This window comes from Gavia stellata, chromosome 5 (genome assembly GCF_030936135.1).
Source record: "Gavia stellata isolate bGavSte3 chromosome 5, bGavSte3.hap2, whole genome shotgun sequence".
Taxonomy (NCBI): Eukaryota; Metazoa; Chordata; class Aves; order Gaviiformes; family Gaviidae; genus Gavia; species Gavia stellata.
In genome coordinates, this window is record NC_082598.1 from 10169333 (window position 1) to 10313511 (window position 144179).

General features: G+C 42.4%; 5 protein-coding genes across 5 annotated transcripts; all 5 read left to right on the forward strand.

Moving 5' to 3' along the window:
* The first annotated feature begins 1542 nt into the window (after positions 1 to 1542).
* On the forward strand, positions 1543 to 64467 carry CFAP99 (cilia and flagella associated protein 99). Its single transcript, XM_059817868.1, has 17 exons — positions 1543 to 1748; positions 1885 to 2189; positions 5052 to 5179; positions 18514 to 18658; positions 21562 to 21656; positions 28147 to 28259; positions 30288 to 30462; positions 35104 to 35184; positions 37335 to 37400; positions 38431 to 38490; positions 42447 to 42535; positions 44796 to 45000; positions 46771 to 46912; positions 48095 to 48246; positions 53118 to 53323; positions 61811 to 61973; positions 64300 to 64467. Exons 1-17 carry the CDS (start codon positions 1543 to 1545, stop codon positions 64465 to 64467), a joined length of 2499 nt encoding a protein of 832 aa, XP_059673851.1.
* Positions 64468 to 74123: 9656 nt separating this feature from the next.
* Positions 74124 to 83780, forward strand: LOC132317033 (E3 ubiquitin-protein ligase RNF4-like). The gene is made up of 7 exons (XM_059817773.1): positions 74124 to 74284; positions 74813 to 74936; positions 75894 to 75973; positions 77108 to 77117; positions 78751 to 78916; positions 81182 to 81230; positions 81578 to 83780. Exons 1-7 carry the CDS (start codon positions 74276 to 74278, stop codon positions 81725 to 81727), a joined length of 588 nt encoding a protein of 195 aa, XP_059673756.1. The 5' UTR covers positions 74124 to 74275; the 3' UTR covers positions 81728 to 83780.
* Positions 83781 to 90701: 6921 nt separating this feature from the next.
* LOC132317123 (E3 ubiquitin-protein ligase RNF4-like) lies at positions 90702 to 95116 on the forward strand. Its single transcript, XM_059818136.1, is given in 8 exon segments — positions 90702 to 90741; positions 91270 to 91393; positions 92153 to 92232; positions 93223 to 93232; positions 93700 to 93850; positions 93911 to 93940; positions 94575 to 94629; positions 94967 to 95116. Coding segments are annotated over 8 exon segments (609 nt in total). The 5' UTR covers positions 90702 to 90732.
* A 5593-nt stretch (positions 95117 to 100709) lies between these two features.
* LOC104252185 (E3 ubiquitin-protein ligase RNF4) lies at positions 100710 to 105168 on the forward strand. The gene is given in 8 exon segments (XM_059818139.1): positions 100710 to 100781; positions 101310 to 101433; positions 102193 to 102272; positions 103263 to 103272; positions 103742 to 103892; positions 103953 to 103982; positions 104617 to 104671; positions 105019 to 105168. Coding segments are annotated over 8 exon segments (609 nt in total). The 5' UTR covers positions 100710 to 100772.
* A 5779-nt stretch (positions 105169 to 110947) lies between these two features.
* LOC132317122 (E3 ubiquitin-protein ligase RNF4-like) lies at positions 110948 to 115678 on the forward strand. The gene is made up of 8 exons (XM_059818134.1): positions 110948 to 111091; positions 111620 to 111743; positions 112703 to 112782; positions 113773 to 113782; positions 114252 to 114372; positions 114665 to 114673; positions 115133 to 115181; positions 115529 to 115678. The coding sequence occupies exons 1-8, from the start codon at positions 111083 to 111085 to the stop codon at positions 115676 to 115678; spliced, it is 552 nt and encodes a 183-aa protein (XP_059674117.1). The 5' UTR covers positions 110948 to 111082.
* The last annotated feature ends 28501 nt before the right edge of the window (positions 115679 to 144179 follow it).

Here is a 144179-nt window from a genome sequence, read left to right on the forward strand (position 1 = left end):
AATCCATAAAGCCAGCACAATCTGAACTTTTATTTTGCAGTATCACCTCAATTCTTTTTTTTTTTTTTAAAACCCAGCATACTGGCTCTAATTCGGGCAGAAGGACTATGTATGTGCATGAAAGGTTTACAAAAATGAGGCTTAACACTATTACTGAAATTAAAACGTAAGAAAAAATGGGTCGTAGCAACAGACAGGGACAAAAATTACATCAAATACTTCGTGAAGCAAGTAACTGTACCAACTGCTATAATGCCTGAACAAAAAAGGATGCTGTAGATGTTCAAAACCAGTAATGCCCTTCATATACGATCTCAACATAACACGTGAGACAAGATCACTCTCCAGACAGTTGTTATTTAACTCGTGCCAGAAGATGCTAATTTCATTACAGAGCAAGCCATGATTCTTGGCTTCCTTCCAAGAATTTCAAAGCAAGAAGAAAAGGGCAGAAAATACACACCTAAAGAGCACCACTCAACAAATTTTTTAACTTAAAAAGTTCTCAGGTGCACGCAGATGGCATTAATAGCAGATACAGGAGCACCTGAACCGTCTCTCCCCGGATGCAGGCTACACGCAAACCCCAGGAAACAGCCGCCAGCAGTTCGGCCGAGAAGGACTACCCAGAGGTTAGGCAGAGCCGCCTCCGCGCTGCGGTGCCCACCGCGGGGCGCGCCGGCAGGTCCGCAGCCCTCCGGGGGTTCCCCGGTGCCGGCGTCCCCCCGGGAGCGCCACCGGAGCTGGGGAGAGCCCCCTGCCCCCCCGGGCCGTGCTCTCCTCAGGTCCAACGGCACACGCTCTGCTTTGTCATCTCTCCCCCCGCAGCGGGCCGGCCGCTCCGCGCACGCCGGTACGAGCTGCTCGCCCGCTCCGCTGCCGCGCACACCCCAGCCCCCCCCCGCCTTCCCCCGCGGAACCGCCACAGACCGTGTCCAGCAGCACCGGCCCGAAAGCAAGCGGACCTCCCCGCGCTCCGCGCCGACCTCGGGCCACCTCCGCGGCGGCGGCGGCTCCCGGCTGAGGCACCGGCGCGAAACGACCCAGGGCCGCCAGCGCCGCGGCTGCGCGCCCGGCTCCGCGTCCCGCCGCCGCGCCTCAACTTCCCCATCGCGGGGCGAGGGTGACCCCGGGGTGAGGCGAGCGGAGGTGCCGCCGGGCAGCAGCGGCGGCCGCCCGGCGCCGGCGGCTCCTCACAACTTACCTTGGGTTTGTAGAGCCACTTTCTGAACCTGTTCATCATCACCGCGGCCGCTGCCACGCCGCCACCGCCGCCTGCCGCTGCCACAGGGGCTGCCGGCTCCCCGCCCGCGCCGCTCGAGGGACCGGGGCGAGCCCTGCCCCTCGCCGGGAGGCTCCGCCGGGTCGCCGCCGCCGCTCCTGCTCTTCCTCCTCAGGGCAGAGGCCGCCAGCCGCTGCGGAGCGCGAGCAGCGCGCGCGCTCCCCTCAGCGCAGGGACCGGCCGCCGGCACCGAGGGCTCCGCGCCTCGCTGACAGCCCCCAAAACATTGCGCGGCCGGCAGCAGCGCTCCCCCCCGGCGCATGCGCAGGGGCGGGCCCACGCGCTCCCTCCCCGCTGGCTCCCGCGCCCGCGACCAATCGGACGGCGGCCGGGGACGGCCCCTCGGCGGACTCGCCCCGCCCACTCGGCTGCTCATTTGCGTAACACGGGAAGGGGGCGGAGAGACTACGTGCCCCAGCATGCCCCGCCCCGCAGCCGGAGGCACCGTGCAAAGCGCCGTGGCCCGGTGGGTGCCGGGATTTGTAGTCTTCTCCGCGGGCAACGCTGAGCGCGTCCGCTTCAGGAGGGCAAGCGTCTACTTGTGGCAGTCAGCCCTACCCGAGTGCGTGGCAATCGGCTGATTGATTTCTATCTTCCTCTAGGCACAAAAAACGACGAGGGGCGGAACCAGTTGCTTGGCAACGGCGGCAAACAATCGCCGCCATCTTTTTTCCCGGCCGGGTAGTTCTTTGCCCCCGATCGGGCCGTTCCGCAACACGAAGGCTGCGCGCGGGAGAACTACAGCTCCCAGCAGTCCCTGCGCCCCTTAGCAACGGCGCCGGGCCGGGCCGAGCCGCCGGCGGCCGCAGCGGGGTCTCTGCGGCTGGAGGGTCCCGCCGCGCTGAGAGAGGGGCACTGGGCTCCGGCGGGGACGCAGGCGGCCGCCCGGGCTGGCGGGGGCAGCCAGGTACGGGACCGGGCAGCGCCGGGCTGACGGGCCGCCCGTGGGGGCAGGGGCCGCTGCGCGCCCGCGCATTTACCTCAGGCGGCGGCGCCCGCCCTGGGGCCCGGGGTGTGGCACCCCTGAGGCCTCATGGACGTCAGCTGGCAGCAAGGTAGCTGTAGCCGTATATGACACCGCCGAGAACAAAACCGGGTAAAATGCTTGATGTGTGAAAGTGTCAGGTGTCCTGGGCAGGCTTATAACTACTTCACTCGTTTATTATGTGTTTATAAATGCAATAGAAAAGATCAACGGGGCCTATGTTACACTGTAGACAGGATTGTTGGGCTTTGCTTCCAGAGTTTTCATTAACTCTGGTGATTTCGGGCAAGTTAGCCAGCCTTGGTGTCGTTTGGCATGCCTATTTGGTAAATACAATACAACTTACTTGCAGAAGGTTTTGTACAATGAATATTTAATTGTAAAGTTCCATGAGATACTAGATAAAAAGATACTGTATCAAGTAAAATACTTGTAGTAGGTATGCAAAACTTTGAAATATATGCAAATTAAAAATGAAGATAAGATCCAGGCTATAGCTGCTCCGGGTGAATGTCTTCCATTTGATGTTTTGCTGCCTTAAGGGAGGAATCTGCTGAAAAGAGGACCTGTGCCCAGAACTGCCCTCTGCTATGCTCAAGTGACAGTCAGCAATGCAGAAAAGTCCAGAGTAAATGAGAATGGCAGAATGTAACCACTGGGACGGTTGTACCCTGTATTCAGTGGCTTGTTTTCTACCACACAGCTGAGAGAAGCACCTATTCTATTTTGAGCAGTAGCTACTTGATCTGACTGTATTTTGCAGAAAGGTTTACTTCAGCCCTCTCTTTAAGAAGGGCAGGTTTCATCAGAGGAAATGCAATCACAGTCTTTCTAGGCTAGGAACATAGGAGCAAATGTAAAACCTGAAGGACTCTTTCAGGTCACTGAAACCACTCCCTACAGTTGTGGCCAGTCTTATCCTATGTAATTGCTTTCAAAATATCTCCAAGCTCCATTGTAAAATAAGGCAAAGTCAGGTTCCTACCTCCTTTAACTGAAGTTCTGTATCTGATAATGGAAGAAAATTTCTACCATTTTGTGCATAGTATAAAATTATTTAATTTTTATACATAGCAATTAGAATATTCTCCTAAAAGGCTGTGTGGAAATAAGGGTGCATGTCATAACACAAAACATTTTATTCCTGATGTGTATGTTTTAAAACATTGGTGATAATAATAGTAGTTTGTTTAAATACAATCACAAGTGAAGTTTTTTCTGTTAAGAACCCTGTATCTCCAGACTTCTCAAGCTATTACTATATGTCTTAGTTTTCGTATTCCAGTTTTTGGTTTTAATGATTGTTATTTGGAGGGGAGAGGTGAATATCAGCATGTACAGAGCATGAGAGCTCAAACTCATTTCTACTATGCCAAAGATATTTGTCACTGGGAAAGCTGTTGGAGCCTGAATTATGATTCAGCCTGAATGAGTACAGAGGTATTTCTCCCTCCCTAATTCAAAATCCTTTCTGAGTGTAAGAACCTTGGCAGGTACAGAGAAAGAGATTATGTTTCTCAGAGGAGTAGAGAAATGGTGATTCCTCCTGTGACAAAGAGACACTGTAGCACCTCTTTTTTTGTTTGCCATCCCTTGTCATGATCCAGCCCTGTTTTGCTGGACTTTTTTTTTTTTAATTGGACAGTTTGTCTTGATCATACGAGGTGACTAAATGCCTATATTGAGCATAATCACAGACAAACTATTTTTTTTCAGTGGTTTGAGATTAATAATTAAAAGTGCTGTTTAGGCAATTATTGTTGGGTATGATAGTGCTGAAAGGCAGGGTACAAAAACACTGTATCTGGAAATGTTATGCTGTCTTTTTAAAACAAGAAATGAATTCTCTTTACCACAGTGGGAATGAATCATCTTCATCAAGCATTCTTTTCTAACATCAGAATATGATGATATATAAAATACAAGAACTATTTTCAAAAATACATTTTTATTCTCACCATGGAAAAGTACTTCTGTGCTCATTTTTTCCCATTACTAAACCAGATTAATGACTTTCAGCCCTGATCATTACTGTCATTGGTCTTTCATACACAACAACATGTGCATAAGCAAATGAATTATAGTTCTTGTCATTTGAACATTAAAATCTAGGTATCCAGTTCTGCAAACTCTCATGCATATGAGTAAGACATCATTCGAGATAGATGTAATCCAGCCATTTCACAAACAAAGCATCAAGCATAAAAAGTACCCAACTGCTGTGCCTTCAGAAACCTTGACAGTGGCCTAGACTACTGATGTGTTGTGATCACCGCCCAGCTTGCTGACCAACGCTGTCTCATTGCCTCCTTATAATTCCTCTCTGTTCCTGTTCTTTTGTTGTTTTGGAAAAATAGGCTGTTGATAGCAACGTGATAAGATTTAAGACTAAAATTTTGCTTTCAGTTGCATCTCAGTGGGAACAGCAATTTATTAAATAGGACCTGGATAGCACACATGCAAAAATTCATGCTTTTCTCTAGTATTATCTTTAATTATATTTTGTCAAATAACCTGATATAGAAACCTTTTCAGGTACCATCCTAAGGATCTTTTGAGACATTTGCAGAGTAAGAAATATGTAATTATGTCTTGTATTTTATTGATGTTTGTACTGTATTCTCATTTCTTCTGTTAGATGTTCTGAGTAACTGTGATTTTGAAAGCTTGACCTAAATGTTCTCTTCTCCATTACTGCAGTATATCTTCTCTATGAGCCTATCAACATACATTACGCCACAACTGAAGGAGGCATGAAAAATTAATGATTTACTGTATTTATAGGATTCTCCATAGTGAAGATGGTCAGCCATGGAAAACATATTGCAATAATAGTCCAACAGCTTAACAAATTTAACCCTGAAAATCAGAGCATGGAGGATTTCTTGAATGAATCAGCTAAGTTGTTGCAGGTATATTAAGTTTCAGTTCATCTTATATAGCTTACCATGTTTTACTAGCTGATTTTAAACATAAAGATATCTGTTTTCTAACATGTTATTGTAACTTCCATAGATTTTTCTTGCAGTGACATTTTTCATTTATGACTAAAGTCCAAATTTCTTATGGTTATCACCAGAAAACAAGGAAGTAAAATTCAGAGGCGTTGAATAACTGCTTTGGTAGCAACAAAGGACAGGGAAAGCAGCAACTTCCTAAAATGGATCTGACAATGATAGGAAAAGTTTCTCTTCCATTCTTGACTAAGCTGTTTTATAGTTTCCTATCTCCTTTCCTCCTTCCAAATGGAAGTTTCTGTCAGCAGCACCCATTTTGTATATACGGATGCAGTTCAGAAGCTGACTCACAGGATCAGGTATTACTGCTTTGAGGACGTAAGTGACCATCAGAATGGTGGGATAAAAGGCGAGTGACAGTAAATCAACTACCTGATTTTAATCTAATACTGCAAGTAACCAGACCAAGATTTGCCAATATGTAGCTATACTGGCTGAAGCAGTTCCCATCCTTTCCTGACCATACTCTGTCACCTCTTCCCATCTCTTTGTCCTCAGTGCTACTCTGACTTGTGCTGATGCAGCTACTGGATTGAATCAGCTTTAGAAAATCACTAAGGGAAGACAGTAATATTGTTTATACTGCTATTGTCTGTGCATGCCGCGTATTATGAAACTACATTGTCAGAGCCCTGATTCCACACTGCTGTGTAGCTCAAGTGCTCATTTCCACTTCTGACAATAAGGTCTAAAACACTGCTATTTCAGTTAGATAGTCTTTTACGTTGGTTTTGCGTAAACACAAATGACTATAAGAATATAAAACTCTGGAGGTCTGATACAAAAATCAGAGGCTGAGGCAGTGGATCCATACACATTTCTTGTGTATTTGCTTTCTTAAACAGTTTCCGCTCAGGCCCCTGGTTTCTGCCACTGCCCTCCTGCCTTGTAGTACTGGCATAACTCTTTGTGCATTTGTATGCTGAATTACATCAGGGAACTGATCCAGTTTCAAAATAATAATTTTTCACTGGGCAGGGAGCAGGTAAATTCAGCTGCCACTGCTGCCAAAATAAATACTTGTAAAAATTAATATTCAGATCATTGTTCTTCTCAGCCCAGGAAAGGTGATACGAAGACAAAAGAAGGAGTAATTCCATTAGAGAAATATGAATCTTAAGTTTCATAATAAACCCTTTCAAAAGGGGAAGAACAGGGAGGATAGCTGATGCCAAAGATAAGACAGAAGTCTCTCTCTGGGATAGTTTCAGTTCACTTACTGCATAAAATTTTTGCTCTGAATTTATCCAAGAAAGTAAAAAGTAAGATCAATGTTTATGTAAAATTCAGCTTTGTTTCAGTACCAAATGGGTGATTATAATTCATCATGGAAAATTCACTTTATTTCTTTCTTTTCTATTTCATAATAGGCATATGATCCTAAAAATATTGTAGCGTCTTTGTATACATGATTTCCAGGCTTGGCCACTTTCCAATTAGCCATTATCAACTGACCCATGCAGAAACTTCCTCCGGTTTGTATCCCAATTAATGCCATCACTCTAAATCACAGACTACGTTCAAGCCTGTATGTTTCATGCTAGCAGCATGACAAATAGCAAACCTAGTGCTGTTTACTGCTGACCACACAAAAATGAGGACGGTCAGATTCCAAGAGCACAAATGTAAATAATTGCAAGACACAGCTCTCCTTATATTTATTTACTTACTTAGGTATGCAGTGTATCAGAGTTGACTTTTCTACAAGTTACTATCTGCTATTCTATTAGACTTTTCTAATTGGTTAGTTAGTTTTCCATCCCTTAAAAGTACAATCAGATTCCAGTCATTATCAACACTGTATGTTTCATTCATGTTATATATCTTTACTGTATTTGGATGTTTTATAGTCTTTATGTCCTTCTAATATAATACCTGAGGTGTCTTGTTTAATTCTTTGATAACCTGTTGATGACCTACATAAAATATGCTTGTTAGCCTATTGTCCAGCTGTTTGTGGCTGTTCCTGGTGAAACCAACAATTTTGGGCTAGATTATTTCTCTCAAAATAAGAAGACAGCATGCATAGGTCATTCCAGAATATGTTCAAGGGAGTTCAGCACCCCGGTAGTGTCTCTGCCAGGCTGCGGGAGCCACTACGGATGCCAGTATTGTCAAGTGCAAGATCCTGGAGATAAGTACCTCCGACTGCCACACATTGTCACCTGAACTGCAAGGAGCAGATAGCAAAGGACATTTTGCAGGGAAAAATATCTGTCAGAATGAAGTAGGTTTCGAAGAGCAGTATAAATGCTTGTAGGAGCTGATCGAAAGTAAATGAAATGACTTGTTTGGAAATCTAATAAATGAAACAAGGACTTGGGCATCCTTGGCAGATCAGAAATGCGGGATGACATCAGTAAAGAATAACAGGTAGAATGGAACTGAGTTATGAAGCATCTTGATAGCAAAGAGAGACAGCTTTTGCTCTATGTGCTAGAATCAACTGTGAGATGCTAGGTGTAAGTGGGTCAAAATAATAGACTAGCAGAACGATCTTAACGATAGCATTCCAGACAGTTGATTTGCTAGAGAAAGACTGGATTAGTTAGACGCAGGAAAGAGATGGTTCTTGCAATAAAATAGAAAATGTTGAGACACTACCTTAGATTTTTAGCTATGAAGTGATAGGTAAATACTACTTGAAACCTTCTGTTCAAAGAGTGAAGATGTGCACGTAGACTGGTTATGATACCCTGGAGAGTAGTCTATGTGAAAAATGACCTCTGAAGTTATGGGCTTGACTGACAGGCAGGGTGGCAATAGTACCAATAATTGAGGAAAGAAGTGGCATGAGAGTGCTGAAGTTTTGTTTTACCATTGTTGAAATTGAGCTGACAACAACGAGGAAATGTCACAGAGAAAGGCCAGCATTTTAGACTGTAGTTTAGGGTTTTATTTGTGTACATGACAAATGTGAATATGTTATGAAAGGAAGTTGGATTTAGTCCTAAGGGAGGGAGTCTGGAAGGCACAATCTGTCTTGATCAAAATATCCCTGTCCACCATCTACCAGGGGCATAAGACCATTCTTGTGGGAATCCTTGCAAATTAAAGCAGTGAAAATGTCTGGCGAAGGGAGGCACAGGAAATGAAGTGAAAGTGGGCAAGCAAATATATGTTAAAATGAAGGGCTTTACAATATGAATATATAAAAAAAGAAAGAGGCATAAAATCCAAAGGGTCAGAGCTGTAGGGTGAAAATATACCAGCCACTGTGAATAATTTGCTTTGCAAATGATAGCAAAAAGTAACTGGTAGATTTCCATATTAGATCTTTTACCAAGTATAGAATCGGTCTTTGTTGAATATTCTGCTCAAAATCCAACACAACATTTCTGTTGGTTTCACTGTGCTGCTGCAAAGGTGACACAGTCCAGAGGTTTGTGTAATAACTCTTCAGCAAGTTTTTGTTCTTAATCTCTAGATGCTCTACTTTTACTTATACATATGGTTAGATAAATAATTAAAACAAAACCCAAAATAAATGATTGTGTGAAATAATAATAATATGTTTTGCTCTTTCATAAAGACTGTGTAGAAATTTTTTTGTTTTGGCAGTTCACAATGGTTGGGAAATGCTGTACTGTAGAGGTTTGGAATACTCTGCTAGCCAAATATTGGGCAGATGGAAGAGAAAGATAAACTGGGTTCTGTTCTAAGCTCCATCATCTTTCTACCACTGTCCTTTCTCTTACCCTCAAACTTACTTGCCCAGGTCTCTTCATTTAACCTGTCCCAGTTCCATCTCTTCAAGTTGTTGATTCCAGTGCTATTGTCACTATCCAGCAAGCCCTGCTCACCTCTTTGGTTTTGTTCTGCTCACTTCAAAGTTCTTGCATGTTCAGTTCCAGTCTCTACTGTACCTAAACTGAGGTGGTAGAGTCACCCTCTCTGGAGGTATTCAAGGAGCGTGTGGATGTGGCATTGTGGGATGTGGCTTGATGGGCATGGTGCTCTGTGGGTGGGTTATTTTGGTGTGGGTTGTGGTGTATTTTGTGGTTTCTGGGTGGTTTTGTTTTGTGGGGTTTTTTTTGGGTTTTTTTTTTTGTTTTTTGTTTTTTTTTATGGTTGGACTTGATGATCTTACAGGTCTTTTCCAACCTTAGTGATTCTGTGATTCTGTGAATCAGAAATATCTCTCTCTCTTCAAACTGAAGCCCACAAGAGGCAGATGTCACAGAGAAGATAGGTGATACAGACTCTCTTGTATCAGTTTGAGCTCCCAGACTGACCCACCATGGCTTGTCCCATTCTTATCTTGTATCGTAGCGAAAGCTCTGCTTGCCTTGGGCTAGGCGTTGTAAGGGCACACATAATCTTCAAGGAAGCTTACTGCAACAGTATAAATTCACACAAAACACATGCAAATGGGTATTTTTCACTTGGTAAAATGTGTGTGGATTTTCATAAGAAAACCAAAAGGCCAAATTTATAAGGCACTCCTTGACCCCTGTGTGCCACTTTGAAAATACATCCTTAGCTGTTTCCCTGCATTTGATTTGCTACTACTTAGTATTTCCAAATAGCTAGTTAAAAACCTGAATATTTGACAACTTTCTATCAAATATCAGTTCCTTGTATAAGACCATGTGAGCCACTCTCATCTTGTTCCTCTTGAATAGCATGGGAGGGTATCCATTAACTTCAACAGAAGCAGAAGCAACCTATTATTATTATTATTTTTATTTCTTAATGGATCTATATAATTTTGTTTAAATATCAGTGTTCCCATCGGAGCATATTCTCTCATTGTAGGAAATCTTGTCTCAAGCTTTGAGATAGAAATCTGTTTGGAAAACATTTGGGTGTACAGTCTGCTTCCAGGTGTATTCCAGAGTGACTGCCCACAGTCAGAAACATTACTCTGTACATATATTGGTGTAAATGAGAGGAGTAGTTGGCCATCTTTATTTATAGAGGAATGATGGCATTAGATACTGCTATCAAGAGTTATGTTTTTCTAGCTGTATGTGGGATTTAGCTTTGCACAGTCCATTTACAGTAACGGTGGCCGCACATCTAATCCTTGTGTACTGCTTTGAAAAAGCACCCATCTTTCCCTGCATTTTTGCAATTGAGGTAGATTAAGCAGATAACATATCCAATAACTGTTGGGATATATTTTTCTTTTTCACTTATTGCACTTTGCAATCAACCAGTATTTCAAGATACAAATGGGTAATTAGAAAATTAGTACTAAAGGAATAGAAAATGAATTTTCAAGAGCAGAGGTAAACCATTACTTTGACAGTAGTTCAGGTCTGCCTGAACCACTGTATCTATAAAGATGGAATCTTCTTTTGGTGTGATGGAAACGTATAAATAAATTGCCGAATATCAGGTGTTAATAGTGTTTAAAACCAAGGTGTCAAGAGAGAACATAATCTCTACAAGGTCATTCAGGAAGTAAGAGAGAAAGACATGTTCCAATCTCAGTTCTTATCTTCCAACTCCTAATTCCCGCTTCTATATACAAGTGGAGTTAGGGAAACTCACTGATTATTAGCCTCCTGTTTTTAGAGAAATACAAATGAAATATGGTAAGGATTTTTAATTCTTGAATAGTAGGAGATAAATAACATGGTGTCCTCTAATTAGAATGTTATGACCAAAATTAGTCAAAATTAGGTGATTCTGTGTTAAACTCCATACATTTTATTTCTGCAACATGTGAATTTTACATCATAAAAAGAATTTCTATTTGTTGTTCTCAGTGAATGATCAGACTTACTTTTCTTCCAGGAAGAAAACTACACTTTGTCTTGTAATACAGTTATTTACAGTCTTCGTGTTTATTGTATTCTAAGTTATGAAGTTTATAACATATATTGGACTTGTTTTTCACCGCAAATATTTTCAATAACAACATTGTTTCATTAGTAATATGATGGGTGATTCCTAGTTGCAACAAACAAGCCTTCACCTTCAATCATGAAGAATCATATTGTGTCCCTCAAACCTCCTAAAACAAATAATAAATGCAAATAAATGCTTTTGCTTTGGTGTTGTGAACTTGTTGCTATTAAAACAGAATTTAGTTTGAATTATCCTGAATAACACATTAACTTAAAATAGTTCTTTAAGTCTATCTCAGTTCTTTAAATTATTAGTATTCACACTCAAATTTGCATCTCTATTTCTGTTGTTCTTCATTTGAATGCTAGACTACTACTTCTTGTTTATCTTTCTAACTGCTTTTTAATACTCCTTTCATCAGACTGATGCCCTCCAGATAATGTCTTCATTCTTGTGTGCTAAACCCCCTTCTTTTTATTAAGTATTCTTCAATTAAATCTATCAAAAATGATCCATATCGAGAATGACCCTTCATAAGGGTATTGTTTCATCAGGCCATTTATAGAAATGGACTGCATCTGTTCATTTTGAAAAAAGATTAAGTTTTGTATCTAACTGAAGCATCCCAGGCATTTTTTCTTCTTTGTGACTGTTAGACTCAAGCTTTTGCTATGATAACAAGAGACAGATTTTAACATAGAAGTTACCATGCAACGTTTGTGCGTTTCTCTATGCAAGTAACACACTTTATTTTCAGTGGAATTATTTGCTTCAGTTAGAATTGCAGGATCAGACCCATCATATTTACCTTTATAAATCCCATCTACTGAAAAGCTTACTACTGTAAAATCAGAACTGCCACCCCAAAGTCACTGTTTTACTCCTTTATCCCTCTCATGTTGATGGCATGTTTGATCTGTTTATGAGCTTTCCATTTTGCAAGAACATGGTGTGATTTGGCATAACTCTTCACAGTTCTCATTTGTGTTGGTTCAGCTGTGTGTCTCACACATGCCCACTCAACTATGAGTAAAATCCCCAAATGTCAAAAGTCATAGATGTAGTTTTAAATATGAAAATAATGTAATGCAAGATTATTTTGATACATGTGGTGAAAAAAATTCTACTAAATTGTACAAGTCTAAGTTATGTTATTAGTTACTGACATAAATGCAGATTAGGACCTCTCTAAGGAAAGGATGGAATCACGATTTTTCTGCAATGTCCCGCTCATGTGATTTAATATTAAGTATAAGGGTAAATAACGATAACTGTACCTCTTCAAGATGGTCAGCATTATCAGACGAAGATGGAAATACTAGCTTGTGACTGCGACATAGACTGCAAATAGTAGAAGCAGGAAATTACTGAACTTGAAATTACTGGAAGCATTTTCACTGACTTCAGAGGGAAAGAGGACTAGATTCTGGTGACTGATTCAAAACCCAGTGAAGTCAATAGGAATATTTTCTTTCATTTCCACGGCATTTTGATTAGACCCTTGGAGAGGACTAGCAGTGATATCTGAAGCACTATAAATTAATCAGACTGCTTCTGCAAAATGTGCATATTCTGCCTAGAAGTAGGCAAGTTCAGTACATACTATTACTTAGTTCTCTCAGGAGGTGAAAGCTATTTTATCTTTTCATCAAATATTATCTTCTTTCTAAAATGTTTGTTTCACCTTAAACTAAATCCTTATCCTCAGAAGTCTCAAACAGGGCGTGGCTGATGTTCCTTTCTTTCCTTCTCTCCAGAAACAAGATCTTTTCTTTCTCTCCTTACCCATCCTTTTCTGATCTCTCTGGCCCTTAAACAGGTCCCATTGTAACCACCCTTATTTCCATACACCCACGGCAGCAAAGCTTGCTCTTTGCAGATACTTCTCCATTTAATTCATGCTATTTCTTGTACTAACACATGTTGAAAGGTGTTTGTATACAAAGTCCTATACTTAAGCTTTCTTACACAGTCCCTTTCTCCTTGAGGAAACTTGACTGGTTCCCAGCTGCAGCTAAGTGTCAGGGAGCAAGGAAAATATGTCCATGGAAGCAGTCTAAGAGCATTAGGGATTTCTCAAAAGGGGGAGATAATGCCAATCAGCACATTTTCAGACGTGAGTTGCATCTTTTTCACAGCATCATTTAGGATAATTTCAGACAGGATCATTCTTTTACAACTTAAAACCTTGGGAATCAGAAAAAGCTAAAATTCAATGCCATAGAGAGAACACTTTCAGATATTTGTATGGAAATGACACTGCGAATACATATAACTGTATTTTACTTATATCCAGTGCAGCCATTGGTCAACAGTAATATATAGGCTTCCAAACATTAAAAATATAGGACCATCCAGTATTCATCTACCATAAACTTACTATGCTTTACACAACAAACCAACATATAATAAGTTGTAACGTTAGAGATAGAGAGGTTGTTTCCTGAGCATAGAATAGGCATATTGTTCAAGATCTATTCTGTCTTCTGATAAATGTCAGTATTTGGTGCAATGGAAGATGATAGCTGCATGTGTTACTTTTACCTGTAAATTGTCTGGCCTTCCTCACGCTGAAGGACTCACACAACATACTTGTAAACATAGCTAACTGCTATTTGTTTCAGAGAAATACATGAGTTGAAGTATACTTGAAAAGGTAGGAAGATGGTCCGATGGACAGAACAAAAGCTCACAAAGTAGCATTTATTAATTCTTGTTGCCACCAATGACTTAGTGTGTTGCCTGGGGCAAATCTCTCATCTGCTCCATACCGTAGTTCCTGCATTTGCAAAATAGTATTAGCCAAAAAGAATCTCATTAAATACAATTAATGTTAATAAAGTGTTTTGAGAATCTCATACAAAAGGTGCTCTAAATATACAATCTGTCATCATATTGTACTGTTTCAGGATCATTTGACCCACTTCTGAAATACATCCCACTGACATGAAATGCAACATAAAGCCATACAGAAAGAATGAACTTAGGAATTAGTGCTAGAAGTGACACCTACCCAACATATTACTTTCCCAAAGCAATTATGATTTCAGATATACAGATAAACTGTAAATCTCCTGAATGAAATCTGTTGAGGACACAATGCACTTTCTATGCAGAGAATACCCTAACTGTTTTAAATCATTGGCTTGGTTTTTGATTCACTAGATTATCAGCAGGGCTCAACCAACAACTGGCTCACCTTTGAGATTTCTTATCCAAGTACTGATCCTGCCCAGTCTTGTTTATTATGAGTTCTGATGAGATCACTTCCTTAGATGACACAGCTGCAGGCTGCTTAATTTTTCTAAATTTTTACATGTAGAAACAGAACACTTGGTACCATTTGTAACTGAAAGCAGATTCAATGGATAATATTTCATGACAGGACTTTTTGGCCTGTGGTCCACAGAATTACCTATCAGTACTGATGTTCTGGGGCACAGTTGTCCCCAGGCTGTACCTCCTGTCACCTTAATGCTTAGCTCGAGGCCATGTAGTGGCTATGTACTTGCTTGCAAGAGTAAGCACTTATTTCTGTGTTTGTCCTAACAGCTAACTTCTGACTGACTTGTTAACTCAGGACAGTAAAAGAAGTAGAAGGAATGTAAATATGCAATTGCATTTTTATGCTGTAGTCTGAACTTTATAGGAGATATGATTTGGGCGCTTCTGTTGTCTTGTTGTTATCCGTTTGTCTAGTTTTGGTCATCTCTCCAAAGTACATTTGAAAAGCACTGATTTGTTGTAGCACTTTATACATGTATGATATAGCAAAGCACTCAAGGTGAATGCAAAGATTCTAATCAAGTAAGATTCTTGGCAACAATTTATATTCTAGCTTTCTAGTGGAGATAGTTGTGAGAGTTTTTGTTGGGCTTGTTTCCAGCAGGTTTGTCCAGTTTTCCTATGGACTTTCTGTTTATCATCAGAGCTACTGTTGTCTGCAGATTGATCTGTTCATGAACAACAGTATTTGTTCAAGGGGACCAATTATTTTAGATTCAAAATGTCACAATCCTACTTTTACTGGAACTATGTCATCCTCTCTCACTTTGCTGTTCAGGTATTTAGGTTTGCTTTTGCCTTTTGTGGTGAATTCTTAGATATATCAAATATGGGATATCTATTTGAACATTTGCTGGGGTGTTAGATTTCTGGTTTTTCTTTGTCAGTTTTATGAAAGAACTTCCATAAATCTTCATCCAGAAAAGGTATATTTGGAATGGACTGTGGGCCTCACAAGAATTCTCAGTGTTTAGCAAGATGAGTCCATGTTTCCCAGAAAATTAATTCTTTTGCATATTTTCAGATGTGTTCAGTCTCTTTGCTCTTCCATTTGTGTCCATCCTCCATCTAAGACCTTCTGTATCTCCTGTTTTCCCTTACCTTCCTTTTCACTCCTTTTTCTGTGCTCCTTCTTTGCCACCTCACTCTAGTTGGCTCCATTTTCCCAAATGCATTCGCCTTTATCTTTCTCCCATCTCAACCACAACCTGTTGGTTCTTCTTTCTCTAGAGCCCTGATTAAGAATGTAGGTGATACCCTGTTTATTCACACTCAGTCTCTAGTGCTGCCCAGCAGACTTTGTGAAGCTTCCGTGTCTCCATGTAATGATTAGTTTGGTTACACTCTGTTTCTTCTTACCCAATATATCTGGGTCACAGAATATATTCAGTCATAGCTGATTACTTCGGTTATAGAAATAAAGCTTTTCTATCATTTTAACTACTATTAGCCTTAAGGACCTAAAAACCTCAAACTGAGCTTGATTCTGTTTCTGTATGTGCATCATTAGTAATATTATCTATTACAGTTCTGCTAGAGAGGTAGTCAGATGTATTAGTGTAATCCCAATGGCTGTAAAGAAATTACAAGGGTGTATGTAGGTATAATTTTGCCTACATACATGTGTGTGTATATGCATATATAAATATATATGTATATGGAGACAATTATACGGCAGCGCTATTTTTTTCTAGTGATGATGCACAAATTGGAAGAAATGAAACCTGGTTTTTGAGCAGGAGTAAGTAAAAAAGAATTATGCTTACTCTGAATGATAACCTGATGTCATGGTTTAGTCCCAACCAGCAACTAATCACCACACAGCTGCTCGCTCACTCCCCTTCCTCAGCTGGACAGGAGAGAGAAAATATGATGAAAGGGTCGTAGGTTGAGACAAGGACATAGGGAGATCACTCACCAATTACTGTCACAGGCAAAACAGACTTGACTTGGGGAAATTAGTTTAATTTATCACCAATCAAAATCAGAGTAGGATAATGAGAAGTAAAACCGAATCTTAAAAACACCTTCCCCCCACCCCTCCCTTCTTCCTGGGCTCAACTTCACTCCCGATTTTCTCTACCTCTTCCCCCCGAGCGGCGCAGGGGGACGGGGAATGGGGGTTGAGGTCAGTTCATCACATGTTGTTTCTGCTGCTCCTTCCTCCTCACACTCTTCCCCTGCTTCAGCGTGGGGTCCCTCCCACGGGAGAAAGTCCTCCATGAACTTCTCCAACATGAGTCCTTCCCATGGGCTGCAGTTCTTCATGAACTGCTCCAGCATGGGTCCCTTCCACGGGGTGCAGTCCTTCAGGAACAGACTGCTCCAGCGTGGGTCCCCTGCGGGGTCACAAGTCCTGCCAGCAAACCTGCTCCAGCGTGGGCTCCTCTCTCCACAGGTCCACAGGTCCTGCCAGGAGCCTGCTCCTGTGTGGGCTCCCCATGGGGTCACAGCCTCCTTTGGGCACCCTCCTGCTCCTGCATGGGGTCCTCCATGGGCTGCAGGTGGATATCTGCTCCACCGTGGACTCTGTCCATGGGCTGCAGGGCCACAGCCTGCCTCACCATGGTCTTCACCACGGGCTGCAGGGGAATCTCTGCTCCGGGGCCTGGAGCCTCTCCTCCCCCTCCTTCTTCACTGACCTTGGTGTCTGCAGAGTTGCTTCTCTCACATATTCTCACTCCTCTCTTCCCCGGCTGCCGTTCGCCAGTTTTTCCCCCCCTTCTTAAATATGTTACCACAGAGGCACTACCACTGTTGCTGATTAGCTCGGCCTTAGCCAGTGGCAGGTCTGTCTTGGAGCTGGCTGGCATTGGCTCTATCAGACATAGGGGAAGTTTCTAGCAGCTTCTCACAGAAGCCACCCCTGTAGCCCCCCCCGCTACCAAAATGTTGCCATGCAAACCCAATACACCTGAGAAAATACACTTGGAACGCTTCTGCATAATTTTTTACATTTAAAAATTAGAACTGTAATTTTGAAGTTTTGCCTTGCATTTGCTCAGTCTCAAAGCCCTATATAGTGTCATCCATCAGAAGACTCACATAGTTCCTTCCAGCAGCCTGCAATAATACTTTTAAACTAGAAATGCATCGCATTAGGGAAATAAAGCGATCAAGATGCTAACCTGCTAGGCAAGGTGAACCTCTGCTCTGATACATTTTTGCCATTCAATTTTCCCACATCTCCGAGCTGTGGGAGAGATCATATATCAGATGTGGACGACATGTTTTCAGAAGATGCACTTAGCTTTTTTCTTCGCTTCTTGGCTAATCTCCTTAAGTCAAAGAATCATTATTGTTTGTCATTTTGTCATAGTGTGGCTGTCCTTTTTCAGTTCTTGTAATGACAAACTGTTCTGGGCCTCAGATTTTGTTGCAACGTTTTAAAGGTGGTTCACACTAGAGGTTTATCTCATGTAGTAACAAATATTCCATAGGTAATTTATTATGAGTGAAACTCTCTGTAAAGTTCAGGAGCATTCAAACTTTTTAAAGGAATTATGAGGTACGATCCAAATGGTGTGCAGTGGGCATCTGACCCTCCTTTTTCTGTTCGCTTGTGGTATTGTATGAACATTACGGGTGACTGAGAGCACAGCTGGATAAGAAACACACAGTCTGCATTAACAAGAATACTGGCCCTCACAGGTTTAATTTATAATAGTCATATTCTCCAATATTAGGTTACAGCAGCAGTTAAGAGTGTTTTCTGTAATTCCTGTCCTGCTTCTCTACTCGATTTAGTCTCCCCAAGTAGCACAGACTTCACCTCCAAAGAACAGGTTTCCTACTTTCTCATACTGTTGACTAAGGTAATCATTGCTCATAGCTCAGAGACTTCAAATTTTCTTTGCATTAACTGTTGACATTCACACATCAAGGCCTTTTAACTAAATGCATATGTCAGCAGATAAACTGAAAGTTTAACATTGGGGAAGGTTACATTTTACTTAACAAGGGCCATTAATTTGTTAGGACTGCCCATATTTGATAGTATTAGAAGTGCCTCAGCCCTACCAAAGGCACTGCTGTTCATTATTCACATTTTCCAATTACTTCAAAATGACTGCACTTCTTTTTGTACACAACTAATGTTTTCTTTCCAGAATATATTAATCATTATTAATTTTGTATCTCTATAGACTCTTAATGTGACAGAAGAAAAATTTGTGTTGGATACACTAGCTGGATGCATAGAATATAAATCCTTATTGGATGTGGTAGTCAATGCCTTTTTTGTTCGGGATGGGAGATACTGCCTGATTTCTGAGCGTAATCTCTACATAGGTAAGTTTTCTTTAAATATGTTTACCACAAAACTTTAAAAAATATCATTTTACTAATGTAAGTCTTAATATTATATTACATTTGAAGCATTGTCATTGTGTCCAGTGCAGTATGAAATACAGGACCTTTTCCAATGGCCTTATGATGTAAAGCCTAAATCCTGAAATTTTTATTTAGTCTGGACTTTCATAGATGTTAACTGGAATTTCACCTTAAGAAAATTCTGCAGAATATGCCTGCGGATTAAGTAACATGCAGATTGAAAATAGCATGGGTGACTGGAAGAAGTATTTTGGAAGTTTAACCATCACTTCAAAAAATGTTCTTCAGTGATTTCCCTTTATTCTCTTCTATGCAACCTTGTACCTCTGCCATTCAAATATGAAATTGTATAACAAAGCTTTTTCTGCTGAGGAACACAGCATGTCTCACAGTATGAAGATATGAATGTCTCTACCCATACATGGGTTTCTTCATTACTGACCATCACAATGACATAAATAGACTTCTGTCTGTCTCCATGAGTAAGGTCAATTATTTTCCTTTTATTACTTACTTGGTTAGAATCAGTTACAATACAACTATATCCGATAGTGTAAGCTAGTTAATCAGAGTAGTTACTACTCCCAAAGTTATTTCAGGCATTGAGAAGTACATTAAAAAGTAATTTAAAAAATACGTTTATGCCATGCATTTAATACACATATGCTGAAGTTTATTTATGAAGTCCCTAAATAAGTTGGAATCACAGATCACACTGGCATTGCTTCTCTAAGTCAGACATGTTCTGAAGCTTTGTGGGTACTTTGAAAAGTCCAGTCAATTTAATTCACAGTGGCTGAAAAATACAAAAGTCGTATCTAATATAAGCATATCTACATTTTATGTTTTAAAAGCTATTAATTTTTTATGGAAATTCTGTTTGCTTCTGTCACAATTTGGAAAGGTATACAAATCTAAATCAAATAATAAACAAAAGGGAACCTAAATTATCAAGGATGAAATTAACAGTATATTGAGTTTATTCTAAATGGTAATGCTTCATTGTCTCCATTTCTCCAAAGCCATGTTTTTCAGTGTCTGGAGCACATAAATTTTAACTGTAAGCTGAGTGTTGCTATAACTGGATTGTCAGGACTGGTCCACTCAAAAGCCTCCATTAATCATAGGCAGAGGGTAGGCCCCAGAAAATTTTCCTTTATCAACAAGTTGAGAGTCTAAGGTCATTGGCTTACATTTTTTTAAGCTGCTTGTGATTCCCTTTGCCAAGCTGCATTGACACTTAAATGATCAAAGCTGCTTATAAAGGCTGTTGCTATGTGTGAGCAGATTTGAATTTAATAAAGCTTGTAGGAGATAAATGTATATTGTACTAAGACTGCTTAAATACGTTGCTATGCTAAAGCACAAGGTTGAAGCCTAACGATACACTGAGTTGGCTGCAGCACATTGGTCAGAATTTACTGATTTTATCATTACTGTTTGGTGGCAGCTAAAATACTGCAGTGCAAGTGAAGCTTGATTGATCAAAGCGAATATGGTCAAATGAAAGCTGATACAGGAGCTCGTGAACTTTACAGGTCTGCAAAAATCTCACAGCACTGACTGTGCCTCTTCCTATATCAAACTGCATGCTTGCCAGAGGGGGGTGCGAGAATCAGATTTGGATTTCCCAGAGAATTTCACAATTTAAAAACTTGGTTTTATTCTAATTCAGAATAAAAACAAAGATTACAACACTTTCTGCAAAATGGTCACTTGCCAAAAAAAAAAAGGAAAATAAATACTAGAAATATTATATTTTATGGTTTTATTTTTTGTTATGTATAATAAACTATGATTTTGGAATGGAAGAATAAGAGCTATCCATTCTGAAAACATTAAAAACAGAGTATGTTGAAAAATTCACTATCAAACCTTTTTTTATGTTTCCTCTTCACATTAAATTTTCTCAGAATAAGCTTGCTTACACTGAAAATTTTGGTTACACTAAATGAGAGCTCTTTCCAACAATGTCAGAAACTTTTCAGTCATGTCTCTCAGGAGCCATCTGATTCCTATTCTCCCTGCCTTGTTGCCAGACTAACACAGAATTTCACAGATGGAATATGCAGATATTTATTGTATAAGCTGGTACTACTACCCAAAGAAACAGGCCGCCCTTTTTCTCATCACTGGCCACTCATTCTCACCCCTATGTCATACTTTCTCTTGAGTTAGAACTGGTGTTTAGCAGCCATCCAGTGAACTGATTAAGAAAGTGCTTCAGGTTAAAATTCACAATCTCTTTTAACTTGGCTGTGTGGGTGACTGTACTTGCCCAAGAGAAGAAACACCAGGAAGTAAAAGGAGGGGATGGGAACAAGCAGTTAGGGGTTGACAGAGCTGCTTATTTTAGTGGTGATGTTGGCATAACAAAATGACTGTGAAATCCTGCCAAGATCTTACCTTTGGCCTTACAGGATTCCAAATGCTGCTATGGTAGATCTCCCAATTTTGCAAACAAATATTTGCATGCATCAAAAGGACCTCTGTGAATGACTTCAGATAGCTACAATTGTTTTACTTTTTTTTTGTGTAAGTGGCCAGATACTCAGCTGTTAGAATTTCCATAAAATTGTGTAGATTTGCACTAGCTTGGATCTGACTCACGAAAGAGATAACTAATTTATATAAACCATAGCATAGAGTCACAATGCTGATAATTAACATAGGGTTATCATTATATTATAACTTCATATTACAATTTCTCATTGTCAGGCATTAGATTGCTCAGTTAGATAAACAATATTGAAAACTATTTAAAATTGAAGTAGCAGTCTAAATCCAAGAGTATGCTGAGTATAGGATATAGGTTTATTAGAATTTCCTGCTGCATTTTAAATGTAGGTATCTTTTGATAGTTATTTGTTATCTGGCTACTTTTCAACTAGAAGAGCTCGGTCTTCAGCACTTCAGCAGAATTGTGAAATCTCTGGACACTGCAAAAATGCAAAAGGTAATGAAAGTACAAAACATTTTTTAAAAAATAATTAATGGTCTCTTCATTGTGTTTGATTAATCAGATTACTTTTGTCAACTTTCAGGATAATTTAAATTGAGAAATTAGTGTTATTTTCTGTTTAAATTCAGAAATTAAATTAGTATTTCGTTACCACAAAAATCTTCAATTTCTATACTTACGCAGCGGCTATCTCACATTCAGTCAAAGATCAAGTTAAAATGTATTTTATATAATCTCAGAAGGTAGAATAATCACATTATTTACAGTTCATGTGATTTACAGTTGTCTAACTTGCATAGTCACTTTTGGCTCTGCTCACATTCTTTCTTTGACTTTAGGCAGGAGAAGTTTTTTTCCATACGCAATGAATCTATTGAAACTTGCAGTTCCTGCTGATTAGTGTTCTTTTTTACCTGAACAACCCACTACCACTTTGATTATCAAGCCTATTGTCCTTCCATTGTTTTTTCTCCTTCCCAAAAAACGATTGCTCATTTGGAGCTATGCATATACCAGTTAGCCCGTTAAAACATACACGCAGTTGACCAAACCATTGCTGCCAAATAGAAAGCATGACAATGAAGTTCTGCCTGCCTTTTCCTCTCTGGAGTCACAAATCTGGGTTTCGCTCCACTACTTCTTTGCTAGTTTTCATGAAATTTGTAGAAATATAAGTATCTATCTTCTGCTTCTCTTTCAAAATGGTTGACAGTGCTGATTATCTTAAAAAAGAAGGGGAGAGAGATAAACTGAGCAGCAATGCTTTCTCATAAGCCCTGTTTTCTTAGGTAAATAGGCTAAAAATTAAATTACTGGTGACACAGCATATGTAAATTTTGATCATCCAGATGTTTCAAAGCATGGTCCAAACACAGCGTTTGAATAACAAATGTGGAATTCAAGAGATGATAGGCAAATTTTAGTAATTAATACTCAAAAGGCTAAGGTTTATCCTTATACTGATGACTTTGCATGTTCATGTGGATGCCAGTGTCTCTTTAATGAGTACAGTTGTTTTGTAATATGTGGGGAGAGAGTAGGTTAGGTTGTCTGTATGTTTTTAGAAACACTTTATTCACTTTGTTTTGGTGGGCTTACTACGGAATGGTTTTTATTAATTCCATTCAGAGACAAAAATTAGATATATTTCATTAACTGTTAGAAAGAACAGAGAAGTGGCTGGAAGAATTATCATAATCTGGTAGACAGACAAATCACTCTGTCTAAAATGCTCTCCCAGCCCCTTCTTCAGTAAACATCTTAGACACAAGCCACTGGATTGGATGCATCTTGAGCTCATTCAGCTAGCAACACAATTTTCCCACTTCATGCCAGTTATCTCGTCCTGATTCCATTCACCTAGCTTTATATGGCTTAAATGTCAGTGCCCTGGTGTTCTATTTCAGATAATTTCTCCTTCTTGCCTGGAATAACTCTTTTCTGATAGGGAAGTGCTGCATTATGCAATGGTGTGCACCTGCTACTTTTTTTCCTGCAGATGTAACTTTGTTTGCTTAAGTATCTTATCAGATCCTCATCACCATGGCACCTAGGTTTTCTTCTCTTGCATTAGAAGAGGTTCTTTGTCTCCAAAGTGATGCTACATTATATTAATGCACCTGCAGCAGTGGATTTAGAAGCAGCATTTGGTCCCCCCAGCAACAGAGACAAAAACAGCAGAAGGCAGATCTGCAGCCTTAGCAACAGAAGTTGTCGGAAATTTGGGATTCTCCTTCAGGATGCTGACCTGTAGATTTTGCCTGATGACTACTGTCTCTGAGTTCAGTTGAGATGCAGAAAAATTATTCACATATATTTACTTAGAACATATTTACTTTAATTAAAAATAATTTTTTCTGCACATCACAGGCTGAATGGAATTTTCTTAATCATGCAGATAAACCTTACTCAAAAGAGTAGTCTTCATGAAATTAAATGGACTGTTCAGTTGAATGAGATCAACTTCTGTGAGTAGACCTTTCTCTTAAAGGACTGCATGACAGAATTTATTCAAATCAAAGTCACAGTGTTTCCCTATGATTGATGCACGTTCAAATATTTTCATTTAGGCATAATATCCAGGCAGAGTAATAATGCTACCTCACTAACACCTGTTCATCTGCTTGAACTGAAAATCATAAGATCTCATTCTGTAATGTTAACAATACATGCAAAAATTCTTTTATGGTTGTATAATTACAGAACCATAGGATAAAACCCAATTTTGTAACTTTAGTGTGATTGTTATTCTAAGAACTTAGCTATACATTGCTAGCTCAAGCCTATTTTTCCATTATTCATACATATTATTCTTTTATATTTGTTGTAAAATCTAAGGCTTTGTATGTTAAAGAAAATACACTGTTGAAATAAAAAGTTGAAGTAAACAGCTTTATAATTTTGTAATTGCCTTGTAAAAAATGAAAAATAACTAGTGTTTTCTTTCTAGTATTCAAGAACCTGTTTTGTTCTGTTTCTGTTCTGATTGCTTCTAACAGCAGTGAAGTCCTTTATAAAGAACTTCTGAGATCTGTAAAGGAAAATCACTATGTAAGAACTGGGTATTGTAATTGCTATTATGATAAAGTAGGAATAGTAGGACAAGATCAGTAAGAAGTAGTACAAGATCAGCATCATGGTGGACATGGGGGCAAAAAAACTCCAAGCTGGGTCAGACAATGGCAGAAGGACCTGAGACCATGCTAGGACACTTTTCTCTACACCTTTACCTCAGGATCCTCAAAATAGAGTTAAAATTTTTTCATAGGAAAGCCTTCGTAAGAGCTTCTTGCCTTCCTCTTCATTTCTCTGTTGCAGTTGAAAGGTACAATCGTACAGGTGGTTGAGCTTGCATAGCTGAAGAACTAAACTGCAGTAAGAGGGAAAGAATCAGCAGATAAAGAGAGGAGTGGACAGAAACCTCCTTGATTGCCTTTGCTACTACAGCAAATAGCTGTGGTGTGTACAGCCAAAATAATAGCATTCTCAGGTAGTGGCTGATCTGTATGGAGAAATATGGAGAAATATGGAGAAATAGAACCTGCTGTTCCTTGCAGTTACTTCCTTAACTCAAGAGTCAAAAGCTTATGTTGTGAATATAAGGATTTCAGCTCTGCAAATGACTACACGGGTGTAAAGATAATACCAGATGAGGAAACTTCCCATTTTTTATTTGCTTTTTAGAAATCTGTACAATCCCACTGTGTAAAAATACGTTAAGAATATTAACAGGGCATGTTCAAATTCTCAAAAGCAAGGTATTAATTCAGCCCACCTGTAAAAATGCATTACAAAACAGTCTTTAATTATACACACTTGTCCTACAGCCAGAGTATATTAAAATAATAAAAATGGGTACAATTAATTTCTGGTGTAAATCCACCACTTCTAGAAGGTAAATGAATCTCAGTTATGCTCCGTGAGTAGTGAAACTCTCGGAACATTCAAGACAGAAGCGTAAGCAGAATAATGTTGTTACCAAAATGACTGTCCAGTAACTTCTCTAAGGAGACAGATACTGGTAACACCCAAACAGAAATCTGTGAGAACTTCAAGCTGCATTTTGCTACTATAAAAGCAAAGACTGCTGATGCTGGGGTTGCCACCTGTGCCACATGTGGCCAAAGACAAAACAGAAATACAAGGGATTTTTCCTAGCAATTCAGTTCACAAAATGCAAAAGTTTCTATTGCTAAGAAATTAAATGTGCTATGGCTTCCTGGATCTTATTCTGCCCACATTCACCACCTGTGATATGGATTATCAAAACAAAGATTGTGGACTTTGGCCCAGGCAGTCTCTGGTAAGAAGTGATGTCTGGTAATCCTGCATTACCATTTGCAGTCCCTGCATTGCTTGGATAACCATTCCAGGGCAGCACTCAAAGCCTTATCTAGCATGATGCATATTGGGACATATCCTTATCGTAGCATTTCTCTGGGGACTGTGAGTAAAACAGTACTAAAATATACATCCTAGTATTGATACCTGACTACACAGTCAACCATTCTCTGTACCTCACAGGAGTACATCATAGCATTTATCAATGTCATAATTACCCATTTATCTCAATAAAGTGTGAAACATTAATACCCAGTACATAACTGGTGTTGCAGGAGGAGGCCTCAAGGGGTAATAGCCAGCTGTTAAATACAACAGCTAGAAATCACTAACTGTGTGCCATTATTGTAGCTTCATCTGCCTTGAAGAGGTAGTTGAGTTGCAAGTACTTTGTAAAAGATAGTTACAGGAAATATTTAGAAGACCTAGATAGAGAAGATCTGTCAGGGAGAGCTCAAACAACAGTTTAGAGGCTTAGTTTCATGTGGCAATGTAGTAGACAACTGATTGAAGCCTCCAAGGCCATAAAAGAGGAAGACTGAGGACACAGAGAGGGAGGAGGAGTTCAGCTTAATGAAAGCTAGTGAAAGAAAACTGGACAATTTACAAATCACCACCTGCAGTATTTCTACAACTTCTTCTGTGAGTTCTCTGAATACCTAGAAATTTGAAACTAGCTTCACCCCTCAGTGTCTGCCTTATTTTAAGTATATCAGCCCATGTTCAATCCACTCCTGTATACACACTTGCTTACATGGGTTTAAAAAAACATTTTATATAAACTTTTTGTATAGTCAGGGCCTTTCGTAAGGGAAGAAGAGTATTTTGGCAGGGAACATGTTCTCTGGGTCTGTAATCATATATACATCTGGGATACCTGAATGTAAAATTTTGTTACAACTGGTAGAAGTACTATATATACTGTGCATCTGTTCTGTTGGAGGGTATGAACTCTGTCTAGACTTCTAGCATTTTATTTACACATTGCCTAAGGACAAATTACCATGTTAGGTGAAAAATGTAATCCAACATGCATGCACTACAGGGAAAAATTCTGCATAAAGAGAATGAATGAGTTTCTAGACCAATGGGTTGAAATGCATCCCTTAGCATATACTTAGCAAACTCCACTGAATCTGGAAGCACCAAAAAACTAACTTCTTCACAATTCAAAACTTAGTTTATAGTCATGCTCTTAGGGATGAAATACCTTCTTTTGGATGGTGTGTTGATAATGCCAGTATCTGCAGTTTTGTGGAAGAGCAGTAGTTTCTAGACAAGAATGGGAATACAAGGGGGTAAATATTCATTTAGTCCTTCAGTTGTTGATCAGTCTTTTGACTCTACCAAAACCACAATAGATGAAAATAAGACTAAATTTACAGGTTAATTCCTTGGAAATGGTCACATCAAAACTACAGATTTCAAGTAGCAGGCTTTCTACACCTGTTGAACATCTGCAGCAAACACCTTGAATCAAATCTGACTTGTTTATAGCTGAACTATTCACAAAGCTCTGAGCCACCTTGTGCCTGGCAGCCCATGTGAATTAAGAAGATCCTTGGTAGTCCTCCAGAACTAAAAACTCAATACAAAGACCTGTATGGCTCTGTGGAAGCCAACCCAAGACAAGGCTGATGCCAAGTCTGAACTAATAAGCTCTGCAGTCTCCATTCAAAGCTTCTCAAGTGACTGCACACTGCTTTCCAGTGTGTATCATAATGTCTATATTATTTAGTGTGCTTTTTTCTATTATTGGGATTATTCCAGCACGATACTTGCTTGTACTTTCTTTTCCAAGAATTTTAATGAAAAAATTCAGGTTCAAGTTTGGAATTTATATTGCTGTAAATGATACACGCTGAATCTGAGTACCATTTTTCAAGAGTCTGTTTCAAAAGGCCACTTGAGCAGTTCAAGTTTTAAAGAAAGGCTCTTGACCTTCTGGTGAACTCCAGTGGGAAACAAAAGTTCAAATGTTAGTTGCTATTTCTCCAGCATGTAGAACCCTACAATGTGTAAGTGTGCCAAATTTCAGTCTTCTAGTTTAATGGGAATATGCCAGTTAATTATATTTCAATAAAAGAAGAAACCATATTGTATAGCAGTTACTGTAGCTCTCAGCAGTTCTCCCTGCCCAGTTCCCAGGGAGCTGAAAGGAACTTAAGTAATTCAGGTGCAGTGCCAGGCCTGAGATGTTTCTGGGCACCATGGATCACCTAGCTGTAGATAATCAGGAGTTGATTATGCATATATTAGACTCTAAAACTCTACTGTATAATTATTCTAAAATCAGTGTATTGCAGTAGTAATTAATTTTGAATAAAAACTTTTGTTTCACAATGTTTGAAGCAAATTAAAGTTGCATCAACACATCCCCATGTTGCAGCGCCTAGATTTTTTTCAGGCCACTAAAAGTATTTTAGTATCTATTGGTGTTTCACAAAATAGGGCTGAAAGACATGGGGCTGTCCTAACAGAACCAAGAAGAACCTACAAATATCGAGCACCTGTGATTATAATTACAGAATAAAATACAAGCAAGTTCTTCAGCAGCGTTTGTAGTAAAAGCAACTGTCTTTTTGTAGTCTTATATACACCATACCTTCGGTATTCATATTTAAAAGAAATCACTTATTATTAGTTTCTTAGATTCTTCTTCAATGCCTTGTATTTGAACACATGGATAAAAGATGAATGGAGTCAGTTCTACGATTCACTGTATGTAAAAGAGAACTGGATTGATCCACTGCTAAGGTAAGCAGTATTTAAATAGCCTGTCACCACCCCAAAGTTTAAAAGCTGGGGAAAGCTTCCCCTGAAAGTTCAATTTGCTGTTAAAGTGTTTCTCCTATTGAAGTCACTCGGAACCCTTCTTGTCTTCGTAAGACTATAGTAATTCCTTTTACTTACCCAGAGGAGGCAAGGTTCTCTCAGTAGAAAAGTCCTTTCACAGCTGTTGCACATTTGTTTCTTAGTGCCCCTGAATACTGTTTATACCAATGGTCATAAAATCCCTTCTGAGCAAATCAGATAAGCATGCAAACAAGTCTTTTAAAATTATTATTTATTTACACGATTGCAGCATCATTTAACAGTTTAAATGCTCTAACATGCCAGGTGTGTCCACACATTGGTTTGGTGGTGATACAGTAGCATGACTACCCTTGCCAAACTGGAACATTTTCATGCGGAGAAACAGTAGCTCTGCAGCCTATTGTGTCACTTTTTCACTCTCGTTTTTACCCAGGACAGATAACATTGGTACACCTATGTGGCTGCAATCACACATCCTCCTCACTGCAGTATCGATTAACCCAGATGATGGCAAACACTGTTAGATAAAAATATGTTACAAACAATGCCAGCTGAAAAGGAGTTTGCATCTAGTTCTGTCATATCAAAGTCAGTAGAATTAATTCTTTCATACTATGCAGATTATGCCAAATTAGCAAATGTGTAGTATAGATTTGGCTTGCAATACTCCAAATTCCACTCAGTTCTACAGAACTTCAGGGATATATTTGAAGTCAGAATTTGACTCAATATATTCCACTGTAGTAATTCTAATAATAGCATATGCTTACAATAGTATAAAGATACAGATAGAGATGTATAGATAAGAGATATACACAGATATCCACACACTTTTTATGTGCACATATGCATGCAGGCAGATGCTTAATCTATTGCTTGTTTCATTAACACTAACCTTATTGGAGCTGTCCTTCACAGTCAATTACTTTCAATGTAACGAACACGTGTTTTGCCTAGAAGTAGTAAATGTAAGTAAGTAATACAAGAATGTTAAAGCCCATATTTGGTTACTGGGTTTGAAACTTCCTTCAAGGTGCTGAGGATGCATTGATCAGTTTAATCAGTTCAGTAGCTTAAATTCTTTTAAATATGTCTTTGTATTCCTCTTTCTAATGTCAATGAGGTTAATATAAAGAGTCCTATTTATTTTAATGGAGCTGCATTACTTGCAGAAGTTACTTGCAAGCTTCATCCTGCAATAACAGTACTAGCTAAGGTAACAGTCACATAAACAAGTTACTGTAGATTTGCATTGTCAGCTGCTTTTTAGGTTCTGGGAAAGCTCCATTGCATGTGTAATACTTAAGGATAGAACACTTATAGAGGAGGAATAACTGACATGAAGTTGTCACCATAACTAGCCCCTTGATAACTTGTTTGTGTCTTACCTTGAATTCTGCACCTTCCTGTGATTCCTTGGAAGAAGTCTGAACCATCATACAAGCCAAAATCCAAACACAGAGGAATCAAAATCATCTTGACTGCCCCACAGGGTTCATTGAGGGTTCATTTGCTAATTCACCAAACTCCTTACGCCTATTTTTTATTAGAAATGACTATGCTATGAGATTGGTGTGTGCTCTGTCAGTTGGTAACTGTGGCAATACTCAGACCACTGTTTATTCATAGTCTCTTCATCTAAGTCTGTTAAGTGTGTACTTAGCTTATGACAGCTGCTTTTCTGATTCACAGTCTGGTCTTGCTGCAAAATGAACTGGTGACAGTTACTTATTCAGTAAAAACTGTAGCTATTATTTCACCACTGGTAGTCTGAATGGACTAGCATCTATCAAAAGGTGAAATAATACAGTCCAACTAAATGATGAGTACAAATTAGGTCAATTTTATTAAAATTGAATGGCTGAAAGCATTACGGAATTTGCACCAATGCCAACCTCATATACTGCATGTAAGTTTGTATGAAAGAAAAAAATGAAATAAAATTGAAAAATCTGTTTTTATTTGAAGATGGCAGCCAAAGGTACAGCAACTGATTGAACAGCTCACAGATAAATTAAGTAATCGTACTACCACTGTCAAGACTTCGACGGTCACTCAGCCAAAGGAATTTAATTTGACTGTACCCAAACCACGTGCCATTCCTATGCCTCTGCCAACACCAGTACTGGAAAAAAGGCCACCTGTGAGTTTTTTTATGCTTTGAGAGATACTAAGTTTTATGTATGCTTGTGCACAAAATCATGGTAGCGGAGTTAACAGTGTCTTTCAAAATAATTGTAGAAAATCTACAACCTTTGACAGATCAACAAGGATTTTTGTAATATTGTGTTATTAAAAGTCTGATTTCTAAAAAACACAAATGAATTATTTTCATTTCAGTGAATGTTGTGCAAGCAAATTGTAAGCCAAATAAAGGAAAGGGAAAAGGTTGGTTCCTGTAGTTGTTTTGTGACTTTTGGAGGTAGAACTATACAATGGGTACAAATTGATGACAGCATTGGCACAAATGTTTCAGGTAGACCTTAGATTTGTAAGATGTTTGCTTTGGCTAATGCACTGAAGCAGGTAAGAAAAGAACATTCAAATGAAAATTTTTTATAAACTTAGATTTTTTGTACATGAACTCTCATTAAAATAAATGGCAAAGCAATTTCACTGGAGATGAGATGGACTCTAGGTTTGCAGCTCCTCCTTGAGGGTGGAATTTTATTCCCTTCTATTTGTATTAATGTTGAATCTCTAAAATTAAGGATTTTCAGTTTAAATTTATTGCTCACCTATAAATGAGACTAGATTTATCTCTGAAATGCTATGCTTTTATTTTACTTATTGTCTAAGATTGTGATTCAGTTACACTGGTACAAATTGGAGACACACGATTGGTTTTAAGTTAGCTCACTGGGGTAAGGCAAACAGGATTTGGGATCAAGCTGCTATGACTAACTTAATAAAGACTCCAAAATCATCTATATTTAAATGCAGTGGGAAGTGAGCTTGGAAGTCACTTGGCATTACCTGCCACCTTGTATTAGCACTTCAGGTTTTAAATAATATGTCTTGAATGCTCTTAGAAACCATTTACATCTTAGGCTGGCAAAGCAATTTAATGGTAGTATGTTATACAGTTAATGGGATTTTACATCGAAACAGCTTAATACCAGGCTCTGAAAAACTGCATTTAATAACTACTTAATCAGTATAGGAATGAGTCATATTGCTGTCATTTTTGTACCTTTATGCTGTGCGGCCCCTCTTAGAATAAATTTGCTTTAATGTGGATGCATTTACTGAAGTTCATTTGTGTTGTTAGGATTATACTAAATTTGGTTTACATTCTGGCAAATCTGCAAATTTAAAAGCTTGTGTGAATCTAAAACCATTAGCGTAGCAGTGACATATGTTGTGCTCATTTCTGTACCTATCTCAGCAAATTAAGCTTCACTTTAATTTGCCATATTGTTGCCAGTATCACCATTTTAGATCCTGAAATGAACAGAGACTGAAAAGACAGCCCAGATGGCAAGAAAGAGCTAGTAAAATGACAGCAGGCCATAATTTTGGCTACTGTATGGTGGAGAATTGTATGTAATTGAGAGGAATGCATGGAAATAAAGCTCTTCCAGATTACATCCCATAGTTTGCTGCAGAAAGGTTCTCGTCCATTTCTCACGAAGTTGTTAGTTTTATGAGATATCCATTTTTTCTCATGGTTCTCATGCATCTGTCAAAGAACTTGTCATGTGGCATATTAGCAGGGACTATCGCAGTCACAATAACTACAGGTGTAGTTACTGCTCAACTTTGAAACAGCTGTATGAATTCATACGGAGGCGTCTGGGTTTTGAGCAATGACTACTGATAAGTTATTGCATCCCTATGGTGAAATTCGTTCGTTCTGATTAATAGAAATATTATCTTAGGTCTTTCTTTCCGCTAGGTTAGATTATATTCTAAAGTAGAGATAAAATGCAAAGTAAGATGATTTGTATCACATACATTGAGTTCAGGAGCTGGGATAGTACTGCTGTCCTGTACGCTGAACACATGCTTCCTTCCCAGGAGAGGACTGGAGATGTGGCTTATTGCAGAAGGCAGGGTAGTTGTCTTACTCGGTGATCTATACTGACCTTGGAAAGTTTCACTGGAATAACACAGGCCTAGAAGGTTAGGATAATCATTCATCATCATAAACATTCATCAGAAATGGGGCACACTAAATGAAAAGGAAAAACAGTTTCATTTTGAAATTGAATAAGGAAGCATTTCACTCTAAATACTTGGTCTAAAGATTAGAAATTCTTCTCTCCACTGTCCTTTGTACACAAGCACATGGATGCACACACAGACATGCACATATGCATACAGACATTCATAAATACAATTCTACAAAGAAAAATGAGTGCTTTAGCTTGAAGTTTGCAAAGGAAACAAATGGAGACAGGTGCTTAAACCTGATAACATGCAAAATGATTTGGACACATTTAACTTCCTTGAATATCTTGGCCTTGAGTTACAAATAAAATCCACTCTTTTACTATCACCACTGTACTAGAATAATAAGATCATGCAATTATTTTTAGATTTTCTGTAAACCAATAATGTAGTTTAAAAAAATAAAAAGACCATGCTGAGATGTTATTCTAACACCATTCAGCCAAATTTAGTGTATTTTTTAGATATTTTCCTTATTATTTCATCTGTGCTTTATAAGTGGAGTTGCTTGACTGTTTAAATAATTAAATGGGTGAATTCATTTGGCCAACACAGAGGATTTTGTTTGCAAATATACAGACCCAACAATATATTTATCTTTATGATCCTGTTATGTATAAAAATAGAAGCTTTTAATACAATAGCATTGCATTAGCTTGCTCTTGTCCATCTTACGACAGTAACTTTAAAAAAAAGAAGAGCAATGACTACCAAAGTTCAAAGTGATTATTCATGTGGTACCTACTTCCTAAATAAACCTCTGGTAAAAGGATATCCAGAAAGCTGGAGAGGAAAAGCAAGGTTGCTGTCTCTTACTCCCAGCACCCGTTTTTTTCACATTAGAATTAAGTAGGTACAGTTTGGCCTTTTTGATCTCTCTATTGCTGGAATTTACAACTTACTTACAGTGACTTATTCATCCTCTTCTGGCAACTGGGTAATTGCTGTATTGTCTATCTGTCTGTCTGACTGGTACTCACCACCATGGTACCTGAGGGCTAAATTACAAGGCTAAGATCATTTTTGAAACAGAGCTGATGATTGAAAAGTCTCATCCTTAATTTACTTGGCATAAGCACAGCAGTTTCAGAGGAGAGATTTTCAGCTCACGCTGGCAGATAAGTACAGTTTTGCAGGTAAAGCACATGACTAGGAAGAAGAGTGAAATAAACTGATACTCACTGCCTGTGCAACCCTTTGCAAATCCTCTGGGCTTTAATTTCTCCATCCATAAAAGCATAATAAAAATTCTTAGATACTGCTGGGAAATATTTTCAGTTCTACTTCACTTAAAAAGCTCACAAAAATATTTGAGCAGTCTCACCAGTGCATTTAATTGCTAGCTGCTTCTGGTTGTGCATTTGTTTTGCCTGTAGACAATGATGTCAAATAGCAAAGGCAATGGAAAGTACATCAGATTCATGAGTTTTTCAAAGCATAGCTCTTTATATAGTCCAATAAAGCTAGATGGGATCCCCATGTTCCCTAAACCAACCTCCAGTACAATACAGATTATAGATTTTCCCCATTAATTCTTGAATTAATTCTGTAACTTCTAATTGAGCTAGAACATTTTTAGCAAGATAAATTTTTAAGCAGATGTCCAGTAAACTGTCAGACTATCTTACCCACACAGGAAGGAGACATCCAGTCTTTTTTCAGAGTTTGCTTCTGGGCAAAATCTACTGCTCAAGCAAATACTGAAATCCCCCAGAAGTTTCAGCCTAACTCAAAACCCAAGTCTCCTGCTGATCCATATGACAGCCAGACAATAAGTCTTTCCTGGTAATTTTATCTGTAGCACTTTCTGACATGTGAATGCTTTCCCACATCTTTGACTAATGCTAGGAGGGACCTCTCAGTCCTCTACCTGCAAATGTTTAATCTATACCTCCAATGGTATTCCTTTACAAGGACATTAGGGCAGCCATGGTAGACCAGAGCAAAGCCCATTTTGCCCAGTGTATTTTCTCTGGCAGTGGCCAAAACACAGATATTTAGGAAGATTGCAGGGACAGGAGAAGCATAGTTGGCTCCTTTCTCCAACTGCCTTCTCAGTCTCCCACCACTTCAGCTCAAAGACTTCCTCAGTTACAATGAAGTTTCTGGGTATTTAATAAACTTCAATGGATTTCTCTTCCCTAAACTTCTTTGGAGTCTCTGTAACTTGTTAATACTACCACACACTGTGCTGAAGACTCCACAGCTTAACTTTATTCAGCTGCCCTATCTGGCTGTCAGTGCTGTGAAGCTGAAGTTTATGAGATGCCAAACAGAACTTTTTCCCTTTTGGCAACTTCTTTCCCCTTGATAGGGCCTATAGGTTTTATTATTTCTTTAGCCTTTCTTGTACTAGTTTCAGATTTTTCTTTCTTTCTGGACTTTTGTCCAGGGGTTATATTACATTGGACAGGACTGAAAAGCTTGGGTAGTCCCAGCTAATTGGAATCTGTCCATGTCTTCTACACTGGCATTAATAGAAAAGAATCAATATTTAAAAAATAACTGCAGCTGTTCTACAGTAAAAGTGAATGTGTTTTTTTCCTGCAAGAATGTGTCACTTGGAATATTTTATACCTCATATTGTGGAGATTATTGCCTTTTAATATAGGTTCCTCCAAGCACCTACAAACCTCCAAAGGAAAAAAAGCAACTAGAGGAAATCAAAACGAAAAATCGCCAAAAAGCAGAAGTAAGTGTTCTTGTTCTAGTCTTTCCTTTCTTCTAAACTGCTTCTTCTATAATGTTCCATTTCCACAAGTCTTAGAACTTTGAAACATATTTGCTTTTGCACCTAATAGCTCCTGGCTCTTCCTCTAGAGTCATGAGGTTTGTATCCTCTATTCTGTTCTATCACCCTTTCTCCATCTTCCTGATTTTATTATTAATTGTCTGAGACAAGGTCCACCTTTTATTCACTATACAAGTACTATGTGAGAAATTATGCAAGTACCCATGTAAGGTAGCAGAAACGTGATTACTTTCTTCTCTTCACAAGCTTGAAATAGGTTGATGGCTCTTTTACTCCCACAGGACATGTGGATATTTAAGGTATTCACTTAATAATTAAGGCTTCAAAATACAAAATATGTTCAATATTTTTGTTTGTTTTCTATAGTAACTGATAAATAACCACATGTCATCACCCACTGTTCTAAAATACCAGCAGATTCTGACTTCTTTTTTGTGTAGACTCCATACTTCAGCAGGCTGAGAGAGTGGGAAGTGATCACAATTTGTAAAGAAGCAGAGTACACACAGAGTCTCTGTGTGTTAAGAGAGCAGGAGAAGGGAGAGCCTGGAAAAACAAAGAAACAGATCTAGTTATTTGATCCAAACTTTGATAGGAATCCTGTTCAATGAGTTAGCTCCTATCATAGTTAAAGCAGATTGTTGTCATCTTCTTGGAAGGGAATTAATTAAATGTGACTTTCCACTTTCTTTCTCTTCCTCCCCACACTGCAATCACCACATCCAATCGAATAACAGTATAAGCTTGATAAAAAGCATGCTATTTGACTCCTTTTAATCTGCACTCTACCACCCCCATTCTGACAATGCCTTACTCGTGCTTTCACTAGCCAGTACAAGTCCATTTATCACTGTTCTGGGCTCTCCCCATGTCCTTGTGAAAGGGGCATTGGATTCTGTTCCTAAACGATAGTAAATGCTTTAATGTGTGATAGATTCTACGGGGATAAACTTTTCATTCCTTTTGCTGGCCTATCATATTAGGTATGCTTGGTATTTCATTATAAAACAATACAACATTATTTTTTATCCTTTTATTATTTCCATATTGTGGAGAAAGCACATGCCTATTTGTCTGTGTGCTTATTTCTACGTACAAACTTCCTAGAAAAACTGGGGAGGAAGAGCAAGATATCACAGTGCCTATATTGTCAAAAATCTATGACAACTATAAAATCACTTAACTACCAGCCACATTCTTCAGTGGAGAAAATACATGAATACAAAGAACAAAGGAAAGCCACCACAGAAATTACAATTGCAATAACAGCAGTTTTTGTTGCCTCTGGAATGTTATAAAAGGCATCCAAAGCATTCACAAAGGTCAGTTCCCTAGACTGTTTGCTAAACAAGCTAAAATATGCATTTAAATTGCCATTTGTTTGATAGCATTTTTGCAGAAGCTATAGCTGTCATTATTAACTACCATTGCTGAGCATCTGTAAGAAGGAGTGAGAACACTGGAAGCCAAACTCTAGACAGTTATGGAAGTGCTGATGTTATGGACAGCTGCTGTCCAGAAAGCCATTAGAAAATCTAGTCTGTGTTTCATGGCTTTGATTAGAGATTACTGTTTACAACCAAAAAAAATTCCAAAAATAGAAATATGGCTGCCTGTACTTCCCCCTTTAAAATGACAGGTGGAATTACTGTTAGGTGTGTGCCTATTGGAGCAACCCTTGGTACTCAGATCCCTTGATCATAATCTTCTAATTTAACTCAGAACCAAAGTCATTGTTTGTTAGCTATGTGGAAACAGTTACTACCTATGGTACTGATATCCCATAGATAATTATGAGGCTTTTAAGTTGAATTCTGGATGGGCAACATATTTCATGTTTCATATGGGCAGACCTATCAAAGGCCTGATGCCCTATGCAAAGGATACAACCAGGCAGAACTATGTAGAAAATCAAGACTTGCCTCATTCAAGTCTTCAGTCAGGAATGAAAATTCATATAAATACTAAGTCAAGCTTTCATTCATTGGAAGCAAATTAATATACTGGTCTGAGCTGCAAGGCTTTTTGAGACAGAAAATTCTTATTAGAGGAATGTACCATACTCTTTAAGCTAATTGCTTTAATTTTAGGATCTGCTCCTGAAAGCAAATGCTAATCAGTTCAGATGTGCAACCAGGAAGTCTGAAAAGGGAGAGGTATGCCACAAAATACTTTATTATCTAAAAATCCTGCAGTATGAAGATGAAAAATTACTACAGTATTTAAAGATACCTCAAAGTATCTAAAAATACTACAGTATTTAAAGATATCTCAAAGTATTTGAAAAGTTTTGTTTATTTGGGATTAGGAATGATGTGCTATCATTTATAGCTGTACTGTCATTTCACATCCATGTTATTATTTTCAGATGTAATATACTAATATTTGCCTCTTTGGATGCATAATGCACAACCCGCTTTTCTTATACTTCTGGTGCTGCTTTATTATCCTCCTAATTTTGAGACAAGCAGCCTTCCTGTGATACTACTACAACAAGTCTTCAAACTGGCAGTATTTCTCTAAACCCACATATTATTTTTCCATTAACATTTACGCCACAGAGCAGCCAAGCTGAGGGAATAACGGTCCCATTCATACAGAATACTTGCTTTGGTTGATTCCCAGTTTACAACTATGTCACCAAACTATGTCTGTAATATATTCATTTCAGCGTCACATCTGCATCTTCTATTCACTGTCTTCCTCCGCATGCTACCAGACACTTTCACATCAGTATCTATAGCTGACACCATAAAATGAAATTAATAACCATTGGTAGAATTCAACCACTGTTTAATAATTTCATGAAGTGTGCTTTGACACCCTATTTTGTTTTCCCAATACCTATTTCAGTTAAGAGCTGAATATACACATATATATAGGTAACATTTCATAGACAAACAAAACATCACTGTTACTTTTTTAGCATCATTTTAGTCAATAAATTTTAGTCAATATTTGGACCTACCTTTGTATGTTCATTTGATATGAAATATTCCCACTAAGTTGGGTGTACATAGCAAGTTTTTGTGAATATAACAATTCCAAAATATATCCCCTATGATCGTATTTGTTACTCTAGATGAATATTCAAGAGTGATTTTTGGAAAACAGATAATATTTTTTGCTGAGTACTTGAAAATCTGTCTCTGAAATGAAAGAATGTATTTTTGGTTTGAACTGCAGAGCACACATGACAGTATGAAGAGTAAACCAGCATTCCAGGCTCAAAAGATCCAAAGCAAGGTGAGTAACCTTTAAGGTAGTGTTGTCAGATGTACTTGAAAACTTTGGAGTGAAAAAAACACATGCAAATTCTGTGGTGATGCAAACTCTGCTGGAATCCACGTCTTTACACCAAGTTTTGTGGCTAGGAGAATGGGATGGATTGGGTCTATGGCTCATAAATTTTGGCCATGCGCCATTAACAATCCACGAAGAAATGGTCAGGGAGGAACAGGAGTGTGGCTACTCCAGGAGGGGAGAGAAAAAAGGAGCCCAAGGTAATAAAAGCACAGGCAGTGCCCTCACCAACCAGGCCACAGTATCTGAACATGACAAGGTTGGTGGTAGTGATGGGTTCTGCTGACAGCCAGTCATCCTTAGACAAAGCAAGGTAACAAGTCAGGTCTGGGGTCCACCCAGAAGTCCAGTCAGGAGACAATGCTACAACAGCAACCCAGGTCTGTGACAGCAGTAGACAGAACTGGAGAGACAACCAGGAGCAGAATTACCTCCAGCATAACGGGAAAGGACTGAAGCCCATATCTGAGCTTAAGTGGGGCTCCTGGACGAGTGAGCAGAGGGTGTGAGTGGCCGTCCTAGGTGAGGCTGGTCAGGGCAATTAAGACCTGTTGGTTCCCTGAGGGCCCTGACAGGTTAAGTTGTGTGCAGTTGCACAATGTAACCATAATGCCTTAACAGTGTTTTCAATTCCGAAGGGAGAAGTTTTTGTGTAAAATGGTAAGGCTTGAGAATAGTCCACAGGAAAAAAAAGAATTTTGAACCCACGGTTTAAGAACTCAGCACAGGGACAGAAGAATCTTGCGTCTGTAAATCACTGTTTCAAAATGAGATCCTAAAGAATGCTGAACAATCATTCCAGCTAATGACTGTCTGATACACAATACACAATCAGTCTGGATGTTTGTCTTGTTTCCTTTAGACACATACTGAGGTCATAAAATCCACTATACTTACTGCTTCTCTGCTAGGATTTCCAAGGGTCAGAGAACTGTAAACATGGAAAATGGGCTGTTCAGCCTTAACGGTATAACACATGAAAACTCACATTGCTATTTCTGCAATAACTGTACTACAGATAATCTTCAATCTTACATCATTCAATCTGTCACCTTTCATTTGTTTCAAGTTCATATGAAGAATAATTTAATGTGGAAGCCGTGCTTGTATTGTGACCTCTAATACCTTGTGAGCAGGTCTACCTAGTCTTTAAAACTATGTATTTAGGTACAGCTCATATACACTTTGGAAAGATGGATTCCCTGCTTGGGGAACTGGGCATCTGGCAACTATTTCTGAAGCGTATCTGGCATTTATCACATACTGAAGTTATCTTTAATAACAGTATCACCTATTCAGTCTGCTTGCTTACAATCCAGCAGCATTTAAATTACAGGAAAGTAGTAAGATCCCAGTTCCTTCTGCACTCAAAAGAGGGGGAAAAAAGCAAAACACGAAACATTTACATAGTTAACCCAAACACACATGACCTGTAATTATGTGGGCTTGGTTCAAGACTATGTATATTCCACTTCCTTTTCTGACAATTTAAAATACTGAAATCTTAGGACTAATGCGAGTCAAACCATCTGCTTAAATTGCATAAAGAAAAATATGGATCTGCCGTCTTAGGGCATTGATCAGGGCCACTTCTAACACCTGCTAGTGTCTCCTCTAGGAGCACAGTCAGTTTTATCTTCTCTAAACACATTTGCCTTAAAGGTTGGTTAGGTGATATTCAAGATGCTGCTATAACTTTCAAGCTGAGATAGGCATATTGTTATTGACTTTTAAAATACTTTCTATTCCTGTTGCCTTCCTGCCTGTGCAACTCTGTGAGTAGACAAATCCTAAGAGGAAGGTTTATCCAAGATTTATAAATAAGATTATAATTTGTCCTCAAATTAATGAAATTATATAATGTTTTAACCAACTAGTCTTTTCCTTTCCTCTTATTAGAATACCCACAGTATATTAAATATTTTTTTTCATTTCAGACACATTTATTATGTGCAGCAGCAATTATTTCTCATTGCTGTTAGAAAATATCTATTTGTCCCTTTCACTGGAAGAATGAGAGAGTACAAATGCATCATCACTGTGTTTCAATCTGCCTCTTGCTCATATCAGGCCATGTTCTTTCCACATTTATTGGTTTTGGTGAGCTATTGTGTGTTCATTAGGTGGAAATAGTGAATACAAATTTTTTCCACAAGAATTACAGTGTTCTGTGATTTTCCCGATTATTTCCATTTTCTCATCTTGAAAAAAGGGAAGATATCTCACAACAGAAAGAGAATGAGTAAAATTCAAAACTTCCTTGATACCACATGACATAAAAGAATATATCCAGTTATTTGACTTATACCTCTCTGCATCTATCTTGGGAGTCCTAGTTATTTTGACTACATGGGCTGTCATATTTCTGTTTCATTGTCATACAGTCATATTTGTTTAATAAACCGGGAAACTGAAGTTAAAGGTATTTCCATAATAATTCTCAGTTCAGTTCTCTATCCAGATTACAGTTAGTAAATACAGAACATGAAATCTGTATACACAGTTAATTGCCAAAAATATGAAAATTTCTACATGTGTCAGAGAAAATGTCTACTCTAAGTAGACATTTTATACACAGTATAGTGTATAAAATACAGGCTGGGGAGGGAATGTTCATATAATGCAGAAGACTTTGAGAGGAGTTGAGAAGTAGACCAAAAGGAAGGAAGGACATCATTAGGTATTAAGAAGAGCAAGTATAGTGAGTCAAACAAAACAAATAAATTACATTGTTTTGGGTTCTTTTCCTAAATTCTTCAAGTTATTATCATTTTGTCAAGAAACAGACATGTAATTAATTTTTGTCCGTTAAAGTGTGCATCTGTGTGGAAAACACAGTAATTGTACTTAGTGAATTTCTAGGTGATAGCATGTGTTTGTTATCCTCAACCTACCTAACTAATATCAATTATAAAACATCCTTTTTCCAGTTAGCTTATGTATTTCAGGAGACTGCAGTATGTATTTGTGCATACAGTATTTGCAGTATATAGCTGGAGTGAGTCTGTGCATCTGTTTCTCAGCCACTCATTAAGCTGATAATTTGGAATTTAAATACATGTTTGGATTCTGAGCACAGAACTTGTCTAGATTTAGGTCAAATGTATCATGACTAAGCTTTGTTTTCTGCAGGAACAATCCCAGTTCTTATCCCACCAGCACTGCTTTGCCTTGGTTCAGATCATTTGTGTCTGCAAAGGTGGTCATTTTTTTCTGAATAGCCTACTTGTGCAGGGAACATTTTTAACTGGCAGACAGGTTGTTCCCTTCCTCCCTCAGTATTTAGAGGTTGTCTGGGAGTTAGTCCTAAGGCAATACTTTGAAGAACTGCAAAGCAGCCAAAGGATCTAGTCCAAGTTACTCTATGAGGCCTGAAAGTCACTGAGAACTGTACTTCATGTCTACTCTCTAGAAAACGGATATGGTAATTGGTGATGCCAGTTGTCTTAGAAATATTTTGAAGTTACAGTAGTGTAAAACACTTCTGAAACGTTCCTATGAAAGGTACTGGTTTTACTTTAACGGTTTTGGCTAACTTACCGTCTTTCAGACAAGCAGTTTATTTTCTTTGTCCAAAGCAGATGGAATCCCTGCACACTATGTATATGAGCACTGAAAAAAATGAAAGGAAGTGAACACATTCTATGGGATTTGACATGGTCCAAGAGTGATTACAAATTTATAATCCACTTGGGGGACTTTGCTGATTTCTTAAGCAGCTTGAGTGGTTTATGAGCAGCATGCAATTTCATTGTGAATGTCAGATTAATGCTAGATGAATGCTTTAAGCAAAATTTATGCTGTCTTAGGTCATTTTATTTAACCCATTGAAATGTTTTTATACTCTGTTTTATGGTTTACATTACTAACTATAGTATATACATTCCCTTTCCTGACAGATTGACAATATACCTATCAAATTAAATGCTGCAGCTATTTTAAGAGAGGGTGCCCTCTATCAACGGAAAATGGAACAGGAGCTCAAGAGGTATAATCACGCTTCTTTCTCAGATTACTTTTCACATCCCTGGATATAGAATAATTAACCACATTAAAAATAATTAAGTAAACTCCAGGTAAACTAAAATAATGGATCTGTTGTAAGGCATTAGGAAGCTATTCTATAAACATGGTTGACAAAGAAAAAGAAAAGTGGACTGAAATGAAAGTCTACATTAAAGTAATTGTTTTACTGTAGATGCTATACAAGTGTGACTGTACTATACAGTGCTACACACTGCTATACAGTGTGATTTAGCACTCTGGCTAGTGTCCACTTGCAAAGTCCAATAAGGATCACTTGTTACATTTATTCCAATTCTCCAGAATAAATAATGACCCAAATACACATCTATTTCTGTGTCCATTATAAAAGATGCATATATATTAAGCCAAATCATTTAATATACCTCCATTTTCTTCAATGGTTTGTAGTCAACTGCATGCCAAATTTGATACTTGAACTTGTTTATATGTATATAAAAATACCTGTCCATTTCTATCACAGTAAGATATGGAGGACTAAGAACGTGTTTCTCCACAAGGCAAGATAAGCCAGGAGCTAAGGGTGACAGCAAGGCATGTAGGGACAATGTCCTCACTGACAGCAGCTCAGTTCCATAGTACCCTGGCAAGGCAGCGGAGCAGATCCAGTGACAGACAGCAGGGTCAGCCAATGGTCCAGTGACTGCCAGATGAGTCCATAGTGATGAGTCAGGGCCGAGGTCATGCAGGAAGGCAAGTCAACAAGGCAGGGTCAACAAGGTACTAGGCTGGGCACAGGCATACCTACAGCGTAGCTTAGGCAAGGAGAAAGGCTGTTAACATCAGCTTAAATGTGGCTCCCAGGAAGAAACTCTACACACATGACAGGACTTTTCATAGCTCTTCCTCACACAGTTCTTTTCACTGCAGTCTGATCCAATGTTCTTGCAGTTGCACTGCAACAGAGTTGTCTTTGAACACAAGCAACTAAGTCCTAGCAGGGGTGGGGAATAAGAGGTTGCAGGTTCTTTTGGTGCGCTTAGGGCGCTAAGGAATCGTGATATAAGGATTCCTCTGATATAAGGAATCCTTATTCAACAGCATAGTTTTCAGCTGACATTAACTAGGGAGAGGGTGACTCCCAAACGGCCACTGCAGGTTGTATTCTATAACTAGAATTACAGAACATTTTCACTAATAATTTTAACAAAGGTAAAACGTATATCATGTCCTCTTGATTTAGTATTATTTCTAATCCACCTCACTTAGCAGGCTAAGCACTAGGTATTGTTAGCATTTTAAGTCCTGGAATGACTGCCTAAGGATGGATTTGGTTGTTGGACCTAGCAAATCTTGGTATATGGATCAGGATTTTAGCAGTACGATATTATGCATCACTCAGGTTCTATAATCAGCTATGTATGTATATTGAGGTTCTTTTATATTACATATGACACTGTTCACTCTACCTGTCAGAATTTTGTTCCACTCAGCAAAGGAACAGATTTTCCCCATAACTTAACATTATTTTATATGAATGAGTTTTAATCTTCAGCTGCATTTAAAACACAAAAGATACATGTATATATGCATTGGGGAGCAGCAGTAAGGCACAATTCACTGCATTTTTGTCTCTCTGCCCTAATTCTTGGCTCATTCAATCCTCTACTGCAGGACTTTGATGGGCCTGCTCCAGGGCTTTGCTATGCTTTTCTCTCTCAGCCGAGCACAAAAAATAAGAATGTGGTTTTGCTTAATAGCTGAATACTTCTTTGCCTCATTGCAGAAATATTATTTAATCGACTAAATACAGAACAGAAATAGAATTAAGCAGAAAAGTTTTTAATTCTCTGTGTTAAAGCGGCCAAGAACTCTGCCAAAGTTATTTGTTCTACCTCTAAGCAAAGTAATCCTCTGAGAAAATGTAGATACCTTCAGCCTGATTCTCCTTGCTCCTTATGAGAATCCCTATGTAGCTAAAGTTTGCCCTCTCTTGGGGCTTTGTTCTCCTTTCTGAAAACTTTCAGGTCCATGCCCTCACGCACTTTCTTCCAGCCTGGCTTTCCCAGGCTTTCCACATAGTAGGAACACCTCTTAGACTGGAATTAAAATATATCTGTCAAATGACTTTGCAATGACCGCCTTTTTTCTCTGCAGAGTTCAAACACCTTACATAACAACAAACTACAAGAAATGTTTATGAACCAAGGCAGGGCTGCAGAGCCAGACTCCTAGAATTGTATACTCTTCCTTCTCTCTTGCAGAATTGAAAATTTGCTACAAGGGGCTGGAGACCCATCTGAATTCTTGGAATGGCAAAAACAGATGCGTGGAAAAGATTTGGAAAAGCAGCTGGCTGAACTAGAGTGTAGGAGGCTTCAAGGGAAACTGAGTCATGAAGAGGCAGTTCTAGCCCATCAGAATGTAATTCAAGAAAATAAGAAGAAAGCTGATCTAATGAGAGAAGAGGTAATACAGACAGTGTTGCTCCAATTTTGCTTACATTCAATCAGTGCAAAACATACCACAGATGATACCTACTATAAGAAGGTGTAAAAGTTCTATACAGTGTCTTTACTCATTGGAGTCTGCAAACAATGGAAAAATAGTGCTATAACTTCCAGAAACAGCAATGTTTATACATTGAAGTACATTTTACAAGTGTTTGATTTGATTGATAACACTTACGAAGTAAACTGAATAAAACAGAAGGTTAAGGCATTCTCCTCTATATTCATGTCATTGTGGATATCCTTTTTGAACAGATACTGAGATACTAAACACCATTTGCAATGAAATCACCAATATATGACTAATTTCATTATCTTGTTAAAATGAGAGCCACAAATATGAAAGAATTTGTTTTCTTAAAGTGATGTAATTCAATTTACTTCATATTATATGATATGTCTAGATCTCTCTTAGTGGAAAATTCAGGCAGAGAACCCTCTTTGGATGTCTATATATGGAAAACTGAATATTTATGCCAAGAAGTATTTTCACACAATTTCCAATCTGGCAAATCACAGTTTCCCAAAAACATTGCTACATCTTTTCATTTTTTCCCAAACTCACATTTTTCCAGTGCTTTTCCTATAAACTAAACAAGTGATCAAGAAATAACTAATACTAGATTTTAAATTTTCGTAGTCACTATCACAGGCTTTTCTTTTTATTAGCCTAGGTTGCTGCTATGCCCTGTAGGCCAGCCAGTACTTTTCTCTTGGCCACCTCTCACAGATGTCTCTGCAGTGTCTCAGCAACTTAAGATGCAACCGCAAACGTACAAGATTTTCATAAAAGCCACGCCGCAAAAGGGAAACTTGCTTAATGAGTTCCTCTCTGTCCTTTAAAAACATCTTTCAACCTTTTTTGGCATTGAGTCTGCATGTCTCTTTAGAAAGGCTGTAGCAAGAACTTAAAGTGAACCCTACTATGTACAACTGAGCATAGTGTGATTGATCACACTCGTTCCAAAATTATTGCAATTATTATATTCACCTCAATTTCATAGCATAAGTGTTTTATTTGATAACAGAAATGTCCCAATATGTATAGATTTGGGGATGCGCAAATCAGACTTGCTCTAACCTGACCAATTCCAGGTCCGTGAAGGCAGCTCCCTTCACTTGCCAACAGATGCCAGCAGGGCAATTCATCCATATGGAGATCTCCGGAAGTACTGAGCACCAATTCCCCATTCACCAACAGCTGTCATGCTGACCCTCCTCCTTCTTTTAAAACTCTAGTCTTTCATCTAAAACAGAAAGTACAGTAAGGAATGTAGTCTGGGAAAATCCAATTTCCTGCTTCCTGTTCATTTCCTCTGACAAAGAAAGGAACATGATAGCCAAAAGTGGACTTTTGTATGTTACAGAGATGACTTAGGCCCAAGAAGATCCTGCAGGCACAAAACCAGATGTGTATTAGACTGGCACTCTTTTTGTTATCTCACAACCAGATCCAGAGATGGCTTTTTTTGTCTACTTCTAGAAACATCTGGGAGGGAATCCTGGAAAATGGCAGTGCAAATGTTACGGAGAGCTGTTGTGGGTAAATAAAACATAGAGAGGGGAGCTTAAATCGGGGTCTCTATGTTGTCCCCCGTCAATGTCCTTTGCTACTTTTGTGGATGATGTAATACTTTGAATCCATTTGTCTTTGCACTATTTCCATGATTTGAGGCACTCAGATCACCAGTTATCAGGAATTTTATTCATCCTTTTGTTTGGAATTTAGAAAGCAGAGCTGATGCACCAGTATGCAGAGAAACGTCTACAGGAACAGAAAGAAATGAGAGAGCTGGTGGAGCAGGTCGTGGAAGGACACAAGAATGCAAAGCAAGCAAAAATAAAGCTCCAGAAATACAAACAGCAGATAGGTATTTATATATTGCCAGAAAAATGAGAGATGATGCTAATTGTCCCCAAATTACTTATCTTTATTTTAGTTGGCCAATTACAATTTTTACAGAAAGGAGAGGGAAGTTGAAGGAAAGATCCAGGCTTTACATTTCCATGAATGCATGAATATGAATTCCAGGAATAAGTTGGTAATGGGTAGATCAGAAATTCTAAGCTACTGGTCATGGGAATTACTCTTTGTTTAAAAGGGAGAAATACAGCACTAATGTTCTGCAAGTAGTTTCCCTTCCATCTAAAAGTAGCATATGTGAATGACTGTACTTTTTGTCAAATCAAGTTATGAAGCTCAGATGCTTGTGATTCATATCATTAAGAGAGGATTTGCCTAGCAACTACTATGAAAGAATCATGGCTCAATATTATTGTCTTCTCCAGAGAAGACAGTCCGAGAAGACGACTGCAGCTAAGGAAAGAAAAGCCATCTCCTAGAAGGACAGTATCACAAGGGAGAAGGAGTACCACCTCCAAGACAGACCAGTCGTTAGGATGAAGGGAAATAATGTTACTCATCCTCCATTATTTATGAAGAAAATTCTTCAGTTAATGCGTTAGCTAATGAAGTCCAGGGAGAAGGCTGTTCTGACTGGCATGGCTGTACATACTCCAATGCAATGCCATGTTAACATCTACTGTATGAACAGGCTACCTCCAGTTGTGCGTATTTTGATGAGCAGACTTTTCTCTGCTTGTGTACCTCCATACTTGTATCAGTATGGGTTGAGGGGGGCTGAGGGTGTTAGCCACTCTGAAATGGGCTAGCAAAGCCTACCAGCCTTTGCAATTCAATGATTTCTATCATATATATAGCTTGAAAAACTATGAATATTTGCTATTGTATAATATTCTTTTATTAAATAATGAAACAGTATGCACTAATCAGAACAAAAGTTACAAAGCAGTAATTCAAAGTGTCTATGTATATATACAGTATGTTTATGTGTTGAATAGAATGATAGATAGTGGAGGTGGGAAGTACTCATTTGTTTCTCTAATCATTCCTCCCACCAATGCCAGACTGTTCCCTCAAGTACCTTTAGATCAGTATTATCGTTATTCACAAACGCATATGAATTCTCCTCCAGATGGACTACTTGTTAAAATATGCAGCCAGCTAACAGAGATTAGTTCTTTTCTTTCAGTTCAGGAAGTTTGTGAAGAAAATCGAGAACTTCTTCGGCAAGCTTTAGAAGAAGAGGAGGAGAAGCTTAGGAAAAGATACGAACTAATTCAACAAATACGAGCTATTGAGTCTTTACCAAGCCTCAGACACAAGTTTGTTGATTTAACTGAGGTAAGCTCAAAAGGAAAAACTACTGTTTTTACATAAATGTATTTGTGTATGTTTCAGAGGAATTGTGTACTGTATGCAGATATATTGCAGTCTGGAAGCATAGCATTAAGTATAGTAACCCCATGACACAAAGGTTAATCTGAACTGGAACTTTCACAAAGTTTATAAAATGAAAATTTTACCAGGAAGAATATCATGATGGTAAGTACCCTTAAACTTTCTTTGAATTTTGCCAATAGGATCTGGGTTTCCCGGTATCTTTCAAAAGGAGACTGGCAAGTGATTACAACATGTTCTATTCATCTTCACAAATTCACAGATTTGTCAGCCTTGGGTAAGGACTGAATGAACATAAAGTTTGGTCTGATGTACAGTTGTTCATATTGCCGTGGTGATTGCCATGGTAATTAGCAAAATTAATTTCCTTTGCATTCAAAACTGTCAACATTCCCATTTTGAAAAAGGGAAAAAAGGAAGACCTGGGGAACTACAGGACAGTCAGTCTCACCTCTGTGCGTGGCAAGATCATGGAGCAGACCCTCCTGGAAATTATGCTAAGGCATATGGAAAATAAGGAGGTGATTGGTGACAGCCAACATGGCTTCACTAAAGGCAAATCGTGCCTGACAAATTTGGTGGCCTTCTACAACAGGGTTACAGCACTGGTGGATAAGGGAAGAGAAACTGACGTCATCTACCTGGACTTGTGCAAACCATTTGACACAGTCCCACACGACATCCTTGTCTCTAAATTGGAGAGACATGGATTTGACGAATGGACCACTCGGTGGATAAGGAATTGCAGTCAATGGCTTCAGGTCCAAGTGGAGACCAGTGACGAGTGGCATTCCTTAGGGGTCAATATTGGGACCGGCGCTGTTTAACATCTTTGTCAGCAACATGGACAGCGGGATTGAATGCACCCTCGGCAAGTTTGCCAATGACACCAAGCTGTGTGGTCAACACGCTGGAGGGAAGGGATGCCATCCAGAGGGACCTTGACAGGCTTGAGAGGTGGGCCCATGCAAACCTCATGATGTTCAATGAGGCCAAGTGCAAGGTCCTGCACATGGGTTGGGGCACCTCCATGAGGGTGGTGAGGCACTGGAACAGGTTGCCCAGAGAAGTTGTGGATGCCCCAACCCGGGAAAGTGTTCGAGGCCAGGTTGGATGAGGGGATAGAGTGCTCCCTCAGCAAGTTTGCAGACGACACCAAGTTGGGAGGGAGTGTTGATCTGCTTGAGGGTAGGAAGGCTCTGCAGAGGGATCTGGACAGGCTGGATCGATGGGCTGAGGCCAACCGGATGAAGTTCAATAAGGCCAAGTGCCATGTTCTACACTTTGGCCACAACAACGCCAGGCAACGCTACAGGCATGGGGACAAGTGGCTGGAAAGCTGCCCCGCAGAAAAGGACCTGGGGGTGTTGATTGACAGCCGTCTGAATATGAGCCAGCAGTGTGCCCAGGTGGCCAAGAAGGCCAACGGCATCCTGGCCTGTATCAGAAATAGTGTGGCCAGCAGGAGCAGGGAGGTGATCATGCCTCTGTACTCGGCTCTGGTGAGGCCGCACCTCGAATCCTGTGTTCAGTTTTGGGCCCCTCACTACAAGAAAGACATTGAGGTGCTGGAGCGTGTCCAGAGAAGGGCGACGAAGCTGGTGAGGGGTCTGGAGCACAAGTCTGATGAGGAGCAGCTGAGGGAGCTGGGGTTGTTTAGCCTAGAGAAGAGGAGGCTGAGGGGAGACCTTATCGCTCTCTACAACTACCTGAAAGGGGGTTGAGAGAGGTGGGTGTTGGTCTCTTCTCCCAAGTGACTAGTGACAGGACTAGAGGAAATGGCCTCAAGTTGCGCCAGGGGAGGTTCAGGCTAGATATTAGGAAAAAGTTCTTTACTGAGAGAGTAGTGAAACATTGGAATAGGCTGCCCAGGGAGGTGGTAGAGTCACCCTCCCTGGAGGTATTCAAGGAGCGTGTGGATGTGGCATTGTGGGATGTGGCTTGATGGGCATGGTGCTGTGTGGTGTTGGGTGGGTTGGTTTTTGGTGTGTTGTTTTTGTTTTTGTTTTTTGTTTGTTTTTGTTTTTTTTTTTAGGTTGGACTTGATGATCTTACAGGTCTTTTCCAACCTTAGTGATTCTGTGATTCTGTGATTCTGTGGGCTTTAAGCAACCTGATCTAGTGAAAGATGTCCCTGCCCATGGCAGGGGATTGGACTAGATGGTCTTTAAAGGTCCCTTCAAACCCACATCATTTTATGATTCTATATTTCACCTTCACAGTTCCCTTATACTCACTATTACAATAGCACTCTGAGTGAATTAGCACACTTTTGGTGATAGCTTGCCCTGTTTTTTTCTTCCTACAAAAGGCTTTTTCAGGCTTAGTGAAATTAAGTATATGTCCATAAAATTCCCATTCATTCTCATAATTTTTTAAGTACCCAGTTCTTCCCTTGATGGCTTCCCTTAAGTTACTTGAACACCAGCATTATCTACTGCAGAGTATGGGACTTTTCCACCTTTTAGGAACCACTTCACTGTCTTCACTGAATATTTTTGAAATGCAGACACTCAGAATATTCAGCTTCTACCATTCTATGTTTCTATGAAATTCTCTTTCCTAGACCTTTTCAGTGTCTGCTTGCCATGCTCAAATACCACCACTGGTATATATGCCCTGTTGCAAAATATTGTCCTTTCACTTTCTGGGAACACAACTTGACGGTCATTGACTAGTTTAAATTAGAGGCAATTATTATAGCACTTGCTGTTTGCGAATTCATGCTAAACTGAAATCTGAGGAGGAGAAAAATTATCGATTACTGTTTCAGTAACCTATGGTAGTACATATTTTTTAGAGAGATGAAAAATAAAGACTGCTTAATATTGAACTCATCAATATTCTACTGATGCTACTGGTGACCATTGTTTAGGTCACGTTTGGTACACATGAGGAGCGTGGAAGCAGAAATCACTGAGCCAAAACTGAAGAGTCACACTTCAGGTGAAAAAACAGTGATGATCTCTTCTTACTGACTCAACTTTTGAAGCTTTAGAAAGAGAAGCTATGGGGACCAAAACTGCAGGAGAGACTCTTGGAAATCTTGGAGGAGTCCCCAGGGATGGCCACCCAAGACACGTTCTCCTTGACTGACAAGCTTGTATCAGACTAACTCAATAATAATCCGTCTTAAGCACCAGTTGTAGCAGCAGAGAGCCAAGCCTGGTTATTTGTCATATCCTATTTTGTGGTTTTATTGCCCCTGCCCTCCCCCCCACCCCGCCTTACTGTTTTCTTCCTCTCTCTCGGCTTTCCCCCTGTTTCATGGACCCACTGCTCCAAACAGCCAGAGAATGGTCATTGGAGGACAAGTACCTGACTAGACTGCTTAGATGGCACCCCAGACCAGAGAAGAGGGACTGGACCCTGATCAATTCTTGCAGCCAAACTGACAATCTGAGCATCTATCTATGACAGAGCATCCTTCTCTTTTCCTGTTTTTTTTTCCTTCCCCTTCATGTTCTGTTTTGTGAAAAGCTCAAAAGCAGAAAGTCAACTACTATTCTGTCAACAACTCACTCAGTATTCAAGGGCTTTTTTTTTTCCTGCTAAAAAGGATTGCTTGAAAAATTGAAGGCTTTTTAATTGAATAATTTCTCTTCATTAGAAGGACTGTAATGAGTTTTACTTATGTATGTTTATCATTACCACTTAATTTCAGTCTGAGAAACAAAATTTGGAGGAGTGGTTGTTCTTTTGGATTCCACACCATCCCCCCACCCCCCCACCCCCCTTTCCAAACTTTGTCATTAATTTTCTGTCACTAGTTCTAGTGGAGCCAAGGTCTTTGTGATTAAAATCCTAACCAGTGTTTCACATTTAATGTTATAGAACTGTATAGCAAGAGTCAGGTTAGCATCTTGACTTCCTGGATTCATATATTCCATTATAACATGCCACGATACAAGATACGCACCAAAAGATGTGTACCAAAACTATTTAAGATAGACAAAAGAATATTAGTTGGTGTGAAATGGATTAAATTTTGCAAAGAAAGCTACACAAAAGCTCAGTATTTGTGTGGGTTTATGCAAGTTTTCCATATATGCAGATGTATATATAGGTAGACATACGGAAAAGAAGAGTATATGTAATAGCAAGGGCCAAAAACTTGAAGTGTTCATATCTTTTTTTCAAATCTGTTTAGAAATTATCTGTCTTCATATGCAAACTAAGGTGCAGAAGTCTCTCATTACATCTCAGAATCAGGCTCATTATCACTCTCATTGCAAAGTGGATTTTAAAAAGCCTGCATTAAACATTCAGGTTTCAATTTTTTAACTTTGGGCATTAAGAGTTGAATTTCCTGGGTACAGAGCATTATTTAGTCCTAGTCTTTTTAGATGAATACAGTAGGTGCCATCATAGATCAAATCCATACTTTGGAAATAGATAAATTAAAAAATGCATATTTTTTAGTGTAAAAAAAAGTCTGGTCTGGTTTTACAAACTAAAAAAAATACAGTTTTACACATTTTAAAACTTCAAAAGTCTAATTACAACTAAAAGATAAGTCAACTAGAGGTTTTTTGGACCGCAAATACATTGTATTTATTATTAATCTACTGTGTATTTCATTGCTTTTTCATTAAATGTTTTATGAGCCTTGTGTTTTTACACATACAAAGGATAAGCTCTACACCTTAAAAACAGCTTGTAAGTAACAGGTAGGTTAGGGCCAACCCTATCTTTCTTGAAGTCAAAATGTATTCAGCATGATTTGTAACACAATCAAAGTATTCTGGTTTTACTCATTTACTCTGCCCTTGGTATTTACAGTGTTATTTAAACCTATATTTCATGTTCTCTAGACTGGTGGCCATGGTTTAATTTGTGAAATGTCAATAGTGGAACTACGTGAACGCCTTGCTCTACTCAGAGAAGCACAGAAGGCAGCAGAGGAAGAGAAGAGAGACCAAATAATTCATGAAAAACAAGCTAAAGAACAACTTCTTCTAGACAAACTGGACCAGATTTCCCTGTTCAGAGCAGAACTTGGACGAGCAGCTGCTTTGAAGTCAGTATAAAACAGCATGTGACATTTAAGACATTGCAACTTTGTTAATATTTTGCTAGCCCCTTGAGGAGAAAAACAAGTAGAGTGCAAAATACTGCCCTTTTATAAATCAGTATGACTTTTGTCAAGGATTACACTGGGGCCAGAATCTCCTTTTTATTCTTGAAAATAATTTGCATCAGATTTAACAAACCTTTTTCATCATTTTGAATTTATGGTTGAAGACACTCCGTAGGCTAGTGTTGACAGTATTGCCCCAGGATTCAGAGCCAGTATTTATTGAGAAAGAAGTTTTGCCTTTCTTCTGTTCCTTTTCAGCTAATCAGAACTAATTTGTTTTTATTAGAATCAGTCTAACTTACTACTTAAAGTGGATTCTCATCTTCATCTAAACCAATACATTAGGGCTATAGTTTTCTTCCTTGAACTTCATTTGATATGTGAAAAGGCAGGCCTTATTTTAGAAGTTAAAAATATTTTAGGAAGGAGATTTTCTGGTAACAATAATAAGTTATAAATTAAATATATTATAGCAGTAGATCAAAGAGAAAAATCTTAGCTTACAGGCTCTCTGATGAAATTTTGTATTCATTATTCATATTTATTATTCATTATCATATTTATTATTCATTGTCATAAAGGATCCATAACCATCATAGATGCTTCACATATGCAGAAGACAGGTCCCTTCCACAAAGAATTTAAAATCTAAGTTAAAGCTATTTACAAATAAAGCTGAGCAGGAAGGAAGCCTGTGTAAAAGTGTAAAATATGGCACACCTTTTGATCTTACCCCATTTTTACTGCATCTCAACTATTTGACATTGTTTTCTTGCAAGTTGTCTTTCACCTTTTCCCTTGTGTGAGTTTGAGAGGTTAGTCCATGTCTTGCCATATTTATTTTACAAACAGATGTTCAGGCTGACATTCTGAAGACATATTCTATCAGGCTAAAAGCACACGTCTTTTGACATGTCTTAGATTTGTGTTTATTGCTGAGATACCAAAGGTGGCTTCTTAGAGTTCAATTCATGTTATTGATTTATCATCCAGTTCTAAATCTCAATTACAGAAGGCAGTATTGATGCATTCATTTAACTAGTTCTCACTAGTCCCAGCTCTAATTTGGTTTGTTGCTGATAGTTAATCTCCAAAGACTGGGGTTTTACTGTGTTACTACTTAAAATAGTTTAATGAATTTAATGAATCGATAACTGGATTAACTGCCTAGATCAGTGACCCTCTCTCCTATGGCATATATAGAGAAAATATTTTAAGACTAAAGAACCTGAATTGGAGTTGGAGCTGGAAATATACTCTCATTGCTAAATATTTAGTGTTGTGAAAGCCTGTTGGAACAACTCAAGCCACCGCTTTCCACTAGAGATTCAAACTAGGCATTAAGAACTTGTATACTACATAAAACCTGTTTCACTAGTAACTACTTAAAGAACCATTTGTTATGCTAGGTGTGGAGTCTGTGAATTTTGTATAGTGCTGGGTTTCTTTAAAATAGACTCTTCGGCTTAATTCAGATCTAAAACTGTTCTGATCCTGAAAGAAGCTATGCTTGAATGAGAAGCTAACTTTGATTCACTTTTTGTCCTGACATTTGAAATGTTTTTTAGAACAGACCAAAGATGGTAGAATCCAAATGAAATTAAACACTTAATTTGCAAGCTTCTAGTCAGACTCACGATAAGTAAGTAATACAGTAATTTTAACAGAGCCCTGTTTGCTCTCCAAATAAAGAAAAAACCAAAGTTTCCTTATAGTTATTATATGACATTTCCTTTCATGGCTCCCAGGCAATCTATGTATGTAACTTGGGAGCATCTACTATAAAAAGGCATCATCAAAGTATACCAGAAATGTTGTTCTTTGGGAGTGTATTTAATGCATTTTCATCTAGAATGCAAATCTATGGTGTTATTTCTGTTAATATAAAGTACGTCATGCTGGCCTATTTACAAGTGCTAGACACTTTGCTGCAGCTTTTATTTCTCTCTAAAGAAATGATAGGCTTTGTTTGTTAAACCTGATTTACAGATCTTGAATCCTGAAATATTTATCAAGTCAATGTGAGTGATTAATTGCTTGGGTTGTATTATTGATACACCACACAGTAGATGTAAAAAGCAAATTTTTACGTTTACAGCATTAATTCATAATTATAGGGATAGAATAGAAAATCTTACCAATAGTCTTCATAAGATAGCCTTATGCATCAATATAAAATTACATGTTGTATGCTAAATTGCATTATATTGAAAGCTACGGCTAATCAGCTGAAGTATGGTGGCTAAGCTTTCTAAACAAATGTGCTTTAGTTAGTATCAGCTGGAGTTTAATTGGGTCCCTATTGAAAGGAACCTAAAGCAGGTTCCTTTCAATATCATTTACAAACAGACATACATCAACACAAAGGAAGCACACTGAGCAAGCATATAATGAGCTATATTAAACAAAATAGGAAATGGAACATGAAAAATTACAGAGACATCAGCCTTTAACAGACTGCAAGCCGTGACATCCATCACAGCAGTGGCTTTCGGAGTGCTTGCAGAACACTTAAGAATCAATTCAGTATATATGCAGGACATCCCTTTAATTGCTAGAATTTTACACAGTTTGAAAATCAGCACCGGCATGTGAAGCGGACAAACATTTGAGTTCTCAGCTTTCGAACATGAGCACCAAAAGATTTCTAAGTGTTTGAATACATGCTAATAATGTACTAAAGTTGTGTGCCTGTATACTTCAGGTACAATTCCCTTTCATTCCAGGGAGGCTACATCTATTACTACAAATAATTTAATGCACTAAGAACCAAGCAACAGATCAAACCAGTTGGTGCTGAGGCTCCCTCCATCCACATTATCTGTGGTTTGGGGGGTGGTTACTTTGGGTTGGATTTAGTGTGGTCTTGGGACTGCACACTCTGTCATTCATGTGGTTTAAAGCTGTCCGGAGGAAAGTTATCTCACAAAACTTCACATTCTCAATTCCTGGCTCCTCTGCAAGCCTGTCTAGTGAACACCACACTCGCCTTCTGTTTGTCTCACATAGATGGCAGTAGCACGTCCATGTCCCCACCAGCCACTGCCACATAGATAAGGTACAGAGAAGCCAGCCTTATTTCTGTTTTTGCTTATGTTCCTGGCTTGTTTGTTTTCCTGCTCATTTTCAAGTGACATGACAGTGCCTCCTGCCCAAGCCTCCTCCCCTCTCCAAGTCAGGGCAACATCCAGATGAAGGTAGCAGCTGCTGTTGCAGGGCAATGCTCTGAACTGACACTAATCACAGAATCACTACGGTTGGAAAAGACCTGTAAGATCATCAAGTCTAACCATCAACCAACACCACCATGCCCACTAAACCATGTCCCACAATGCCACATCCACACATTCCTCCTTGACTTCCTTGTATATGAGGAAGAAGAATCAGAAAATTGTTACAAGGAACAAGATGCACAGAGTCCCTCCAACACAAAAGTTTACTGCATCCCCATCCCACACTGTGGTGATGTAGTAGCATGCTGGGGTCTCAGCAATGGGTTACAAACGATGTTGTGTTTGCTAAGGTGGAAAAGCATTCCTTTCTCTCCCTGCCACTTGCCAGTGCTCAAACCCCTCCTTGACAAAGGGTACTGACTACACACCTGTGTAACACCTCTCTTGGCCTGAACTGGGGAGGGGTGGAAATAGTGTGAGGGCAGCCGTGGCAGGAGGACAAGGGGAAGGCTGTTTATAAGGAGGGAGAGGAAAACAAGCAGAAGGGAGGGTTACAGATGGATGACTGTGGTTGTTCTTTCCAAGTAGAACAAGCTCCCTAAAGCAGGTGTTCCCTGGAGTGTCCAGGTCTGACTTAGGGCATCAAAGACCTTCTGGGTGAGGATGGGAGAATGGAGCCCCATCCTCAAAAACCTGTTAAGACACCCTGGCAGCACAACCCTGTGATGCAGCACACAACTGAGGGGAGGGCCAGACAGCACATCGAAGTGGAAAGATGTCACAGGGGAACATGTGCCATGCTATCCCTATGTGTGGCGATTGCTTCAGGTCTTCAAAAACTTAGCCTAGAATAATGAAAAAAACTGAATAATTAGCAATATAAGGGACTGTGGTTTGGTACTTTATAATATTTGTGATTTCATTAATTTCATAAATTTCATAAATATTTAGGGTTCTGTACATGTTGGCAATAAGGAAGTAACATTTAGTTTCTTAGTCCCTACTGCCGGTAATCAGTTCTTCACTAGCATTAAAACAGAAGGAGGAAATTTATCAGCAATGATGGATCAGAAATACAAATATGTGAAGAGGCTGTAAAGAAGACAGAGCCAGGCTCTTCTCAGTGGTGTCCAGTAAGAGGACAAGAGGTACGAGAGGAAACACCGGAGGTTCCCTCTGACCATCAGGAAATACTTTTTTACTGTGAGGGTGACTGAGCACTGGCACAGGTTGCCCAGGGAGGTTGTGGAGTCTCCCTCCTTGGAGATACTCAAAAGTCATCTGGACATGGGCCTGAGCAACAGGCTGTAGATGGCTCTGCTTGAGCAGGGGGGCATGGACAAGATAACCTCCAGAGGTCCCTTCCAACCTCAACCGTTCTGTGATTCTGTGAATGAACTTTGATTATACAGCTTCATAATCTTTATTTCAAATGAGGAAAACACTATTATGAATAACAATCACTTCCCCACCTAAAATTACGTACTTAATAAGTTAATTGTTTTGGAAGGGTGTCAGATTTTGAGTGCTTAAATCCCTCACATTAGTACAAAATAGTAATCAATCTAATAGTGTAATGTTCTTAAATGTCAAAATAATGACTCCCTTAACAGTGAACTGTTAACAGTTAGATACATTCATTTTCCTCACTGCAATAAATAAGAATTATACAGTGCAGGACAGAAAAAAGGCAAGGTATTGTGAAGTACAGACAGCCCTAGTCACTGAGAATGAGAGTATGAGGAAATAAATAATTTTTAAAAATTGCTTATTGCACTATATGTCAATCCTACTTCTGCTTTTAAAAATATATTTGTGTTTATTGCACAAGACTCCATTTTGTAAGGTGAGCTTTTAAATACAGTCCTAGCTGCTTGAGTTGATATTCTGGTGCCTAGAATGGTCATTTTTAATCCATCTCCTACAAGTATTGAGTCAGTTGAGAGCTGTCTTGCATCTGTCTCCTTATACTTTTGATGTACAGCTGGAGTTTGAAAATGTAAATGAAGAGCAAAATGTAGTTTTCAGGAGGAATCGTCTGTGCAAATCTTCAGATTCCCCATTTTTTAAACACAGATGAGAAGACCTAATCTAACTGTTCCAAGTGTTTTAGTATCCTACAAGAAAACCTTTAATGCTGAATTGCTGCTTCTTCAGTTACAGGCTGCATGACCTACTGGACCTAGAGTCCATCTGGCCAGATGCTAAAATTGGAGGGCAGATAGCTGAATAATTACAAGGGATATATAAGTGAGAAGACGCTGGACTGCTAAACTCCATTACAAGTTTGTAAAATGTGAAGTAAAAAAATACTTACATATTTTTAAAATTCATTATATTTACTAAGGAAGTCATTGAGACAACAAATATGGGATGTCAACTGCACTTGACGATGCGTGGAATATTATTTTAAAGTAGGAAGACACATTTTACCCATCACTGATGGAATTGTTCTGTACTTCATCATAGTGAGCTAAAATCTTGCTGCTGTTGACTGTACACATAGCTTACACGGAAAGTTAATAGAGAACAAAATTAGTGGTAGATAAAGAAATTTTCAGTGTTTGCTTTTATATCCATATTCTGTTGAATCTTACATTAATCCCTTACTTTTCCTTATGTTATATGTTATATGTACACCCCACACCACTACAAACTTCCATAAGCACATTCAAGAATCTCATCTCATTCCTCAACACTGAAAGGTACTTTCTGACAAGGTCACTAAGCAAAAACTAGAGTTTGTTAAGCCATTTCAAATACATACAGACCTCAAAAATATTACAAATTTTTTCAAAATCTTTGGTAGGGCAGTATTTTTTTAATTATGGCAGCCTCACAAAAGGACGGAAGACTCTTGTCTGAGGCCAAAACAAAAGAAAATTAACATTCTCTTTTGGACTAAAGATTTGACATTACATTTTAGGAACTAGTACAATTCTTAAAGATTGGTTTTCATTCAAAGTGCTCATTCAATACCAGTAGCTGGTAAATAAAAGTAAAAGTAAAATGGTTTCTGCATATTTTTTTTCATAAATTATCACATAATTTTCTACTGAACTTGGAGAGGATTTTTCTAACTATGTACTGCCCCATTCTTACTGGCTGTTACCTTACCTCCTTAGGAAATACATGATATGGGGTGACAGAGAGTGTATTGAGCTTTTTCCGTCTTGAGTCCTGAAAGATCTCAACTGACCATCACAGAAAAACAGAATTTTAAAATTTCTTTTTTCATTCCTCCCCCTCTTTGAGTTTCTGTTATGATGTGGTGTGGCATCTGAAAATCTGTGGGATTGGCAGCTTTTCGGAATAGTGTAGATGACTGGCACATGACTTCATGTAGAAGAGGACTGAATATTACTCTGAGGATAAGCAACTATTTACAATGTTAATTCAGAAACAGCTGCTGCTGCTGCTTCATGATGTTAAAACTCTTGCTGTATTTCCTGTAATTGTATTGACAAGAATCTGGATTTGCATGTAATGAAAAGTTTTGTTGCTTATTCCCACTGACAATATTTAATCATCAAGTGTTTACATAAAACCTTATTGTTACATTGTCCTATATCCCTTGGAATGCAATGCCTTGTTACAATGCAAATAGAAATAATCCATGTTCTCAATTAGATCAAATGATAGTACATAATTTTTAGATTTACAGAATAGTGTTAAAAATTAATCTCAATTAGCAGAGTATGTCACAGCATTAAGGAGGATAAGGAAGTGTTATCCTAACCAGATAGCATGACAGAAGCAGCAGAGAGGTTCAGGAAGTGTCTCAGGAAATGAGAAGCCAAGTTTAACTCTGCCCCTTATTTAGAGTTCACAGTCACGTTTCAGAATGTAACACAGGTCAAATCTCCCCTTCATCCAGTTCTTCAGGATTTGGGGAACTCTAGTCTAGAATGGCTGCTCTGAAGAATACTTGCTGTTACGGAGAGTTTCCTATCAGCAAAGATGAAGCCAACAAGGCAGACAAAAGCCATCTCTCCCAAGATGAAGGAAGTGTTTTGGATCTGTGGACTCTTGATACAGACACTTTTTAAGGCAAATTGGTGGGTTTAGCATCAGAAGGAACTTCTTCCTTCTTACCCTTCCTCCAGCTCCTTGAGAAGAGTGTGCCTTATACTGAAAACACTGTGGTATAAGGCCCAAGAGATAAGGGAAGAGTTCTGTTATAAAACATTTCCAAGGGGCCACCTGTCTGTGAAATTCGTGCTGCCACTGACAGAATAACAGTTACAGTATCGGCTGAACAATGCCCCAGTGAACTCTGCTCTTGGTCATTTGGAGTCTTAATCTGGTTTCCAGTAAAAGCAATTGTAATGTTGTACTACCACTGTACTTTTACAAAGCTGTCCTTGCCAGCTGAGCGAAGGCATCATATCTAACCTGGTGATATATAATAACGTATAATCTTTGGTAGATCTGACACTTAATTCAGCCCTGAATTTGGCCAGAGTATCACAGCTGCTCATGAAATACTACTAATACTACAGCCTGATCATACTGAACCAAATTTAAGAGCAATGTTGAATAAAAGAAAAAGTTGGATGTTAAGTGAATCACTATGTAAGGTGGTGTAACCTACATGAAGTTGTAAGTAAATTGTGCCAGTTGGGTGAAAGTAAGCAAAACACATAAAATGTAAACTCCAGAGCACAGAAAAGTAGCTAGAGTAGAAGGAAAAAACAGGAAGACTATCCGATAACCTCTCTTTTATGCCTTACTTTTATGCTGCACACGGTGCTATCAATTTATGCTCACCTAGACCAACTAACCTTAATTAATACATCACCATCCCATAGATTCTGAATCTGGGCACTGAGATTACACAGAAAGGAATATCTTTCATTTGCCAAGGAAGACAGCATTCAAGATGAATACTAATAGTCATATAAGGAAAACTCCATAGTTCTCACAAGCAAAAATCTGCAGTATTATCACAGGTTTTGCACATACTTTTTCTAAAGAATGTCATGTCAGGCTTGAAATACTTCAGATATTGTCATCATGGCATCCTGTGGGAAGAAATTATTCTATGCTGTTTAGTAACGCTGCTCTGTAAACAACAAGAAGCAAGTTGTGAATACCATGTTCATCAAGCTATATGATTTAAACCTGTTTTGAGTATAGCTGGTTCCCAGAAGCAAGAGAAAATTCATTATTATCAAGGTAATATATCTCAGATGGATTTCTTCTGTGGGTTGATATTATTTTACCTTCTCATGGCTTCTTTTTGATTTTGCAGGCAAGAAGAAAAGAAAAGAAAGTCCCAGTCTGGTGAAAGGGCTATGAAAGATGAACGCATTTTAAACCTGCAGAAAAAGATTGCAGAAAAAACAATGGAGCGTAAAAAGCAAGCAGGACTCTTAAAGATTACCCCGCAGAAAACCAGCATCGCATCAAGGAAGGTCTGGGCGTTACATAAGGAGAAAAGCTCTGCAATAGTCCTGCTGTTCACAGACCTTTGCTCAACTGCCAGCACTGGCGGGGGGGGGGGGGGGCAGAGGCAGATGGTGCCATGCATGACTGGCAAATAGCAACTCCCTGCTTCCCGTGTAGGCACGATTTTCCCAAACCATGGCCTTGACCTCACCTTCTTGTCACACATTCTGCTACCACAGAGCAGGGCTCATCCATATGACACTCAGCTTCCCACTCTTATTACCACACACTCTGATCCCATCGAAACACCACCTTACCCCCTCTCTCTAACTCTTGTCTTTCTCAGTCTCCCATCACACGCATCCCATTACATCAACCGGTATGCTCACCCCCTCTCTCACCAAAGGCATGTTCCAGTTTATCATTCCCATGGTATTTACCTCGCCTTTCCTGAGCCCGGTCCCACAACAGCGGATGGAAGCACCAGTAGCCCTGTAGGCTTTATGCTGGTTCACACTGGTTGTGCTTCCTTGGCAAGTGTCCAAAGACAAACGGTGAGGAATTGCGTCTCCTGCTGCTGCCGCCTCTGCCGTTGCCTCCTGCGCGCCTAACATTTGGAAGTGGTTGATATACCACTAATAGTACATGTACCACAGCGTATGGAACACTGCAGTGAACAGTCATGATGGGATCACTTTTTAAAAGCTGTACTAGCCCAATGTAAAATTAGAACTAAATATCCCAATCCATTAAAATAATAACTCATTACCTATTTTGTGAGAAAGTTAGATGAAACTGAATTCAATGAAGAGGAAAAGTGTATTTTTCAAGTGTGTATAGTTTAAAAAACAAAATAGTGTAATCTTTTAGAGTATCAATGTTTGCTGCGCTCAGAATCCCCATTTCATGCAATCAAAACATGTAGGTACTTATACAGACAACTAGATCTATCCCATTTAGCAAAGAAAACACTGAAGACCTATTTGAAGAAAGCATTTCCTAAACTGGGATGGCTTTTTGAACTGAGGTTTTGAACACATCCTTAAACACTTTACCGAATGGAGTCCAGAGTAAAGTAGAAGCAATAAATGCAGACTTCACAGGAAAGCAGCCGTGTAATTACAAATGTGAGACATTTTTAAAATTGACAAAGAGAATTTATAAATTCACAGCTAGAACTTTTGACTACCTGATGTGGGTCTGTATGAGTGCTCTGGTGTCATATGAATGAGCAAAAAAGCCAGGCTTTGAAAGTTGTTTTGATGTTAAGAGTTTGCCTTTTTCTTGAGCTTAGCTTTACAAAGTAAGTCTCTTAAGATGTCACAGTGCTTTTGTTTATGTTCTGCTCAAATGTTAAGACATCTGTAAAAAAAAAAAAAAAAGGAAAAAATTCAAGGTTACTAAAAATTATTTAGCTGATTTGATGTGTCTTCCATTAGTGCTGTTCAGCTCTGCAGGACCCTATCCAAATGTTACTACAGGGAAGTGGCTCAATTCTGGTCAGAGATGTTCAGCAGCATCTTTATTCTAGTTGAACTGCATATTGCTGAAAATGGTGTTAGTGTGACTATAGAAGAAAATTCCTGCCTTAGTTATAATGCAGTAGGTATCTGGCATTCAGTTTGTACTGCTACCTTTTAGGTTTCTCAACAAGTAGAAAAAACAGTGACACTAACCGCTCTTATTAAAGTTCCAAGTGCAGATTGTTGCTTCAGTTACATTTGTGATGGCTCTTTAGGTCCAATGTGTTTGTGCTGATGTAAGTCAAGGTAACATTGGTTTATAAATCACTATTACATTCCTAATAAAACAGAATTTATATTGCAATTTGGAAAACTAACCATAAGAAAAACTACCATTAATGAAAAAAATGTATTTTTCTACCATTTTAAGCAAAGAATCAGATGAAAAAGTAGCAGTTTTCTGCTCATTCTGAGCTTTTTTGTGAATGCTCCCTTGTGAACCCAGCTTTTGACTCGGCAAACCAGTAGAGTCTGATAGGATTTGTGCAACTGTTCATTTATGGCTTCACGAAAAAACTGTTGGCAGAGAAAGAACATAAGGTAGCAACATTGGAACAAACCATCCAGATGTAGTTTTATCTTGACTTAACATTTTGTGGTGTGTTGCAGCTGTGTTTAATTCATCTTAAACTGGGCAACCCCATCAAGTTACCTTTCTGTTCATTACCTTTCTATTCGTCATGCTCAGTTTGATGTTGACAACTTTCCCAATCACGTTAGCAAATAAACTGTGTTGCCAGACAGACAGATTATCAAATAGTTCAGTGTATCCTCTAAAGAGAACCACTATGTTCTCTGCAGTCTGATCATCTGTGTGTCTTTTCTGCAGGATTCTTTGCAATGGAACCATTGGAAAGAACTGGAAAAGAGTCGGGAACGACAGTTCAAGATCCTTCAACATGGCTTCATGGCCAGAGAAACAGCTCAGAAAATGGCTGCCTATGAGGCAGCAAGAAGCGGAGCCACAGTCTGTATATTGCGCTCTGAAGTAAAATAACATACATTTGGAACAAATTTCCAGGCCTGCTGGAAATCTCCCTGGGTGCCTATTTACTACAAGGTTGAATTTTAATCTTTATTTCAACTTTACAGAAAGAAAGATTTGGGCCATACAGGCACAACAGAATAAAAATGTGTTAATTTTTTTGTAATAGAATTTTATTTTTAAGCTATAATGATACATTTTTTCTGTTAGAATCAAAAGCTTTAAGAAAGCAAAACCTTACCATCGGAGCTCCTACAGCAGAATGGCAAATACCTGGGTAAGAGTGTTGAGATCTGTATTTCTGTTATCACTGTATACTGTGACATGGTTTGCTATGCTCATCTTCCAAAAGAATAAAAATGAGGGCAAAAAACAAGCAACATTTGTTTACGTATGCATCTTTTCAGAAGGCATGGTCAGCCCAAGTTCCTAATATGTCTTCCTACATGACGGTAACTGGGTGTAAGAAGATCACCAGTTTCAACACTGGTTTTAGAGGATGAGGGAAAAACTGTTCAGATGGTTTAGATGATGTTATAGCCTCTAGGAGCCAGAGTCTAGATTCAGTGACCCAGACAGACCACCCTCTATTCGCAGATGTGAATCTCTTCAGTCTTTAAACAGTGGAAGGAGAACATAAGACTGCTTGATCTCTTTAGGGAGTTGCTTCCAGAAAAAGTCAAAATTCTGTTACTCACCTTGAAGATAATTTGCCCTCTGTGACAATTTCTATACTGTGTAAAACAGCCTTTAAATCACAAGACGTGTTCTAGGCACAAAGCCAAGGAGGATATAAATCTGAATTAAAATCTGCACAGCAGTAAGACTATGTAATGTATTTCTATTTTAACTCGGTGCCAGTTACTAAGTGTTTAATTATGGCTATTGCAAACATTTAAATTGAAGGAGACTGTCGCTGACATTAGAGCCAGGCAGCTGCTTTTAATGCTCTCACAACATTATATTTCACACTTTTTACTGAAGGAAGCCTAATGGAATTCTTTTGTTGCCACCTAGCTGTGAAGATCACTTCCACAAGCTGATAAAATGTGCTTTATTTTTCATTCAAAGTAAATGCTACGGCAGTCCACAGAAGTAATATAGGACTCATGCTCCTGTTAAGGAACATAGGAGAGTGAAAAGAAGGAACAATAGCAGAACTACAGAGAAGAGGCAACTATGGCACTTATGTCTAGCAGGGGATTGTAATACTTAAAATGACAAACCCTTGGTGGCAGGGAGTTTATCTTCCTTTGTGGTTGTTCAGCATTCTGTTGCATTGTATTCCAGAACAACAAAGCCAAGTGGTGACTCTAACACCTGGGTTTTGCAGAAGCTAGCAATTAACAGGGCTGACAGCCATGGTCTGGGATATTGCGTCGCTGAATAGTACCTCTTAACCTTTTTGATGTGTCTTGTGTTTTGAGAATTAAAAAAATCCAACACATCATTAAGGAAATAGATAGGCAGGTGTATTTACATAGGTAGTATGGAAATTTCAAAACCCCATCATACTGCATGCTTCTTCCCTTGTGATGTTGGGCCCCGTTTTCAAAATTCTTACTGAATTGCAATCAAGCTGATTCATAACTACTTCCTTCTCCATATTTTCCCTGCTCTCAAATGAAAGGACCAAGGAATAGAGCAATCTCAATAATCCAGCTGTAGAATTCTTACCTTCAGAAGTCACAAATAGCCCTATTGCTACTTTAGGATCTGATGCATAAAGTCATCTTCATAATCAATGTTTTGAGGAACACAAGAGAATGTGAGTCTTTCTGGAAAAATATCAATATATTCCTATATTCATACTTTTATGTCAATATGGCCTATTGATTTTTCAGTGATAGCAGGTCTTGCAACAGAATACACAGAATAACATTAAAAATACCATGTTCCTCCTGACAAATGTGAATAGCTTGATGCTGGAGGCAGCAGACCCTATCCAGAACCACTCTACCCCGAGCCACTGGAGCACCTTCTCTAGTATTCCTCTTCCAGCAACGTGCTACACAGAAATCTGAGAAGATCCAACACAGAGCCAGCACGGGTCTGGTAGGCCTTGTTAAGTGTTACATTACAAAAGCAGCTGTAGTGCCGTTGGAGCCAGGTGGGCTCTGAAGCAATACAGCTGCATTCGTTCACACTGCTGCCTCAGGTAGTGTGTGTGGCACAGACCATCCACAGCCTGGTTAATCCACGCACAGATAATTGAGAATCAGCAATGCCTCTACTCTCATCCGGCTCCACAGAAACACAGCTACATGAATAATTCATGATTCATTCATTTACACATTTGTTCCACTATTTGCAGCCAGGAAGACAAGGGTAAGTGATCAAGACTGACTTTTAAATCATCTAACAAAACATCTTAGGAAATCAGAGGTTTCACCTATCTGATCGTAGCGACAGACTCGTTAAGAAACCCTTTTAGTGCCGAAAGCTGCACATTCCAGGTCTCATTTCAGTGTAAATGGCCAGACCACAAACCCCTTCACATGCAATTACGGTGTAAGGAGGCCCAGATTACCTGGGGAAGGCTGAGGGGTATCAGCCCTGCGCTGAAGCATCGGGCACAGGGTGCTCACACCTCGCGTGACACAGTCGCTGCCGGGTGGCACTTGGCTCCCTCTTCCAAACCAGCCCTGCCAACGTGGCAAAGCCCTCCTTCAGTGACTGCCCGACCTGCCGGCCACCGGGCAGTGAGAAAGGCCGGATGACCCTTGTGTATGGCGAAGCAGTTGGGCAAAACGCTTTTCGACAGTGAGTTTGATACCAAAGACTCAAACAATTTAGTTAGCATACAAAGAACAGACCCCTTGTGCAAAGTTTGTACAGATGAGTTAAGAAGATACTGCGTCACACAAACTGAAATAGGCGTTAGTTTTCCTGGAAACGGGCTGGCTGTGGCGACTGGCTGTATTGGGTTATGTTGATGTTGTTTACCTGGAGGTAAACAGTGTACTGAGATGCAGCACCTGATACAGCCTCTGGGCCTCCTGATAATGGCTGATATGCAAACTTGAGACTTGGCGTTGTTTACATACCAAACAGCAAAGTCAGTGAAATGCCCCAAATGGGTGCCCTAAGGCTGACCTACCTCATTATAATGTTAAAAACCACACCTCCCAGCTAGAAAAGCCCCCAACCCAAATAAGCCCCCTACTCTCTGGGCATGTGTGGTGAATTAAAAGAGAACTGCATCTTTAAGATGAAGTAAGAAAGATACTAACCAATAGTTCGTTAAGGGGTGGGACCAGTAGACATAACCAGCTTTGTTAACTGTTTAAATACTTGCCATGATTTCAACCGGGTGTGCACGCTAGGAGGAAAAATCCCCCGTGCACCCAGCGCTGCAATAAACCAATGTCGGCTTTCTAAACTGTCATTTGGTTTGGAGAGTTTTCTAGGTTACGATTTTCGGTAACAAGTTGAGGGCATCAAAGCACCTCTGCAAATGTTTGTAATGAATTACGTAGGGGATCTGGACTAACTATGCCACAGGCAACAGTTAACGATCTCCCGAGGCGACGGCGCTGATGAGTTTTGCTCAGTGCATTGGAAACACTTCCAGAAGACTGACATGGCGGGGGGTTACCCCCAAAAGCTCATACACACAACACTGTCTCTGGTACCGCAACATCGCAGAACACAGCAAAAGCACAGTCCTGCCTCGGCCGCCCCTTTCAGGGTCCGTCAGAGCTGAACTACCCCTGGGACCGAGGAAAGGTTTCCACGGGGCAGCCGCCCCCCCTCAGCCGCCGGGCGGGGGCAGCAGGCCCCGGGCAGCGCCGCACAGGCCGCACGCCCGCTCCGCCCCCAGCTGCGCGCGAAACCACAACTCCCAGCACACCCCGGGGCCGGATAAGAGGTGGGGCCGCTCTTCTCACCGCTTCCTAATGGACGTGCGCGGCAGCCATTCCGTGAGCCGCAGGATCGCGGTCCCCCCAATGGCAGGAGAGCGGAGGCGGGCGTTGCCCTACGCCGCTGCCGGGCCGGGCGTTGGGGGTGAGTGCTGCAGGCCGGGGGTCTCTGTCGTGGGGGTGGGAGCGGCGCCCGGGCGCGGCACCGGCGCCCCCGGGCCCGCTCTGCCTTTCTGAGGTCCCCGGGGCGGCGGGCGACAGGTGAGGGGGGCGGGGAGGGAGCCGCGCCCGGCCGCGGTGGGGGAGGGGCGGGCCGGGCCGGCGCTGAGGGGAGCGGGGAGAGATGGGGCTTCTTCCGCCGGTGCGGGCAGCTGGGCCCTGCGCGGCGGGGCCGGGGCGGCGCCGCCTCCTTCTCCGGAGCGGGGACGGTGACGGTGACCCGAGCCCCTTAGCCCGGGCGCGGAGCGGGGGCACGGCCCTGCCCGCCGCTCTGGCAGTCCTGAGGGGCTGCCCCGGGCCTGCCCTCGCTCCGCCCGCGGTGTCCCTGTGTCGTGGCCCGCTTCCCTCTTCCCCCGGCCGTGTGTTACTTTTATTTTTTCTTTTCCACCGCACTGGGGGGTCTCCCGGGCCTGCGAGCGCAGCTGCCCGGCCCTCAGGGCCGGCCCCGGCCGGGCGTGGCGGCTCCCCTCATCGCCGGGCGGCCGCCAGCGCTGAGATCTGGGGGCCAGCTAGGCCTGCGGCCGTTTTCTGCCCCGTATTCCCTCGAAAGGGAGACTAGCTGGTCCCTGCAGCCAGGCTGCTCTGCCTCTTGTGGTGCTCGCTGGGTCATAGACTGCGTTTGCTGCGAGGGCCGTTCAGAGGGTGTCCTGAAGTGGCTGAGAGAGACAAGTGCTGAGGAGGAGGCGATGGCGTTCCCCCTCTCCTCAGTAGGAAGAGGGGTGGCTCAGCACACGCAGTAGATTTAGCTGCGTGAAGTTGTTAGTCTGTCCTCCCATTTTGTGTGACAGCAAGAGCAGAGGGACTGCTTCTCTCCTACTTCGGCGTCCCCTACACCTCCATTACAGGACGTGAAAAGACTCAATTTCTTTTTCCTTTTTCTCTATCTGATTTTGGGACTATGGAAAGTCCGCTGTAGCCTCTCTCAGAGAAACTTCAGCACATAAGAGCAGTGAGGACCTTTTCTTCGGCCAGTCTTGCTTTTTTTGTTTTTTGTTTCTGAAATAGGACATCTAACCAACTAAAAGTTTCGGTGTGTTTTGTTCTCTGGGTGTTTTCTTAGCTTCTTTGTTTTGTTTTGGATTTGTGCGGGTTTTTTGATGATGTTAGTTTGGGTTTTTTTTTTTTGTTAGGCTGGTCATAAACATGTCTTATTTGTCTGTAGATGTAGCTGACTGCTTAGAGCAGGCAAGCTAGTGTGTCTCTATGTTAGGCTGTTTATCTCTCATCTTCACTCTTTTTATAATGCCTCTCACCAGGCTTTTGTAGTATGGGACTGCTTGACGTAATTTGGATAAAACATAATAGACTCAGCTTTTGTTTTCACTAAAGTTGGTGTAGTGCATCTGAAAAAATGAGACTGTCTTTAAAGGTACTGGAAATACACATGATGGGAAAATTTTGAAAGAGTAAAATGGCAGATTACCGTTCCCTGTGATAAAAAATTTTAAGAGTATCACTTTGTGATCTATATGTGCATATTCTGACCACAGAAATTTTTTTTATACATGCTGCATCTTTGATACTGGGTTTCCTGTTAGGAGTGCAAAGAGAGGTCTTAAGACTGGAAATGAGAAGCAAAGTCTTAAAGGCATAACGTATCATGTTTTGACAAATACAATGTTTTTGTCACCTGTTCCTTGCACACACAAAACATTTTGCCTGACATTATTGCTTTCTTCGAGTAGTTACTTTAGTATATTTGTATTGTTTGGGATGATTATGAAGTAAAGTCTTGTTTCTGTTAGTCAGACATGGTAAAAATGTCAACTTGCTTAAGCTAATTTGCCTCAATCCATGTTAAGCATGTGGGAGACTGAGACTTGGTTTTCAGAGTGGTATAAGAAAAGTTTTCAATGTGTGTTGCCTAGAGAATCCACTTTTTGGAATTATAATTCAAACATGTTAAATTAGGTCAACTTTAACTCAGTGAAAATGTTAACTTTTTTATAGAGGAAAAAACTTTAACAGGAGACTTAATATTTATTCCCATATTAATAATTTCTTTTACTCCTAGTGTAAACATTCTTAATTTAAATGGCTTGAGAAAAATAAAGGTAAAGTATCTACCTGTACAGAGAAAGCTTGGTGGCTCTAGTCCTTGAAAAGCTAGAATAAACCTTGAACTTTGTTACGAGGACAACACTACTTGAGCCCTCGGGAGAGCTAAATGACAGGAACAATAACTGCATGTGCAGAGCTCTGCGTATGAGAGGAAGGGGGAGTGGCTTTTCCTGGTACTGTATCATCCTGCGGTGATGCAATAAAAAGTCTGTAAAAGTTAAAAGTATTTATTGTCTTGCTAAGTTTTGTTTACCTCTGTTCTTGTGCACTACTAACTTGATCTGTGGGGTATTCAAGAAAGTAAGCTTTGCTTCATTTTTGCTACCCATTCTCACAGTTCAGGTAATTAACTTTCAAAGAAGTTTTCTGAGTAAGCCAATAACATGTGGAAGTCTATATCCCCACAGAAGAGGTTTGTTCTTACAAGAAAAAAATGTTGCTGGATCATGAGACTCCTTCCATAGCCTTAATAAATTCCAGCAGTCTGGTTTTCCTTACAAATATGACTCTCCTGAGCTGTTGATACTGATGAACCTGCTTATGATGATTTATTTTAAGGTGGTTTTACAGTGATGAGCTTCCCTATCGGTATCCATTCTCAGCTTTCTTCTTCAGAAGAGCTTCTGAAGAGGTTAAGATGTGAACCATTAGCAGCTAGAACATTTGTGCCTTATGTATACTCTCTGTATTAAGCATAAAGAAAGCCTACTGCTAATGTTGTAAGATTCTGAAAATTAAACCATCTGAATAGCAATGGTGCTCCCTGGCACTTAGTTCCAGAAATGGCTGTGTTGTGTGTTGCCTTTGAGGTCTGATATTAGATCCTCTGAGACATGTCGTAGTAATCCTCTAAATAATCTGTTCCTTGGTATCTTGGTAAAGAAGTGTGTTAATATTTAATGTGGGTAAGGTGGTCTTAGCATGATAGGTCTTCTGTTGTGTATTACTTTGGTTTTCTTTTCACCATAGTTTTTGAATTTAAGGTTTTTTGTTTGTTTGAGGTTTTTTGTTTTGTTTTGTTTTTTTCTTCTGTGATAGCTCTTCTTTGGCACTTAAGCCACTTGTGTCCAAAAAGAATCTGTGCAGCACTTTGTGTCTGGAGTCATCCCAGGTGCTTGCTCCCCCCAATATTTTTAATGCTTTCTAAAGATACTTTGTCAACATAGCATTGCACTGGGTTGTATTCAGTGTTAAATCCGAAAAGCGGAGAGTCTTGTGACACCTTCTGGGTGTTTTGCATCCAAAGCCGTGCTGTCTAGTGAATATATCAGAGTTGTTTTTTGCTGTCTTTCATCAGTGCAGATAAGTCAGCATATCAGATTGCTCTAACAGGTTCTATTAGAAAAACAATTCTAACAACTTGGCATTTAAAGTAAGCTTACATAAAGTTTGTTTCTTTGTAATCCTCAGATGTGTGTACCAACTAACACTTCCTAGCTTTTTAATGTCCAAGTATTTTTTCCAATTCCATATCTGAAGGGAAGCAAGGAAAATGTCTCTTGCCTTTCTTGATGAAATAAACTTATAAAGACTCTTAATGGCATAACTTCTTAATATACCTCATATGTTTCTCAGTCTCGTTCATCCTCCTGCTGTGTGCAGAAAACTGCTTTGTCTCAGTTATTTGAAGTTTCAGTTGTAGCTGTTAGATGAAGATGGTAGCTTGTCTTTGAGCAACTAGTTTGAAAGAGCAGATATGCTAGGTTTAGGGACGATTCTCTCCCTTTCCCCCATCTCTCGTGCTGTGTGTCCTCCTCCTTTCTTCACCTTCCTCTTCCCCTTGTCTCGAAAAAGATCCAAAACCAAACCTATGAATAATAATCATATTGAGCAAGGAACTCCTATAACACCTAGAAAATGTGCTTACAGAACACTCTGTCTGGTTTGTTTTGTACGAGTGCAGAATTAGGTATGGTCTTATTTTAAAAGTTCTTGTTTGGTATTCCAAAAATTCAGTGAAGTGAGTAAAATTAGGATCTTCCCGATAATGTTGGTAAGGCTGGCAGAAAAGCTTTCTTCCTTAACAGGTGAAATGAAATCTAGACCTTAAGAATAGTGGGGTGAAGGGTACAAACAGAACTCACATTACCTGGTCACTGAATGTTATGAAAATGGTTGTGTAGGTGAGTCCTGTACTGAGGAAGCAGGAGACTGAAAGTCAGTTCCCAGCTTTCTCTGATAGCAAACTCTGAGCCTTAGTCTTCAACATCTCAGGTGAGAACATGAGGCTGTTGCTCACATTTGAAAGAAAAACTCTTGAAAAACTATACATGTAAGTTTTTAGTTTTTTAAAAAAATCTTACAGCTGAGGTTCATACTGGGAGAGGAAGTTATGCATATGAGTCCTGAAGAAAAAAAAAAAAGCATGCTGATGTTCATTTTAGTTTTTGCAATCCAGTGCCAGTTTTAAAATGAGAGAAAATTGATGAGTGGCGCATTGTGTTGCTTAAAACTCTGTGTGTCTATGTATGTACATCTTCGGGCTTAGTAAAAGTACCAAGTTTAGTGTGAGGTTTTTGTCAAGCATGTTTTATTTTAATCATGTCACAATTCAGTGTTAATGGGTCTCTTAAAGGAAGTGATTTAAGAAATACAGAGAGAAAGTTTAAGAGGAAAAAAACTAGTCAAGCTTCCTTTAACTCAAGGTTATGATTGACTACCAGTGCCAATCCCTCCCACTGCATGGTCCCACTGTTCCTTAATATGAAAACAGGTCATAGTGTGTGTGCTGGTCTTTGCAGTGTAGATCAAGGGTACTATCGGGAAGACAGTTCTGCAGTTCTTGATTAACATGATTAAGTTTTTTTTCTTGTCCCTCTACTGTCTCCCCTCCCCGCCCCAGCTCCTCCTCATTGTGCGTTGGACACAGGGTAATTGTACCATGAGAAAGCTTTAAGATGTGAACTTCAGTACTCATAACCGGCTTTATGCTTGTTTTTCACCCCTTCCCACATAGCAGTTTGCTGTCTGGTGGGTAGGGGCATGCACACCCACAGTTACCACAGAGTAGCTGCTGTAAACTTGTATTCTCTTGCAGATCCGTGAGTATTTCTAAACTGAAATTTCTCTACTCCCCTTGCTTTAGATTCCTCTCAAGCTTTTCAGTTCCCACCTGTTGGAATCTGGAGATGGGCTGGAGAAGAGAACAGCTTATCTGGAATTTTGTGTTCTCGGAAGATGGCCACTTATGACACAATTCCCAGTAATTCCTGCCCACACACAAACGTTGCCTCGAGAGCCAAGTAGTTGCTTTTAGTTAAACTGCATTGGGATTCCTCAGTACTTTGCTGGTTTGCTAGCAAACTGGCTTATTCGGGTGTCGTGTTTAGGAAATGGGTAAGAATGACTGAGGCTTCAGGCCCAGCTGCAGGTGTCTGAGGCTCAGCTACCAAACTCTGGGACTTCCCCTCCAGCTTTGGACAGAAACTGGTGACTCAGGAATGGGACTCTTGGGGAGGGGGTGTATTTCAGAGAACAAGCGTTACGGATAGGTAATCTTCTCTCTTCTTTTCTTGTAGGCTTGGAAGAACATTGTTCTCAGATACGGAGAAATCGGGGCTTTTGAACGGTGTACTCCCTAAAGGAGGATAAGGAATTGATAGCTGCAGCTTCCTTGCAATCCATTTTTTGGTATTTGCACCTCTTGCTTTTTCTGAGGTTTTAGATCAAGAAGCGCCATGAGCACAGTAAGTACTTTACTACTCAATGCAAACCTGATTCTTACAACGCGTTGTTTATGGTACTTCTAGAAACGATTGTAAGAGTTTGCAGTAAATACACTGCAAACACAGTTTACAGTTTACGCTGTAAACCTCATGTAACTTCATGTTCTGTGACGCTTAAGACTTTTCATCTCTCTCGGTGCTAGCAATAGTTGAGAAATGCTTCCAAGGTGAGCAAAAACCTTAGCTCAGGCTGATTCCAATGGTCGGCTGGAAGCTAACATCCGATGTCATTGCGAACGAGTCTTCTCGTTTGCAGCCTGCCACGATATGTTTTTCCTTTGTGACCCAACCGGTAAGAGATCTGGGGCCATGTCTTTTCCTTGATGGGACGCGTGCAGGGAGGAACGACCCATGCCACCATTCGTTGCATATTACAGCCTTTCAGGGGAGTGTTCTGTGTCTCCTTGTGTGCCTTCTTTGGTGCTGCAAAGATGAGGGCCACGTTAATATTACTCCTCAAGAGAATGCTGAGGCTTCGTTCTCCCTTAGACTCAACGGAAGCGCCGTGGAGGAGCAGTTAATTCTAGGCAAGCTCGGAAACGGAACAGGCTGATGGCTTCTTCTACTGCAGAAATGGCTTCAGAAGCAGAGCCAATAGAACTTGAGGAGAGTGGTAAGCTTTCTTTTTAACTTGGGAAGGGCAGAAATTGCTTCTGCAGGGTTGGGGTCCCACTTACCGTGTATTGTTGCCATTTGCTAGGCCCTTTACTGGGGAGGAAGGGAACCTCTGATTTTAGAAAGTGTCTGGTATGGCGTCTATAAACAACACGGCTACTGACAGCTGTTTGAGTTTGTTGCTGAGGTGCGATACATTCACCACTAGTGAGAGATGAGTTGTGTAAGAAAGGTACTCAAGTGCTGCTCAAACATCAGGATGTCTAGTCTGATGAGCTGGGAGTTCCTGCAGCTGCCACTACAGGTAGTGGCAAACTCAGTTTGGGAACTCCTAAGTTTTAGGAGTATAATTAAATGTTTGTCTTTAGTCATACCCCGTCCCTCAAGGGAGAGGCAGTACTTGCTCAGTACACTTTTACAAAAAGTATCAGAATTTAAAAAGCCTCCTTGACCTCCTAATTATATTTAAATTTCCTTCTGAAATCCTAGTAAAGATTAAAAGTAACTGTTGGTCTCGACATAATTATAAAGCTTTTTCAGTTTTTGCTGTGCATTTGATTATGAAAGGTTGGAAGAGACATGAGAGCAAAATTTACAGCACAGTATTGTTAAGTTATTATATCCTATATGAGTCATGTTTTATTCTGTGTGATAAACATTCTCCTCTCTTAGATGAATAATCTGTTGCTGTGTACCTCCCACAAGCTGTTGTCGTACAACAGAACTGTACGAGGAGCTCAGCTGCTGTTCCTCTTGCATTGCAACTTGCAGAAGGCAGCCGTGGTAATGCTCTACGTGCAATTGTTGAGCACAAAGCTTGAGTGAAATGTTGGATACGTTCCTGAAGAGAGGAGGGATAGGGCAAGGTTGAATCGTACCTCAGCCTCTTACGTAGTGGCAGGCAACTTTATTCCTCTGCGATCTCTGATCTTGATTCTGACATTGTGTTTTGAAGCTGTTGAAGAAGTGGTAGATCTCACGTGTGAATCTTCGGATCCTGTAGTCGTTGATCTAACTCGCAATGATTCTGTTGTGGTAAGTAGTGAAGGGCACGCTTATCTAAATCTTGTGGTCAGATGAGGTTTGTATGGTGCTCCCTGATAGAATCTGGCTTCAAGGATAAGTTTTAAGGTCAAAGTTGACTTGTCGGTGCACGAAAGCCACACGTTACAGGTCAACACCGAAGCTGCTCTGGAGGTGCACTTGCAGAGGGTAATCTAAAATAGCTCTTTGCTCCAGAGCTCGGGGAGAATAGATACCAGTCGTGGGTAATGTAACAGAGGGAGATGCAATTTGAAGTTGAAGCTATTCCCGATATATCAAAGGCATAGGCCAATGATTTAAATAAACCGTGAAGGAGGTAACAACAGTTAGTCTTTGACATCACAAGTATGAAGAGTTCAGCTGCAGCATCGGTTTAAGGCTCTCCTGTCAGAGAGATGCCAAGCGCAACCGTGGCTGACTGTGGTCCAGACTAGTTCAGTTTATTGCTGCAAGAAGTCTGAAAACAACCCACTTTTTCCTACTGCTATTTTTAAAGCAAGAGTCGTATTCGATCCAGTCCAGTTTATAACCTCAGTCTCGGGGTGCCGCTGCTGCCGTGCGGGACCAGCAACAGGCAGCAGGAAGAGCATGGGGGTATCTCCTGCTGGGATTGTTCCTGAGCCTTTGCAAAGGACAGGCCTGGAACTTTACGGCATAACCTGCATCGCCCCAGCTCTAGTTCCACCAAAGATGATAGCGGGTTTGGGGTTTTTTGTCTTCAGCAGCTGTTAATGCAATTTGAAGCGTTTATGGCTATCACACCTGAATTTGCCCGTTTGAGGGAGAAAGAGGGAAAGAATCTCCTCCAGCCTAAATCCGGGTACTGACGCTGGGGAGCGGGGAGGCGAGTGGTCAGATGGTCCGGAAGCTGCCTCCATTTCTATCCCTTTGCAGCAGCAGCGTGAGCAGAACCAGCAGCGAGCGCTCACTTATTTTCAGGGCGGCAGCTAATTTGCTGCTACGTTTAACATTCTTCATCAAAATAAGAGCGTGACAGCCCACCATTCTTGGCTTGTTTTGTTCTAACTGCTTAGCTTATCAGGTGTTTGTATGTAACACTGCGGACGCACACCGAAGTCTAATTGTATTTTCTTTTCTCTCCCTTCCCATGTGTATTGATGCAAGATTGTTGAAGGTGAGTCGACGTTTTTACAATTAATAGGGGAATTGTCCTAAACTTATTTTTTTTTTTTAATTTTCCAACGAACTTGAGCAGCATGGATTGAAACTGCATTTACCAAAAGGCAGAGGACAGTGCTAAAGTATCTGGCCAGCGTCTTAGAGAATGGATGCAATCTGTGTTTGATAGTCGCTATCAGAGCTTGTAGGATGTATCTGAAATTAAATGCATCATCAAAGCTGCTCAAAATATGTTTTCTTATTTTCCAAATACAGAAGTTCTGTAAGCCCAAAGTTGATAAAACTTTCAATTAGCACGGGAGTATCTGCTTTGAATAAGAAAATGTTGAAAGGCGTCTTGAGCCTGTATTGCAGTGAAAGAACTAAGGAAGAAGGTTATTTGTGGTCATAGGATTCACTTTCTTCATCTAGTCTAACATCTCAAATTTAGCACTGACAAGGATTAACTAGTGTAAATTCTTTTTATACTTTAAGTGTTACAATAATTATAGGTATAAAGGAGTTAATCCTTTCTACCTTTCAGACCTTGTTCTGATTATAACATCTGAGATGTTTTAGTATGTTGTTAGCTGCTTACTTAGAATGTAATCTATTCTGTGCTCTGAATGAAGCAAGAGCAGGTAAAAAATACTTGGAATAATAGTTGTTACTGAATAGTTATGGAGGAAGGAACTTTAATTTTGTGTCTATTTATGTAATTTTAATTGATTAGTGCTTGATTATTGTTACATGTACCCTGGAGTTGCAGACATAATTATTACGTGCGATTTCTAATTGTTAAAAAGCAAACAGCAGTTCTTTAACCTTAGGATTTTACAGAACAGACAATTAATTTTTTTTAATCTCCTTTTATCTTGGCCCGTAAAACTCCATTTTCAAGTTACTTTAACTCAGGAGGAAGGTAATGGAAATGTCTAAGGAGATGTTGCTTAATGTATTTTTGTAATTTCCAAGTACTGTTCTTAAAAAGACTCATTTTATAGAAACTGCCTTTGAGCGGGGAGGTTTGGTTTAACACAGACAAAAAGAGTGGAACAGTTTAGCATCATACCTGGATAGAGCAGTGGGAACCCACAGCACCTTCATAATTTCCACTTAGAGATTTAAGCATCTCTTCCATCACTTCTGAAGCTTTCTGAACAAAGCACTCTCTGTGTTTTTCCAGGCCTTTTTGTTGTGTATGTGCTACCTTGCTGTGCTACTTGGAAACTTAAGCCCTCTCTCTCTCGTATCACACAGCAATTGTCGCTGTTCATCAAGAGAGTACGGTAGCATTCTCTGTGAGTAAGAATTGGGAGAGGTAGCTTTCCTTTATAGGAGAGACTTATTCACAGATAGTGTAACTATATGAAACTTAGGAGACACGGAATCTTTAAGATCATGTTTTAGCTGTTTGTAGGGCTAATAGAGCAAATGTTTTGTGTTGTTATGTAGCAGAATATTCACAATATCTGGAAATTCTCAGCCTTAACATTTAGGAAACTAGTGTGTTTAAGATTGCTTTTAACCCAGCTGAATACAGTCCATTTAAGATATGAACCATTACAGACTATTTATAATCATGCGTTTCAAGGATAGTTCCAGGGATATATATATATTATATCTAACTTAGCAAAATTAAATTACAGAGAATCAACGACAAAGGAGAAATCTCAGACTAAGAAGCCAGCGACAGTCGGACAGCTGTGTACTGAGTAGCGATGATGAAGATGAAACAAGAGATAATGATGTGTATGTGACAGATAAAGTGTCTCGAGAACTGGGACCACTGGAGGATGAAACTGCAAGTTCAAAGTACGTATGCCTTACGATCTAATAAACGCTGAATTTTGCCCTTGTTGTACAGGACTAAGTTACATTGCTATAGCCTGGCTTATCTTTGAAGTCTTAACTTATTCTGGTTAGTTCCTGCTTTAAATGAGTACAACGTCACATTTTGCATGATGACTAAATTATACCGTTTGCACTTTTGGATAAAAAGCCAGCCCAAGACAAATGTACAGCTTGGCATACAACCTTAAAGATGAATGGGGGGGTATGGCAAGGAAGGAGGATTAGTCACAAGCCATAGCTCATAATGTGTTGCATTTACTTTTGCGTGAAAAGCTCTAGTAGTGATATTAGATATGGAAATATTTCCATTGGTGTAGATGAGGCTTGGTATAACGAGACCAGCAGGCAGCAGCCTGGCAAATTCCAGTAAAAACTACTACTCATTCACTGCTTTTTTTTAAACACTATGCCAGTTGACTGCCTTTTTTCCTCTTGAGTGGTAACTGTTCTTCCAAGGTATACTTGCAAGGCGATTGTGGAGGTAATACTGTTCTGGGCAGTTTTTGTTCTGTTCATGTATACACCATGGAGCTCTGTTACGTTTGCATGTGAGATGCCAAGCTCGCTGTTCGGGTCAGGTGGCTGCACAGTAAAGACACCATTCTGTGGAGAAACAGTAAACTCCTGCTGTAGGAGCGCACTATTATGTTAAGAAAGGCACAATGTATGAGACTAATTAAATGAAATCGGGTGTCTTGTGTGACGTGGGAAGATGAAGAACATGAGAAGTGTGGTTTAAACCTTTTTTAAAGTGTTTTGGGAGGGAAAAAATAGGTTTTACGAAAGCTGGTGTCCTTTGAGCCTTTTCGATTACTGGAAGGCAAGGTAAGAGAGAACTCAGGTGTGGATATTTTGGGTGTCAGGTCTTAACCATGCCACCTAAAGGGCTTATAGTATTCTAAAACATAGTGCATTTTGCCATTGGATTTGTAGATTTTTTAAATTTTGGTCGTTAAGTATGTAGGTGAATAAATCCCACTAATTAGTTTATTAAAAAAAAAATTATTTGTTCCATCAGTCTCAAGCTTCTCTGTTAAAGAATGTGCCTTCCTGCTCTGTTTATGTAAGGCTGAAACAACTCAGTGCTGCAGCATTTAACATTGACAAAAAGGTGCTGATGCTGGAAATGGTCGCAGAGCCGTCTACAGCGTTACTCCGTAGTGTTAGACTACTCTTGCTGATATGAAGGTTATCATCAATTCTAATTAATTACTGAGTTGGTATTATAGAATATAAAGAATTTGAGTAGTAAAAATGGGAGATTAATGGAGTTAAATTATGTATGTGAAACTAGGGGTAGACATTAGTAGTGCTCACTGCTTGAATTTAAGATTGCAGGATAAGAAATACCTCATGCTTTCTGTTCCTGTTTAATTAATAAATTACAAATTGCTGCTTAGCGTGTGCAGTGACATAATAAAGCCAAGTGTTTATGGTGAAGACTTACAAAAGAAGCTTACTGTAATGGTTTAAAATAGACATTAATCTGTAAATAAAAGTGGCAGGAAGCTCTTTCTCTTTCTGATAGAGAATATTATTCAGTACTTAAGGATGGACACATTCCTTACACATAATAGCTATGTCTCTTAGTAAGTGCGTGCAGTGCAGCTGTTGTGAAGGCTGAAGGCAGGAGAGGTACATCTGTAACCACATCTTGGTAACAGACACAGAGTTGGTCTTTCCTTCTCTGAACTAGAAATTTATTTATGAGTACTTCCTCATGTTAATGTATTCCTGCCCTACATTGTTATAAGGAAGGAGTTCTCGGTATGAATATGTTACTGGGCTGGGATGTTGCTAAATTAGAATAGGGGAGGTTTTAGGTTCTGACAACCGCTTTCACTTCGAGAATGGTTTCCAAAGGACAGCTAGATGGTTTTGTTACAAAACTCTTCTTTATGACCTGCTGAAGATTAACACCGCCATACGTGTACTGCAGAGTGCTATAGACTGCTCTTACTTGTAACAATAGAGCAGGGTGACTAACTGCATCTTCCCCCGATGAAAACCAGGACGCTGTTGCCTTTAGGTAAGGGAGGCCCTAACTACTTAGCAAATGCAACAAACTGAGGGCGTTAAAGGTGCTCAGGGACCTTGAGAGGAAGTGCGTCGTGGCTAGTGTGTGCAGCCGGATGATTGCGTAACGTTTTATGTATCGGTAACCCTCAATGCATGGTGAAATTAATGGATGTGTGTTCTTTCTGGTTTTGTTCTCTCTCCCACAAGGCCGTCTGGTACCGTTAGCTGTCCGATTTGCATGGATGGCTACTCAGAGGTAAGGATCCCCGTGTTGCCATCGTTCCTTTTTTGTCGGAGGGAGAGCGGGGCAGAGGGTGAGCTGCGCAACTCTGTTGGGTTACGTGGGACGCTCCAGACAGGTGGCTTGAAGCGCAGACCTTGGATTGAAGGTGAAACTAGCTTGCAACTCAAAGTCATTTCTTAGTGGTGTACGCAGGGGGAGAAACACGTGCCAGGATGGCACTGAAAGATCTTTAGGTTCCTTATTAGTAAAGAAGTAACGTACTGATTCCGGATATTCCAAGTCCTATTTGCCAGGTGCCAACAGACCAGCAAAGTTGAATTCTTTACTCCAAATACCTGTTGCGGTTTCTCTTCTTCCAGATTGTGCAAAGTGGACGACTGATTGTGTCAACCAAATGCGGCCACGTCTTCTGCAGTCAGTGCCTCCGTGATTCCCTGAGGAATGCCAACTCTTGCCCAACCTGCAGGAAGAAACTCACTCACAGACAGTACCATCCCATTTATATCTGAGTACTTCTGTTTCTCAGGACAGACGCAACTGGATTTTGGGGGAAAATGTCATGTTTTGCTTGCTCTGAAGATTTAAAGAGCAGCAGGTTGTGCACACATCCAAATAAAACTGGGGGGGTTTTTTGACAACAACTTGTCCGTATATAGACATCTTTTTTATGGTCCAAGCTGCTTCTTGTTACGTCCCTGGTTATAATTGTTAAATTTATGACTGTCTCTAAACTAGACCAGCAGCCTGTATCAGCAAGGAAGCAGCTAATCCATTTCCTCCTACTTTTTTAACGCTTAAATAAGAGGGGTCTGAATATTTTGTTATTTCTTACTCTTTAAATTATTCCCACCGTCGCATACAGATGTGGAATAGTTACCTGTCAAAAGACAGATGAACAGCTTGCCATTGCATTACACTTCTGGTTTTGTCCTACAAGCAGCTCATGACTCTCTTGCTTTCTGCTATAGCATCTGTGCCCAAGCAGACTAAGTTCTGGAACGATGGATCATTTTAGCATAAATCAACATTAAATTGACAACCAGGGTCATGCAATAAAACAACCTGCTGTTGACCTGCAATCCGTTCTTTTTAAGCAGAAGGCTTGAACATGTAGATGTCTTTATGAACTCCATGAGCTCTAAAGTACGTGGACAAATTGCAACATGTACAATGTGAAAATACTTCTTTGAACGTTTCAACTGCCAAGAATTCTGGTCTTTGAATCACAGCACTGAATTTATTTTCTAACGGGATGAGATGGTCTCTTGGGTTGACTACTGTCCTATAGCGCTCTCTCCTGATAACTAAGGAGAACATAGTCTTCTCTAGGCTTGCTAGTGATGAATAAGCAGCAGATTGTAGGCTTTCCTCTTGTCAGCTGAATACCAAACTACCTACAGATCTTCTTCCTGGATCAAGAGTACCCAGCATAATGCTTTAAGTTCAGTATGTTCCTTTCACTGTTCTCTTCAGGGGTTATACTGACACCTGACTGGTCTTAGCCTGGTGCATAGGAGCAAAAATGAAATAACTGTATTGCCATGGATTTAGGAAGTGGAGGCGTTAAGAGATGTTTGGCAGCAATCTTGACTGGGCAGCTTAATCTCCCTTTGCCCTGAGGGTTGTCCAGCTTTCTTTAAATGTGCATTTTGAAAAAAAGAAGAGGAGTCAGGTATGTGTCCTAGGAGAGAGCATTCCTCGATCGGAGCAAGGCAGGAATACACAGGTTTACGCACTGTTCTCCCGTCACTTTAGGTTTTTTCCTCTGCTGCCGCACAATCTTAGGATGCGTTTAGTTAACATTGAGATCTGATGTGTCTTTGCTAACCTGTCCAGGGATCTGTAGGAAGCTCTTAATTAAAGCAGCTCTTCTAATTAGCTGTCTCAAGTTCTGTACTGAAGATTGCAACCCAAAAGTAAAGGGTTTTTTTATTAGGATATTTAGGGATGCTTCTGGATGTAGTGATACAGACAAGAGTTTTGTTCCACAAAGGCTAATTTCAGAAATGCAATACCTTCCCCGCCCTGCTTTGGAACGGCTTTGGTCCAGCCCTGATGTCAGGAATAGGCAGTTTCTGCGTTGTGGCAATATGGTAACTGCTAACAAGTTAGTTACACACCTTTAGTTACTGCGTGCTCCCATTGGCAACATAAACCCGAGACCGCAGTCTTAGTGCGGTGACAACAACGGCTGGCATTTGGGTCCCCAAAACCACGGGAACGATGAAGCAGTGCTGAAGATTGCTTAAAGCATTCGTTGCATGAAGAGAAGCAGCCCAACATTAAAACTGTCACAGTATTTAAGGGCCACAGAAACAGCTTTCTCCCAATAGCTTAACAAAGAAAAAAAAAGAAAAAATTATGGCCAGTTTTCCTGGGGTGGCTACTGCACGAGAGGGAGGATACGAAGAGGATTTAAGGGGTTACCTCTGGGGCTGCGGGTGAGTCACGTATCCGTGCTGCATCTTTCGTGGTGTACTGGCCATAGCCTAAAACGACTTTGCACAACTCCCTCCGTGTAAATATCACTTTATAATTTGTGTCTCAGTAAAGAGATCTAATGGAAATCCAGATAGCAGAAACTATAAAATACTTCACAAAGAAGTTTTTACCTTTTATGTACCCTGTGAAGTGCCACAGATTTTGTGCATCTCAAAAAGAATTTTAAGTCTCAGTACATGGAAAAATACTCAATTGTGCTACACGCTTTTTATTAGAGAAAAAAAAAACCACGCACCCTCCTAAATATTTGAGTTCCTGTGATGTTCCACATTGGCCAGAAGTGATAGAAAATATAAAGATTTTTTTCGTTATGTAAATGTATGTCTTGTTGTATATAGTTCCGTTTTCCCTGTATTTAGTTGTATTTATGTCTGTCTGTCCCGTCTATGTTGGACTCTGCTGGTAGGCAAACAGTTCTTTATAACAGGTGGAAATAAAACAATCAAACTGGTAATCGGGAGCGCTCCTTCTTTAATCACCCTGCATTAACTGATTTGGTGGCGGGGGAATCCCCAAACCCCCAAGCCTTTTAGTTCTTATGGCCAGGGTGTGTTGTGTGGGGAAAAGGAGAAAGGCGCTGCCTGGGAGGGGGGTGATGAGGGGATGGCGGGGTGCAGTCCTGCTCGAGACTGGGGGAGCGGGGGCAGCCCGGGAGCCGGCGGCAGAGAGGGCTCGCTGTAAAGGACGGCAGGGCCTTGGGACATCTCGCTGCTGTGAAGCTGTTGACGAAGCTCACTCATGGCGCCTGTTGCACACATCATGTATGAAACACTGTGCTGGAGAGAGGGCGAGGAGGAATGCCGAGGAGAGGACCAGGCACGCAGCGGTTTGAAAGTCGCTGTAAAGCTGCTTTTATTTCTTCTCCAAACAAACTAAGTAGATGCTGCAGGTTACCTATTCCGTAGTGTTCCAAAATGAGCTGCAAAGAGAACCCGCACCACCTGGAGACGGAATGTTATGGAAAGGGTTGCCCAGGCGAGTCCTGCCCTGAGGTGCAGGAGACTGGAAGCCAGTTCCCGTCTTTCTCTGGTAGGGAGCAAACTCTGAGCCTTCGGCTTCTACGTCCCAGGTGAGAACTTCAGGTGCTTTGCTCACGTCTGCAAAAAACCCTCTTGAGTTAACGCCACGTGTAAGCGTAGAGGATTTTTAAAAAGCATTTCCCATCACGTGCAGCAGAAATCTTAAAACGATCAAAACTGATGAGGTTCCTATTTGGGGAGGGGGTTATGCAGAACCGTCCTGGAAATGTCATCTGCTGTGACCAGAATCTGCCTTTTGATGAGTGGTGTCTTGTGTTCCTTAAAACTCTGCATCAACCCATCTTGGGGCTTGAAGATTTGGGATTTAAGAAATACAGAGAGAAAGTTCAAGAGGAAAAAAATCAGTCAGGCTTCCTTTAACTCAAGGTTATGACTGACTACCAGCACCACTCCATCCCACTGCGGGGTCTCGGTGTTTCCTAATCTGAGAGTAGGTTCAAAGCCCCCTAATTAGTTTTGCTCTTTCCACTGAGACAGAGAACAACAACAAAAAACCCCCCAAAAACCCAAACAAAAAAAGGGGGGCAGGGGGAGATCCCAAAACCCATAATGAGCTTGAGCGATGAGGAGATTTCAAAGGTCATCCAAGCTCCGGTAAGACGGCTTTTTAACTCCCGGGGGTATGCACCTAGCTCAAACCTAACATTAGTGCAAGTCCTCTTGATCTCTTCGAAGTCCTTCATTTCTGACTTCGGTACAGATGGTGAAGCTTGTGGGAGCCAGAGGAGACGGAGGACTGCTCAGATATACACTGGCCTGTGTAGTTAGGGATTTTGGCACTGTTTCCTGCAGCATTCTCCTGGAGAAACTGGCTGCTCACGGCTTGGACGGGTGCACTCTTTGCTGAGTAAAAAACTGGCTGGCTGGTTGGGCCCTAAGGGTTGTGGTGAATGGATTTAAATCCAGCTGGTGGCCGGTCACAAGTGGTGTTCCCCCGGGCTCGGTATTGGGGCCAGTTCTGTTTAATATCTTTGTCAAGGGTCTGGACGAGGGGACCGAGTGCTCCTGCAATAAGTTTGCAGATGACACCAAGTTGGGCAGGAGCGTTGATCTGCTGGAGGGTCGGAAGGCTCTGCAGAGGGATCTGGACAGGCTGGATCGATGGGCCCAGGCCAATTGTATGAGGTTCAACAAGGCCAAGTGCCGGGTCCTGCACTTGGGACACAACAACCCCAGGCAAGGCTACAGGCTTGGGGATGAGTGGCTGGAAAGCTGCCCGGCGGAAAAGGACCTGGGGGTGTTGGTCGACAGCCGGCTGGATGTGAGCCAGCAGTGTGCCCAGGTGGCCAAGAAGGCCAATGGCATCCTGGCCTGTATCAGCAGGAGGAGGGAAGTGATTGTCCCCTTGTACTCGGCTCTGGTGAGGCTGTCCCCCGAATCCTGTGTTCAGTTTTGGGCCCCTCACTACAAGAAGGACATTGAGGTGCTGGAGCGTGTCCAGAGAAGGGTAATGAAGCTGGTGAGGGGTCTGGAGCACAAGTCTTATGAGGAGCGGCTGAGGGAACTGGGGTTGTTCAGTCTGAAGAAGAGGAGGCTGAGGGGAGACCTCATCGCTCTCTACAACTACCTGAAAGGGGGTTGCAGAGAGGTGGATGCTGGTCTCTTCTCCCAAGTGACAAGGGATAGGACAAGAGGAAATGGCCTCAAGTTGTGCCAGGGGAGGTTTAGATTGGAGATTAGGAAAAACCGTCTTCACCAAAAGGGTTGTCAGGCATTGGAACGGGCTGCCCAGGGAGGTGGTGGAGTCACCATCCCTGGTGGTATTTAAAAGACATGTGGATGAGGCGCTTATGGACACGGTTTAGTGGTGGACTTGGCAGGGTTAGGTTAACGGTCGGACTTGAGGACCTTAAAGGTCTTTTCCAATCTAAACGATTCTATGATTTATTTTATGCTTTTAGATGATGTGTTTCTGTGTCCTTTGGGGCTCTTGTCAGGTCTTGCCTGAAGTCCCTACAACTCTTGTTTAGGGAAGAGTAAACACCTGGAAACTACCGACTCCAGAAATCCGGCATTGGGCATTATTTCATTTTGTCTTTGAGGCCATAAGATGATGTCTACACCTTGACAGCGGCTCCGCACAATCCCTTTTCTGGGACAACAATATTCCTGGTCGACATAGAGTAGACAAGGGCCCATACCATCTGCAGGAATTTGCGCCTTTTAAGCTGATGTAATAATCCAGAACCGTGACAAGAGTAGTGAGCTAAAGCTTCTAGGTTGTTCAGGACCGTGGAGGACTCAAGTAGTCAAGCTGCTTTGTCGCAAAAGCAGTGGATGATCCTGCGTATGCATTTCTTCACGCTTGTTCGCTGAGGTTTGCTTTGTCACAGCTCAGGGAGCATCTTTAGCCTGTTCCTGGCTGTGCCCTCTTCCTGAAGGACTCTGTGCTGGTCTTTGCAGTGGAGGTCAAGGTCAGTATCCGGAGCAAGTGGATTTCTGCCTTGACTTCTGTTTTGTTGGACCGCAGTGGAATAGGCCTCTAGTAAGACTTCTCTTTGGATGACGTTACTTAACCATCTCTAAGGCTTGCCGGGGCTTCTGTGCTGTCAGACCTCTAAAAAACATACGGGGGCAGGCAGTTCTAGATGGTTTTAGACCCCTGGAGGAAAAAGCAGCTGTGTACCAAGAGGTGATTTTTTTTTTTTAAGACAGATTTGTAACAAAGCTTTCCGTAGGCTCGGTCACTGGACACGGAGTTGGCTGTTAGGGCCTGTGTTTGGTCTTTTGTGCAGTAAAATGCAAGCTGTCTGGTGGGCTTGATTCTGAGGCTTTATAACCACTTTACTACTTCTATTAAAGGAAATACATTCCCTACTCATTTGTAATGCCTTGTCTTCTAAAATTAGTTACCTGACCTGCTTGGGGTGCCCCCACTGCCTCCCCACATCTCCCCATTGTGTGTTGGACACAGGCTAATTTTACCATCAGCAAGCTTTAAGATGTGAACTTCAGTACCACCCACAAACGTGGCCTCGAGAGCCAAGCAGTTGCTTTCAGTTAAACTGCATTGGGATTCCTCAGTACTTTGCTGGTTTGCTAGCAAACTGGCTTATTCGGGTGTCGTGTTTAGGAAAGGTTCCTCGAGTGTGTCGAAGATAACTTCCTGACGCAGCTGGTAAGCGAGCCTACAAGGGAAGGTGCCCTGCTTGACCTGCTGTTTACGAACAGAGAGGGTCTGGTGGGTGAAGTGAAGGTCGGAGGCCGTCTTGGGCTTAGCGACCATGATATGATAGAGTTTCAATATTTAGCCAAGTAAGGAGGCGGGTGAGCAACACCGTTACCATGGACTTCCGGAGGGCAGACTTTGCCCTGTTCAGGACACTGGTCGGGAGGGTCCCTTGGGAGACGGTCCTGAAGGGCAAAGGGGCCCAGGAAGGATGGATGTTCTTCAAGAAGGAAATCTTGAAGGTGCAGGAGCAGGCAGTGCCCGTGTGCCGTAAGAAGAGCCAGCGGGGAAGACGGCCGGCCTGGCTCAACAAGGAGCTTATGCTGAGGCTTGGGGAAAAAAAGAGAACTTACCACCTCTGGAAAAAGGGGCAGGCAAGTGAAGAAGAATACAAGGACCTCGTTAGGTCATGCAGGGAGGGAATTAGGAAGGCGAAAGCCCAGCTAGAGCTCAACCTGGCCACGGTCGTGAGGGACAACAAAAAAAGCTTCTATAAATACATTAACAGCAAAAAGAGGGCCAAGGAGGATCTCCATCCTCTACTGGATGCGGCGGGGAACATTGTCACGAAGGATGAGGAAAAGGCTGAGGTACTTAATGCCTTCTTTGCCTCAGTCTTTAACAGCCACACCGGGTATCCTCAGGGTATCCGTCCCCCTGAGCTGGATGACAGGGATGGAGGGCAAAATAGGCTCCCCATGATCCAGGAGGAAGCAGTTAACGACCTGCTATGCCACCTGAACACCCACAAGTCTATGGGGCCTGATGGCATCCACCCAAGGGTGCTGAGGGAACTGGCGGAAGAGCTTGCCAAGCCGCTCTCCATCATTTATCAACAGTCCTGGTCAACGGGGGAGGTCCCGGATGACTGGAGGCTTGCCAACGTGACGCCCATCTACAAGAAGGGTCGGAAGGAGGATCCGGGGAACTACAGGCCTGTCAGCCTGACCTCGGTGCCGGGGAAGGTTATGGAGAGGCTCATCTTGAGGGCGCTCACGGGACACGTGCAGGCTACCCAAGGGATCAGGCCAAGCCAGCACGGGTTCATGAAAGGCAGGTCCTGCTTGACCAACCTGATCTCCTTCTATGACCAGGTGACCCGCCTAGTGGATGAGGGGAAGGCTGTTGATGTTGTCTACCTGGACTTCAGCAAAGCCTTTGACACTGTTCCCCACAGTATTCTCCTGGAGAAGCTGGCGGCCTGTGGTTTAGACAGGTACACTCTTCGCTGGGTAAAAAACTGGCTGGATGGCCGAGCCCAGAGGGTTGTGGTGAATGGGGTGAAATCCAGCTGGCGGCCGGTCACAAGCGGAGTCCCCCAGGGCTCGGTTTTGGGACCGGTCTTGTTTAATATCTTCATTGATGATCTGGATGAGGGGATAGAGTGCTCCCTCAGCAAGTTTGCAGATGACACCAAGTTGGGAGGGAGTGTTGATCTGCTTGAGGGTAGGAAGGCTCTGCAGAGGGATCTGGACAGGCTGGATCGATGGGCTGAGGCCAACCGGATGAAGTTCAATAAGGCCAAGTGCCGGGTTCTACACTTCGGCCACAACAACCCCAGGCAACGCTACAGGCTTGGGGATGAGTGGCTGGAAAGTTCCCCTGCAGAAAAGGACCTGGGGGTGTTGATCGACACCCGGCTGAATATGAGCCAGCAGTGTGCCCAGGTGGCCAAGAAGGCCAACGGCATCCTGGCTTGCATCAGAAATGGTGTGGCCAGCAGGAGCAGGGAGGTGATCATGCCTCTGTACTCGGCTCTGGTGAGGCCGCACCTCGAATACTGTGTTCAGTTTTGGGCCCCTCACTACAAGAAGGACATTGAGGTGCTGGAGCGTGTCCAGAGAAGGGCGACGAAGCTGGTGAGGGGTCTGGAACACAAGTCTTATGAGGAGCGGCTGAGCGAGCTGGGGTTGTTTAGCCTGGAGAAGAGGAGGCTGAGGGGAGACCTCATCGCTCTCTACAACTACCTGAAAGGGGGTTGCAGAGAGGTGGGTGTTGGTCTCTTCTCCCAAGTGAATAGTGACAGGACTAGAGGAAATGGCCTCAAGTTGCGACAGGGGAGGTTCAGGCTAGACATTAGGAAAAAGTTCTTCACTGAGAGAGTGGTGAAACACTGGAATAGGCTGCCCAGGGAGGTGGTAGAGTCACCCTCCCTGGAGGTATTCAAGGAGCGTGTGGATGTGGCATTGTGGGATGTAGCTTGATGGACATGGTGCTGTGTGGTGTTGGGTGGGTTGTGGCTTGTTATTGTTGTTGTGTGGCGTGGGTTTTGTGGTTGTGTTGTGGTTTTTTTTTTTTTTTTGTTTTTTTTTTTTTTTTTTGTGGGTTTTTTGATGTTGTGTGTTGTGTTGGTTTTTTTTTTTTTTTTTTTTTTTTTTTTTTCCCCCCCCCGCCCCAGGTTGGACTCGATGATCTTACAGGTCTTTTCCAACCGTACTGATTCTGTGATTCTGTGAAATGGGTAAGAATGACTGAGGCTTCAGGCCCAGCTGCCAGGTGTCTGAGGCTCAGCTACCAAACTCTGGGACTTCCCCTCCAGCTTTGGACAGAAACTGGTGACTCAGGAATGGGACTCTTGGGGAGGGGGTGTATTTCAGAGAACAAGCGTTACGGATAGGTAATCTTCTCTCTTCTTTTCTTGTAGGCTTGGAAGAACATTGTTCTCAGATACGGAGAAATAGGGGCTTTTGAACGGTGTACTCCCTAAAGGAGGATAAGGAATTGATAGCTGCAGCTTCCTTGCAATCCATTTTTTGGTATTTGCACCTCTTGCTTTTTCTGAGGTTTTAGATCAAGAAGCGCCATGAGCACAGTAAGTAGTTTACTACTCAATGCAAACCTGATTCTTACAACGTGTTGTTTATGGTACTTCTAGAAACGATTGTAAGAGTTTGCAGTAAATACACTGCAAACACAGTTTACAGTTTACGCTGTAAACCTCATGTAACTTCATGTTCTGTGACGCTTAAGACTTTTCATCTCTCTCGGTGCTAGCAATAGTTGAGAAATGCTTCCAAGGTGAGCAAAAACCTTAGCTCAGGCTGATTCCAATGGTCGGCTGGAAGCTAACATCCAATGTCATTGCGAACGAGTCTTCTCGTTTGCAGCCCGCCACGATATGTTTTTCCTTTGTGACCCAACCGGTAAGAGATCTGGGGCCATGTCTTTTCCTTGATGGGACGCGTGCAGGGAGGAACGACCCATGCCACCATTCGTTGCATATTACAGCCTTTCAGGGGAGTGTTCTGTGTCTCCTTGTGTGCCTTCTTTGGTGCTGCAAAGATGAGGGCCATGTTAATATTACTCCTCAAGAGAATGCTGAGGCTTCGTTCTCCCTTAGACTCAACGGAAGCGCCGTGGAGGAGCAGATAATTCTAGGCGAGCTCGGAAACGGAACAGGCTGATGGCTTCTTCTGCTGCAGGAAGGGTTTCAGAAGCAGAGCCAATAGAACTTGAGGAGAGTGGTAAGCTTTCTTTTTAACTTGGGAAGGACATAAATTGCTTCTGGAGGGTTGGAGTCCCACTTAACGTGTATTGTTGCCATTTGCTAGGCCCTTTACTGGGGAGGAAGGGAACCTCTGATTTTAGAAAGTGTCTGGTATGGCGTCTATAAACAACACGGCTACTGACAACTGTTTGAGTTTGTTACTGAGGTGCGATACATTCACCACTAGTGAGAGATGAGTTGTGTAAGAAAGGTACTCAAGTACCGCTCAAACATCAGGATGTCTAGTCTGATGAGCTGGGAGTTCCTGCAGCTGCCACTACAGGTAGTGGCAAACTCAGTTTGGGAACTCCTAAGTTTTAGGAGTATAATTAAATGTTTGTCATTAGTCATACCCCGTCCCTCAAGAGAACATGTACGGTATGGCACTCTAAAATTATTACATCCTAGATGATCCAGGTTTTATTCTGTGTGATAAACATTCTCCTCTCTTAGATGAATAATCTGTTGCTGTGTACCTCCCACAAGCTGTTGTCGTACAACAGAACTGTACGAGGAGCTCAGCTGCTGTTCCTCTTGCATTGCAACTTGCAGAAGGCAGCCGTGGTAATGCTCTACGTGCAATTGTTGAGCACAAAGCTTGAGTGAAATGTTGGATACGTTCCTGAAAAGAGGAGGGATAGGGCAAGGTTGAATCGTACCTCAGCCTCTTACGTAGTGGCAGGCAACTTTATTCCTCTGCGATCTCTGATCTTGATTCTGACATTGTGTTTTGAAGCTGTTGAAGAAGTGGTAGATCTCACGGGTGAATCTTCGGATCCTGTAGTTGTTGATCTAACTCGCAATGATTCTGTTGTGGTAAGTACTGAATGGCACGCTTATCTAAATCTTGTGGTCAGATGAGGTTTGTATGGTGCTCCCTGATAGAATCTGGCTTCAAGGATAAGTTTTAAGGTCAAAGTTGACTTGTCGGTGCACGAAAGCCACACGTTACAGGTCAACACCGAAGCTGCTCTGGAGGTGCACTTGCAGATAGTTAGAGGGTAATCTAAAATAGCTCTTTGCTCCAGAGCTCGGGGAGAATAGATACCAGTCGTGGGTAATGTAACAGAGGGAGATGCAATTTGAAGTTGAAGCTATTCCCGATATATCAAAGGCATAGGCCAATGATTTAAATAAACCGTGAAGGAGGTAACAACAGTTAGTCTTTGACGTCACAAGTATGAAGAGTTGAGCTGCAGCGTCGGTTTAAGGCTCTCCTGTCAGAGAGATGCCAAGCGCAACCGTGGCTGACTGTGGTCCAGACTAGTTCAGTTTATTGCTGCAAGAAGTCTGAAAACAACCCACTTTTTCCTACTGCTATTTTTAAAGCAAGAGTCGTATTCGATCCAGTCCAGTTTATAACCTCAGTCTCGGGGTGCCGCTGCTGCCGTGCGGGACCAGCAACAGGCAGCAGGAAGAGCATGGGGGTATCTCCTGCTGGGATTGTTCCTGAGCCTTTGCAAAGGACAGGCCTGGAACTTTACAGCATAACCTGCATCGCCCCAGCTCTGGTTCCACCAAAGATGATAGCGGGTTTGACGTTTTTTGTCTTCAGCAGCTGTTAATGCAATTTGAAGCGTTTATGGCTATCACACCTGAATTTGCCCGTTTGAGGGAGAAAGAGGGAAAGAATCTCCTCCAGCCTAAATCCGGGTACTGATGCTGGGGAGCGGGGAGGCGGGTGGTCAGATGGCTTGTTTTGTTCTAACTGCTTAGCTTATCTGGTGTTTGTATGTATACTGCGGGCGCACACCGAAGTCTAATTGTATTTTCTTTTCTCTCCCTTCCCATGTGTATTGATGCAAGATTGTTGAAGGTGAGTCGACGTTTTTACAATTAATAGGGCAATTGTCCTAAACTTATTTTTTTTTTAATTTTCCAACGAACTTGAGCAGCATGGATTGAAACTGCATTTACCAAAAGGCAGAGGACAGCGCTAAAGAATCTGGCCAGCGTCTTAGAGAATGGATGCAATCTGTGTTTGATAGTCGCTATCAGAGCTTGTAGGATGTATCTGAAATTAAATGCATCATCAAAGCTGCTCAAAATATGTTTTCTTATTTTCCAAATACAGAAGTTCTGTAAGCCCAAAGTTGATAAAACTTTCAATTAGCACGGGAGTATCTGCTTTGAATAAGAAAATGTTGAAAGGCGTCTTGAGCCTGTATTGCAGTGAAGGAACTAAGGAAGAAAGTTACAAGCTCTTTAAAATCCTGCATTTCAAGGATACTTCCAGGGCTGTGTAGTTTATAATATATCTAACGTACCAAAATTAAATTACAGAGACTCAACGACGAAGGAGAAATCCCAGACTGAGAGGCCAGCGACAGCCAGACATCTGTATAGTGATTAGCGATGAGGAAGATGAACCAAGAAATAATGATGTGTATGTAACAGAGACAGTGTCTTTTTGAAGTCTAATTTTTGATAGACAGTAGAAACTGATTTTTCCCACGCTTTTGGGTTCCGTTTGATTACTGTGCAAAAACTTCAGACTTGCATCTCTAGAAGAGAACTCATTCAGAAAAACTCCCAAAGAACCCCAACACAAACTTTTCTTCTGTTGTTCATGAGATCATTAGATAATGGATCTTACGGTATGGCTTGAGAGACGCTGAAATGCTTGCAATATGTAAAAGACACAGCCACACCTTCTGAAAATACACTTTGTGTCATCACGCGTTTCTATAAGGAAGGAGTTCTCAGTATGAATATGTTACTGGGCTGGGATGTTGCTAAATTAGAATAGGGGAGGTTTTAGGTTCTGACAACCGCTTTCACTTCGAGAATGGTTTCCAAAGGACAGCTAGATGGTTTTGTTACAAAACTCTTCTTTATGACCTGCTGAAGGTTAACACCGCCATACGTGTACTGCAGAGTGCTATAGACTGCTCTTACTTGTAACAATAGAGCAGGGTGACTAACTGCATCTTCCCCCGATGAAAACCAGGACGCTGTTGCCTTTAGGTAAGGGAGACCCTAACTACTTAGCAAATGCAACAAACTGAGGGCGTTAAAGGTGCTCAGGGACCTTGAGAGGAAGTGCATCGTGGCTAGTGTGTGCAGCCGGATGATTGCGTGACGTTTTATGTATCGGTAACCCTCAATGCACGGTGAAATTAATGGATGTGTGTTCTTTCTGGTTTTGTTCTCTCTCCCACAAGGCCGTCTGGTACCGTTAGCTGTCCGATTTGCAGGGATGGCTACTCAAAGGTAAGGATCCCCGTGTTGCCATCGTTCCTTTTTTGTCGGAGGCAGAGGGTGAGCTGCGCAACTCTGTTGGGTTACGTGGGACGCTCCAGACAGGTGGCTTGAAGCGCAGACCTTGGATTGAAGGTGAAACTAGCTTGCAACTCAAAGTCATTTCTTAGTGGTGTACGCAGGGGGAGAAACACGTGCCAGGATGGCACTGAAAGATCTTTAGGTTCCTTATTAGTAAAGAAGTAACGTACTGATTCCGGATATTCCAAGTCCTATTTGCCTGGTGCCAACAGACCAGCAAAGTTGAATTCTTTACTCCAAATACCTGTTGCGGTTTCTCTTCTTCCAGATTGTGCAAAGTGGACGACTGATTGCGTCAACCAAATGCGGCCACGTCTTCTGCAGTCAGTGCCTCCGTGAGGCCCTGAGGAATGCCAACTTTTGCCCAATGTGCAGGAAGGCACTCACTCACACAGAGTGTCATCCCATTTATATCTGAGGACCTCTGTTTCTCAGGACAGATGCAACTGGATTTTGGGGGAAGATGTCATGTCTTGCTTGCTCTGAAGATTTAAAGAGCAGCAGGTTGTGCACACATCCAAATAAAACTGGTTTGTTTTTTTTTGTGACAACAACTTGTCCGTATATAGACATCTTTTTTATGGTCCAAGCTGCTTCCTGTTGCGTCCCTGGTTATAATTGTTAAATTTATGACTGTCTCTAAACTAGACCAGCAGACTGAATCAGCAAGGAAGCAGCTAATCACAGAATCACTAAGGTTGGAAAAGACCTGTAAGGTCATCAAGTCCAACCATCAACCCAACACCACCATGACCATTAATCTATGTCCCACAATGCCACGTCCACGCGTTCCTTGAACACGTCCAGTGAGGGTGACTCCACCACTTCCCCGGACAGCCTGTTCCAATGCTTCACCACTCTCTCAGTAAAGAAATTTTTCCTAATATCCAGCCTAAAACTCTTCTGTTCTCCTAACTGTCCTAGATATGGCCACCTTTCATTTCCTTCTCCCTAACCAAATGTTGTATTCCATTTCCTCCTACTTTTTTAATGCTTAAATAAGAGGGGTCTGAATATTTTGTTATTTCTTACTCTTTAAATTATTCCCACCGTCGCATACAGATGTGGAATAGTTACCTGTCAAAAGACAGATGAACAGCTTGCCATTGCATTACACTTCTGGTTTTATCCTACAAGCGGCTCATGACTCTCTTGCTTTCTGCTATAGCATCTGTGCCCAAGCAGACTAAGTTCTGGAACGATGGATCATTTTAGCATAAATCAACATTAAATTGACAACCAGGGTCATGCAATAAAACAACCTGCTGCCGACCTGCAACCCAAAACTAAAGGGGTTTTTTATTAGGATATTTAGGGATGCTTCCGGATGTAGTGATACAGACAGAGTTTTGTTCCATAAAGGCTGACTTAAGAAATGCAATACCTTCCCCGCCCTGCTTTGGACAGCTTTGGTCCAGCCCTGTTGTCAGGAATAGGCAGTTTCTGCGTTGTGGCAATATGGTAACTGCTAACAAGTTAGTTACACACCTTTAGTTACTGCGTGCTCCCATTGGCAACATAAACCCGAGACCGCAGTCTTGGTGCGGTGACAACAACGGCTGGCATTTGGGTCCCCAAAACCACGGGAACGATGAAGCAGTGCTGAAGATTGCTTAAAGCATTCGTTGCATGAAGAGAAGCAGCCCAACATTAAAACTGTCACAGTATTTGAGGGCCACAGAAACAGCTTTCTCCCAATAGCTTAACAAAGAAAAAAAAAAGAAAAAATTATGGCCAGTTTTCCTGGGGTGGCTACTGCACGAGAAGGAGGATGCAAAGAGGATTTAAGGGGTTACCTCTGGGGCTGCGGGTGAGTCACATATCCGTGCTGCATCTTTCGTGGTGTACTGTCCATACCCTAAAACGACTTTGCACAACTCCCTCCGTGTAAATATCACTTTATAATTTGTGTCTCAGTAAAGAGATCTAATGGAAATCCAGATACCACAAACTATAAAATACTTCACAAAGAAGTTTTTACCTTTTATGTACCCTGTGAAGTGCCACAGATTTTGTGCATCTCAAAAAGAATTTTAAGTCTCAGTACATGGAAAAATACTCAATTGTGCTACACGCTTTTTATTAGAGAAAAAAACCCCACCGCCCCCACCCCCAAATATTTGAGTTCCTGTGATGTTCCACATTGGCCAGAAGTGATAGAAAATATAAAGATATTTTTCGTTATGTAAATGTATGTCTTGTTGTATATAGTTCCGTTTTCCCTGTATTTAGTTGTATTTGTGTCTGTCTGTCCCGTCTATGTTGGACTCTGCTGGTAGGCAAACAGTTCTTTATAACAGGTGGAAATAAAACAATCAAACTGGTAATCGGGAGCGCTCCTTCTTTAATCACCCTGCATTAACTGATTTGGTGGCGGGGGAATCCCCAAACCCGCAAGCCTTTTAGTTCTTTTGGCCAGGGTGTGTTGTGTGGGGAAAAGGAGAAAGGCGCTGCCTGGGAGGGGGGTGATGAGGGGATGGCGGGGTGCAGTCCTGCTCGAGACTGGGGGAGCGGGGGCAGCCCGGGAGCCGGCGGCAGAGAGGGCTCGCTGTAAAGGACGGCAGGGCCTTGGGACATCTCGCTGCTGTGAAGCTGTTGACGAAGCTCACTCATGGCGCCTGTTGCACACATCATGTATGAAACACTGTGCTGGAGAGAGGGCGAGGAGGAATGCCGAGGAGAGGACCAGGCACGCAGCGGTTTGAAAGTCGCTGTAAAGCTGCTTTTATTTCTTCTCCAAACAAACTAAGTAGATGCTGCAGGTTACCTATTCCGTAGTGTTCCAAAATGAGCTGCAAAGAGAACCCGCGCCCCTGGAGACGGAATGTTATGGAAAGGGTTGCCCAGGCGAGTCCTGCCCTGAGGTGCAGGAGACTGGAAGCCAGTTCCCGTCTTTCTCTGGTAGGGAGCAAACTCTGAGCCTTCGGCTTCTACGTCCCAGGTGAGAACTTCAGGCGCTTTGCTCACGTCTGCAAAAAACCCTCTTGAGTTAACGCCACGTGTAAGCGTAGAGGATTTTTAAAAAGCATTTCCCGTCACGTGCAGCAGAAATCTTAAAACGATCAAAACTGATGAGGTTCCTATTTGGGGAGGGGGTTATCCAGAACCATCCTGGAAATGTCAGAGACAGAGAACAACAACAAAACCCCCCCCAAAAACCCAAACAAAAAAAGGGGGGCAGGGGGAGATCCCAAAACCCATAATGAGCTTGAGTGATGAGGAGATTTCAAAGGTCATCCAAGCTCTGGTAAGACGGCTTTTTAACTCCCGGGGGTATGCACCTAGCTCAAACCTAACATTAGTGCAAGCCCTCTTGATCTCTTCGAAGTCCTTCATTTCTGACTTCGGTACAGATGGTGAAGCTTGTGGGAGCCAGAGGAGACGGAGGACTGCTCAGATATACACTGGCCTGTGTAGTTAGGGATTTTGGCACTGTTTCCTGCAGCATTCTCCTGGAGAAACTGGCTGCTCACGGCTTGGACGGGCGCACTCTTTGCTGAGTAAAAAACTGGCTGGCTGGCCGGGCCCAAAGGGTTGTGGTGAATGGATTTAAATCCAGCTGGTGGCCGGTCACAAGTGGTGTTCCCCAGGGCTCGGTATTGGGGCCAGTTCTGTTTAATATCTTTGTCAAGGGTCTGGACGAGGGGACCGAGTGCTCCTGCAATAAGTTTGCAGATGACACCAAGTTGGGCAGGAGCGTTGATCTGCTGGAGGGTCGGAAGGCTCTGCAGAGGGATCTGGACAGGCTGGATCGATGGGCCCAGGCCAATTGTATGAGGTTCAATAAGGCCAAGTGCTGGGTCCTGCACTTGGGACACAACAACCCCAGGCAACGCTACAGGCTTGGGGATGAGTGGCTGGAAAGCTGCCCGGCGGAAAAGGACCTGGGGGTGTTGGTCGACAGCCGGCTGGATATGAGCCAGCAGTGTGCCCAGGTGGCCAAGAAGGCCAACGGCATCCTGGCCTGTATCAGCAGGAGGAGGGAAGTGATTGTCCCCTTGTACTCGGCTCTGGTGAGGCTGCCCCCCGAATCCTGTGTTCAGTTTTGGGCCCCTCACTACAAGAAGGACATTGAGGTGCTGGAGCGTGTCCAGAGAAGGGTAATGAAGCTGGTGAGGGGTCTGGAGCACAAGTCTTATGAGGAGCGGCTGAGGGAACTGGGGTTGTTCAGTCTGGAGAAGAGGAGGCTGAGGGGAGACCTTATCGCTCTCTACAACTACCTGAAAGGGGGTTGCAGAGAGGTGGGTGTTGGTCTCTTCTCCCAAGTGACAAGGGATAGGACAAGAGGAAATGGCCTCAAGTTGTGCCAGGGGAGGTTTAGATTGGAGATTAGGAAAAACCGTCTTCACCAAAAGGGTTGTCAGGCATTGGAACGGGCTGCCCAGGGAGGTGGTGGAGTCACCATCCCTGGTGGTATTTAAAAGACATGTGGATGAGGCGCTTATGGACACGGTTTAGTGGTGGACTTGGCAGGGTTAGGTTAACGGTCGGACTTGAGGACCTTAAAGGTCTTTTCCAATCTAAACGATTCTATGATTTATTTTATGCTTTTAGATGATGTGTTTCTGTGTCCTTTGGGGCTCTTGTCAGGTCTTGCCTGAAGTCCCTACAACTCTTGTTTAGGGAAGAGTAAACACCTGGAAACTACCGACTCCAGAAATCCGGCATTGGGCATTATTTCATTTTGTCTTTGAGGCCATAAGATGATGTCTACACCTTGACAGCGGCTCCGCACAATCCCTTTTCTGGGACAACAATATTCCTGGTCGACATAGAGTAGACAAGGGCCCATACCATCTGCAGGAATTTGCGCCTTTTAAGCTGATGTAATAATCCAGAACCGTGACAAGAGTAGTGAGCTAAAGCTTCTAGGTTGTTCAGGACCGTGGAGGACTCAAGTAGTCAAGCTGCTTTGTCGCAAAAGCAGTGGATGATCCTGCGTATGCATTTCTTCACGCTTGTTCGCTGAGGTTTGCTTTGTCACAGCTCAGGGAGCATCTTTAGCCTGTTCCTGGCTGTGCCCTCTTCCTGAAGGACTCTGTGCTGGTCTTTGCAGTGGAGGTCAAGGTCAGTATCCGGAGCAAGTGGATTTCTGCCTTGACTTCTGTTTTGTTGGACCGCAGTGGAATAGGCCTCTAGTAAGACTTCTCTTTGGATGACGTTACTTAACCATCTCTAAGGCTTGCCGGGGCTTCTGTGCTGTCAGACCTCTAAAAAACATACGGGGGCAGGCAGTTCTAGATGGTTTTAGACCCCTGGAGGAAAAAGCAGCTGTGTACCAAGAGGTGATTTTTTTTTTTTAAGACAGATTTGTAACAAAGCTTTCCGTAGGCTCGGTCACTGGACACGGAGTTGGCTGTTAGGGCCTGTGTTTGGTCTTTTGTGCAGTAAAATGCAAGCTGTCTGGCGGGCTTGATTCTGAGGCTTTATAACCACTTTACTACTTCTATTAAAGGAAATATATTCCCTACTCATTTGTAATGCCTTGTCTTCTAAAATTAGTTACTTGACCTGCTTGGGGTGCCCCCACTGCCTCCCCACATCTCCCCATTGTGTGTTGGACACAGGCTAATTTTACCATCAGCAAGCTTTAAGATGTGAACTTCAGTACCACCCACAAACGTGGCCTCGAGAGCCAAGCAGTTGCTTTCAGTTAAACTGCATTGGGATTCCTCAGTACTTTGCTGGTTTGCTAGCAAACTGGCTTATTCGGGTGTCGTGTTTAGGAAATGGGTAAGAATGACTGAGGCTTCAGGCCCAGCTGCAGGTGTCTGAGGCTCAGCTACCAAACTCTGGGACTTCCCCTCCAGCTTTGGACAGAAACTGGTGACTCAGGAATGGGACTCTTGGGGAGGGGGTGTATTTCAGAGAACAAGCGTTACGGATAGGTAATCTTCTCTCTTCTTTTCTTGTAGGCTTGGAAGAACATTGTTCTCAGATACGGAGAAATCGGGGCTTTTGAACGGTGTACTCCCTAAAGGAGGATAAGGAATTGATAGCTGCAGCTTCCTTGCAATCCATTTTTTGGTATTTGCACCTCTTGCTTTTTCTGAGGTTTTAGATCAAGAAGCGCCATGAGCACAGTAAGTACTTTACTACTCAATGCAAACCTGATTCTTACAACGTGTTGTTTATGGTACTTCTAGAAACGATTGTAAGAGTTTGCAGTAAATACACTGCAAACACAGTTTACAGTTTACGCTGTAAACCTCATGTAACTTCATGTTCTGTGACGCTTAAGACTTTTCATCTCTCTCGGTGCTAGCAATAGTTGAGAAATGCTTCCAAGGTGAGCAAAAACCTTAGCTCAGGCTGATTCCAATGGTCGGCTGGAAGCTAACATCCAATGTCATTGCGAACGAGTCTTCTCGTTTGCAGCCCGCCACGATATGTTTTTCCTTTGTGACCCAACCGGTAAGAGATCTTGGGCCATGTCTTTTCCTTGATGGGACGCGTGCAGGGAGGAACGACCCATGCCACCATTCGTTGCATATTACAGCCTTTCAGGGGAGTGTTCTGTGTCTCCTTGTGTGCCTTCTTTGGTGCTGCAAAGATGAGGGCCACGTTAATATTACTCCTCAAGAGAATGCTGAGGCTTCGTTCTCCCTTAGACTCAACGGAAGCGCCGTGGAGGAGCAGATAATTCTAGGCGAGCTCGGAAACGGAACAGGCTGATGGCTTCTTCTTCTGCAGGAAGGGTTTCAGAAGCAGAGCCAATAGAACTTGAGGAGAGTGGTAAGCTTTCTTTTTAACTTGGGAAGGACATAAATTGCTTCTGGAGGGTTGGGGTCCCACTTAACGTGTATTGTTGCCATTTGCTAGGCCCTTTACTGGGGAGGAAGGGAACCTCTGATTTTAGAAAGTGTCTGGTATGGCGTCTATAAACAACACGGCTACTGACAGCTGTTTGAGTTTGTTACTGAGGTGCGATACATTCACCACTAGTGAGAGATGAGTTGTGTAAGAAAGGTACTCAAGTACCGCTCAAACATCAGGATGTCTAGTCTGATGAGCTGGGAGTTCCTGCAGCTGCCACTACAGGTAGTGGCAAACTCAGTTTGGGAACTCCTAAGTTTTAGGAGTATAATTAAATGTTTGTCATTAGTCATACCCCGTCCCTCAAGAGAACATGTACGGTATGGCACTCTAAAATTATTACATCCTAGATGATCCAGGTTTTATTCTGTGTGATAAACATTCTCCTCTCTTAGATGAATAATCTGTTGCTGTGTACCTCCCACAAGCTGTTGTCGTACAACAGAACTGTACGAGGAGCTCAGCTGCTGTTCCTCTTGCATTGCAACTTGCAGAAGGCAGCCGTGGTAATGCTCTACGTGCAATTGTTGAGCACAAAGCTTGAGTGAAATGTTGGATACGTTCCTGAAGAGAGGAGGGATAGGGCAAGGTTGAATCGTACCTCAGCCTCTTACGTAGTGGCAGGCAACTTTATTCCTCTGCGATCTCTGATCTTGATTCTGACATTGTGTTTTGAAGCTGTTGAAGAAGTAGTAGATCTCACGGGTGAATCTTCGGATCCTGTAGTCGTTGATCTAACTCGCAATCATTCTGTTGTGGTAAGTAGTGAATGGCACGCTTATCTAAATCTTGTGGTCAGATGAGGTTTGTATGGTGCTCCCTGATAGAATCTGGCTTCAAGGATAAGTTTTAAGGTCAAAGTTGACTTGTCAGTGCACGAAAGCCACACGTTACAGGTCAACACCGAAGCTGCTCTGGAGGTGCACTTGCAGATAGTTAGAGGGTAATCTAAAATAGCTCTTTGCTCCAGAGCTCGGGGAGAATAGATACCAGTCGTGGGTAATGTAACAGAGGGAGATGCAATTTGAAGTTGAAGCTATTCCCGATATATCAAAGGCATAGGCCAATGATTTAAATAAACCGTGAAGGAGGTAACAACAGTTTGTCTTTGACATCACAAGTATGAAGAGTTCAGCTGCAGCATCGGTTTAAGGCTCTCCTGTCAGAGAGATGCCAAGCGCAACCGTGGCTGACTGTGGTCCAGACTAGTTCAGTTTATTGCTGCAAGAAGTCTGAAAACAACCCACTTTTTCCTACTGCTATTTTTAAAGCAAGAGTCGTATTCGATCCAGTCCAGTTTATAACCTCAGTCTCAGGGTGCCGCTGCTGCCGTGCGGGACCAGCAACAGGCAGCAGGAAGAGCATGGGGGTATCTCCTGCTGGGATTGTTCCTGAGCCTTTGCAAAGGACAGGCCTGGAACTTTACAGCATAACCTGCATCGCCCCAGCTCTAGTTCCACCAAAGATGATAGCGGGTTTGGGGTTTTTTGTCTTCAGCAGCTGTTAATGCAATTTGAAGCGTTTATGGCTATCACACCTGAATTTGCCCGTTTGAGGGAGAAAGAGGGAAAGAATCTCCTCCAGCCTAAATCCGGGTACTGATGCTGGGGAGCGGGGAGGCGGGTGGTCAGATGGCTTGTTTTGTTCTAACTGCTTAGCTTATCTGGTGTTTGTATGTATACTGCGGGCGCACACCGAAGTCTAATTGTATTTTCTTTTCTCTCCCTTCCCATGTGTATTGATGCAAGATTGTTGAAGGTGAGTCGACGTTTTTACAATTAATAGGGCAATTGTCCTAAACTTATTTTTTTTTTTTAATTTTCCAACGAACTTGAGCAGCATGGATTGAAACTGCATTTACCAAAAGGCAGAGGACAGTGCTAAAGTATCTGGCCAGCGTCTTAGAGAATGGATGCAATCTGTGTTTGATAGTCGCTATCAGAGCTTGTAGGATCTATCTGAAATTAAATGCATCATCAAAGCTGCTCAAAATATGTTTTCTTATTTTCCAAATACAGAAGTTCTGTAAGCCCAAAGTTGATAAAACTTTCAATTAGCACGGGAGTATCTGCTTTGAATAAGAAAATGTTGAAAGGCGTCTTGAGCCTGTATTGCAGTGAAGGAACTAAGGAAGAAAGTTACAGGCTCTTTAAAATCCTGCATTTCAAGGATACTTCCAGGGCTGTGTAGTTTATAATATATCTAACGTACCAAAATTAAATTACAGAGACTCAACGACGAAGGAGAAATCCCAGACTGAGAGGCCAGCGACAGCCAGACATCTGTATAGTGATTAGCGATGAGGAAGATGAACCAAGAAATAATGATGTGTATGTAACAGAGACAGTGTCTTTTTGAAGTCTAATTTTTGATAGACAGTAGAAACTGATTTTTCCCACGCTTTTGGGTTCCGTTTGATTACTGTGCAAAAACTTCAGACTTGCATCTCTAGAAGAGAACTCATTCAGAAAAACTCCCAAAGAACCCCAACACAAACTTTTCTTCTGTTGTTCATGAGATCATTAGATAATGGATCTTACGGTATGGCTTGAGAGACGCTGAAATGCTTGCAATATGTAAAAGACACAGCCACACCTTCTGAAAATACACTTTGTGTCATCACGCGTTTCTATAAGGAAGGAGTTCTCAGTATGAATATGTTACTGGGCTGGGATGTTGCTAAATTAGAATAGGGGAGGTTTTAGGTTCTGACAACCGCTTTCACTTCGAGAATGGTTTCCAAAGGACAGCTAGATGGTTTTGTTACAAAACTCTTCTTTATGACCTGCTGAAGGTTAACACCGCCATACGTGTACTGCAGAGTGCTATAGACTGCTCTTACTTGTAACAATAGAGCAGGGTGACTAACTGCATCTTCCCCCGATGAAAACCAGGACGCTGTTGCCTTTAGGTAAGGGAGACCCTAACTACTTAGCAAATGCAACAAACTGAGGGCGTTAAAGGTGCTCAGGGACCTTGAGAGGAAGTGCATCGTGGCTAGTGTGTGCAGCCGGATGATTGCGTGACGTTTTATGTATCGGTAACCCTCAATGCACGGTGAAATTAATGGATGTGTGTTCTTTCTGGTTTTGTTCTCTCTCCCACAAGGCCGTCTGGTACCGTTAGCTGTCCGATTTGCAGGGATGGCTACTCAAAGGTAAGGATCCCCGTGTTGCCATCGTTCCTTTTTTGTCGGAGGGAGAGCGGGGCAGAGGGTGAGCTGCGCAACTCTGTTGGGTTACGTGGGACGCTCCAGACAGGTGGCTTGAAGCGCAGACCTTGGATTGAAGGTGAAACTAGCTTGCAACTCAAAGTCATTTCTTAGTGGTGTACGCAGGGGGAGAAACACGTGCCAGGATGGCACTGAAAGATCTTTAGGTTCCTTATTAGTAAAGAAGTAACGTACTGATTCCGGATATTCCAAGTCCTATTTGCCGGGTGCCAACAGACCAGCAAAGTTGAATTCTTTACTCCAAATACCTGTTGCGGTTTCTCTTCTTCCAGATTGTGCAAAGTGGACGACTGATTGCGTCAACCAAATGCGGCCACGTCTTCTGCAGTCAGTGCCTCCGTGAGGCCCTGAGGAATGCCAACTTTTGCCCAATGTGCAGGAAGGCACTCACTCACACAGAGTGTCATCCCATTTATATCTGAGGACCTCTGTTTCTCAGGACAGACGCAACTGGATTTTGGGGGAAAATGTCATGTTTTGCTTGCTCTGAAGATTTAAAGAGCAGCAGGTTGTGCACACATCCAAATAAAACTGGTTTGGTTTTTTTTGTGAAAACAACTTGTCCGTATATAGACATCTTTTTTATGGTCCAAGCTGCTTCCTGTTGCGTCCCTGGTTATAATTGTTAAATTTATGACTGTCTCTAAACTAGACCAGCAGCCTGAATCAGCAAGGAAGCAGCTAATCACAGAATCACTAAGGTTGGAAAAGACCTGTAAGGTCATCAAGTCCAACCGTCAACCCAACACCACCATGACCATTAAACTATGTCCCACAATGCCACGTCCACGCGTTCCTTGAACACGTCCAGTGAGGGTGACTCCACCACTTCCCCGGACAGCCTGTTCCAATGCTTCACCACTCTCTCAGTAAAGAAATTTTTCCTAATATCCAGCCTAAAACTCTTCTGTTCTCCTAACTGTCCTAGATATGGCCACCTTTCATTTCCGTCTCCCTAACCAAATGTTGTATTCCATTTCCTCCTACCTTTTTAACGCTTAAATAAGAGGGGTCTGAATATTTTGTTATTTCTTACTCTTTAAATTATTCCCACCGTCGCATACAGATGTGGAATAGTTACCTGTCAAAAGACAGATGAACAGCTTGCCATTGCATTACACTTCTGGTTTTATCCTACAAGCGGCTCATGACTCTCTTGCTTTCTGCTATAGCATCTGTGCCCAAGCAGACTAAGTTCTGGAACGATGGATCATTTTAGCATAAATCAACATTAAATTGACAACCAGGGTCATGCAATAAAACAACCTGCTGCCGACCTGCAACCCAAAACTAAAGGGGTTTTTTATTAGGATATTTAGGGATGCTTCCGGATGTAGTGATACAGACAGAGTTTTGTTCCATAAAGGCTGACTTAAGAAATGCAATACCTTCCCCGCCCTGCTTTGGACAGCTTTGGTCCAGCCCTGTTGTCAGGAATAGGCAGTTTCTGCGTTGTGGCAATATGGTAACTGCTAACAAGTTAGTTACACACCTTTAGTTACTGCGTGCTCCCATTGGCAACATAAACCCGAGACCGCAGTCTTAGTGCGGTGACAACAACGGCTGGCATTTGGGTCCCCAAAACCACGGGAACGATGAAGCAGTGCTGAAGATTGCTTAAAGCATTCGTTGCATGAAGAGAAGCAGCCCAACATTAAAACTGTCACAGTATTTAAGGGCCACAGAAACAGCTTTCTCCCAATAGCTTAACAAAGAAAAAAAAAGAAAAAATTATGGCCAGTTTTCCTGGGGTGGCTACTGCACGAGAGGGAGGATACGAAGAGGATTTAAGGGGTTACCTCTGGGGCTGCGGGTGAGTCACGTATCCGTGCTGCATCTTTCGTGGTGTACTGGCCATAGCTTAAAATGACTTTGCACAACTCCCTCCGTGTAAATATCACTTTATAATTTGTGTCTCAGTAAAGAGATCTAATGGAAATCCAGATACCACAAACTATAAAATACTTCACAAAGAAGTTTTTACCTTTTATGTACCCTGTGAAGTGCCACAGATTTTGTGCATCTCAAAAAGAATTTTAAGTCTCAGTACATGGAAAAATACTCAATTGTGCTACACGCTTTTTATTAGAGAAAAAAAAAACCACACACCCCCCTAAATATTTGAGTTCCTGTGATGTTCCACATTGGCCAGAAGGGACAGAAAATATAAAGATATTTTTCGTTATGTAAATGTATGTCTTGTTTTATATAGTTCCGTTTTCCCTGTATTTAGTTGTATTTGTGTCTGTCTGTCCCGTCTATGTTGGACTCTGCTGGTAGGCAAACAGTTCTTTATAACAGGTGGAAATAAAACAATCAAACTGGTAATCGGGAGCGCTCCTTCTTTAATCACCCTGCATTAACTGATTTGGTGGCGGGGGAATCCCCAAACCCGCAAGCCTTTTAGTTCTTTTGGCCAGGGTGTGTTGTGTGGGGAAAAGGAGAAAGGCGCTGCCTGGGAGGGGGGTGATGAGGGGATGGCGGGGTGCAGTCCTGCTCGAGACTGGGGGAGCGGGGGCAGCCCGGGAGCCGGCGGCAGAGAGGGCTCGCTGTAAAGGACGGCAGGGCCTTGGGACATCTCGCTGCTGTGAAGCTGTTGACGAAGCTCACTCATGGCGCCTGTTGCACACATCACGTATGAAACACTGTGCTGGAGAGAGGGCGAGGAGGAATGCCGAGGAGAGGACCAGGCACGCAGCAGTTTGAAAGTCGCTGTAAAGCTGCTTTTATTTCTTCTCCAAACAAACTAAGTAGATGCTGCAGGTTACCTATTGGGTAGTGTTCCAAAATGAGCTGCAAAGAGAACCCGCACCACCTGGAGACGGAATGTTATGGAAAGGGTTGCCCAGGCGAGTCCTGCCCTGAGGTGCAGGAGACTGGAAGCCAGTTCCCGTCTTTCTCTGGTAGGGAGCAAACTCTGAGCCTTCGGCTTCTACGTCCCAGGTGAGAACTTCAGGCGCTTTGCTCACGTCTGCAAAAAACCCTCTTGAGTTAACGCCACGTGTAAGTGTAGAGGATTTTTAAAAAGCATTTCCCGTCACGTGCAGCAGAAATCTTAAAACGATCAAAACTGATGAGGTTCCTATTTGGGGAGGGGGTTATGCAGAACCGTCCTGGAAATGTCATCTGCTGTGACCAGAATCTGCCTTTTGATGAGTGGTGTCTTGTGTTCCTTAAAACTCTGCATCAACCCATCTTGGGGCTTGAAGATTTGGGATTTAAGAAATACAGAGAGAAAGTTCAAGAGGAAAAAAATCAGTCAGGCTTCCTTTAACTCAAGGTTATGATGTACTACCAGCACCGCTCCATCCCACTGCGGGGTCTCGGTGTTTCCTAATCTGAGAGTAGGTTCAAAGCCCCCTAATTAGTTTTGCTCTTTCCACTGAGACAGAGAACAACAACAAAAAACCCCCCAAAAAACCAAACAAAAAAAGGGGGCAGGGGGAGATCCCAAAACCCATAATGAGCTTGAGTGATGAGGAGATTTCAAAGGTCATCCAAGCTCTGGTAAGATGGATTTTTAACTCCCGGGGGTATGCACCTAGCTCAAACCTAACATTAGTGCAAGTCCTCTTGATCTCTTCGAAGTCCTTCATTTCTGACTTCGGTACAGATGGTGAAGCTTGTGGGAGCCAGAGGAGACGGAGGACTGCTCAGATATACACTGGCCTGTGTAGTTAGGGATTTTGGCACTGTTTCCTGCAGCATTCTCCTGGAGAAACTGGCTGCTCACGGCTTGGACGGGCGCACTCTTTGCTGAGTAAAAAACTGGCTGGCTGGCCGGGCCCAAAGGGTTGTGGTGAATGGATTTAAATCCAGCTGGTGGCCGGTCACAAGTGGTGTTCCCCCGGGCTCGGTATTGGGGCCAGTTCTGTTTAATATCTTTGTCAAGGGTCTGGACGAGGGGACCGAGTGCTCCTGCAATAAGTTTGCAGATGACACCAAGTTGGGCAGGAGCGTTGATCTGCTGGAGGGTCGGAAGGCTCTGCAGAGGGATCTGGACAGGCTGGATCGATGGGCCCAGGCCAATTGTATGAGGTTCAACAAGGCCAAGTGCCGGGTCCTGCACTTGGGACACAACAACCCCAGGCAAGGCTACAGGCTTGGGGATGAGTGGCTGGAAAGCTGCCCGGCGGAAAAGGACCTGGGGGTGTTGGTTGACAGCCGGCTGGATATGAGCCAGCAGTGTGCCCAGGTGGCCAAGAAGGCCAACGGCATCCTGGCCTGTATCAGCAGGAGGAGGGAAGTGATTGTCCCCTTGTACTCGGCTCTGGTGAGGCTGCCCCCCGAATCCTGTGTTCAGTTTTGGGCCCCTCACTACAAGAAGGACATTGAGGTGCTGGAGCGTGTCCAGAGAAGGGTAATGAAGCTGGTGAGGGGTCTGGAGCACAAGTCTGATGAGGAGCGGCTGAGGGAACTGGGGTTGTTCAGTCTGAAGAAGAGGAGGCTGAGGGGAGACCTTATCGCTCTCTACAACTACCTGAAAGGGGGTTGCAGAGAGGTGGGTGCTGGTCTCTTCTCCCAAGTGACAAGGGATAGGACAAGAGGAAATGGCCTCAAGTTGTGCCAGGGGAGGTTTAGATTGGAGATTAGGAAAAACCGTCTTCACCAAAAGGGTTGTCAGGCATTGGAACGGGCTGCCCAGGGAGGTGGTGGAGTCACCATCCCTGGTGGTATTTAAAAGACATGTGGATGAGGCGCTTATGGACACGGTTTAGTGGTGGACTTGGCAGGGTTAGGTTAACGGTCGGACTTGAGGACCTTAAAGGTCTTTTCCAATCTAAACGATTCTATGATTTATTTTATGCTTTTAGATGATGTGTTTCTGTGTCCTTTGGGGCTCTTGTCAGGTCTTGCCTGAAGTCCCTACAACTCTTGTTTAGGGAAGAGTAAACACCTGGAAACTACCGACTCCAGAAATCCGGCATTGGGCATTATTTCATTTTGTCTTTGAGGCCATAAGATGATGTCTACACCTTGGCAGCGGCTCCGCACAATCCCTTTTCTGGGACAACAATATTCCTGGTCGACATAGAGTAGACAAGGGCCCATACCATCTGCAGGAATTTGCGCCTTTTAAGCTGATGTAATAATCCAGAACCGTGACAAGAGTAGTGAGCTAAAGCTTCTAGGTTGTTCAGGACCGTGGAGGACTCAAGTAGTCAAGCTGCTTTGTCGCAAAAGCAGTGGATGATCCTGCGTATGCATTTCTTCACGCTTGTTCGCTGAGGTTTGCTTTGTCACAGCTCAGGGAGCATCTTTAGCCTGTTCCTGGCTGTGCCCTCTTCCTGAAGGACTCTGTGCTGGTCTTTGCAGTGGAGGTCAAGGTCAGTATCCGGAGCAAGTGGATTTCTGCCTTGACTTCTGTTTTGTTGGACCGCAGTGGAATAGGCCTCTAGTAAGACTTCTCTTTGGATGACGTTACTTAACCATCTCTAAGGCTTGCCGGGGCTTCTGTGCTGTCAGACCTCTAAAAAACATACGGGGGCAGGCAGTTCTAGATGGTTTTAGACCCCTGGAGGAAAAAGCAGCTGTGTACCAAGAGGTGATTTTTTTTTTTTTTAAGACAGATTTGTAACAAAGCTTTCCGTAGGCTCGGTCACTGGACACGGAGTTGGCTGTTAGGGCCTGTGTTTGGTCTTTTGTGCAGTAAAATGCAAGCTGTCTGGCGGGCTTGATTCTGAGGCTTTATAACCACTTTACTACTTCTATTAAAGGAAATACATTCCTTACTCATTTGTAATGCCTTGTCTTCTAAAATTAGTTACTTGACCTGCTTGGGGTGCCCCCACTGCCTCCCCACATCTCCCCATTGTGTGTTGGACACAGGCTAATTTTACCATCAGCAAGCTTTAAGATGTGAACTTCAGTACCACCCACAAACGTGGCCTCGAGAGCCAAGCAGTTGCTTTCAGTTAAACTGCATTGGGATTCCTCAGTACTCTGCTGGTTTGCTAGCAAACTGGCTTATTCGGGTGTCGTGTTTAGGAAATGGGTAAGAATGACTGAGGCTTCAGGCCCAGCTGCAGGTGTCTGAGGCTCAGCTACCAAACTCTGGGACTTCCCCTCCAGCTTTGGACAGAAACTGGTGACTCAGGAATGGGACTCTTGGGGAGGGGGTGTATTTCAGAGAACAAGCGTTACGGATAGGTAATCTTCTCTCTTCTTTTCTTGTAGGCTTGGAAGAACATTGTTCTCAGATACGGAGAAATCGGGGCTTTTGAACGGTGTACTCCCTAAAGGAGGATAAGGAATTGATAGCTGCAGCTTCCTTGCAATCCATTTTTTGGTATTTGCACCTCCTGCTTTTTCTGAGGTTTTAGATCAAGAAGCGCCATGAGCACAGTAAGTACTTTACTACTCAATGCAAACCTGATTCTTACAACGTGTTGTTTATGGTACTTCTAGAAACGATTGTAAGAGTTTGCAGTAAATACACTGCAAACACAGTTTAGAGTTTACGCTCTAAACCTCATGTAACTTCATGTTCTGTGACGCTTAAGACTTTTCATCTCTCTCGGTGCTAGCAATAGTTGAGAAATGCTTCCAAGGTGAGCAAAAACCTTAGCTCAGGCTGATTCCAATGGTCGGCTGGAAGCTAACATCCGATGTCATTGCGAACGAGTCTTCTCGTTTGCAGCCCGCCACGATATGTTTTTCCTTTGTGACCCAACCGGTAAGAGATCTGGGGCCATGTCTTTTCCTTGATGGGACGCGTGCAGGGAGGAACGACCCATGCCACCATTCGTTGCATATTACAGCCTTTCAGGGGAGTGTTCTGTGTCTCCTTGTGTGCCTTCTTTGGTGCTGCAAAGATGAGGGCCACGTTAATATTACTCCTCAAGAGAATGCTGAGGCTTCGTTCTCCCTTAGACTCAACGGAAGCGCCGTGGAGGAGCAGATAATTCTAGGCGAGCTCGGAAACGGAACAGGCTGATGGCTTCTTCTTCTGCAGGAAGGGTTTCAGAAGCAGAGCCAATAGAACTTGAGGAGAGTGGTAAGCTTTCTTTTTAACTTGGGAAGGACATAAATTGCTTCTGGAGGGTTGGAGTCCCACTTAACGTGTATTGTTGCCATTTGCTAGGCCCTTTACTGGGGAGGAAGGGAACCTCTGATTTTAGAAAGTGTCTGGTATGGGGTCTATAAACAACATGGCTACTGACAACTGTTTGAGTTTGTTACTGAGGTGCGATACATTCACCACTAGTGAGAGATGAGTTGTGTAAGAAAGGTACTCAAGTACCGCTCAAACATCAGGATGTCTAGTCTGATGAGCTGGGAGTTCCTGCAGCTGCCACTACAGGTAGTGGCAAACTCAGTTTGGGAACTCCTAAGTTTTAGGAGTATAATTAAATGTTTGTCATTAGTCATACCCCGTCCCTCAAGGGAGAGGCAGTACTTGCTCAGTACACTTTTACAAAAAGTATCAGAACTTAAAAAGCCTCCTTGACCTCCTAATTAGATATTTAAATTTCCTTCTGAAATCCTAGTAAAGATCAAAAGTAACTGTTGGTCTCGACATAATTATAAAGCTTTTTCAGTTTTTGCTGTGCATTTGATTATGAAAGGTTGGAAGAGACATGAGAGCAAAATTTACAGCACAGTATTGTTAAGTTATTATATCCTATATGAGTCATGTTTTGTTCTGTGTGATAAACATTCTCCTCTCTTAGATGAATAATCTGTTGCTGTGTACCTCCCACAAGCTGTTGTCGTACAACAGAACTGTACGAGGAGCTCAGCTGCTGTTCCTCTTGCATTGCAACTTGCAGAAGGCAGCGGTGGTAATGCTCTACGTGCAATTGTTGAGCACAAAGCTTGAGTGAAATGTTGGATACGTTCCTGAAGAGAGGAGGGATAGGGCAAGGTTGAATCGTACCTCAGCCTCTTACGTAGTGGCAGGCAACTTTATTCCTCTGCGATCTCTGATCTTGATTCTGACATTATGTTTTGAAGCTGTTGAAGAAGTAGTAGATCTCACGGGTGAATCTTCGGATCCTGTAGTCGTTGATCTAACTCGCAATGATTCTGTTGTGGTAAGTAGTGAAGGGCACGCTTATCTAAATCTTGTGGTCAGATGAGGTTTGTATGGTGCTCCCTGATAGAATCTGGCTTCAAGGATAAGTTTTAAGGTCAAAGTTGACTTGTCGGTGCACGAAAGCCACACGTTACAGGTCAACACCGAAGCTGCTCTGGAGGTGCACTTGCAGATAGTTAGAGGGTAATCTAAAATAGCTCTTTGCTCCAGAGCTCGGGGAGAATAGATACCAGTCGTGGGTAATGTAACAGAGGGAGATGCAATTTGAAGTTGAAGCTATTCCCGATATATCAAAGGCATAGGCCAATGATTTAAATAAACCGTGAAGGAGGTAACAACAGTTTGTCTTTGACATCACAAGTATGAAGAGTTGAGCTGCAGCGTCGGTTTAAGGCTCTCCTGTCAGAGAGATGCCAAGCGCAACCGTGGCTGACTGTGGTCCAGACTAGTTCAGTTTATTGCTGCAAGAAGTCTGAAAACAACCCACTTTTTCCTACTGCTATTTTTAAAGCAAGAGTCGTATTCGATCCAGTCCAGTTTATAACCTCAGTCTCGGGGTGCCGCTGCTGCCGTGCGGGACCAGCAACAGGCAGCAGGAAGAGCATGGGGGTATCTCCTGCTGGGATTGTTCCTGAGCCTTTGCAAAGGACAGGCCTGGAACTTTACGGCATAACCTGCATCGCCCCAGCTCTAGTTCCACCAAAGATGATAGCGGGTTTGGCGTCTTTTGTCTTCAGCAGCTGTTAATGCAATTTGAAGCGTTTATGGCTATCACACCTGAATTTGCCCGTTTGAGGGAGAAAGAGGGAAAGAATCTCCTCCAGCCTAAATCCGGGTACTGATGCTGGGGAGCGGGGAGGTGGCTGGTCAGATGGCTTGTTTTGTTCTAACTGCTTAGCTTATCTGGTGTTTGTATGTATACTGCGGGCACACACCGAAGTCTAATTGTATTTTCTTTTCTCTCCCTTCCCATGTGTATTGATGCAAGATTGTTGAAGGTGAGTCGACGTTTTTACAATTAATAGGGCAATTGTCCTAAACTTATTTTTTTTTTTTAATTTTCCAACGAACTTGAGCAGCATGGATTGAAACTGCATTTACCAAAAGGCAGAGGACAGTGCTAAAGTATCTGGCCAGCGTCTTAGAGAATGGATGCAATCTGTGTTTGATAGTCGCTATCAGAGGTTGTAGGATGTATCTGAAATTAAATGCATCATCAAAGCTGCTCAAAATATGTTTTCTTATTTTCCAAATACAGAAGTTCTGTAAGCCCAAAGTTGATAAAACTTTCAATTAGCACGGGAGTATCTGCTTTGAATAAGAAAATGTTGAAAGGCGTCTTGAGCCTGTATTGCAGTGAAGGAACTAAGGAAGAAAGTTACAGGCTCTTTAAAATCCTGCATTTCAAGGATACTTCCAGGGCTGTGTAGTTTATAATATATCTAACGTACCAAAATTAAATTACAGAGACTCAACGACGAAGGAGAAATCCCAGACTGAGAGGCCAGCGACAGCCAGACATCTGTATAGTGATTAGCGATGAGGAAGATGAACCAAGAAATAATGATGTGTATGTAACAGAGACAGTGTCTTTTTGAAGTCTAATTTTTGATAGACAGTAGAAACTGATTTTTCCCACGCTTTTGGGTTCCGTTTGATTACTGTGCAAAAACTTCAGGCTTGCATCTCTAGAAGAGAACTCATTCAGAAAAACTCCCAAAGAACCCCAACACAAACTTTTCTTCTGTTGTTCATGAGATCATTAGATAATGGATCTTACGGTATGGCTTGAGAGACGCTGAAATGCTTGCAATATGTAAAAGACACAGCCACACCGTCTGAAAATACACTTTGTGTCATCACGCGTTTCTATAAGGAAGGAGTTCTCGGTATGAATATGTTACTGGGCTGGGATGTTGCTAAATTAGAATAGGGGAGGTTTTAGGTTCTGACAACCGCTTTCACTTCGAGAATGGTTTCCAAAGGACAGCTAGATGGTTTTGTTACAAAACTCTTCTTTATGACCTGCTGAAGGTTAACACCGCCATACGTGTACTGCAGAGTGCTATAGACTGCTCTTACTTGTAACAATAGAGCAGGGTGACTAACTGCATCTTCCCCCGATGAAAACCAGGACGCTGTTGCCTTTAGGTAAGGGAGGCCCTAACTACTTAGCAAATGCAACAAACTGAGGGCGTTAAAGGTGCTCAGGGACCTTGAGAGGAAGTGCGTCGTGGCTAGCGTGTGCAGCCGGATGATTGCGTGACGTTTTATGTATCGGTAACCCTCAATGCACGGTGAAATTAATGGATGTGTGTTCTTTCTGGTTTTGTTCTCTCTCCCACAAGGCCGTCTGGTACCGTTAGCTGTCCGATTTGCAGGGATGGCTACTCAAAGGTAAGGATCCCCGTGTTGCCATCGTTCCTTTTTTGTCGGAGGCAGAGCGGGGCAGAGGGTGAGCTGCGCAACTCTGTTGGGTTACGTGGGACGCTCCAGACAGGTGGCTTGAAGCGCAGACCTTGGATTGAAGGTGAAACTAGCTTGCAACTCAAAGTCATTTCTTAGCGGTGTACGCAGGGGGAGAAACACGTGCCAGGATGGCACTGAAAGATCTTTAGGTTCCTTATTAGTAAAGAAGTCACGTACTGATTCCGGATATTCCAAGTCCTATTTGCCGGGTGCCAACAGACCAGCAAAGTTGAATTCTTTACTCCAAATACCTGTTGCGGTTTCTCTTCTTCCAGATTGTGCAAAGTGGACGACTGATTGCGTCAACCAAATGCGGCCACGTCTTCTGCAGTCAGTGCCTCCGTGAGGCCCTGAGGAATGCCAACTTTTGCCCAATGTGCAGGAAGGCACTCACTCACACAGAGTGTCATCCCATTTATATCTGAGGACCTCTGTTTCTCAGGACAGACGCAACTGGATTTTGGGGGAAGATGTCATGTTTTGCTTGCTCTGAAGATTTAAAGAGCAGCAGGTTGTGCACACATCCAAATAAAACTGGTTTGTTTTTTTTTGTGACAACAACTTGTCCGTATATAGACATCTTTTTTATGGTCCAAGCTGCTTCCTGTTGCGTCCCTGGTTATAATTGTTAAATTTATGACTGTCTCTAAACTAGACCAGCAGCCTGAATCAGCAAGGAAGCAGCTAATCACAGAATCACTAAGGTTGGAAAAGACCTGTAAGGTCATCAAGTCCAACCATCAACCCAACACCACCATGACCATTAAACTATGTCCCACAATGCCACGTCCACGCGTTCCTTGAACACGTCCAGTGAGGGTGACTCCACCACTTCCCCGGACAGCCTGTTCCAATGCTTCACCACTCTCTCAGTAAAGAAATTTTTCTTAATATCCAGCCTAAAACTCTTCTGTTCTCCTAACTGTCCTAGATATGGCCACCTTTCATTTCCTTCTCCCTAACCAAATGTTGTATTCCATTTCCTCCTACCTTTTTAACGCTTAAATAAGAGGGGTCTGAATATTTTGTTATTTCTTACTCTTTAAATTATTCCCACCGTCGCATACAGATGTGGAATAGTTACCTGTCAAAAGACAGATGAACAGCTTGCCATTGCATTACACTTCTGGTTTTATCCTACAAGCGGCTCATGACTCTCTTGCTTTCTGCTATACCATCTTTGCCCCAGAAGACTAAGTTCTGGAACGATGGATCATTTTAGCATAAATCAACATTAAATTGACAACCAGGGTCATGCAATAAAACAACCTGCTGCCGACCTGCAACCCAAAACTACAGGGGTTTTTTATTAGGATATTTAGGGATGCTTCCGGATGTAGTGATACAGACAGAGTTTTGTTCCATAAAGGCTGACTTAAGAAATGCAATACCTTCCCCGCCCTGCTTTGGACAGCTTTGGTCCAGCCCTGTTGTCAGGAATAGGCAGTTTCTGCGTTGTGGCAATATGGTAACTGCTAACAAGTTAGTTACACACCTTTAGTTACTGCGTGCTCCCATTGGCAACATAAACCCGAGACCGCAGTCTTAGTGCGGTGACAACAACGGCTGGCATTTGGGTCCCCAAAACCACGGGAACGATGAAGCAGTGCTGAAGATTGCTTAAAGCATTCGTTGCATGAAGAGAAGCAGCCCAACATTAAAACTGTCACAGTATTTAAGGGCCACAGAAACAGCTTTCTCCCAATAGCTTAACAAAGAAAAAAAAAAGAAAAAATTATGGCCAGTTTTCCTGGGGTGGCTACTGCACGAGAGGGAGGATATGAAGAGGATTTAAGGGGTTACCTCTGGGGCTGCGGGTGAGTCACATATCCGTGCTGCATCTTTCGTGGTGTACTGTCCATAGCCTAAAACGACTTTGCACAACTCCCTCCGTGTAAATATCACTTTATAATTTGTGTCTCAGTAAAGAGATCTAATGGAAATCCAGATACCACAAACTATAAAATACTTCACAAAGAAGTTTTTACCTTTTATGTACCCTGTGAAGTGCCACAGATTTTGTGCATCTCAAAAAGAATTTTAAGTCTCAGTACATGGAAAAATACTCAATTGTGCTACACGCTTTTTATTAGAGAAAAAAAAAACCACACACCCTCCTAAATATTTGAGTTCCTGTGATGTTCCACATTGGCCAGAAGTGACAGAAAATATAAAGATATTTTTCGTTATGTAAATGTATGTCTTGTTGTATATAGTTCCGTTTTCCCTGTATTTAGTTGTATTTATGTCTGTCTGTCCCGTCTATGTTGGACTCTGCTGGTAGGCAAACAGTTCTTTATAACAGGTGGAAATAAAACAATCAAACTGGTAATCGGGAGCACTCCTTCTTTAATCACCCTGCATTAACTGATTTGGTGGCGGGGGAATCCCCAAACCCGCAAGCCTTTTGGTTCTTTTGGCCAGGGTGTGTTGTGTGGGGAAAAGGAGAAAGGCGCTGCCTGGGAGGGGGGTGATGAGGGGATGGCGGGGTGCAGTCCTGCTCGAGACTGGGGGAGCGGGGGCAGCCCGGGAGCCGGCGGCAGAGAGGGCTCGCTGTAAAGGACGGCAGGGCCTTGGGACATCTCGCTGCTGTGAAGCTGTTGACGAAGCTCACTCATGGCGCCTGTTGCACACATCATGTATGAAACACTGTGCTGGAGAGAGGGCGAGGAGGAATGCCGAGGAGAGGACCAGGCACGCAGCGGTTTGAAAGTCGCTGTAAAGCTGCTTTTATTTCTTCTCCAAACAAACTAAGTAGATGCTGCAGGTTACCTATTCCGTAGTGTTCCAAAATGAGCTGCTGTCGACCTGCAATCACTTTTTTTTAAGCGGAAGGCCACACAGACGCATAGGCTGTTGTGATGGGTGAGTCCTTGTGGCTTCAGTTAAGCCCTTGGTCTTCTTCTGCTGAAATAACAGATCCACCAGAACTGCCCTCTGATCTGCAATCAGATTTGATGCTTCGGCGGGGTGAAGCATGCAGCAGTTGCAGAAAGCTGTTCTCACTTTTGGTCTGATTGTAGATGAAATTTTTGGAGACGAGAAGGCGTAAATATGAAATATGCGCAAGATATCAAAGGTTGTGAAGCTGAAGTCCAGGACCAGGGAAGACTGGTCCTGGGTTAGGAAGCTGGCTCAGAAGCATGGTCCAGGATTTAGGTGGAACATGTAATCTGGGGGATGCTCACAGTGTAGAAATGTCTGGAGTGAAGGATGAGATGATTGGGGAGGATTGTTCCCGGGGCTGGAGTGGAGACCAATGCTATGAAGTGGGGACGAGTGTTGGAGCATCATGAGCCAGAAGCTGGAACTACAGAGCAAAGTCCAGAGATGTGGCTGCAACCAAGTTGTGTGTGAGCCGCAAAGGTGGCGAAGGGAAATCAGAAGGCGGAATCGCCAAGGGTGAGCGGTGGTGCACGTCAGATGTATCAGCTTAGCAGGGTCATAGCTGCTGCAAGGAGCCGTTGCGTTCCGGTTGCAGAGCTTAAGCCTTGATTTGCTTGGGTTAGGTCTTACGGGGTGGTGACACAGGTCTGGGGCAATGCTTACATGTGATGCAATGCTACCTACGAAGCTTTTGTTAACTGTAGAAACGTATGTCCTTGCCTCATGTCTGATATACACTTGGTGGCAGCAAGTGCTAATTTCATATGTTCTGTTTAAATCGGCTTTATTCTCTAGGTCAAGAGCATGAGATTGAGCCTTTGGGCTTGTGAGGATGTTTTAACCTCCAAATATTTTATGTCTTTTTATCTCTCTTTTCCTGATGATGTGAAACCAAGCTTGGTTGTTTGTGTGGCTGTGTTTCATCTGAAGACCAAATTCATAAGATTTTCTACAGCTGACTTAAAGCCTGCTATCAGGGAGATGCTGTAGGGCTGCTTCATATTCCTTCTGACATCCTAAGTCCTCCTACAGTTTCTCTTTGAGGGTTCTGGGAAGGTAAGAGGAACAGGAATATCTGGTCTAGGATTTCTCAGAGGAGAATATTGTCATCTGTACGAAGGAGAGTCTCCGGCGCTGTGTCCAGATGCAATCCAAGAGTTCTTTCCCCTGACATGCCACCTCAGAGACGGTCCCACCTGTGCTGCTGGTGGAGGATGAATAAAGAGGTGATGTGATGCATTCTTCTGGTTTTGTTAGGAATGAGATGGAGGTCTCTAAGACCATTTCAAACAGATATTGTATAGTTGCAACATCTTTCATTCAGTAAAGCCCTTGATTACACTAGCAACGTAAACCTCAAAGCCTTATTTCCCACTAGTAACTCTGCTACCCACATATTGTAGATTCAGACTTGGTGTATTTTTATTTTCCATATTAGCTGTTACCTTAAGGTTATAGGCAAGGCAGTTAAAAGCAGATACATTATGAATGAAAATGTGAAGGGGAACTGCTCATCTCTAAACCTATTTCCTTTCCCAATTGCATGAACAAGACATTAGCATTAAAAGCCTTACACAGAAAAATCACAGGTTATGATATTGATTTAATATACAGGGGACAGAGGTCGGGGGATTAATGGTCTCAGAGGTCTGTCTATGCAAGCAATTGTAGACGTCCATTTTAAACATATTTCAATTATTTATATGGAAACACGTTTCCCAGGGAGTGCACAAAATGCATTAACACCTAGTGAGGGATTCTGCTTGCTTCCTGGGGAAGGTGAAGGACCTCTGCTTCCTCCAACAGTAGTTTATCCCTCGTTTCCTTTAGCAAGTGTTCATCCCTTCGATGTCTGCTCCGATACCCTCTGCCCTTTGCAATCCCTGGTGGCAGAGTATACGAAGGTGCCAGGTTAAATATTCTCTCTACCACAGCGATCTCAGCTGAGGCAAGGTCTTTGCTGTGGTCCATGAGTTCACGCTACTCCTGATGGCAGAGACATATAGCATACGTGCCTCGTGGCTCTGTGGGATGGGGTACATGGAGCAGCATTATCTTTTTATGCAAACTCCTGTGCAGCTCTCTCTGCATATCTTGATTTGCAGCATCATGACAAGTGAGCACTTTATAATTAGCATGATTAAAAGTGCACACATTGTAGTGGAAGGGAGCGTGTATATTAGGCATTAAAACTCTGCTGCAGGGAGGTAGTGTGCTACGGCTTCTTTCCTTTGCCATAAATTCCTCCATTAATTTCATTCCAATTCTTGCTCCGTGGAGGAAGGGTATGAAGCTGTGGCTATTTCAGTGACCAGTGTTCCAACAACATTTCCCCAAATCATTTATTAATAGCCACAAATTCATAGCTTGTTTCTAACTAATTCAGCAATCAAAATTTTAGACATGGATCATGCATATATTTGTGCCTTTCTCCTCGCTGGAGTGCAGACAAATGAATTTTAAAAATAGCCTGGGGTGAAGGTTTAAGTCATTCATTTAACAAGGTTCTTTAAAAGCTTCTTTTCTAACCTGCCAAATTATAGGATGGTTATAATTTGTTTAAGTCTTTCAACATTTAAGAAAATGCCTGCTGCATATTGAAGCATTAGCACCCCTTAGCTGAGCAAATTGAGCGTGGGGCTGCGGGAGCAGCCAGGGCTCCGCTGGGGAAGAGAGCTGTCTGCTCAACGTGAGGCCTCATGAATTGCAAAGAGCTAATTAGAAGAAATACTTGTAAAAGACCGATTTTCTGACACTTCTGGCTAAAACATATTTGAAGTGCTTTTGTCATACCGAGGGCTCTCTGTCAGTGGAGATAGTTTATTAGGTTTGCCATCCAGTGTTCCTTTTATTTTTGCCTTCTCCTACCTCTCGTATTTGAAGGCAGAGAGCATTGCAGGGAACGCAGTGCTGCTCAGCTCTGTGACTGTCACCATCACTCAGAAAGAAAGGGGACTTCCAGCTGGAGGTGCTTGGACCCTAAAACCAATTTTTAATATTCTTTTCATTTGACCAGCAAAAATCGGCCAGTTCCATAAATTTCTACAGCTGTCTGCAGGAGCTGCAAATTGTCCCCCCGAGCTGTTGCCCGAGTAGCAGGGAGCGATTCGAGCAGTGCTGCAGGCTGGCAACTTGAGAAATGCCGCCTGCTTCCCAAGTGTGAAGTCAGGCAAACCCTTCGTTTCAGAGCCTCCTCCCCTACGAAAGCACGGGGCTGTTGTTTGCCGTGTGTTTTGGGGACGCTGAGGGAAAAGGCTGGTGCCCCGTTTGCCAGATCTGCTGTGAACCCACCACTCCCTCTGGCAGCAGTGGGGTTTCACAGGGCCAGAGCAGGGCACTATCTCTATTCATCTGAAGAGATGAATGAAATAATTATGTTGGGTGCACAGCAGCTCCTTGGAAATGAATGGGAAGTAGGATGGGCTTGATATGAAAGAAATGGGAAGTAAAGCTGTATATACTCTTGTTATGCCTCAGCATTGCTACCTAGCTGTTGTGTAGGATTTTATTTGGTTTATTGTTATTTCATATCTGTTAGGATGCCTGGAAAATATTATTTTGAAATTACTTTGAAAGCAAATGTTTACGCATCTATATATCTAAACTATCCTATACACCGATTTTACAGATGAACTTGAGATGCTTAGATATTCTGGACAGAAGTGACACTATCAGGTCTAACCTCCTCAGTCATCTCTGTGCTTCCACATCTGAATTGGCAAATATCCACAAGCCTGCACACTTAATATCCGAGAGATCCCTGGGGTGAGGTGTTAATAGGGAGAGACCATCCAGTGCTGACCTGCCCCACATGGCTTGGGGAGCTGCATCCTGCTGCTGGATTTCTTATGGAAAATGGTCTTGTCCCAGGTGGGAACACCTGGGAAACATCCCCTCGCATGCACTGACCTCAAGGACAGGAGGAGGTGACAGTGTGATGGGGACTTGGTTTCCTACCAATCCTTTGTTTGGGGTTTTGTGCCATGTCTCCCTATTTTCTGGTTGTGGGAATAATCAAAACATATGAATAACAGAAAGCCAAGGTGGCGAAATACACTGTTGGTAGTGCCACACCGTTTTGGTGTGGACGCATACTCTGACAGAGGTCTGGGATTAGCGTTTCTAACCAAAACCCAAAGCATGCATGTAAGCCACCATTAGCTTTACCTTTCTTACCATAGAATCATAGAATACCAGGTTGGAAGGGACCTCAAGGATCATCTGGTCCAAGCTTTCTTGGCAAAAGCACGGTCTAGACAAGATGGCTGAATCTTAAAAGTGTCCAGTGTTGGGGAATCCACCACTTCCCTGGGGAGATTATTCCAATGGCTGATTGTTCTCATTGTGAAAAACTTTCCTCTTGTGTCCAGCTGGAATGTCCCCAGCAGTAACTTGTACCCATTACCCCCTGTCTTTCCCATGTGATTCCTTGTAAAAAGGGAATCTCCATCTTCTTTGTGGCCACCTGTTAAATACTGGAAGACAGTGATAAGGTCTCCCCTAAGCCTTCTTTTCTCAAGGCTGAACAAAGCCAGTTCTCTCAGCCTTTCCTCATATGGCAGGCTTCCCAGTCCTTTGATCATCTTTGCATCCCTCCTCTGGACCCTCTCCAGCTTGTACACATCTTTTTTGCATTGCAGGGACCAAAACTGAACACAGTCTTCCAGGTGTGGCCTGACATACGCTGAGTAGAGTGGGATAATGACCTCTTTATCTCTGATGGTGATGCCCTTGTTGATGAAACCCAGCATCCTGTTGGCTTTTTATATTGTAACGAAATATTGTTGGAGCACTGGGTTGAAGATTTTACTCATTAAATAACAGTAACGAAACTTGATTAGAAATTAATGTCTTTCTAACTAGTCTATTTTTGCTTTATGCCTTCAGTAATTTGAAGAAATTAGTGGTGAATAGCAATTTTTGTCAGTGTTGTGAATAATTATACTTGCAATTATTAAACACTTGTTATTAAAGCAGACGATGAAGCTGGCAATTCCTGTTTAAGCTGCTTACTGATAATATTAAGGAAGCCAAGAGAAGAACAATGGTGATGATTAGGGATCTTGGTGGGACATATGGAAGAAAGCTGACTTTTATTCAGCCTAACAAGGGAACTGTTAGAGAGGATTTAACACAAGTATTTGGTATATTGAAGTATATTGCAATAACAGGCCCAGTATGAGAGGGAAGAGATCATTCAAGGTTAATGGCAAACATTAAAACATGTAGTTGTGGTTCTTTATTTTCTTCAGTGCTCAGCTGTGAGCCAGGCATCACACCAATATCTTACCATATGCCTTACATGTGAGATAAGAGAAAAAATGCCTGGCCAACACACGGGTGGACGGATGAACAGCAAAATGAGACAACTCACAGAAGGGCAGTTTGAATTTAGCACTAAACATAGCAGTGGAGTCTTCTGGGACCCTGTTGGGAGCTTCCCAGCCCCTGGAAGTATCTGGTGCTGGAAAGGGAGAAGTGCCACCTGGCGCAAGCCCTGAAGGGACACTCGTGGTTGATGACCTCGCAGCATAGTGGTGGTGGCTCGTGCTCTTAATGCTGCCCGTCTTGGTTGCAAACCCTACTGACCCAGGCGGAGAAGATCCTCCTGCCTGTCATTGAAGAAAAAATTTTGAAAATATTTGTGAAGAAAGTAACTAATGCCCCTCTCGGAGCTTTCTGGGCAGCCTAGAAATGAGCTACCCAGAAGCATCATAATTCAAAAGAAAAATATTTTTTATTCAAGAACTAAGTATTTTCTCAGAAAGCATTTGTATTTATAATCGTGACGGCCCAGTGCAGGACACTGATTTTGCAATGCCCAGCTCTTGCTGACTTCCCCACACCATAGCACATGGGGCTTTGTGAGTGCCTATGCTGAGCCCAGAGAGGAACATAAGACCACCTCGACAGCTATTTTTTCCAAGAACCCTGCCGAGGGCTAGCACATTGGGTTCACATATATTCAACCGGTATTGCAAATGGGTCAAAACGTAGGAAGGCAGCTTCATGACTGTTCTCAGTAGACAAGACAACAGGGATTTCTCAGAGCTGGCTGTTGTGCATAGGTGCCAGGATCCTATGGAGATGCTTGCAACAGAAGACGGTCACTGGTGCTGTGGTGCATGCCACCGCATCACTCGCCTGTGGGCCAGCGAGGACTTGAGGACCCCTGTGTTACAAACTCACATCATATTTTGTTCCTGGAGGTAAGATGCCAGATGTGCTTAAACGATAATCGGCTGTTTACTCTATGTGGAAAAAAACCCTATGCCTCAAATTAGAGATCAGAGATGAACAAAGTGAAAACTTCTATTTTCCAAATGACCTCAGCTCCAGTGGAGAGATTAATGGCCAGCATTGGGATGTCTCCATTACACAGTTCTCCACCTAATGGTTCCAGTTAGACCAAAATATTTTCTTTCTACTGCCGTAGAGCAGATGAAACTCTGCTAGAGGAAAATAATGGATATTAACTTTCAAAAGGATGGCGATTTGGACTGAAATAAAATTCCTGTGGTTGACAATCTGTGCTGGAGTTATAAGATCAAGTAGTGAATTACTTACAAAATTGCTACGGGGAGGTCTTTGAAGCAGTGAATGGAAGTAAAGCGTGCGGTAATATATTTAGAAACTGATAATGCAAATTGCAGAAGAAGAGAGGAGGAGAGGAAAATAAATTAACTCTCTAAAATGTTGTTGAGTATTTATGGGGAGGTAATAGGTTTCCTGACACGTCTTATGAGAACCTGATTGTTAATCCCAGGGTCCTGGAGAAATGCCAGTTCAGGTAATTGCACTCTGTGAGCCCGAGTTGCAGCCGCAGCCGGGTGCTGCTGGCTTGCGACTGCTCCGAGCCTCTCTGCCGCATGGGGAAGCACTGCCCACCTCTCTTGTGCCCTTGTTAGGGTTTGCAAACTGACGCCTCCAAAGTTCTCCTGATGTTTTAAGACCCTTAAAGACTAAGGATATATTCTTGCACGAAATGTGTCAATGTTTTCCCTCCGGCTCCCGGCCAGCAGTACCACGGTCTGTCCCTGTACACGGCTGGAAGCTGGTGTCAGTCACAGAGGAGGCATCAGGCACCTTTGCTGGCCTGACTTGGCCAAGCAAGCGATGGGCTTGTTCCCAAGGGGTGAATTTCTACCAGTCCTGGGGGTTTTGGAGCTGATGGGAGTCCAGATCATGAAGGAGTTTGGTTGCTACTCTCTTGGAAGGGCACGGCTGATGAGGGGAGAGGGAGAAGTCACCGCTTAAGCATGGGAAAGCCCTCGACAGTAGCTCCCACGACAATGTCCCTTGGCTGTGAGTGAGGGGTTTGGCCCCGTTCTCTGGCTGGGTTGCCCATTTTCCCCCTGTTGAGCTGCTCTGCCAGGTGCATCTGCAGCTTCCCACCCAAAAATGCTCAGCGCTTTGCTGGAGGAGATGCGCTCTTTGGCGGAAGACCAGAGGAGGCAGCAGGGACACCTCACGTGGTGCAGGCAGCTCTCACCCAGACTGGAGAAGAGGGTGCATAGTCACGGGAGCTGAAACCTGCCGGATGAACACCCGTCTGACCACCCTGCACAGGCTGGTTAGAGATGGGGAAGCTGAAGGTGCAGCATGATGTCAGTGGGGCAGAGCGGTAGAGGATGGGCTCTGGAGGAAAGCTCACTATTATTTCCATGAGCTCCAGTCCTTGCAAGCGACGGGTACCTGGATCAGCAGCAGTTTGGGGATTCTGTGATTAGAGTCAGCTGCTTCTCAGTGTTATGCATCCTAGTAGGGAACTTTGAACCTGGCCCTTCTGCTACATTTACATTGAAATTGAAGCGGTTTTACATCTGTGAAACAGACTGACATATCCGCTCAGGTCTAGATAGGATGAATTGAAAAGTAATGTAGCTCCCAAAAGCCATAAACATGGAGCCCTGCATATGCCTTAGCTGAGACCTGATACACGCTGCAAAATATTCTCACTCCTTCCGCAGGCAGCTGGGCTCTCTGACAGACACCATCTTTTTCCTGCATGGATTTAAAATATCTTCATCTGAATCCTTTATATTCTCTTAGGACTTGGTCACTGTAGCGCATCTCCAGTGAGTTTTAACTCTCCAGGGTCACCACGCCGTACTTCACACTACCCTGGTGAACGTGAGCTGCGTAAACATGCTCTTCCGCTGCAGCTTCAAAAAAATTAGAGAAGAAATCATTTCCTGTTAATCTGAAATAGCTTCTTACATTTTTGTCAGTGAATGAGAGAAACAATTTTAACAACCTTAAATTATTTTCGAAAGGTCTATGTAAAAATAAAATTTTGAAATATTAACATTAACCATTTCAGCATGGGTGGGAGTTTTGGCATCACTGAAACAGTTCAGTGTAACTGGTGTGAACTTGTGAAGTATCTTGGTTAGCTTTCTTTTTTCTTTCTTTTTCTTTTTTAAAGGAAACTGCTGAGAAACAACTTGCCCAGCTCAGCTTAAGAACAGAGCAGCTATTTAACGAGTAGATGTACGCAAGGCCAGAGTGCTCACAGGACGCTCAGCCACCCCTGTGCCTGGTGAGCTGACTTGTGCCAAGCCCCCTCTCCTGTGCGAGCACTTGTGTGCTCCGGCGATCTGCCCTTCGGCTCCACCAGCCCCTTCAGCACTGGGGCTAGCACTCTTTCCACCAAATATAACACAATTTCTGCATTTAACACCCCCTCTCCAGAAGCACTGCTGCTGAGAACATCTCAGGGGTACCGGCCACCACAATTTAATTAGCACCCGATTTCATACTGCGAAAGACTTCCTGAAATAACTGATGTAAGAACAGAAAGCTGTGATGTAAGAACATGTGCTGCATAATACAATTGATAATTGGGGCACAATTAAAGCAACAGGCCTAGTGTCTGCCTCGCGTCCTGTGAATGCACGTGTAGCCTGACCCTAGTCTGGACACATGGGTCTTCATGATGTCAGTCTAGAGGAGAAACACCCAGTTGGAGATAGGTTATTGCTTTGATCCCCCACCTTCCTTCTTCTACCTCGACGCTCCCAAAGGGACACTCTGTGACAGTTTTTAATTGCCAGGACGTGCATTTCATGATTCACACAGCACGACTGGCAGCACAGTGTTCACTGCTGCTCCACCAGCGAACTGAGGCTCTGCGCTCCCAGGCGAGCTGGGTGCAGGTGATGGCTTGTTCCACAAGTCAGCTGTGGCATCTGCCTGCAAACACAGAGCTGGACCAGGTAAGGGAATTGAATGGCCCGGAGGGCCAGTGAGAAGAACTGGAGTCTGGGTTCAGATCCAGTTTCACCTCGAAGCCTCAAAAAAAGCCTCCAGGGTTGGCTGGTGATTTATGCTAGAGGCAGCCAAACCTCCTGGCTCTCTGAGCAAAATGTCAAAATCACTCATGCTTCCCAGTGATATGGATGCACAGCCCACTCCTGGGTGGGCAGCCGGGTGCCAAAGGGGCACAGGCAACGGCAACGGCCCCTCAGGGACAGGGCAGGGCATCACCTCACCCCTGTAGCTGCTGCACGGGCTGCTGCACGTAACGTGAGGTAGCCCAAGCTGGGGAGAGTGACTGCCTACAGGGCGGACTGCAGCCCTTGCTTGCAGAAGCCTCTTTCCCTTTGCCCTCGTCTGCCTTGCATCTTGTTCCAAGCCCTGAATACACTTGGAAGAATTATAAATCTATAACAACAAGCATGTTGTTGCAGAAGTTCAGTACGTCGGAGGCAGATTAAAAGGCCGTAACTTTCATGAATAGGCGTAAGCATCGAGAGAGATTTATTTCAAAATATCTTTGGTGCTCCCCGGTGCTCCGTGCGCCAGTTAGAACTAATGCATAATAGGTCTGTAATCTGCCAGTGACTATATACACAACATGCTGCTGAAATGGTGCTTGCACCCTAATTCAGACACACATTGTGCCCTCTGGATGTACCACGGTGCTACCTGGAACTCAGCACCAGAAATAAATACCCATATTCTTATGTAGCCAGAAAGCACAGCTGCTGTAAGCCTAGGATTTGCACAGTGCAGGGGTCAGCCTGGGTTTTGATTTTGCACGTGACTCTCATCATTTTCCACGGAAAATAAAATTCCACTATTATTTCCCTACCACACCCCACCCCAATTTCTCTGGGTACAAATAACAAATACATGACCTAATGCAGCGCTGTGATGCTGGATGTGGAGGCAGAGGTTTCGCAGCACCCCATGCTGATGCTCAGGTGCCATGCCACAGCTGCCAGCAGCTCTTGTGTGGTCACCACCCTGCTGCAGGGAGAACCCCTGAGCTGCACAGGGGCAGCAAAGCCCTGCCGCACCGTCTCTGCTCTGTGCCAGGCTAAGCAGTGCTAACAGAGGTAATTGTGAGCTGCTAAATTTGCCCCGGGGTCCTTCCCTCGCAATATAGGTCATGCTCTGCATCTTGCCTGCAAAACAGGAGAGTCCCCCCAGTCTTCTCACTGCAAAGCAAATCATGCCTTGGGAACAGGGGTGATCCCATGGGTTTGTGCCTGAGAAGGAGGGGAATAAACCACCCAGCTCATAGATACACAAATATGTTTGTCGTCTATCATATTTTAACATCAGAACAAAATGCTCCTGTGGCGGATGGCTTACTTATTCCTTTTGCTGCCCAAGCAACCACAGACACCAGTCCGAGCTCCGCAAGTCTCCATTGCATCAGAGGCCGTGGTTGAGAAGACCTCCAGCTCAGTCAGTGCTCGGTTGCATGACCACAATCATGTTATGCTCCCAGTGAGGACTGGAGAGAGGAGGGGAGATGACCAGAGCTCTCTTCGTCATCATCCATCCTCCTCCTTCCCGACTTCCTGGACTTCAGGAGTTTCTTGGTCAGGCTGGGGCTGACCTTGCCATGTTCCAACCTCCAGCACATTTCAACGGGCTGGTGACAGTGATTCAATGTCCATGCTGTATTGCTGCTTACCACCTCCCAGACTTTAATTTCATCTTGAACTCTATGGGACTGGGCAAAACTGTCCTGGAAAAAGGTGCCCTACAAACCACCCATGTTCGAGGCCCGGGGCTGGTTTTACCAATTTTCCTTTAAAACATCCGGTATTGATTGCTCGGAGGCAGACAGCAGCCCGGACGAGGTGTTGGTCTGACCTAGCTGGCCATCAAAGACTACCCTGCAAGAATAGATTTTAATCTTTTAAAGAAATGCCTGTTATATCCAAGTGCGTACAGTACATGTTTATGGTTTCCCCATGGAATTACCAGAAGGAAAACCGAAAAGGAGACAAGCATCTCCTGGGGTCAGCTTTTTGCTTGTTTTCTTAGGACAATGACTGAAATATATCTATTAAACCAAGCATCCACTGCTTACAAAACCACAGGCTGTTACGAAATTTTGAGCTGAAGGAGGTCAGAAGAAAGACTCCAGTAAGGGTAAATCAAGCTTAAACTAAACGTGGTTTTTGGTTTGTGGCAAAAGTCTGGAGAAACAAATTCCAGAAAGATGTTTTAAAGTTTAGAAAATGTTTCCCAAGATTTCAGGAGGTCCCAGAGGCAGCAAGGGGCCAAATGCTGCATCCACAGCAAGCCCTTCCTCTAAGGAGTCCACGGAAAGGAACACGCACCTTTTGATTTATAAAGTGAGAAACCTTAAAATCAGAGTCTTCCTCAGGCAACTCAAGACTTAATATTAGGCACAAACAACATTTGTAACCATCACCTTAGAGGACAGAGCTGAATGAGGATGAAATTATTAATTTTGTTGTTTACAATGTAGGTACAACGCTCATTCCCAGATGCAAGGACTTGAACTGCATTAGAAAACACTCACCATCTCATAAATAAATGCCCTAATTTGTCTTTTTTTCTTACCGGTCTTTAAAAACGGATTACAAATAGATCTTTTCTTTCTGCCTTTTTCCTACCTCCTTTCAAACAATGGCCCATCCAAGGGCATCTCTCGGCTACAGCTGCTGCTACCTGCAAGAGAATATATAACAGGCTTCACCTCCAGGCATCACCTTGGAAACAGCAGAGCAGCTTTATGCAGTGTCCAGAGGAGAGTGCGATGCTTTGCAGGGAAATGAAAAAGGCATTGCCCTTCTCCAAAGTGCTCCCAGTCAGTTGTTTATGGTAGGTAATGGTACCCAGATGGATGCATATTGGCGTGGGCTGATGTTTGCGGCTGTCAGCCTTGACTCCGCAGCCCTGAGCACGGTGGGGTCAGCGGTGGGAGCGCGGTTGGGTGCACGGTTCTTGGTTCCCAGGCCTGGGATGTTGTTTCCAAGACTTGCATTAATAACGGCGACGGAGGTCTGTCGAGCACGTCTCTCAACATCTCTTTTGTTATTACAAGGAGGAGTCTTTGCACTGCGTCAAAATTTTCTGCACCACGGAGAGAGCCCGTGGTTGTTGCAGCAATGTAAGTCCAATTACAAGGAGCCGCGTCGTGCTAAAATAAATCACATCCTCCACTGGCTGATGTCACTGTGGAAAGGAATGGCTTCACAGCCTGCAAATCTAAGGCTGGTAATGGACAAAATGGTAATGCATGCATTCAGCTTTTCTTGGAAAGGGTTTATTCATTAAAGACAAAGCAGAAAGGCAGTATCAATCCCTGTAGAAAAAATACATAACAGTGACACAGACACTTACAAAGCTGTAGAATAAAGTCAGGCTGTTGTTTCCATCTTCCTTTAATCACACCTTTTCCAAGCAGCGCGGTATTGTCATCCACCCTTGCTCTGTGCACACAGAATAGCTCTGCTAACTGCCGCAGGGACAGCTGCAATGTCTCCGTGTTGTTTTGGCCACCCCAGAGATCCCTTCCAGCACACCGCCATAAATAAGGCAAAGTGAAGGTCGGGGAAGGCACCTGTGGCGTAGATCAGTCTCGTAGCATTTGTCCTGCTGCACATCAAAGGGATCCTGCTTGTTTTATCTAATTACTGGGGACTTTTGCAAGAGCCATCCTGTGCAAAAAGGATCACAGAGCTGGGGGAGATGCCACCGTGCTGGGGGAGTGTTGCAGCCTGTGGTGACATTACAGCTACATGTCCCCGTGACTGCGTTGTCTTTCTCATGAACTGAGCTCTGCTTTGTAATATTTTCACAGCAAAACACAGTAATGGGGATGCTGGTGAGAGGGAAGCTAGAAAAATAGCAGAAGGTCAGCAGAGATTGTGTGACTGTGGGTCAAAGCGAGTGAGCACTAATTGTCTTCAGCTTCTCAGCTGTCGGTGATCTTTGTACATGCCTTCATTTCTAGAGGTGACACAGGGATGCTGTAAGAATAAGGATCACTTCAGCTTGCAGACAGAAGGATGCTTTTGCTAAAGGTGAAATGTTTTGAGAATGCTCCTGACACTGAACAGATGTTTTCCTCCATGCTTGGTCTTGACGAGACAGAAAAGCCACCTGGGTCAAAGGTGGAGATGCTGCACCTGGAGTGGAAATCGAGCTTTTCCCAGCTTACTGTTTCACTGCCGGTGAATGACTCGCTGTCCAGCCCAGGAGCTCACATCATGCAGCCTTCGGCACTCAGGGCTGCCAGCTGCAGAAGGAAGGAGGCAATGCCTCCTGGTGCCAGTGGCCACACGTGGCATCAGTAAGGGCGGGCAAAACCCAATGCACAACTTCCCATCATGGATTGAAGCAAACAGGACTTCAGGACTCAGGACACAATTTCATGGAGATAAAACCAGGAGAAGCTGTCACCAGCTGATGTACCGGGGCTGTGTGTATGTTGGTAGTCCTTCCCTATCTCCGTGAGCCTCAGAGGAAAGACTTGGCTACACAGAGAAATTCAGCAGCCACGCAGGATGGCTACAAACCATAAAGCAGGCAGATTCATTTACTACCTTGACTCTTGCAGGCTGCCTCGGGCTGAGAAAATCAAATGATCCACAGAGAGTGAAGCAAAGAAAAAATATAAATGTCTGTCTCTGGTGCGGGCTGAGGGTCTGGGAAAAGAAGCTCACCTGCATCTCAAGATGATGGATGCACCAACAGGCCCTCAGGCTTTGGGAAGTGATTGCATGTGACAATGGCAATGAAGTAAAAACCATTAATTAGCATCATTATTGGGAAAAGCAGAACTGTTTTATATGAACGAGGTAAGTTCATGGGGAAAATAACCTTTTTATTTACAGATGTTTAGGTTTTTCAGCTGAAGGCCTCAGCTTGAAGACACGTGCAGCCATGCACAGACTCCCCGGTGCTGTGGCAAAGTCAGGACTAACTTCCCTGATAGTGGCTACAACTGGGGGAGGGGAGGAAGAGAAAATGGGTGCTTGGTGTTGTCATGGTTACTCTGAGGCTGGACTTGCTGAGAAAGAACAGGAGGTTACAATGATTTGGATGTATGCTACGCATTCATTTTATTTTTTTAAAGAAAAAGGTTTCACCCCTTGTGCAGAGGGGACATGGATGAGCTCACATGTCTTGCAGTGGGGCATTCTGAGATTACCACTACACTTAACTGTTGTGCACAGACCCGCAAAGGTGCTCTGCCCGTGGGCTGATTTTGCACGTGGACCTAATAAAGCTCAAAAACTTGATATTTTTCCTTGTTGCCTTTGCCTTTTGTTCTTCTGTTTTCCATAAGCTGCATTTTCTGTGCTGTCTTCTCCTGGTTTCTGCTTCCCCATCCTCACCCCTTCCTCTCTTGGCTGCCAAAGAAGCTTGCTTGCTTCTCTTCAGAAGACCCTCACTGCAACTGAAGTCCCAGAAACATCTCCAAAAATCCACATCTTCCCTTCTTCCCTCCAGTTGCTACCTCCCCTCCCATGACACTCACTCACGGGACACTCACCTGCTCTCCCCGGCCCACCTCCCGGCTCTTTTGGGATTTCCAGACCTGTGAGGTCATTGGTTTCTTGGCCTTTTTTCGGGGTACGTCTTCCACAGCCACGGTGTTTCTTTCATTTTCTCCTCACCACATCCAAGCCCACTTCACGCTCCTGGCCCAACGACTGCTGAGCACCCAGCAGCTCTTCACTCCAACTGCTGCTTCACTTCTCTCCTTGGACAGGTAGAAACAGCTTCTTGTCTCCCTATTTCTTCTGACACAGGACATGGCAGCTTTGATATCACCATCTTCTCCCTTTCCTTCTTCTCTTGGATTAGGCTTTTTCATATGAGGCAGCAAGCAAATCCAAACCCGGTTTTGCCTTGGCCCACAGCTGAACCCAAATATGTTCCAGTTTCTCCATGAAAGCACAAAAGCCCTTCTGGTCTCCACAACAGACGGTATTTGACACTGCATCCTAAACGTCACAGGTGGATTGCAATGTGCCCTAAGGGATGACCTTCTCATCTCTCCTCCACTTTCCCTCTTCTTTCTGTTCTTACCGATAATTACAGCTGGGGTTAGACAAAGCCTTCATTGTACCAGACCTCCAAGGATAACAGGAGGAAAATGCTGTAAAAACTCATCCACGTTAACTAGGCAAAACAGATGAGACTTCTTGCCTTGCAGTGTAACAGCAACAGGGGGAGCTTTTGCCAATTTTATGCAGAACTTAAAAAAATGGTCAGTGATATTTTCCGGAAAACAGGGTCACATTTTAAAACCTGGGAGGGGAAGAAGATTTTACTTTAACAGCTAAGAACAGCCTCAGCATGAACTCAGACAGATCTATTTCCCTGAGTTATAGGCAGACCAGTGTCTTATGGAGTGGAAAGTGCTGCAGCTCCTTTGGCTTAACATGACGGTGTTCAGACTCCAGCATCTCGCCCTGACTGAGGAAACAGGGACTATGGTCTTTTTGTAAGGCTTTAACAGTGAAGGTACTAAGGAAATACTGTATGGAAATGGTAGAACTAGAACAGTTACTAAATTACTATGTGATAGTGATCTAGTATTTTATTGCCATTTAAAAAAAATAGTTTTTAAACGTCTTTAATAAACACTTGAGGGATGATGCTTTAACCAACTATCACAAATATTGTGACAAAGCAGTGGATATCTAACACCTTATTGCAGATCTGAATTGCCTGAACATTAATCCATCCTAACACAGGATGACAAAACAGAAAGTACAGTTTTTGAACTGCTGCCAACATTAGACACCACTTCTTAGATTGTTTTATAGTGATTTGACCTGTGCCAATATAATTCCACTGACTTTTTACATGATGTTACTGTTGTGTTTCGTAGGAGAAAATGATGGTTTAGTTCAACTACGGCTGCTTTTATTACAGGTCAACCTACCTTATACATCAGATTTATATGGTCCTTGCAACCTTCAGCGATTTATTCTAGAAACAGTAAGATACCATGCCAGAGAGGCTCAGAAGGAAGATTTGCACAGTGGTTTTTATTTCCATTTTATATAAGGGAAACTGAGCCCAAGGAGGTTAAATAAATGGTCAGAATCGCACAGGGCATTGGGCAGAAAAGGAAACTCAACCCAGACCCTGCACATCCTAAGCCAGAGCACGAGCAGCAAGTAACATCCAAGGGGTAATGCCGGTTAGATTGATTTCTAAAGGGTATCCTCAGTAGAAAGTCTTCTTCCAAGAAACACATTTCTGGCAGCCCTTCCCCTACCAGCTTTCTAAGCTTGCAAGCTGCCAAAATGAATTTCTCTCTTTGACAAAGTTTTTGAATTCATTCAGGCTGAATCTGCTGTCCCTTCTGGATTCAAGTTACTAACCATTATTTTAACTACGATGCATCCGGCTACCACACACTCTTAAATAAAGAAATTTTCCACTTTTTTTCTTTTGCACTTTGAAGGAAATAAAATTCCTTGTAATGTAGAGAGGCGACCCTTCTTTGAGGAGTGCAGGACTTTCAAGTAAATCTTTAGCATAGAGTACTTCTCACAGCAGCAAGTTGTTTTACTGAAGCACACGATGCAGTGGTTTTATATACCGTTTATTTGCAGTCATGTAATGAAATATCTCTTCTTTGTTCCAGCCTGTTTCTAAAGTGTGCCCAGGTGGCCAAGAAGGCCAATGGCATCCTGGCCTGTATCAGAAATAATGTGGCCAGCAGGAGTGGGGAGGTGATCGTGCCCCTGTACTCGGCACTGGTGAGGCTGCACCTCGAATACTGTGTTCAGTTTTGGGCCCCTCACTACAAGAAGGACATTGAGGAGCTGGAGCATGTCCAATGAAGGGCAACAAAGCTGGTGAAGGGTCTAGAGCACAAGTCTTATGAGGAGCGGTTGAGAGACTTGGGGTTGTTTAGCCTGGCGAAGAGGAGGCTCAGGGGAGACCTCATTGCTCTCTACAATTACCTGAAGAGGGGTTGCAGAGAGGTGGGTGTTGGTCTCTTCTCCCATGTAACTAGCAACAGGACAAGAGGCCTCAAGTTTTGCCAGGGGAGGTTTAGACTGGATATTAGGAAAAACTTCTTTACTGAGAGAGTGGTCAAACATTGGAACGGGCTGCCCATGGAGGTGGTGGAGTCACCATCACTGGAGGTGTTCAAAAAACATGTAGACGTGGCACTTTGGGACATGGTTTAGTGGGCATTGTGGTGTTGGGTTGATGGTTGGACTTGATGATCTTACAGGTCTTTTCCAACCTTAATGATTCTGTTATTCTGTGTAATTTAGTCACCAAGAAATACAAGAATTTGGAGAATACACCTATCTTATCTGGCACAACAGCAATGTCATCTTTTTAATTTTGAATGAGATGACTAAAAGTCCTTCATTAGCCAAAGACAGGGAGCTGATATATGGTCTGTAGAAGCTGAAATGTGATACAGATAAGTATAAATAAAGTTATCGTAACCAAACCCAACTACAGCCTGCTTCCCTTGATTTCAGTTGGCATGAATTGCCTACAATAATGTAGACATTTTAAAAGGGGGAAGAGAAAATTTCTCATTTCTCCGTCAGCCTTGACTCAGGTACCAATTAGCCAGGGTGAGGAACATTTACCCTTGAAAAAACAATTTCTGATTATTTAAAGTTGCAGCGCTGTCTCACTGTTGTTCAAAATCATTTGGGTGCCATCCTGGATGGAACTGGGAGAAGTGGGAGGAAGACTTGCACAGAAGAAGAAGGAAAGAAAGATGCTGCTTTTGTGCCCAAGCTTGCCAATATTTGCTAGGGGGATCAAACAGGCAGAAATCAATGGAGCGATCCACAGTGCCTTTGAAGCTGCATTTACATGCTCTCTCTTGATGTTCTCTATAACTGGTAGGGTTGCATGTGGTAAAATGTTTGCAATGTCCAGTCTTTCCTTGTTCCACTCCTTTCCCAAACAAATGGCACGTGCTTGATGGCACGATGTGCTCTCTGAAGGTGGATGCTCTAAAAACAAACTGCAATGTACAACTGTGCCCTGATTTCTCTCTGGAGTTAAAGATAAAGGTATGCTCAAATGTGTATGCTAAATGTGACCATAGGGGTAAAGTTCCTTTTTATTTGTATACATGAACAAGCCGGTGCACATGTAATTTTTACTACTTCAAAATAAATAATTAAATAGATAGATAGATAGATAGATAAACTCAGACTAGCAAAAGCCCTGAAAACCAGCAACCGTAGCCTTCTGCTAATGTTTTGTGCCCAGAAACAGTGTACATTAACAAGCTCATCTCTGCTGAAGCTTTTGATATCGCTGTTGCACTTGACAACTCTGATACTGCTGAAGTGGCTCAGAAAATGTCTCTGCTGGCCTTGCTAATGCACAAACTGCCTCCTTGCACTTACAGAAATGCCTCTTGCAAGCACATACTGTGCAAACACATCAGTGTTTATTAAATCTGGGGCTGAGATGTGGAGCGGCCTCAGTCTCCTTTGATACCAAGGCAGACGATGTTCTACCCCCCGCAGGATCAGCTCTTAGCTGCTAAATAATGCTATATTCTCACTCTTTTGTCAAGTAAATTCCCTTTCTCTGGCAATCGCACACTTTTGGAGTGATGCCAGCCTTATCTAAATGTGACTTGCCCTTTGGGGAATTTCCTTGAATATTTTCTCTCTTAGGGATGAGAGAAGCTCAGAATTATGACACCCTGTATTCATATAAATACCATGGAATGGTTGTTTACAGTGAGCTGCTTATCAATCCAGCAAAAAGCCCCACTGCACAAATGATGTGAATTGGTTAGAATAACAGGTAGGTCTTAAAAGACCTGCACCTGAAACCCAGACATATTTATGCTTGCTGCTGTGAGGTTTCTGGTGCTCAGCACCTTTTTGGATCACATCATTATTATAACTGCTGAAGTTTTCTGAGGATTAAAAGACCTGGTTTGGACTTTAGGAGACAAGATGGAAATGATTCAACAATCCAGGGGCAAGCCCAGTCAGTTCCAATAATCTCATCAAGCAAACTAAATATTTAAGTTGAAATACAGACGCTTATTGTGGTAAGGAATTCGGTCTGGACTGGAATTTCACAGCTGGTTTTGGTATCTTTGATCTTGGACCAAACGCTAGCCCCCAACGCCCCAGGCTTGGAGGCATCTCAGCGAGGCCACCTCTGAATCTCAGTCTTCACTGAAATATGCTGCCCTATGAGGAGTGGAAATGAAGTTTCCCATGGGGTTGGACTCTGCATCTCCACATTCCTTCCCTTCCCCTCCCGGCTCTCTCATTTCCTCTCTGCTTGGCCAGGCAAGCAGCATCACCTTTTATGCTGTGCTCGAAGTTACACATGGGCTGACTGGCCGGCGGGTTCTTGCCTCTTGTTACAGATAAGAGACTGAAAGTGTTTTTCCCTTTGTGGGACTATCCTGGGGATGTGAAAGTTAATGTCTGCCTAAAAATTGTAGGATGGCATATCTGGGGGATCTCTGCCTCTGTCTGACTGAAAGTGATTGGTGGATTAAAAAAATTCTTAGCCAGGTCAGTGAGACAAGGTGGTAGCATACGGTTTGGTTTTCTTTGTACACTACTGCTAGAAACAGCTTATAGAAATTAGCTTTTCTAGCTTACTTCTTTTTTAGTGCTTAAACTGTTATGTTCTTCTGCAGCCAAAAACCTCCATCCAAACATGGGATATGTCTACTGCACAGCATCGGGTGATTCAGATTAACCTTTTGTCAGAAGCAAAAGCAGAAAAACTTAGTTTTGGTGCCTTGTCCTCCACTGTGTCATGTAGCTAAAGCATCATGGTTTGGTGGTAGGTGTCTGCACCATAGCCTAGAATGCAAAGATGACAGGTTCATGGGGGTTTGAATCCATTCCTGTAAAGGAGCTAGAGGCTTTTGATGGACCTCTTCTCTCTCAGACTCCACTCAGGGTTGGGACAGAAACAGGGACTGGCCCATTGCAGAAGACCTAGGGGAGAGAGAGGCAGAGATCAAGAACCTGAAACACACAGGATTATCGGCTTCATGAGGGTTCCTGCTAGTCTGTCTGAGCAAGGCACCGTAAAAAACAGTGACATAACAAACAGTGCCCTGCCACAGCTTCAAAACTTTCTCAAAGTGACTGCCCCGTGTTTGCTCCCCTCAGCCTGCCCACATGCAGAACATGACCCCCACCCCTTCTGCCCCACCATGAGACCTACATGTCCTTCTCCTTGCCAAGCCAAATTACAATTACTACCAGCACACTGAATCTTTATTGCTTTGATTTGATCGGTGTGTTGCTTTTCCAGCTCACTCTCCACCCACTCCATAACAAAGGATGGGCAGTGCCCTCACTTTGCTGTCATCCCTTCCCTCCTCCTGGGTGGTCATTCCCAGGGAAGCACCCATGTGCTCCTCATTCAGTAAAAGGAGAAGCTGTCAAGATGTGCAACGAAGAAGGAACATGTTCCAGATGCGTGAAATGACACTGGGTTTGCAGTGGACAATGTTCCAGGCATGGCTAGTCCAACCCGCCTGGCCTTTGCACCACTAACACTGCTTTTTCCCTCTGCCAGGCAAGGCTGTGTCCAGCAAACTCTGAGCTGCAGACGAGTTACTAACATTTTAACAAGGAGGGTAGTTTGCTTCCACAGTTGAACTTTTTCTATGACCACGTGTTCTCACTTACTCAGTATTTTTAAGGTTGGGACCAGAGATCTTTTGGAAAACATATTGTCATCCGGCAACTGATTTGGGGGCATCCCGATAATAAGTGAAACTTTAAGAATTATGTTGAAGATGGTCAGGTAAATCAGGCTTTTCTAGACTTAAAGACTATGCCTGCAGCATCCTAAGGCCCCTGTTCTCCACTTCTTTCTACTCAACCAGAATGGACAAAAGATGCTGTCTGTGACTGCTGCTAATTCCCCAGTGTCATGCTGGTTGACAGATGTTCCCATCCAGGACTCCCTCTCTCCTGTCATCAAAGACAGGTGGTGCGAGCCCATAAAACCCCTCACTCTTACTCTGGGTTCAACTGCTCTACAAATGGAAATTAAAATTCATCAACTTGATTGCTCAGAGACAAGCAGAGGGAAACTGGAATTTTTTATCCCTTTTCTCTGCTGGGTTTCTCAGACATAGGGCAGAAACCTGAGTGATCCATGAGGTCTTCTGAGCATCCTCATGTTATGAAGAGATCTGCTATAGGGAAAAATAAATTATTTGGGATATTTGGAGGAAACAGCTGACAGAAGAGCGATGAGATATTCTTTTTCCCCTCTGGTGATAAATTTAAAAGCCAAAGAAGCAGAAAGATAAACAGTAAGAAAGATTCACAAGCTGCATTGTTCATTTTGATAATGTGAAAAAGCTCCAGATGAACGACTGAAAAAGCAGAACATGCTTCTATCTCCACAACTCACAATGAAATTGGATGTGTGCTTGTAGGTGCTAATGGCTGCCAGGAGGCAGGTGCCAATCTTTCACCTGTCATACTCTAGATTAAAACTGATGGATGTATTTAGCGTCTTTTAAAAGGTGAAATGAAAGGGTCAAAAGAGCCCCAAAGTAGCAGTAGCTGGAAACAGGAGAAACATTACTAGAATAATTCTGACCCAACAGGCAGAACTGACCCAAAATGCTGTGAGACCTCTCAGCAAATGGCTGCCAGTGCTTAATTTTAAAGTTTATTGGCAATAATGATGAAAGGAAAAGGCAGAGAAGGTGAACATTCCTGGTGATCGTGGCCTTCAGAGGGAGCAGAGCACCTGGGCTCCTCGAGGCACAGAGCTGGCTGAGCAGGCAGGACTGGAAACTGTGAGCAAGGAAACTGCTGCTGTATCTTCCTACTGCGCGGGGACTCTGTGAATAGAGAAGATCACACTATGGAAATATCCTCTTCACTCCCCCAGCACACCAGCAAAGCTCTGAATGTGTAGGTTAACACCTATGCTGAAAGGTGAAAATTGGATTTGCTTCCAAAACTCTAGCTGAGAGACTAAACTTCATTCCCTGTACACTTTATTTCAAGGGTTTGAAAGCATCTGAGGGTAGACTTGTCCAGGATGCTCTGCTTCATTTTGAACTGCTGCTGGTATTGCTGGTAGGACATCCTCCAGCTCTGCGCCAGTTACCTGCAGGTATACCATTTCCTATGTACAGTTATATCTCATGCTCTTGTTAGGAAAAACTGGAGCCAGTAGAGTCTTATCTGCGGTCTTAGTAGTGATGTGCAACATGTTTCTTTGTAATTGCTTCAATAGGCAACAAGGGACAGCAATGTGGCTTTTTAATGCAAAAAGGCACCGTATGTAAAATGTCAGCTCACAGAGAGCAACGTTACATGACTTAACCCATATTTCAGTGGCGAGAATTAAGCAATTCTTTATAAAATGCAGGTTATGTTTCAAAATACATTCTTCAGAATGGGCTGAAAGAGTTTACTCTGAGGGGGGAAAAGTTGAGAATCGAAGGAATATCGGGAAAAAAGTTGCTGAAATAAGATCAATTCATTAGACATACACGTCCTAGCATTCCCATAGTAAGAAACAGACCTTTGTTCAGGTTATATACGGAGGTATTTGGGAGGAAAAAAAAATAATTTTCTTGCTTTTCTGCTTCTGCATTTATTGTTTATAAGTTCAGCACAACACAGGCGTCTTTCAGTGCTGGCACTGTGAACAAGAACCCAGGGATCACACACCTTCTCAGCTACAGCAAGTACCAAGTCAAGGTTTCCCTGGGATATTGTTCTCCATGGCGGATGCTCTGGAGCAAGTCCAACTTTCTGCAAGACCTCTGTGCTTAGGGATTTAAAGAACACATTGTTTAAGGACCAGTGAAGATTGTCTAGAAAAAAAGCCAATAACCATAAAGCCAAGAGGTCATAAAGCTCCTGAAATCAAATTTCAATATACAACATGTGAGATTCCTTTTATTTTGCTCTAAACCTCTTCAGCATTAGATAAAGTTTTCTCAGCTGAGGAATCTGGCTGTGAAACAAATTGCAGAGGAGATTAGGTGAAACTGAATTTGGCCACCTGAAGGAAAACCTGCAGTCCTTTGCTTTACAGAGAGCCTTGCTAGAAGAATGATGTTGCTTGCATCATTCTTCAGTTTAGTCCTACCAAGCAACCAAAAACTCTATCAACCAAAGTCAATGAATCAATAACCTTATCCTGGGAACGTTTTCTTTCTTGGAAAAGGAGGCAGTGCCTAGGACTCCCTGAAGGCCATCCAGGAACTCATTGTCAATATCCATTGAATGCAAAAGGAGCTCAGATACTCTGTCTTTGGGTATGAGAACTGGAGGTAAGCTGATTAAAAGGTACTCAGTGTAGATATATGCTGTGATGCTGCTTTAGTGATCTATGTGCCAGTTCGTAATCATGATACTATCGTTGTGTGACCACAGACAGAGCTCTTTTGTGAGACCTCAGACACCTCCAGGTGCGTTCCCAAAGAGTGGTGGGATGTGAGTTTGGTAGACGGATCATGGAGGGGGTCTCTCACCATTATGATGATCCTTAAATCAAAGTGATAGAAATGCAAGGCTGGAAGAGCCCTATCTAGTCCTCGTGCCGTGCTGTGGCAAGGTCCAGTACAGTAGGTCCTCTTAACCCAACCTGGGGAAAAGACAGAACAGCCTCTGGAGGTGAACAACATGGACGTTTAATGCCACAGCCCCTGTCAACTCTCACACGAGATTAAGTGTCTGGGCTCAATATTTTCTAAGTGTTTTCACTCATGTGTAAATACATCCTTCCCTATACCCACACACGTGCATGTTCACTCTCCTGTAGAGAAGCCTTTTAGAAAAATGAACTTGCTGTTAAAATGACAGCTTGTTGGACAGCAAAGACAAATTGGTGCTAGCTGCAGAATAATTACATTGACAAATTGCTTGAGTTGTATAACGTTAATGTCAGGGAAAAGCCCCAGGTCCTCAGTAAAACTGTAGCAATATGGGAAAAATGGAGAGAAAACCAGGACCCCACAGTAAGTTTTGGAAATGTAAATAAAACAATAGTTCTGTGAATAGGGGTAATTACAGAATGGCAGGGAACAGAAGGACAGTTTTAAACTCTTCTTGGGACTGCCTTGCATGTGAGTTGCTCCTTTGACTTTAGTCTATTATTAATGTTGCCGATTAGCACTTGCAGAATTGGGAACTAAATGCGTAATCAAGAACCCCTTGAAAATAAAGAAACCATAAATTGTAACCTCTCTGGCAGAGAGACTATTATTTCAAGAACACTAATGATTAGCAGATCTCTTATTTTTTATTTGAAGTTATAACAACAGTCAGCATATAGATTCCTTACATCATTGAGTGTGCAATGGGAGACCAGCACAAACATTCCAGCAAGGCAGTAAAACCATGTTCAGTTTTGCCAGCCACCTCAGTATCTTGAAGGCAGAACTCAAAGGTAACTGTGACCAGCACAACTCTCCATAAAGCCTTTTATTGACTTTATGGCTCACAGAGAAAAATACAATGCTGCTGAAACTGGGCTGGTTCAAAGGAAGAGCATGGGAAAGCACTGCAGTGATCTGCACTGTTTATGCAGTGAGTTTTTATAAATGTCATTCCTGGAAAATTTGAACAATTTTCAGAGTATAAATAAATTTTCCCCCCAAAGGATTTTGAAGTGCAATGCCATGCTTTAAATTAACAATGAGGTAAATTAAAGTTAGTTTGTTCAAATGACTGAGTTTATTTTCTTAGGGATGAGGTGGAACATTTTAAGTAATTTGATTCAAGTAAGGGCAAGAAACTTAGTTGTAGGTCTTCACAGCAGACAAATTAATTTCCTCTCCCTTCTGCTCCAATTCATACAAATGTTCAAATCCACCACCAAAGTGGCAAGTTCATTTCTAAAACAACCTACTGGCTGAGCAGCTAATTGTAATTTAAAAACAAGGTGTGGTAGCTGAGTTCAGTTCAAAACCATAAAAGTACTTCATTTCCCTGAGCACTAGTATTTACTTGCAGATTTAAAAAAAGACCCTGACCTGCACAGTTTATAAAAACTTACTGTCCCGCACAGTGAATTTTCTTTAATGCTGAAAACTGGATTCTAAAAAAAATCATCTGGATGGCCCTTATTTTCTGAAGTGTAAAAGGAAAACATTTATGTTTCTATAATGAGAGTATGGGAATTAAATGCTGTGATGTCAGACTAAGTAGTATTAGTTTAGCTCCTGTACAGTTGAGTGATTTTACTATAATAGTTTCTCATAATAATGCTTTTTATCTGTAATACATAGGGGATAGAGAGACTGACAGAGCTGTAATCTTTCTTTCAGAAGCATGGTGTTAAATGAACAGGGGTCAAGTGAAAATATAATTCTGAAAGGAAGATAAAGATGGCCCTATATAAGACTGAAATAAGACGTGTCACCATTTCAAATGAAAGATGTTAGCTCTGAAAATAATGCCATATATTAAGAAGAGATGTCACACAAAGTCAACTTTGATTTTATACTACAAGGCCTAGAATTTATTTGTTTGTGGCAGAAGGCTGCATACAATTGCATGAGTTTTCTAGAGCCCCTACTCTTGCCACTGCTATTCGCTGTTCATGCAGTGCTGTGCGTGCTGAGCATTGAACGCATTTATGAAGACTAGGGCCCTGCCCCAAAAAACTCATCATTTACTAGACCACAGAATGAACAAACATGTTCTCCTGGTTTCACAGCTGCCTGCGTGTACATGCAAAGCTCCTCCACGCGTACCGAGGCAAACTAAGCCTGGAACAGCTTCAGCATCGATGGTAGCTTCTACTGGAGCTGCCAACCACTCATCAGGACAC

Excerpts from the sequence above, each read along its gene's own strand:
- CFAP99 (XM_059817868.1), top strand. The coding sequence starts at position 1,543 with ATGCGCAGGGGCGGGCCCACGCGCTCCCTCCCCGCTGGCTCCCGCGCC. Across the intron at positions 28,260-30,287 it reads TGGATTGATCCACTGCTAAG|ATGGCAGCCAAAGGTACAGC; the intron begins GTAAGCAGTATT and ends TTTTATTTGAAG. Across the intron at positions 35,185-37,334 it reads AAAATCGCCAAAAAGCAGAA|GATCTGCTCCTGAAAGCAAA; the intron begins GTAAGTGTTCTT and ends CTTTAATTTTAG.
- LOC132317033 (XM_059817773.1), top strand. Across the intron at positions 78,917-81,181 it reads GATGAAACTGCAAGTTCAAA|GCCGTCTGGTACCGTTAGCT; the intron begins GTACGTATGCCT and ends CTCTCCCACAAG. Across the intron at positions 81,231-81,577 it reads GCATGGATGGCTACTCAGAG|ATTGTGCAAAGTGGACGACT; the intron begins GTAAGGATCCCC and ends CTCTTCTTCCAG.
- LOC132317122 (XM_059818134.1), top strand. Across the intron at positions 111,744-112,702 it reads AATAGAACTTGAGGAGAGTG|CTGTTGAAGAAGTAGTAGAT; the intron begins GTAAGCTTTCTT and ends TATGTTTTGAAG. Across the intron at positions 115,182-115,528 it reads GCAGGGATGGCTACTCAAAG|ATTGTGCAAAGTGGACGACT; the intron begins GTAAGGATCCCC and ends CTCTTCTTCCAG.